Raw genomic sequence first — 144,179 nt, forward strand, 5'->3', positions numbered from 1 at the left:
GTGCTTAGTTTTAATCCGTACGCGTATTTCACCGAAACAAATTTGCTCCAAATGTTGTGTCCACACACTGAAAGACGACGAGAAAAGAATTTAAAAAAAAAACACGGCAAAAAAAATCAGCGAACTTTTTCGGAATCGTTTTTTTATTTATTCGAATTGATTTCTGCTTTAGTTTTGAATGAATTTTGTTTATATTCTACGTTGAATGTACACCTTATTTTTCGTTAATTTTCGCTTTTTCTTTTTATTTTATTTAACTTAGTATTGTGTGTTTTCACCAATCGTGTTTCATCGAACAATCACTTTATTTTACTTCCGTATACTCTTCCACAACACATATGCACACAAATCACACCGATATAGTGGCTTACACACACAAATATACGGAGAGAGAAAACAAAAGTCCTTTTGCAATGCACAGCACAACACCATCAGCAGAAGGGGCGAACAAAACACGATATGGATGTTCGTATGCCGAACGCGCAGCAAAAACGTAACACATATGAATGCAGAGAGCCGAGTAAAATGAAAAGGATAAAAGAAAAACATACAACAACACTGCAATGAAAATATCCATTCATTTTAGACAGCGTAACAGAGATGGAGAATATTGTGCTTTTATTCATATTGGCTTTTCGTATCTACATTCGAATTCGCATTGCTTCATTCGGTTGTCCTATTTCGGGTATGTGTGCGGTAACCGTTTCGTTGTATGAGTGAATTGGTTTGGAGTGTGTAAGGGTGTGCGTTTGTTTATATGTTTGTTTTATTTTCCATCAGAATGCATGCACTCTATCAAGAAATTTCTTCGTACTTTGGTTTATTTTCATTTATTAATGTTGTTTTTTTAAGTGTGTGAATCGCTCTTCCTGGCATTAAAAACAAGAGTTCCGTATTCTCTTTGGAGCATAAGCATTCGTGCATCTGTATTTATGTTTATGTATGTATTCGTTTGTGTGACATATAAAATGCGGGCTTTCCATCTTATCGACATATACCATGCACAAACGGCTCGCTTACTCGTTCGCACATCACATCCATTTCTCGCTTCCACCACACTCATGCATAGAGCCATTCAATTTTCCATGTTCGTGTTTTCACCGCACAAGAATTTTCCAAAACATTTGCTGCGCATGTATAGGTGCGTGTTGTGTGGCACTCTTCCCTTACGTCGAACTGCATTTCACTCCTCAGTGGCTATAGTTTCGTTACAACGGCGCCCTACTGCACAGCATACTTTCACACAAACACACACACACACATGCAAGTACATACAATCAGAAAACGTACTGCAATCAATAAACTGACTATGTGTGAGAATGCTGCTGCTGCTGTTACTCTTACTACTGTGCCACACATTGATCTCTTGACAAATTCATAATAACAACACAACTCACACACATATACAATAATCGCATTCAGTGTTTAGGATCCTCGAAATCACAATCCAATGCACATCTATATGCACACATATGTTTCGTTATTTTCATTTCATCCCTTTGCCAATTCAAGATGGCGCTTACTGTTGCTTTTTCGAATTTTATCCATTTGCCATTTAAAATCGAACGAAAAAAATAATAAAACATTTTTTTATCAAATCGTTTAAATTGATTCAGTCATTTGCGTTACAACGATTGTTATGACAATGTTAACAGCAAAACTGTCATTCGATAATTTTCAATTTTCAGCATGAATGCTTTTGAGATGAGACCGGAGAAAAGCTTCACAACACCATATCTGCGGCGTCAATCAAGGATACATAAGTATTTTCTAGATTTGTGGAAAATATGTACAATGGAAACGCCTAGTAAAAATTCGTTTCGTAACGACAACTTTTATTCACATCGAAATCATTTAGTTTCCTCGCAGTATTCATTTCAGATTTCGATTCAATCAATTTTTCTATTAAAAACAATTGATCGAGAATTTCTTATAAGAAAAAAATAATTTCGATTCTTTTTTAATCTTCTCCGTGATTTTTTTTTCCTCTTTTAGAAAATGCGTTCACTGATATAAAAAAAAAATCACAAAAACGTTGATTTTTAATAATAATCTTGAGAAAAATTTAAGTGCGAGGCAAATATATGATATGTGCTTACAAATTTATCCAGCAACAAATGATATAAATTCTTTCTATGAAATGTGTTTCTGTTTTGTTTTTCTTTTTCTTCTTCTGTGTTTAAGAAACACACTGTCGGAACCCATCGGTGCCTGGTGTTTTTTTTCTTGCTTCAACATATTCTATGTCTGTTTTGACGTCTTTTGATTGTTGTTATAGCCCCTAAAGGCAGTGTACCCAATTAGAAATACACTGCGGTGCTATGCAATGGAAACGATCAAAGGAAATAGTTTGCATTTCTTCAAATGAAATACCATGTTTCATGCTTTTTGAACTGTTAGCATCGAATAAATCTTTTCTTATTTTCAGCACAAAATGTTGGCCACCATATTGCCTTTCTTATTTCATTCGAACCACTTATTTGAATCAATTTGCAAATGAACGTGACAAAAGAGTAAAAGAAACAATAAAAATATCGATGTATATACTATGTGAAATCGCTTGAATCTTTACTTGAACTTTAAACTTTGTTGATTTGTTGGAATGAAAAATGCCCGTTGTTCTCTACAGAAATGGGAGAATAAACTATTGCGGTTTTCAAATAAAGTTCATGAAAGTCAAACCATTAGTTCGTCGAGCACCGAACACACATAGCGATTAGATTCCGGTGAATCGTCACAAATAATATCCGAGAAGAAGTAATTTGCACATTTTGTGAGATATTCGAAGAGAAAGATTATTTGTGTTCAGCACAGTGAGCAAAAATAAAGAGAAAGATCCAGCGTATTGTCGATGATTGTGAATGTCACCGTGAAGAAAACACAAAACACATATAGACATTTCTTGAATGCATGACAAAAGAAATGCTGACCGGTGGTAATTGAAAACAAATAAACATTTTTTTTATTTGCTCAAAGAGAGAAGAAAGAAAGAGAGGGAACATGAATGTGCATAAATAAAGAGATTTAGTGAAGTTGGCTACACCCGAGGAGAGCGCGCAAAATGTGCGATAGCACCATCGTCATCACTACCATCAACAATCTCTCAATTTATCAATTGTTTAATAAATATTCCAAATGCATAAACATTTTAACAATAATACATACTAATATATGTATTTAATTAATAATATATATATATAATAACATGTTTTAATAATAACACCACTCATAACATTGTGCACAAATGCACAACACGCACATCCAAATCCCCAAGTCTTCTCTCTTTCTCACACTTAACATTTTATATGTCAAAGTCCCGTAATTATCCCACTTTACGTATTAGTTGGTATCTGTGTTTTACCTGTTTTCTTCTTCACGATCATTGTCGTCATCATCGTCATTGTATTTTTTTTAAATATTATTGCCAAAGATTCCGAGCATGGTTGAGGTAATTTATGCTTGCGTTTTGCAATTTTGTTTCGTCGATATGCATTTCGGTTGGTTATTGTTGTTGTTGTTCGTTTGTTTGTGTGTGTGCGCGCGCATATGCATGACATTCACGTGCATTTATGCTGAATGGTTTTCCTTTGTGTCTTGCTAATAGTTCGCAGAAAATATGCACCAGTCAAGCTCAAAAATTTTACGCCTTTCCAATTGGCTTAGAATTCTTCTATGATTTACTGTTTTTTTTTTTTGTCTCGGATTGTGATGATGACGATGATGATGAGAATCCAACACTGTGTGAGCTATTGGGGGTTTTATCACATTCTAAAAAATTGATGTGGCTCTTTTATTTACACATCATTTGTATTGCTCAATGTTTTTTTTTTCCTTTTCTTGAAATGACTAGATAAATTGTTATTCGTTTCCTATTGTGATATGGAGTTCAAAACAACAATTTTGAAATTTTTTATGATTATGAAAACACGATTTTATGTGAAATCATTCTTTGAAGAAATTTTTTTTTTTGGCCCATAAACAAATGACACACAGACGACCATGATGGTCATTTTGAATCAGGAGAATTTGATCTACCCCCTAGAGTTCAACGTATTCAATCAATTGATATAGCGGATTTATTCCTTGCGGTTAATTTAACGTGCTTCTAAAAAAATATTACGTCTTTATCATTCCAGTTAAATAAGATATGACACAAACGCATCATTAGCAGAGCGACCTATCATCTCATGCATACAGCAAGCAAATTGGTACAAATCAAGAAGCCACTCTTCTGATGCACTGCTAAACCGGGAGATGTCACTTCATTTTCCAATTAAAATTGCGTCAATCACACCGCATGTATATGAAAAACGTGATGCGCGCTCGTTTTTGTACAACTTTTCACAATTTGATCGTTGATTCGTTGGGTCTCTTCATTCGCATAAAAAGATTCAATATTATTTCATTCCAAGACCTGTCGACTGTCTATCAAGTGCAGTCGGTTGTTCTTTTCCCGTCACTTTTCAGTCGCGTAATCCATATTAATTTAAAATATGCGTCATTTTGCGTTTGTGTGTGTATTTACGAATTCATTCGTTCGATCGTCAAGTGTTCATTCCTCGTTCCATTCTTGTTCTGCGCTTAAATGTGCCGTGTGCGCACTTCGAAAATACATAAAAATTAACTGTACATTTCATAGGTAGGTCTCTTCGCTTACTCTCCCTCTCTCTTTCGGTTTTTGTGTCTTGCCTTTGAGCGCGCATTTATTCAGTTTTGTGTCGATGGTCATTTTTCTGTGTTGTTTATTGGCGTTTTTCTTCCGGCTACAAGAGAATGGCCATGTCTTGAGTTTTCCTACCTTTTTTGTCACCGATTTTTTTTATACTTATTGCATTTTATAAAATGATATTGGCACTATGCATTGGCGGCATTCTGCCAATTGCAAGAGATAGAGAGAGCAACGCAGAGGCACCATTCTCACATACAAATACCGGAATTAATGTGTTCAATTTTCCAACTATCGTAGAAGAAAAAAAAAATAGATAAAGAGAAAGAAAATATTGGGACGCATACCGCGGATGCAATGTTTTTGTGCGAAAAAGAAGTGCGCGCGTGAAAGACGGCTGACGTTGTTGTTGGAATGAATTTTGAAACGAAAATTACATGAATTTATCGATCCGAAGAATTGTGCTAATTGCATCTCGCTTTGCGTGTGTAAGGATCCACTTGCATGCCAAAACAATCAAAATGCGAACAGAGTTATGAACAGTCTCTTTCACACACTCACACAAATCTACACCCAATTACGAAATATATGGTGTGATCATATTAATCGAAGACAAGAATTAAAGAAGAGCTCGTATATTTTTGTGTGCTTCATTCGCCAGCGATCAGAAGCATAGTTCGTTTCAACTCGTTTTTATTTTTTTTATTTTTTCTTATTTCACATCTTTCTTGTACTCGTATTCTCTGCGCTTAACACGTTCTACAGTTTTGCTTACATAATGTAAACTTTCAGCTGATAACAGTATGGGCTTTTAGCAAAATTTGAAAGTTTTTTTCTTCGTTTCTGCTTCTTTTTTTTTTTCGGTCGAATGCTTTATTTTCGATCACGAAAAAAGTATGGGCAAATTGAAAACTTGCGGTTAATGTGTACATTTGACAGGCAATTTAAAGGGCAATGAAAATTGATAAATTCAACTATATTTTAAGCTATCTTCATTGCGTTTCTCTGGGGCCCAGCGAAAAAATGAAAAAAATGCAGAGTGCGCGCGCGTTTTCAGCTCACTGGCGTCGGTTAAAGGGCAATTGCAACGAATCGCGCAAAAATATGCGAGTAAACGTGATAAATGCATGCATGCATACATTTTTCTGAATGTTTATATCCTGGTTCTTCTTTTCTATTATCCACACTATTCGCCATTCACACGTATGTGAATTCTTTTTTCCCTCCACTATCGCATCTGTTCATGCACATCGATTCGTTGTGCGGTTCATTCTTGTTGTTCGAAAATAAATGGGTTACCTATTTTCTTATCTCGCACCTTTCGACTGTTGTTTCACTGTTGTTCTCAAACATTAACGCATACATTATGTCGCAATCGCAAATATATTTATTACTTGGAAATGGAATTGGCTATTTTGATTAGAACAACATTACTGTGCATGCAATGTTGGAGCAATTCCGGTTACAAGATGAATTGTTTACTATTTATGTACAACGGTGCAATCGTATTATTTGGAAATTCATTTAAGATGCATTTTCCATGACTAGATTTTGTTTTTTTTTTTTAAATGAAGACAAAAATATTCTATGACTTATAAAGTTGATAAAAATTTTCGAATTGTGTTTTGACGTCAAAAAAATTACAGTTCCATAGAAAGAGCAATATTTCTTTCCTGGCCGGAAAAATTGTATTCAAAATGTTTTTTGGTTTTTATTTGATTTACTTATGCTTTTACTTCATCATCCAATTTACTAACAAAAAATGTTAAAAAGAAGAAAAATGCGGCTCAACGATCAAAATATTTGATTCTATTTTACTGATCGTTTGATCGATCGCACAATTCATCGAAAATTATGCGAGAATTGTTGTTCTTTTTTGTTCTTTGATGAAAAAAAATCAAAATGAAAGCTCACCTCGTATTGTACTGGGCATTTTTAATATATTTTTTCGTATTTTACAAAATCCAATTGAATGAATGTAAATGATCCATTGATACACTGAAGCACTGAGAATGTCAATCTCTATCCTACTCTCTCTCTCTTTCTTTCACTCACACCAACACAATAATTGTCGTAGTCGCCTCACAACAGATCGATTTTGTTTTTTTTATTCTGAATAGATCAATAGGTACCACTTCTTTCTACACATACCAAGAGTCCTTGTTCATATTCTCATTATTAATTTCACTACCGGCACGGGTTTTGTGTGTATATAAGTCGATTTTTTATCCGGTAGCACTAAAAATAAATTCTTGTTTGTTGATTTTGTTTTGTTGATTTTTTTTTATTTGTTCACTTATTTCGGCGAGATTGTTTCGAATATATTTTCGTTTTTCCATAAAAAATCATTTCACGTTTCGATATTAACGAGGCAGCAATCAAAAATGTATGAAACAAAAAAAAAACTGTGTTGAGTTCACTTTTCACCGGATGATGTAACATAAAATATTCATTTAACAAGGCACGTGCAATTTCGCTTCATTTTCACCAATTAAAAAACAAATAGAGTCCATTTAGTACTTTGAATTGAGATCTGTGTTATTTTTGTTTTGTTTTTGTTCTTTCTTTTGCAGGTACATACATTAAACGAATCACCCAATTAACTTTGATAATTACAGTTCGTTTTAATTCTTGATGTTTATATTGAATTCAACAGTTTTTTCTTTATTTCTTTCTCTTTTCTTCTTCTTCTACTTTTTATTCTTGTTTGCACTGAAGAGAAATTCTTTTCGAAACAATTGAACGATAACGAAAAACAGAAGACTAAAACCGATGACGATAGCGGCAAGCGAGAGAGAACAATATATAAAAAGAAAATAAAAAAAAAATATAGAAAATATGGTGAATTATACGGAAAATGTAGTAACAAACACGAACGAGAATGTAAGCGCGCGCGCAGCGGCTTCGGTAAAGATCGAGAGAAAATCCAAAACAAACGTTCACAGTTCTATTGAATATCAGCTAATACGAGAAAAAGAGCGCGCGCATAACACAAAATACAAAAAAAAAAAAAAAAAACAGAAAACAATTATAAGAAAACCGACGAAGAAGTACCGTAAACGTGGTATATCGCAATGTTATATCATGAAATGAAAAAAAAAAAACTATATATAATACACACAATTTCTAGTGTCGAAAGCAAAACATGCAGCGAAAATGAATTATAAAAAAATGTGCGGTGAAAAAAAAAAATATATAAAAATATATCTATATATGATATAGAAAAAAAGGGAAGAACAACGAACCGCACAGAGAATAGAAAATTACAAAACTCGACCGAAGAAGACAAAACGGTTTTTAGAAAGCACACTGCGCGAAGAAAAATCAGAACACACGGTCGGTTTCGTACGAAGCTGGTTTCAAAATAATCTAATGTGTGCACACCGAAAGAACCGATGATGATGCGCGCAAAGAGATCAAGAGACAAGGCACATACGGTAAATTGAATACAAAAACAACAAACGAACGATCGAACCAGAAGAACAACAACAAGCAGAAGCAATAGCAACAAAAACAACAACAAACCACTGTACAAGAATTACCGATTTAATGTTTGGCGCTGGAACTTAAAATACAAACACACACACACATAGCACAATACACACATGCACTGGCACTGTCACGACATTCACCATCCAAACACATGGACACATGAATAGTGAAAGAGACACAGAGCCGCGCATAGCGGTGAATATAGTGATTGAAAAGCAGTAAGCAGCATGTGCGGTTGCTGCTGCTGTTGCTGTTACAAAGGCCAAGTATGTAGTACCAATGAACAGAAAAAAAGTTCTGAAAAGAGACACAAACTCCAACAACTCGTGTAACTTAACGAGTGAAAAGTTTCACACATTGAACTATCGAAAAAGAATCGGATGAATATTTACGGGACCGGCACAGTCCAAAAACCGAACCAAATGACATCTAACATAGAAAAATGATTCAGAATATCAAGAACTTATGCCTTTTTTTTCACTGTGATGAATTGTGTCAAATGAAATTGGCGAGAAGAAAAAAAAATCAACAATCATTCAAACGGAAACCGAATCGAATCAACGATGAAATTTGGAATACACTCTCAGTCAATCGTTACGTTTGATTACAAATCAATTTTATGCGGAAATTTATTCAATTGTATCACTTGTACCGTAATGAGAATATTCCTGTGGCCGAAACTATGTCGATATCGCGCAAGAACTCTTATCGCAAACGAATGAATTAAATCGAATCACCGAAAATAAGCGTTTCATGCGTTGTGTTGGGGTATGTGACCTCAACCAACAAGCAATCAGATGCTAACTGGAAGAATATAACTGAAAGATACATTCGAGCACCACCTCGCACTTGAATTTGTTTATTTTGTTGGTGCGGTTGTTGTTGTTCTTGTATAACCGAATATATATGGTTGGTGTTGCTATTGACTTCTTTTTTTTTCGAAAAAAAAATACATACATTAATCGCTGCATACATTTGGTTTTTCTCAAACACACAGAGAAAGGCATGAATCTCTCTTTCTCAATAGAGAGTGTTTGCATGTAAACGTGCCGAGACCGTTTCGGTCTCGCTCTGGCGTGCGCTCGCGCCACAGCACACTATCATCGAAGAAGAAGAAAAGATCGACAAAAACGCCTTAACCAAATGACTCAATATGAATATATACATACAACATGTGACAAACCAAGAACGAACGAGTGTAGTTCGGGTAAAAGCAATGAGTGAGAGAGCAATGGTATTTGGTGGCTTTGCATTGGCGTGTTAAGCACAATACAGTTACATCGGGGCATTTACAAGATTGTGTGTTGAGTCAGTAACCAAAAAGCGTTGATCGATTTCACAGAACTATTGCTTGAGAAAGAGAAAGAAAGAAAGAAACGAAAGGAAGGCCATCAACGCCGGGACCCAGCGATGACGAAGACGATGACGATATACATACAAGCAAACGGCGGGCGGTATGAGCACACATAAACTAAAACCGACCGTAACACCAAAGCAATTTCAGTTTGAGCAAGAGGCAGATAGATAGAGAGGAAGAGAGAAGGAGAAAGGCATAGAGCAAATGGTAAAGAGAGGCCAGTAAGAATCGAATACCGAAAGCCAAGATCGAAAGCCAACGATGGTTACAAAGATGAAAAAGCATCAAGTATCAAGCAAGCACAATCAACACATGGCAAATATATCCAAAATACCATTTAAATGCTTTCTTCTATGTCTAAAAGTCAATTTTTCTTTCTAAAAGAAAAGACCTTTCGAATCTTTTTTACAACTGAATACTTTCTCTCTCTCTCTCTCTCTCTCTCTCGTTCTCGCTTGTTCTTGCTCTTTTGCTGGCTGGATCATGTGAACTTTTCAGTTTTATCATTTCAAACTAAGCCGAACGTTGTTCGTGTGTTACTACATTCATTGCAAACGATCAAATTAAATAAAAAACACAACACACAAATCAAATTCCGTCTGTGTGCACTGTGTCTGCACCATTGAAAGAAAACCAAATTCGAAAAAAAGAACATACTCACATAATTTTCTGCTTTGATGAATAAGTACGAGTTAGTTATATTTTATTCAAGCAAACCGTTTGGCATGCACAAACACGTTGTTTCAAGCAATTGCTTCAGTGACAATAGAATAAGTTACACAATTTGAACGTGTTAATTTCGATTGATTCTCGTCAAACAACCTGTTAAGCATAGGTTATCTTTAATACATTACATTATTTATCTTGGTACTCTTTGACGTGAATTATTTAAATGGATTTTTATATTCAATCAACGAATAGAATGTTCATTCCGTTTTGTTTTTTTACATCCTTTTATCTCTCGACCGTTGATTCCTTTGCATTCTCAGCTCAATGAAAAACTGTTAATCCCGTAGATTTTCGATAGGGTTAACAGGCGCACTCGCTTTTTTCTTAGCGCATAATCATCATTTTTAATGAAATATTATGAAGAATACTGAACAAAGGTAGAAAAAAACGCGGAAATCTGTTGAGTTGTCGTTTTCTTTTGATCGCGTTCGTTTTTTTCTTCTTCTCTCGACTTCTCTTTTACACATAAATCCATGTATTTAACGTTGCTTTGCATCTCTTTTCCATTCTATTCATCTTCGAGAATCATCATTTGTTTCATTCTTTGTTGCTGTTGTTGCTTTTTTTTTGTTTTTCGGTACTTGACCAAGGCACCAACGATTATTATGCCATCGGACGCAATCAACGTAAAAATATATTTCGAACATAACAGAGTTCAATAGCCTCTCTCTTCATCTTAGGTTCTTAAAACGTACGCAAACATACACACAGAGAGAGAGAGGCACATCAAATGAAAATACACATGGTCAATCAGCACGTTGATTTGTTTCTCATTTCGTTGCCGTAGAAACTTTAATGAATGTGATTCACACAAACACATATGCGATTGATGGTTCGTCGTCGGTATGCGTTCAATATTTGGATACACCAAAAAAAAAAAAATATTAAGAAAAAAAACGAACTCACACGCAAAGAGTTCGACACATAAAATCATCACGACGAACGAATTCCCCACAGCACCATACATAACAAGTCTTTTAAGTACTCATACCTGCTTCTCTGTATGCATATATAATTTCATTATTTTTTTTCACTACTTCATTTTAATACATTTGATTTGATGGCATTTTGACGAAACGATATTTCTTCTTTTTATTTTTATTAAATGCTGGCAATTCAGTTTTGCTAGTATATTTTATCGCCTTTTGTCGAAAAAAAAAATATCGAGTATTATGCAATCGAAATAAATTCATTTATTCTCGTTAAGTACAATACTAGCCTGTGGGTTTGGTTTTCTTTTTGTTTTGGGGAATGATAATTCGTTTTTTGGTTTACTGTACACTCAATATGCAAATGTGAGTAGAACCGAGCAGAACATACGTGCACGAGTTTTTTCACTCTTCACCGAGTAAAGTAAGCAAATATTGGATTGCAAGCGTTTTTAAATATTTGGATGCCGAAAATGTCTTTGCAATACCCTCATATACTTACACAATTGGTTTGGCGCAACACACACCGTTTGCATAAATAATTCCACAACGAAGGCGTTTGCGCCATTGAAAGGGAACCACATATTTTCGAGAGAAAAAAAAAGAAACGTTCACCTTTTTTCTATGAGAATATGTATATATGCTTTGAAAACGAGAAAAAGACGTTGTCGAAAATTAATCGACAACATTCAAAATCAATTCCAAATAAAATAAACATAATCATTTTTCGAATATAATTTCATGGTGGCATCCCTCTTTCTTGGATAGCTCTTTCAGAAATACATTCAAAGAGCGATCGATCAATGGTTCATTCGTCACAGCAATTAAAAACCAAAAACCGATTTTGTCTCTTTATTCAGATTTTTTTTTTCTACTTTAGTACATCTTGTTCTCCTTCTCTCATTGTTGATCGTGATCATTCATTATGGATTCTCCTACCGAAAAAATGTCGAAGTGTTTCATAATCACCGTTCTTTTTTTTGTCTTTGGTTCTGTCTTCTGTTCAATCGAGAACCGTCCGATGGTGTTTTGGTCGTGTATTAAAAGCTATTGACCTGTGGTATGTACAAAGATACTCTTTTTTTATAATTCGGTAACTAACGGTAACTCTTCATTTGGTTGTTCTGATTGTACGTATTTCGCTGCAGAGAATCTTCATCGAAAGTATTATTTTGTAAATTGAAATCGAGATTGTGTGCACGTTGTGTGTATTGTGCCGCTAGTGTTGAGACAGCAACTGCGACGACGACGATGATGATGATGACAAAAATGTGGGTAAACGGTTCTTTGCAATTGAATTGGGCATGTGTCATTTGCCGAAAATAAACGACTCATGGAAATATTTAAATTATTACTGTACGTGTGGTATGTGCACCGTCCAAATACAAAACAATTTCACCGAACGTTTTTTTTTATGTTCTGTTTCATAAATAAACGGCATTATGTGCAAAGTGCTTGTTTTGCATCGAGAACGTCGACCAACAAGGTAGAAGAAGAAAATAATACCATTCGAAAATGTTCTTGAAACGAGATCTGTTTGTTATCAATCTCGTTATCATTCGTTCACAATGATACATCATAGGGACACACAGCCGAAATGAACAACATCAGCAACTGAATACATCGAACGACGCGAGAACAGAACGCACGTAAAAAAATGTATTTCTACCGAGTGTGTCGTGCGTTGAACGCCGTTATTACAACATCTTTCGTTCTCTTCATCATATCTTTTCTCGATGGTTTGAATGCCGTCATTACAGTAGAGCAGCAGCAGCTGAGCTGATGGTGTGTGTTTGTAAGTGTATGTTCCGTGCATGAGCGCATGTTAATACATGTTGCCTCGATACAAGCAAGAGAGAATACATAAAATATCGGCCCGAGTACGTTCGTTGACCCGAACATTTTATAGCGGTAAATTTTTAGTCAAAGTTTAACGTACTACCTATATATTGTGTTGTCGATGTGCGAGAAGAGAATGAAGAGAACGCTCAAGAATAACACACTCCCGTTCACATACACTCACTAACACTCATACGAATAAATAAATCCAAGCCCACGGGAGATCGTTCGAAACATTGTTGTTGTGTGCATGTTACGTTGTTGTTGTTGTTATTATTATTCGTTCACGATCGGTACCTGATGAATTTGTTCTTACCATAGTCGCAGTGCTAGCTGTTCTTGTCGTTCTTTCTTTCTCTTTCGTCGTGTGTTCATATTCTTTTAATCAATTCTCTCGTATGCTGCATTCGCGCATTTCTTTTTCGATCGTGTTATGTGCTTTCTATCATTTGCACAACACTTACATACTTATTTCTGTGTTTTTCTTTCGTTTCCATCTCACTCTGACTCTTTCAACATTTTATTTCTACTTCACAATGTGTTTGTGCGAGTTGTTTTTTTTTTTCTCTCGTTTGTTTGCTTGGTGTTTTCTTAGTCGCTTTCTTTCCAATACGATCTACGTACACATCACCTTGTTGATCTCTTGTTGTTGTTCATCTTTATTGTCTGCACCGTACAACATTTCATTGCAAATGCGAACAGAGCGCAAGGCATAAGCTCACGCGCGCACCACAACAACTGACTCAATGTTAATAACATTTTACTTACGAATAATGAATATAGTTTATGCTTGTTGCATCATTAAGAAATGTAATTGACATATATTTTTTACTTGGAAAATAGGAAAACACGTTTTATATTCAGACAGTCGACGCGGCAACGGGATTATATGTATGGCACATTAAAATTAATGTTTTTTTATGACAAAAATCCCTACATAAGAATGTAACTGTTACGTATAGTAATTTCGATATTGAAATGAAAATGTTTGACATTAAACGAATATTTATCGATGGAACGATGTTTGGATGTTTGGTGTCCGTTTCAATGAAAACATTGGAATTAAGATAAATGAAACGTGAAAACGAAATGCGACATTTTTTTTGACACCGAATCTTAGTCCGAATGGAATTCTGATGAATTGCCTACCTCGAATTATTTTAACTACAAGATGCACAAAAAAATCACCAGTTTGTTGGGTTATTTTTAACGCGATTGCAGCAGCGATAAGAATCCATTGCAGCGAATAATTCGCTAAATTCATGGAATTTTTTTGTTTGTTTCTGTTTTTCTTCATTTGCAGATTAAGAATAAAAGAAAGAAAGAAAAACCAGGAGCTGCCTTCTAGTCTTGAATTTGTTGCATATTTATTTCTCTCTTTACAGTTAACACAATTCCATTCATTCATCGGATTAAATCGCTGAATGTATATTGCATTACACAGCCACAGATTGAAACGCTCATTGATTCACGTTATTCGTTTCGGTTTCTGGTAATTCTGTTGTTGTTTTTTTTGTAATGTGCTGCTGTTGCTGCTTCAGTGACATAAGGACATTTAACGCAAATTCATCATTCTTTTATTCATGGAAAATATATGTATCGAATTTCAGCTCACACAAATAAAATAATGAATTTTTTACCAATTTTAACACTGCTTTTCATTCGTTCGGCATGATCCGCATCATGCAACATTTGTGGGAATGAATAATTTTGCATATAAAATATTGAATGTCCGAGAATCAAAGGGAGACTTCCGCACGATTTTATTAAACTGTAGCATCAAAGTTAATTCCGTTTCAGAAACACCGATTTTTTCGGGATCTAAAAAAATCAAATTGCAAGTAAGACATTTTTCAAATTTTAATACCAAAACATCTTTGTTTAAATTAGAAGTCTCGCTTTCATTCTCATCCATTCAATTTCTTGTTTTATTTTGTTCATCTTGTTTTGAAAAGTGTTGCATGGAGATTGGTAACGGATTAATGTTCCCGAACGAAGATGCAAAATTTATTCTGTATTATTGCTCAGTAAAGATTGCTCTAAAATAAGAAACAAAATGGTATATGATTATGGACATGGTTTATTGAAATGATGCTTCATTGACGCACACATGGTGTCGATGAGACAAAACGAAAGATTTCAGCAGCGACGCTACATCACAGCAAATATGAGCTGTGATTAGCAACGAACCTCACAACATGGAATGGATGGACAAGGAGCAAAGGATTCTTCGTTGACTTGCTGACACAAATTGCCACCGCACAACTGCGCATGTAATCGTATCTAGTGTAACTGTGGATTGGACAACTGATACGCTTAAGAAAATTTAACAATGGGGCGGTTCAATAACGTCATCAAATTGATAACGGGAAAAAACAAAAAAAGGAACAACGATGACGAACGGAGTAATACTTTCAATTCTTGATGTGTGAGTTAGAATTTTCCATTGCTTTTATTTTAAGACGAGTACTTTATTTTCCATGTAATAAAACGGATACACAATGACAAAATATAATGAAAATAATGCAAGCATTTCACTCACACCCTCTGTACGCAAACAGCGAACATATATAAAGGACGTTTGCATTGAGAAAATCATACAGTTTCATTTGTTCAGTTTTCAGCGTGTGTTTGAATACATTTTTTTTCGCTTAACAGCTCCGTCTCTCTTTCTCTCTCTATTTCATACAAACTATTCAATTTTCAATTATTTTGTGTATTAAATTCGCTTTTCATTTTCAAATCATTTCCATTTAATTACATTTGATCACTTCGATTTTAAAATAATTGACTTGGATTAAAATTTGAAAATATACGAAAATCAAATGAACGCTTATTTCATCATTTTGTTTGTGAAGTGAAACGTGCAATTCAAATTTAAGAACAAGAGTAAGTTTGACCTTTTTCTTCCAAGAAACACCTTTTTAGCATGAAAATTTAAAGAACAAGTTTTTTTTTTATTTATACATTTCCAAAGAATAGTTGAATAAAATAAATGAAAAAGGGCCACCACAAAAGTGACCCCATTAAAATCCGATTTTTTTTTTGTTTATCAATTTCCGATGGCAAATTACTTTGGAACACTTAGCACACCAACGATTTCAAAGCAATTTCGCTACTCTTGATGTTTTTTAAATGACCAAATCTCGGATGGGTTTTTATGATATCTTCAAATCTAAAACGAAAAAAAAATATTTTCTTTTTTCATTTTTATTTGAATTGGAAGCGTTAGCTCTTATTGCTATATTTAATATTATTCCAAATGTGATTGTGATGAGACACATTTTTTCATATTTACTTCATAGCGAAATTCGTTTCGAAACCAACATTATCTGCAATTTTACTCGAAAAAGTGGACGAAAAAGTGGAGTGAGTTAACTTCAATCCGTACTCTTTGCATAGTTTCTTCCTGTAAAAGTGGTAAAATGAATAAAATTAAATAAAATAAAATGTTCCCAAACCTTATGATGACTCCACCTTGTTTCGAGAAAATGTACTCCAATGTTTCTTCCTCGAAACTTTCGATCAACGCATAGTCCATAGCTTGTTAAGTACTCATTGATTCCGTAATGATTGAATACATCGAAATTTTTCTCCACAATCAATATTAAATCAGATACATCTTTTGTTATTTGGCTTTTATGCTGAAAAAATACGCGTTGAAATATTCAATGACAATTAAAGTCAACTAACTTACATTTCTACAGCACATTTGCATAAAGTCTTCATCATCTTTTTTAATCACAAATAGTACATTTGCGCCAACAATTTCATTTGAGTCCTCTTTGAAACATACAAGCGACACATTTTGATCAATCATTTTTCGCCACATCAATTTGTAGTCTTCGATAAGGTTCGGATCTTTTGCACCCTCTTTTGAAATTGTGTGAAAAGTTTTAAATTGAACATTGAACAATGAAAGACCAAATGAAATGATATACCAAATGCTTGAAGAACGGGTGCGTCTTGAATGAAATTAGCCACCAAATGTTCAAGTATTTCTTCGGTTCGATCTGATGGTAAATCTTGAATTCGATATTCTACCAGCTTATCAGTATCCATATCGCGAACTTTGAATGTATGCCAAACTTTTGGAAATTCAATCGTTTCCGGACGTCTCCATTTTAACACCAAATTTTCCATTGATTACAACTTACAACTTATCGACAAAAATTAACTTATTATATTATTTGAAAGAAAGTATACTGAAACACCAAACGATTTTCATTTAACAGAAATGTGTGTGCTCTTACGAAGTATAATCCGTTTTAAAATGTTTTTCAATTGAATTCACGTGGATACAATTACTGTGCCAAATATCAAGAGATTATTTCTTTTATCATACCGTAGTTATTGTTTTTGATGTCGAGATTACGCACTTGTACTTGATTTTTTCTAGGGGGTAGACACGTGGAATAGGATTAGACTTTTAGTCTAAAGATTCGAGAAATTTCAATGAAATAGCAACGTATGTGAATGGATTCGCGTGGAATAGTGAAACAGTGCATGGAATAGCAAAAATTATTTCACTTCAAATCCATTTGACATTTCTTTTGACGTTTATTGATGGATTAGTGGAATAGTGTGGAATAGTGTGGAATAGCAGAATTAACATTTTTGACGGAAACAGTGCATGGAATAGGAAAAAAAGTTTCGATTCCACTTTTGTGTTTTTGGATTAGTGGAATAGCCGGATTAGTAATTTATATAGTGGATTCGGAATTTATTCTTGGTGTCTCCCCCCTAGGATTTTTTGTGTGTTATTATTTTTGCGTTAGATTGTAACGAATGTGGCTAGTTACAATTATCTTAATTTCAATAAATCTACACAGATAAACATTTAAAATCTATCAAAAGTTCAAATATCAGACCGAGAAGACTCATTAGCTCTTCAAAATGTAAAATTTAAGAGAATGACACACATTTTTCAGAATACACACACAAAATCGTTATATTTTAGTAATTGGTTAATTTAGATAAGATAAAAATTGAGATTAAAAATAGCTTCCATGAGATATTTAAAGAATGCAGTGAATTTCTTCATTGTATAATTTATTTATCACATTGAAAAAAGCATCTATTTATTTGTTATGCATCAAAATATGTTCGTCAATTACGATTTGAGTTTGCTTTGATGTGCGCATCCGACTAACATTTTTAGACATTTCTCATTTCCCTAGTTTTTCATTGCAAATATCATTTGCTTTGCCCAATAAGTTTGAAAAGTTTTTCTTTCCTTACTATCAATTTATGTCTTTTATTTTATAATATTTATGTGGGTGAATAAGCAAATTTTTGACGAATCATCCTATTTCAATTGATTATAAAATTCTTCTTTAAATGAGTGAAGAGAGAAATGGAACGAAATGCAAATATAGCAGAATATGCGAAGTCAGTGTTGTCATTTTTTCAAGTATTAACCATTCAAATGATGCAATCTGTTCTAACAAATGATGAAAGCTAAATAATATGAATCACGTCAAGTAGTTGTATTTAGCAGCAATTTTTTGCTCATACAAGTCCACGACCATGTGATAAAGTTTCTGTGTGTATATAGTAAAATTGGAATTTATGATTTATTTAAATTAGCATACAATATGTCTATAATGTTATTGAACTTTTGTGAAGTGAGTTCACTGTCTGCCCAAAATATCAAACAATATCTGTTCACCGCCTATAAGCACATTTCAAAAGTCTTTGACTCCAAATATCTCTCTCTCTCTAATTCTCTTTAAACTGATTTTCGATGCTCTGGACAAAGCGTAACGTTGAAAATAGAACTCAGCGATGATCAAAATCTGGCATACGAATTAAAGCGAAAAAAGAATAGCATTGAGTTTTTCGAATTGAATTCGAATCGATTTTTTCTTACACTTAGTGCAAAACTGAATAATGAAAAAAATGCATCAAGTTTTGCCGTACGTATACAGGCTTCTCTTTTTTCATAAAAAAGTGTTTGGTTTTCAGAATATTAAATGCAATGTATATGGAAGAGATTAGAAATCATTCATTTTTGTTATTTTTAGCAATGTCACCAGCATTACGAGAAAATGTGTCAAACAATTGCTTTACATTGCGATAAAAAAAGAAACAGATGTCTCATCCGTTGACCAATTAAAAACAAACAAAAAAAATCAATGGGATGGCATTCAAAATGAAAAAGATAAACTGAGATTGCGCGAAGTAAAATGAGTAAAATTGCATAATTTCACCTTTTGGTTGTTGTCATGGTTTGTTCAAGCCATATGAGTGCGCACATAAGAATATCGATCTCGTGTTTTACATATTATACTCATTTTGAATTGGTTCGAAGCATTTTGACCAACTGGAAATGGCAAATGTGCACCAGTTATGGAAATACGACGGTGAAACATAAAGTGAATAAGTGCAACAGAGTTTTCTCTCTATGTGCATTGAAAAATCTCTGTACCAATCATACGTATGGAAATTATCATTTCGAAACGATTTCAAAGAAAATATCCTTCTTTTTATTATTATTCGAAGATTGGTTTTATGGTTGTTATTTTATCATCACGCCCAGGGAGAAAATATGACATTTGCATGGAATTCACATCCATTTTCTTAGCAATGTTATCAGACAATGTGTCAAGTGTATTCAATTTATTGTTAATTCGCAACGGCGAATACGCAACGGCAAAAGTGTACAGACATTTCACATAATAAAATAGAAGTATACATTTATTGGCCATATTTAGATTGGTTTATCTTATCAGAGATTGCGCATTTCAAATTAAGTGATTGTGTGTGAATCGTGATGATCTGATGGTTTGCTTTGATTCCATTCGAATACAGTTGTAATTAATTCAGTTGTACGGAAATTTTTGACTATTTTTTTTGCAGTATGTCCATAACATATAGAAATAGCACTAAATAGTGTCGATATCTATACTATATCGGTCCACTATATTTGGAAGATATTTCCGCACGGCACCGTAACCCACGATCGAAGTGAGTGTAGACGGCAAAAATCACAAGTTGCCGTGCGGCAGTAGACAGGACTGTGTGTATGCGTAAACATTTTTGCCATATCGACACTATTTAGTGCTATTTCTATATGCTTTTTTGTCATTGAATTTGTGTGTGTGTTTTTTTTTTAACTTTATCTATGCATTACAATCTGTGTTGAACCTGTGAAGAGGATTGTGCGTGCGTGAGCTAGCAAAAGCTCTGGAGATCGGTTATCATATTAAAGGAATTGCAACAAAAACAACAACAACAACAACAACAGCAGATAGATTATAACAGCAATAGAGATCGAGATTCAATCATAATCGAAAGATATTAGAGAGACATAAGATAGAGACGGAGAGGCCGACCAATCGACCAACTCATCGATAATAAAACGGCGTAGAAAGACACAGAGACCGCAATCACACCAAATAAACGTTCAAATCGTGCCTGCATTAAAAATGAACTTCGATGAATACAGAAAACATGGTAAGAGCTATATTATTACTTATTAGCTTTTTGTTAGCTGCTTGAGATATCTTTCGTTTGTTGATTGTTTTTTTTTTCTTATGTTGGATGCGATTGCAATATTCTGCACACATTCAATGTTTATTGAGGATTTGGCTCATTCGGCCAATCTTGGGCAGGTTAGAACAAGTTATTCGTCGATTTATGTCAGTGTATAAAATTACAAAACAGTTCGACGTTGTCGTTACAGGCATATAGTTGGTTTTTTTGTTTTGGTTTTATTTTTATTTTTTTATCGTAACTTCTCGGAAGATGATGTGCGATCGCGTGATTTTCCATTCCATTATCAATCGAACCGAATATAATCGTTCAGTGTCTCTGTCTCTCATTCGCTCACCACATTTCCACTCCATTCAGATGGATCGTGTGTTTGTGTGTGTAAGTGACTGTCTGTATTCTTCGTCGAACGGTGTTCCGTCTTTCATCTTTTTTCCAGTTATTTGCTCGTACTACAAATGCGTAAACATGAATTTATGATGATCGGTACATCGGAGATTATGGGTTCGGTTGTCTGTTTGTAATATTTATTGCGTTAAAATATATTAGTTTGTGTCGATGATTGAAAACAAAGAACAGCATTGTGAGAGAAGAAAAACAAGAAATATTAGTTATTCCAAAATGATGCGATTTTTTTTTTTGTATATTGAGAGTCAAGTATGGACAACCATTTCTTTTGTAAATCAGCGTCTATCTCTCTGTCCGTGTGCGTGAATGCAATTTTATCGATGTCAGTCATTTTAACTGAGCTACAGGTTGAAAATCGTAAACATTTTTACGAGCTGTGAAATTTGATCAAGCAATCGATTTGCACGTAGATTTTGCTATCATCTTCTATTTAATTTACAACCGCGACACATGCAAACCAAAAAATTAATAAATAAAATATTTGCATAAATGGTGTATGCGCGCGCCTTCCATTTCTTGTGAATTGAGTGTGAATTCAAATTGTTGTTTAAACAACCACCTCCTCTTCGCCTCTTTGGAAAAATACACTACTAATTTTATTGTGCCATTAAATATCCAATAGACCAAACGCATTGTTCCGATGTGGCGTCGTGCCGTGAATATGCATTCAATTTACTAAACGATTTATTTTTATGCAATATTCAAATGCAGCTCAATTACGACAATAGTACACCAAACAAAGAGACGATAATGAAAAGAAAACATTGAAGAAATCACCAAAGATAACCATTTCTTCCGCATTCGTTTACGATTTGAAACCCAAATCAACCCACGCAAAACACAGCAAAAAATATCAAATATTCTCGCATGTATTTTACCAATTTGCTCCATTCGATGAAATGTTCAATTGCAAAATCCAAAAAAGACACCATCCTTTTCACCATTTATTCTCATCAGAAGAATGAATACAGTACGCAAGAAAAAATAAATAAAGAAAAGAACTAACAGCAACAGCAACGGAAATTTCATTTGTCCATCTCATTTCAAAGTTCGGGTTAATGGATATTTAGTTGCAAATTCGTTTTATACAAATACGGCAAATGCAGTGGCAAATGAAATTGCCACGCGCAAATAAAGACATATAAATTTTATAACTGCTTTTGCCTCATCGCAGTCTTTTCGCATTCACGCTCACGATGGCTCATTTTTATTACACTATTATACGAATGTGGATTGAGTAAGTGTGTATATTTGTTGGGCTGACAGTTGCCTCAGGGTTGTGTAAATGCAAATGGTAAATCTTACATATATCGTTGTCACAGCAATTTCTAGTGTGGATATTTATTCAGATAATTTAGCACTAGCAAGTAGGTGGCAGACGAAATGCTCATCTGTGTATATTGAAAAGCGTACAGTGAAAAGAAATAACAGACCGGATGATAATAATAAACTATGGCATGGATACTAGTTTAGCAAAATAAAATCGTTATTTCTCTTTTTATTCTTTGTCATCGTCGATTACACATTTAAATATTATCGTGCAACAAAACCGTGCAAAATCCCCTTAAATCAGGCATTTTGCATACCGACAATACAAAAGTGTTGATCCATTTTATGGTTTTTTTTTTATCCAATTTAAAGAAAATTCATTCACAAACACAACGAGAACACAAGCACAAATTGAATTTACTTCACACGCATCGATATGGGTGTCTGTGTTGATGGGAGTGTTCATCGTTTACAAATTGTGTATGCACAAATTACGCTAAAAGAATATCCTTATAATTCGGTTTGGCTGCAACTTCCACTGTATTCACAGCTAACAATTAACAAATCGTATTTTATTTAATATAGATAATTTCATTTACATTTTTGTTGTTATTGCATTAGACATTGAACATTGTTTTTAATCTTAATTCAAATTCTATGGAATAAAACAAACGAATAGGCAAAGAAATGGTCGATTATATAGCTGATTATTTGGAAAATATTCGAGATCGTCGTGTTTTTCCAAATGTACAGCCGGGTTACATGCGAAATCTATTGCCCGAATCAGCACCGATTGAAGGCGAGGAATGGCATCGAATCTTTGAGGACATTGAACGGGTTATAATGCCAGGTATAACACACTGGCAAAGTCCACATATGCACGCATATTTTCCAGCATTAAATTCCGGACCATCGTTGCTCGGCGATATGTTGGCCGATGCCATCAATTGCCTTGGATTCACATGGGTAAAACATCTCATTTTTTCCCCTTTGATTCAATCTCAACCATTTGATGTTTTGAATTTGATATTGTTTTATCATTCGGCCACAGGCATCATCACCGGCTTGTACAGAGCTTGAGACCATCGTAATGAATTGGCTAGGAAAAATGATTGGTTTGCCCGATGATTTTTTGCATACCGGTGGCAAAAGTAAAGGTGGCGGCGTTATTCAAACAACATCATCGGAATCGACATTAGTTTGTTTATTGGCCGGTCGAACTCAGGCGATACGACGCTTTCATGAACGAACACCCGGCTTACAGGATTCGGAAATAAATGCACGTCTCGTGGCTTATTGTTCGGATCAAGCACATTCGAGCGTTGAAAAGGCTGCTTTGATTGGTGAGTACATGAAAAAAAAAAATTAAATCAAGTTCTTTTTTGTTCTTCGAATAACTGGTAATTTATTATCGTTTTTATTGTTGTTGTTTACTTTGGCCATTAATTTTAATGCAATTTATAGGTTTAGTGCGAATGCGATTTATTGAATCGGACGAAAATCTGGCATTACGTGGAGCCGCACTCGAAGAGGCCATTAAAGATGATATAAAACTTGGCTTAATTCCATTTTGGGTAAGAGTAAACATCAAAAAAAAAACTTACCACACAACTGTACGCCCAAACTGTGTGTCAAACGAAATTGGTCGCATTTGTCTGATTTGAACAAAATACGAGTGCATACCAATGACCAAAAAAATGCAACGAACAAAAGCGAAAAAAAACAAATGGATTTTGTTGTAATTTAAGCCGATTCTGTTCGTAATACCATTAATTATTCTAAGCTTTAATCTAATTAACTCATTTTTATCCAACGCGTTGAATGAACGTGTATGAAGATGCCATGCAATTGAATTTTTGCATTTTTTTTGTACACGCGCCCACATTCTGCACTCAATTTTATTTCGATTTGATTTATCTATGAAAAACAAAAGAAAAGAAAAACCGACAGTTTCAGCAAAATTCCATGGGATTGGTGGATTTTCTATTTTCCGTCGTAGCCGCCGTTGTCAATATGTTTTCATCGTCATCGTTTTCATTCTCACATCGACAATTGAGAGAAGCACATTAGAATTATCATACCTTTCGCATTTCTTACCTACTGATTTACTGACTACACTTTATCGGTTCGCCTGTACGCGAGCTCGTTCGTCGAGCCACAACGGAGATTGAGTAAGCGTTTGACGGTTCCATGTGGTCCTATTACTCAGTTCCCATGTTGACAAGATGGCATTAAAATTGTGGCCACATGTGTCCGTTTGGGCGTAGAGAGTGAGTTTGCGTTCGCTCACTGTCTCTCTCTCTCCCCCCCCTCATTCTTGTATTCGGTTTTTTCGCTTCACTCATTCCAAGTAATATAGATTATGCATCAACGCACACTAGGTGTCACATCACCGTAAATTCTTTTCTTCGTTCTCCCTTCATTTTATTAACATACCATTTAAACCGGCGCTGCAATTTATGCTTACGACTTTGTATTACACGATAGATGTACTGATTATTGATTTTGCTATTTATGAAAGGCAAGAAAATCGGTTTTCGTTTCACTCCTCGTGTGCTTTTCTTTTCCTCATTCTCTTATTTCGTTTTCTTGGTCGATTGGTGTTGCTGCTGCCTTTTTTTATTTATTCATTTTTTTTGCGCAAAGAGCTGTGGCTCTTTTTGTATCAGTGCCATTCGTTACGTTCATTCAGTTGAACATTTCTTGTGGCGGCAGTTGACAAATCCGATTTATTTTCTCTATTCTTGTTTACTAACCAACTTAAAAATACTTTCTGGACTCTACGGTCTCGCTTATACTCTTGTTAAGTGTATGGTTGTATCAGTATCAGGATGTGATTTAAATTTTGTCTTCTTCGTTTACATCATTTTTTTGTTGTTGTTTTCACCAGCTCCATTACGGTTATGCCATAAATCGTCTCCTTCTTTCGTTCGGTTGTCTGTGTGCCCTTTTTTTCCTATAGTTTCAACTCAAGCATATGCAACTGTATTTTTGTTTGGGATGTATTCTCTCTCACACTCCGCTCTGTCGCTTCGCTCTCAGTGAATTGAATTTTGCACACAAATACGCGCACACAGCTATTTTCATGCATATTCCCACGAGAGTTAATTAATATCGAATAAGAGAGTTCGAATGGCGACATGATAGAAATGAATAATAATTAGTTATTTGTTGTTTTTAGACAAAGCGGCTAAATCTCTTTTGGATTTTGAATCGAGAATGAGAGGAAAATGAAAAAAAAAACCAAATGAGAAAATTTATCGTTATGCGTTCGACGAATAATGAACACACATTGTATTGGGCATATATTGTGTGTTTTCCAACTAACAGTTCAATGGTGTGTTTTTTATTGGCATATCATAAAAGGTGGTATGCGCGCTCCTCAATATTTTCCCAAGCAACTGTATTATCATTATTATTATTATTTGTGGTTGTTGTTGTGTTTCTGCCGGAACTAGTGTTCTAATGAATTTGCGCGCCATGGGCGCGTTCTATCTCAAAACAAAGCACACTGTTTTCCAATATTGTTTCTTTTTATCTGTGTTTTATTTGATGGTTTTGTGTGGCGAAATATACACAGAACATTTATAGATTGTTGCTTTGAAAACTATATATATATGCCAAAGACACAGATACAATTTATATGCGCACGCGTCTATATTTTATTATTACTTTTAATGAATGCTGTGTTTATGTGCGCGCGGTTGATTTGAAACACTAGCACAAGGATTGTGATTATTTGATCCGAATGAAAATAAAACAACCGCATTGTAAATAATACACGGATAGATTATTTCGAGCAATTCAATTCTGCATTCTCTGGACTTTGATATTCAAAAGTGCTTTAGAAATAATTAACGAAAAAACGGTGCCCATTAGCAAATCATTTCAAGAACATTGTCGTTGTTGTCATTCGCATTGTTTTGGATTAATGTACAACACTTTTTTTTTAAATTGATAACGATTAACAACCAAAGTCTCTGTAGTAGTTATTTAATTCTTAACTGACTGGTGAGCTAAGTTGTGAACACCAAGCACGCGGTAAAAACGATTACACACGGAAATGAAAATGGATTTTTAATGGTTTTTAATAGAGAGAACGAAGAAATTATTTATTCTGTACGAAGGCATCGATTTATCAAGAGCATGCGTTTATTTTAGAATACGAACAAAAATATATATGTATAAGAGACATGCATTAACTCGCACAATACCTCGATTCTCATAATTGGTTAATAATTCACTTGTTTCACTGCTGGATTTTTTTTCGATCGCTCTCCCTCTTTCTTTTATTATATTTTTTTCTTCACGATTTATCAGTGCAAACCACTGGTGAAATAATTTTACGTGCTGTGCTTCCCTTCGAATAATTAAACAACTGTATATTCTCTCTGTAATATTTCACAATTTTTTGTTTGTTTTGCGCACTAAAATGCGCCACGTCCAGATGTAGGAGAGAGAATAAAAGAAAAACAACCAAATTTCATAGCCGAGTCAAACACCAAATAAAAATCGACTTTTGTTATGCAAAATAAAAGTAATAAGCATTTGAACGGAATGTAAAGAAAAATAAAGGAAAATCATTCATTTCAATGACTTTTCATATTTCAGAGCCACCTCTTTCTTTTGCTTTGCACTTTAACAATCAATGTTTCAAACGCATATTCTTTTTCTCAGAATTGACACACACACACACACAAAGAAAAAAGCAAGTGTAAACACGCCAGCAAGAGAAAGAGAAATATTGAGAAAGAGAGAGAGAGAGAAAGAAAGAGTTTCAACGTATGAAAGAGATTTGCTGAATTGGTTGGATTTTGAGTTGTATGCGCCGCCACAATACCGACCATCATCAAGCACTTATTTTGATTTAATGATATATGAATGCAATAATTAATACGAAATTCCTGTAGAAAAGCGCAAATCCCAGCTCTTTGCGAATTCTTTCATCGATTTAGGTAATTGCATATAATTGAAGTATTTGAAGTTGAAATGCGCACTTTCGAGAGAATCTCGGCCTGAGATGTAATTTATTCAAACGGTTAATTTGTGAATTCATTTATGGTCAATGAATTGGCGATTGAAGTGTACTTGAATGTTGAAAAGTGCAGAAGTGTGAAAACCAACAAAAAAAAAACTCACGAGAAGAATAAAGAAGAAAGAGAGCTGATCAAGACGCGCGCTTCATATGACGCAAATCTTCCGGTGTGCGCGCGTTTTTCGTTTATGGTTCAATTTCTTGTACAGTTTAAACAGTGTCATTTACATGTAATGAAGCCCCAATATGGTTGCAATTTTCGATAAATTATTTTAAATAAACTTTAAACACTGTTTGTAATGGTTAACATTCTTTTGCTGTTGTTGAAAAGAATATTTTTTTCTTTTTTTTTTGTTATTGTTGGCGTCTTTTTAGGTGTGTGCAACACTTGGGACCACTGGTGCTTGTGCATTCGACAACCTGAATGAGGTAATATTGGACTTAAATATATTCGCATTATCATTATCAACAGTACAAAAACATAACATTTCAAGGTACCACACGAAAAACATCCAAATATTCGAAATCATCATTAAGAGTACCGTTAAAATGCAGATTCTTATACCCCAAAATGAAAATGTATTTATACAGTTTCAGTATGTATGTTTTTGATTCGTTGTGTTTTTTTCTCTTCTCTTTTTTCGTTCTCAATTTTTTTTTCGGCGATACACGTTTTTCCCGTCATCCCGTATCACGTCCTGGTGCGTTAAAATTCTGGTTCTGCTTCGGACACACGAAACAACAACAACAACTGAACAACAAAAAATCGTAATGCGTAAACGATATGTTAAGATTGGTGATATTTGTATGGAGCACAAAATTTGGTTACATGTTGATGCTGCATATGCTGGAAGTGCATTCATTTGTCCAGAATATCGCATTTGGTTGAAAGGCATCGAAAAAGCCGATTCGATTGCATTCAACCCATCAAAATGGCTTATGGTACATTTCGATTGCACGGCCATGTGGTAAGAAAACACACTTAAATTTCAATATGATTCATGATTATTAATGATTTAGTACTTGGTTCTCTCGATTGGCAAGGCATACCGTACGATTGACTTTTTCGAAATTTTACTTGAACTTCCTTCAATATAATTTAAGGTCCGCCATTTTTTTTTTTTTTTTTTTTAAAAATTAACAAAACGTCAAAATCGAAGAGGTGTGTAAAATATTCGAAAAGTTGTAAAACAGTTAAAGAATTAAAACTTTGGATTTAAAAAAAAATTCAAATTGTATTTACGAGATACGAGATTTCAAAATACTGAACAGTCAACACGTCGATTCGAATTTCAGAAATAATCAAATGATCGGAGATGCAGTGTAGGTAGATAGAGAGTTTATTAACAAGCTTACAGGAACAATTCGTTTTTCGAAACAAGAACAGCCAATGGCGAGTAACAACGTTTTTTTTTTTTCAAGCGAATTATCTTTCGGCCTACGTATCAACCTCTTCTCACTGCATAAATTCAAAGGAGTGGAGATTTCGTTTCGTTAAGCGAGCAAAATATCCAAGCTGCCATAACAAATGGTCATTCAAATGATTGGCCCGACATTTTTTTAACAATATTTTTTCGTAATATTCTTCAAAAAAAAATAAAAATCGAAAAAAAAATGATTCAAATTTAAATCTTCGAACTTTTCACGCATGCTTACGATGTGCCTGCATATTTTTGCTTGGGAGAGCGTTGGTTTTTATTACCGCATACGATTCAATTAAATTTAATAAGGAAGATAAATGAAGTAAAACAAGCCGAAACAGAGAGAAAGACTTTGCCAATAAATATGAAGAACGAAATCCAAACAAAGAAATATACACAATACGCCGATTTACACAACTGTGCGCCAATATGATAGAATCATTGATCTTCATAACAACATGCTCTATACTGTCCGTACGTGATTTTTTGTTATTATTATGGCCTCTTATCAGTGCGCAAAGAAAAATATACACACATTGTAAAACGTCGTTGTTATTCGTGTTCATCGAGAACGAAATAAGCGCGCGAGCGCTCATCTTGGCAATATGTTTAACGGTACATAGCGTGCATCGTTGTTGGTCTTTTCTCATATACACATATTGACTGTTAAAACCAGCAGCATCACGCCAATCCAAGCCATTCTTGACCACATTCTTATTTTCTTCACAACCAATATGTATGTAAATGGAGTGTGTATCTTTATTGATATACGTCATTTTATTCTGTACCTGCTCAAAGTCAATCTTGTTCAGTATTTCGCATCGAATACAAGATGTCGAGAGGACTTGTTGGACGAAATTAAGTGCGCTTTAGAACGAAATGAAAGGCTATTTTTCTCTCTTTCTCAGTTTGATTCCTTCTAAAAAAACATCGTTTTTTTCTTTTTCATTTGTTTTCAATTAAATAACTGTATTGATAATTATCGAATTATACTAATATTATTTGTTTAGTATTTCGCTCGGAACTAACGTCTCTACTCCACAATTCACTTCTATTAGAAAAATAAACTCAAAATTATATCCTCAAATGATCCGTGAAGCTATCTCTCTCTTTATCTCTCTTTTACTCACTCTTTATGAATCACATAGCGATAAATTCCATTGTAGACTTTGTAAATAGCGCAAATACCCAAAAGAAAATAGCGAAAGATTGAAGTGCTGAGGTATTTTATAATATATTATATTCTCAAAGCAAACGAATCAACATAATTTGCATAGATTCCAGCAAGAAGACAGAAACAACAGAATGGAACAGATCATATTTTTTTTTCATTGTTAAACTTACTTCAATGTGTATGAATATGATTGCGTTTCAAAGCCACTTTGAGTTAATTGATTGAAGAATGGCTTTGTAATTTGCATTTCTGTTGATTTTGCAGCTGCAAAAGCGGTAGCAGTAGCTACCATATGGTAATGTGAAAAGCTTTTAATTAACATTACAAACATTAGGGAGTTGCGGTTTTTCAATAGTCATCATCTATGATTCGATTCAGATTTTTTTTTGTAATAAAACATCTGTTAGACTGTTTAACCACCATACGGTGATTTCAATGAAGACTTTCTTCGATGTGAGTGCTTTTTTTCATTGTGTTGTGTTATTCAAAATAGGCGATAAAATTTAAACGGGGAGAAATGATATAAAACTGTATTCATTCTGAATCACATTCTATTAATTTTGATGCGAATACTTAGAAAATCAGTTACATTTTGCAAGATTTTTCTGCGCTTTACATATCGATGCTGATTAATTGAAACTGATTCCGATTTCCTTCGATTAATCAGAGAGATAGAGAAAGAGAGAAAGAGAGAGAGAGAGAGAGAGAGAGAGAGAGAGAGAGAGAGGGAGAAAAAGAGTTCGCATTCTCTAATTTGATAATGAAATAAACTGTTAAGCTGTTGGTAGAGCGAACTGGCGATAAAATAAAACGATAGTCTTGTATGAATTAAATGCATGAAATTTTTCATATCAGATCCCGTTAAATTATTTCATATGGCCATTTAGCGGTGTTTATCGATGTTGGCAATATGTATACAATCGTATGCTAAGAGAGAGTATGTTTAAATGATGGTTGACTGCATATCAAATGCAATTGCACATGGATCGTTGTGAATTGCATTGGATTTTTTTTTGTGTTTCTTGCGCAAAATGCAAACGGGTCAAATGGCTGATGTGGCGATAAAGTGATGGTGTTAAACAGGTTTTTGCATCTTTGGCATTGTTTTTTTTCTCTTCTAAATCTTAACTTTGATAAACGAGTGGTTGAAACGTATATAAAAGTGTCGAAAAAAACTTATATGCTCAAATGATCGCCATTCAAATTTCTCCTCGTTATCACTCGCTCATTTGAATTCGATGTTATTACGAGTTTTTGAGAGAATTCTATTGAATGATGTCGGCTTTTTTTGGTAGACAATAAAACTAATAAATTTCATATATAGAATTCATTCTTCGTGTAATTGTATATATTTTGATAGCATTCCGACTGTAGTCCAAACAAAATATTTTTTATGTAAAGTTATTTCAAAAAAAAAAAATCCAATCTAGTCAAAAAATAATTTTTTTATATATTTAGATTTTCAATTAAGAATTTTGTTCTGAAATCCCCTTTAAATATTTAGTTCAACCTCATTTTCGATATATTGGTTTTTTTAATTGCTGTTTATTCATTGCATTTCAATGGTTCGCATGGGCTGGATCTATTTACGCGGGCATAGCCTTCAATGCAGACGCAAATGTGGTTTTGATTGCAGTTCTGGCACTTGAATCCATTTGGATTATCACAAGTATACGTATTGCAGGGCTGTTCGCCACAATATGTACAAACTTGATTTTCTGGGCATCTTGTGTTTCTGCACGAACGTAGTGGTGGTGTTGCAGCTGAAAAATAATAAATAAAAATAAAACAATAAATAATTTGATTAGATTGCAAAATGAAGCAGCTCTACAACTAATTTCATTGAAATCACTCACCGTCAGCAACTATGAATATAGTCAGTGCAAGAGCCAAAACAAATCCAAATTTAACAACCATTTTCTCTATTCTCGTTCTGTATTTCACTTCAAAAAATGTCTCTTCACTATTCAACTTTGTGATTGCGAATAATGATTTGTCACCGATGTTCAAGCTTATATACCATTATGCATGGTTGTGTGCTCGTGATTTCTAGATTTTAATATTTATTAGCATCGTGAGTTAAGCTAATCACGTCAGCTTTTTATCGCTCGAACTCGACAATGTTAAAACAACAAATCGTAAAGAATTCACGTAATGGGGAATCCCGATATTTGAGGTTCTTTTTTAATATAATCACAAACAATTACAATGTTTTAGTGAATATAATAAAGTCTTATCTCGTACTAATGGTTTTTCAAATGAAACACAATGATAGGCCCGGCGAAGACGTGAAATAAATAAAATAATGTTCAGAATATGAAATTCAAAACTTCGAAGTTTCAACGTAATGTAAGCATAGCAAAGGAATAAAAATGTGAAAATATTGAATAAAAAAATGTCTGATCCCTTGAGCAAAACGAAACTGAAAATATTAGATTATGGTCCAAAATCTCAAACGTAGCAGTAACTCACTCACATTTTGTCTTTCTTTCTGAAAGATTTTCGCAAGCTGATCTTCATTTCTGACAGGACGCATATATGTATTCATAACTAGTATTCTTCTTCTTTAAAATGCAAAACTACAATAGTATAGATTTTGCATAATTTTGCTTTTGTTGAATTTTGTGAACATTTTTTCGTCAGCTGGAGAATACGTAATTTTGGCCTACAACCAATGAAAAGTGATCGAAAGAGTGCATTAATCTCAAAAATATCGGCGTTAACATCATAAGTTATTATTTATTTTGCAGGGTGAAGAACAGTTGCGCATTGCACAGAACATTTAATGTTGAGCCGCTCTATTTGCAGCACGAAAATTCAGGTTGGTTTGTAATACATTAAAAATTGGTTTTCTTTCACTCTCCAAGCCTGAATCTCTCTCGAATTCAGACGGAGAAAGAGAATATAAAACCTACCGTTCATGTTCTAACTGATTAAATTCTGTGTTTGTGTGTATTTATTGTTTATATTAAACAGGACTGGCTATCGATTACATGGTAAATTACTTGAGTTTAATGCACAAAACAAATCTACCGCTTGTTCATCGAACATTTTAATGTGATTCATACGGAAAGATAACAATTGTTTATGATTTTTTTTAATTCTCTGTACTCTGAAACGCTGTATTCATTCAACGGCATCGCTTGCAACTGAAATGAAAACAAAAATCAACAACAACAACACTACATACTCTGGTCAAAACGTTTATTAAATGTTTGCTTTAGCACTGGCAAATTCCGTTGAGTAAAAAATTTCGTGCATTGAAATTGTGGTTTGTCTTGCGAAATTATGGCATAAAAGGTCTGCAAAAGCATATACGCGAGGTAAGCGAAAATAATAATGATGCTCTTATTCAAACCATTAGTCCACATGTACTATTCTGATATTCGTTTGTTTGATGTGTTTGTTGTTTCACGATTCATTTTTCTTTTGTTCTGCGTCAATTTGTTTTGATTCATTCATTTATTTGCAGGGCGTTCGACTAGCGCAAAAATTTGAAGCTCTTGTTCTGGCCGATAACCGATTCGAGATTCCAGCACCAAGACATTTGGGTATGTATACGAATTATTGTGGTTATTTTTTTTTTCAATCCCAATCAATTGAAAACGAAATAAAGAGAAAGAGAGAAAAACAAACACTGATTGATAGCAATCAACAAAATCATGGATCACTTATCTCCATGTAGCACGAACAAAAAAGACTTTATATACATAATTAAAAACCGAAATGCGGATTTTCGGATTATGTAAATTGAAAATAACTTTTAACTTTTTTTGATATAAATTTATTTGTTTCTCTTTTTATTTAACGGTTGATGACCGCATATATGCACTCTAACCTCGTGGTATTTCTCTTTTTCTCTCTTTTCGGCACATATACATTTCCATTTCAATGAAAATTAAATAATCGCCGAAAAAAAATGGTTGTCGTTGTGGTGGTGCTTGCACCAATATTAGGCATGGTTGTATTCCGGATCAAAGGTGAAAACGATCTAACGGAACGTTTGCTCAAGCGTTTGAATCATCGCGGTAACTTACACTGTGTACCGGCTTCACTTAAAGGCAAATATGTTATTCGGTATGAAATGTTTGAGTGATTTTCATTTTTTTTTTCGTTTATTTCGCTACCGTTCGGGTTTTCTCTTTTTTTTCATCATCTAAAATATAATTTTATTTTCGGACAGATTTACCGTTACATCAACGCACACCTCTAACGATGATTTGCTTAAGGATTGGGCCGAAATTCGGAAAGTTTCAACCGAACTACTGGAAGAACTCAACATCCACATCACCGATCGTGCTCGCGTTCATCTTAAAGGTGTTTTTTTTGCAATTCATCGAATGGTCACTAAATTCGCTTAGTTTGTAGCGAGATTGCAAAAAGCAAACTTTTAGAAAGATGATTTTTCAAAAAATAAACTTTTAGAAACAAACAATTCTAGCTACTGGCTGAAATGGCTTGTAATTGAATCAAATTGAAATCTTGTTTTTGAAAGCGATACATTGTAAAAGCTACTTCAAAAGCTTTTCATATTTTTAAAAGTCTAGAGTTAAAACTTTGCTATGTGATCTTTGCTTTTACCTTACACTGCTAAAAAAAACGAATGAAAAAAATGACAAAATTCAAAATTCTTTGTAATGATATTTTCGTCATCAAAATTGAATCATACATCATTTGTCGATAAATAGTCGAAATGTTATAGACAATCGATTAATAGTGTTTCATGGCATACATTTGTTCATAATGTTTCTTTTTTTCTAGACACCCGGGAAAAGAACGAAGCTTTCGGCTCAAGCTTATTACTTGCAAACTCACCAATGTCACCGAAAATTGTGAACGGATCGTTTGCCGCAATTTTTGATGCTGATGAATTTCTGGCAAAAACTTATGCTGGCATTCGAATAGCGGTGATCATTTCACTCGATACCACACACTTTTTTGTTTGATATTATCCCGAATTTCTATTTTTAATTTGATTATATTCCCATTTTAATACATGCTACATATTTCATTTATGCGAATATTTCCTTCATTTTCTCTTTTGCTTTTGCAAATTGTTTCCTCTTCGATATCAGAGTCAAAATTCGCCGGCGATGCGTCGACGTGTTCGAGGAATTTTGATGTCAGGTAATAAATTCATGATTTTATTTGAAAATTGAATAAAATTCGTATCGTGACACAAAAAAAAAGTCATTAAAAATGATTGGGCAGCTCCATAAATACTTAAATTTAATTTCGATGCTTTATATGTGTGCGTATCTCCATCTGTGGGTGAAAAGCTAAAACGTTTCGATTTGCAATGCTTTGCCATCGAATAACATGAATGGTTTTTCTTTCTTCTTTCATTTGTCACTGCACTGTCTGTTACCATATTGATGTGTCCAAATAGGTAAGCAATTTTCGTTAGACTCTCGAATGGATTTAGTGTTTCATGGTTTGGATGGACGAGATTCGGGCAGTAAAAATCATGCGATAACGGAAGATGGCGAAGAAACGTGGGAAGGTACGAAGGGAAGGTATTGTAGAGAATCATCTTGGCCAAAATTTAGATGTTGTTCGTGAACTTCATTTGTACAGTGTTCTATATGTGTGTGCCTGTGTCTCTCGTCCCGAGTGTTATACTTGGTCCAGCACAAATGCAAAGGAAAATAATGTTGTTACTTTTATTTTGTTTCGTTAATTTTCATTGACACCATTATCAAAATGATTGGCAACTGATTTGATTTGAATCGAATTTAATTTTTATGGTTTATTTCTTTCTTTATATTTTGTTTTTTGGTTTTTAAGTAGATATGTACCGTGCTGTAGTTAATGTGCTTTGATTTCTTTAAAATGGCTTTTCATATGTGTTTGTGTAACACAGTGATGGTTTCAAATCTAAACTGATAATATTCAATGAAGTTTCTTTTTTGTTAGTTTCTGAGGCTAGTGCCGATGAAGATACCGTTGAAGAGTCATCATCACCGCCAACAATGACAAAAACACGAGTAAAATATGATCGATTATGACATCAAGAGATGCCGCATAAAATCAGCGGCTATGACATCAGTCCATCGCTATCAACATCAAGCAATGAAGACTCAACGCCAATCAATACCATACAATTTACAATAGTTCAAACAACCAGCCCACCACCATCATCAACATCATCGCACCAAAATGATTTATTTCCAAACAAAGAATCATCACAAGCAAAACGCCATACCAATGCAAATGGTGCATTAAATCGTCACATTTGTAATGATCTACGATTGAGTGCAAATAAATCGTTTAGTGAAAAAATTCGACCGGCTCGACCATATTTGCCGCCACGTCGTGTTGATGGCGGTTCAACCATATATGATAAACAAAATTCATTTGAAAATCGTTTACAAACAACGAATCGCTTATCCGAAAAGCGACAATCTGATCCACATATTCGGTATGCATTTTATAATCGTGGTTTTGAAGTGGCCACATCAACAAAACATCGCAAATATTCATTGTCACATTATGAGATTCGACGTAAAGCAATGCCAGATATCGATGAATATGGTTCAATGGAAAATGATGCAGAAAGCAGCGATGAATGGTCAGGTTCGCAGCAAAATTTACAATACTATAGCGGTAGCAGTGGACGTGATATCACATTATTGCCAAAGCTTAAAATACGTATTTGCGATGAAATGGGCGCTCGAATTAAACATTCATTTGATGAATCATCATTTTCTGATGAAAATTTTAATATTGATACTGATGATGTCGCTCATTCCACCACATCACAAACTAATATTCGAAATGATTCGATTGATACGCAACCAAAGAACATCGTCAAATGTCCGCATACAAAAGTTAAAAATTACACCAACGATGATGACAGCAGCGGTAATATTGATGATGACAAACAACAAATTCCAAACATTCGAACAGAAAGCGTTGAAAATGACAATGTTATACCAATTTGCAAAAAATGTGGCCATCGATTAACTATTCAAAAACAATTTACAAATGCATTCGTATAGTAAGAAAAAGTGAGAAAAATTTGTGTGTCTGTTGATTATTAGTTTTTTTTTCTTCTCCGTAATTAGATTTAAGTTTTCTAGTTTTATTTTCTTCTTCCGCTCCCTCCGATATGCGTGTAATATTGTAATCCACGTTTGAAAGTATAAATTTAAGTGAAATGAAATTTGAAAAGTTAAAATATGCGTTCATCATTAGGCTGCAAAAAAAAAATTTAATCTGTACATAAGCCCAAATCAAAATGCTGTGTAATTACAATAAAAGAAATGTTACGAATGTTTCAATGAAGGAAACGAATGAAACAAGAAAAGAAAAAAACATTTAAGTGAAATCCTCCAGAACAGCTATTATAATACAAACTTTTCCCCTTTTCTCCAGATTAAAAGAAGTATATATATATAAAACCTATGAATGTTTTATTCAGTGTTAGAAATTATGGAAAGAAACAAAGAAATGAAAGATAAAGAAAAAAACCAGAGAAAGAAGAAATCGATTGTCATATCGAAAAGTCTTAAAAGTGAGTGCGCGGCTTAAATATGCCAAGAGTGCGCACATTATCATTGACTTTTCATTCTATAATTTTAGTTTGTAAGTTGAATTATGTAGTAGTAGTTTTTTCCGTGAAATATATCTAAATGGAAAACCATATAAAGTTTAAATATATAAAAAGTATGCATATTAAAATTAAAGAAAATTAAAAGAAAATAATAATAAAGCCCAATGTTCCAAAGTGCATGAGAAATGGCTTTTGATTCACTGAGTTCACGGGTTCACCATTGACCATGAATATACAAACCAGAGAGTCAGAGAGAGAGAGAGAAAGAAAGAGTAAGTAATGAGGCAGCGTTGTCACCATCGCTTGTGTCGTGCACACTGCAACCTTATCCTCTTAATTATCTAATTTGTTTGATAATAGTTCAGCAGCAATTGCAACCACAACGTATGATGCCAATGGCAATGTTTTAATGAAATACACACTCACACACTAAAAGAAGAAGAAAAACACACACTTCCAAATGAGAAGCCCGTTTTGCACACCAAATGCTTTCATAATATGTACAAAGAAGAGTCATTCAACTCGAGAAAATAAAAACAACATAAAGAGAGAAAAAGTAGGCGCACAAAGTATGAGCGCACGCGCACTTGTTCGATTGCATACGCTTTGCTTTCGGTCGTAAGTGTGGTTAACACATTCCTAAATGCACATTTATACTTTCCTTAAAATTGCATTGCTGAAACCGAAGATAGCGAGAAGCTCAATAGAAATGCAATACCAAAAGCCAGTGAAGAAAAACAGCAAAAGATAGTGATGATGATCAAAATCTAAACCGTGTCGAAGTACGCGTGCAAAATACACAATACACATCGAAAATCAGCTCGATGCGAAATAGAAAAATCAATTGCTATACATTTCATATACGTATTTGATGTTTAGTTCTTTGTAAGATTTGATTTACAATGTACCGATCATGGAAATAAAAACAAAAACAAACAAAAAAATCACTGTAACGTCAATCGTTGATCGTTGAAAAAGCAACGGCCAATTTTACTACTATTGTATCGGCTTGGGAACTTAAAATTTACCTTTTTTCTGTTAACATTGATTCAATATTAAACAACTTCAACCACTTTCAATGCAGTCATTGTTTTGTTTTCGTTTTTTTATTTTCATAACCGTTATTATTATTAATAATTTTGTTTTTTTGCTCATTATGAAGAGTGAGAAAAATATCGACGATTTGATCAAAACCGTATCATTTCGATTTTTTGCTTTGTTTAGACATTTTTCATCTTCTCTCTCTATCCCTCGCTATTTATACATATTTACAACCGGAATTCGACGTAAAATATTGTACAGTTTTCGGTAATAAAGACATAGGCCCATTTCAAATGGACCATTTGTTTGCATTTATTGCAACTAATTTAGCCATTTGCCAGTTAAAATTTCGGTAGCCGATTTTTTATGTGTTCAAAATAAAACTTTTGTAAGTATATGATTGTGCGCTCGTACGCAATTGTATGCTCAACGAGCGACATCAATCGCTCTCCTCTCAATAAAAAAAATCAGCACGCAAACGAATGCTTGCACACAATATATATAAATTTAATGCACAACCAGTTACGTTAACTTGACTGAGGGATATTTTTGTCGTTTTTTTTTCTTCATTTCAACGCTTTTGCTCTCTTTATGTATGACGCTTTGTCACTCGCTCGCTCACTCGCTCTATTCGTTCACTGTTGAAACTTTGAAGCGCGCGAAAACACCTTTAATATATAGAAATGCATGCCTAGTGAAAGTGATCGATAGTATGTATCAAGTTACGGTGTGTCACAGTGAACTCTTTCACATTTGTTATATACACAAGATAAAAACGAGTGCGAGTGAGCGAAAGAAAGAAATAGAGAGAGAGAGCATGAGAGATATACAACAATGTTTGCATTTAAGAAAGTGGTCGAACATTCAAACCCGATCAACAAGAAAAAAAAAGCGATCGTCATCATCATCGCATGAGTACGAATATTATTGAACTTGCTTGATTTGGGATGCATTTCTCAATCTTTTCTTAATTTGGATGTGCATACATATTACGCATGAATAAGGTGAAAGAAGTAAGAAAGAAATTATGATTGATACCGGATGGAATTGTGCACGCGCCAATCATGTGAATAAATTCATCACAAATAACGATTTACGATCCTTTCGGATTAAAAAAAACCCCAAAACATTCGGCATTTCATTCAATGGTCTCCGATTGCGAATAGTTCTTCATTGAACTTTTCACTCTCTAATGACTCACAATATCGAGAGCTATTCGGTTGTCATGGATTTGAAGTGAAAATGGGAGATTATTTCATCTTATTTGATCAATTTCATTGTTGCGATGTTATCCCTTGTGTTTATGAGATCAAAAATTTTCGTTATTTTCGTGACATTGGCACATCAAATTTTAAAAGTTTCTTTCGATTTTAATTCAAATGATTGTTTGTCAGATTAATATAATTCAGAGAGCAAATTCTCTCATTATATCGGAGCCAAACACAATCCAAGCATACGAGGGTTAAATGCAAACTCTTGCATCTTTGGTCGCTACTTTCCTTATTTTCTTTCTCTTGCTCATGGTGATTTGATTTTTTTTCTTCTTTTCATCCATCGCGTACATTCACACAACAAGAAGCAATCGGTTTTTTTTTTCTTTCTGTCTTTCTTTCTCTGTTAATTTTTGGTGTATAAGCCCGAAATAACCAGCAAACCAGCCAACACAGATTATGTTACAAGCTTTAAACGCCAATTTAATACCACTTTCTTTCTTACATAATTTTTCTTGATTGCTGCTGTTGTAGCCATGTTTTATCGCACAAATCAGTTGATTGTTGTTGTATGCAATGCAGCCACAGGCGGTATTTTGATGATTGGCGCGCTGTGTAAACATTATGTCCAAATGTTAAAGTCAAAAAACCTTCGAGCGTTTCAAACTTTATGTGAATGATGATTTTTGTATTTTTCTTTGAATTGTCGTCGTTTTGTAGTCATCCGATTTTCCCAATCGCTATGGTATTTGATATGATCGATATGTGTACATGGAAATGTCGACATTTCGCGTGACTCGACAGCTATTTCTGAGCGAGCAGGAGAGAGAGAGAGAGTAAGAGATACAGCATAAAGGAAAACATTCTTCGTCTATGGAAATCAACCGTCAACCATTAAACACTCCGTGATAGACTTTAAAATAGATAAATTATTGCATAGAAAAAGAAACGGTAGTCATACAAAAAAAAAACACACACACACACACACACACACCCATTTTATGATTGTTGTCACAAGTTGTTGTTTTTGTTTTGTTGTCTACTTTGTGAATGGAATCTTTTATTTTCGTTCGTGCTACGAACACCGACAACAAAAAATTGTGTGAGTTGTAAAATTGGTCTAATTTTAATTAGTTGGTCGCCGTAATGGAATCGACCGATTTTTGTATCATTTCGGTCGATAACAAACAACTAGCAAGCTTAGATTCATGTGAATTGTCGCAATTTAATTAACACTCGCATTATTTTTTTTCTTCTTCTTATTGCCATGTTTACGAATTTCATTTGCAACACAACACGAAACTGACCCTCATTTACACTCCATAACAATTACCGATTTGTTGTTTTTAGGCATTTTTTGTATGTTTGGTTGCCTGTCAATGGTCGTATCATCAATGTACGTGTGAAATATGATTGTTTGACGGATTGACGAAGAACAATTGAAATTCGCTCAATTTCATCATATTGCATATAAAATATACGATGATAATTGCTTCAAAGCAACAGAAAAAGCATTCAAGGTGCGACACTGTAACAAAAAAAAAAACCATTGAGATGCACGCAGCGCGGCAAGTAACAAGTACTTACAGCGACCACCATATAACCAACCAATTGTAATAAAACAGAATACATAGAATCGTATGAAATAAATGATGGTACATACAAAAATCAAATCCCATAAAATATTACGCAAGATGCGGATCTCATTTCGAATGCCGAAATTCTTTTACCTTTTTTTTGTATTCATGCATATATAAATTTTGTTCGATCGTTCGTTGGTTTCGTTTGTGTGTGTAAATATGTGCGTTTTCTGCGTGTGCGCTTGTTGGCGGGCGCATCGCCATAATTGAGTTACCTTGACAAGGTGAACATGGTACGCAATTGCAATCCACATTCTGATGTATGTCATTTACACAGTTGTCGAAGTCATATGCTGGAATTTCCCAATCGAAACAACAACAATAATATATTTTTATGTCGACGACCACAAAAAAAAGACACATAAAAAGTGTTTTATCATAATTTTGTCAGCCAATTTTCGGTCGACGACGACAACGAAATGCACGAAGGCAACAAAACAATAAGAGGAGAAAATGGAAAACAACGACCATAAAATGAAATAAAAAAAAAACAATATGAAACAAAGATAATATTCGAACAATGATTACACACTCACAAACATAAGTTGAACCAATTTCAGTGGCAGCTTTAATTGAACCAAGATAATTATATCGAAGAGAATGCATTGATGCGGGCCGGTTAAACCATTTTATTATTTACCCACAATACGATCCATCAAAATCCGAAACCAATTGACGTCAGTCATTGTTCCATCCATATCTGGTTGATTGGCGTAAAAATATGCACGATGACAAATACTTCCGAATTGCTTCGAAAACAAGCTCTCTCTCTCTCTCTCTCTCTCTCTCTCTCTCTCTCTCTCTCTCTCTTTCCGGATAGATTCCCTAAGCCGATAAAATTCCATGTAAGTGATTGACTCCAAGAAAATACATACAATCGAATTTGCCAATGCTTGGCGACATTTAACCCCTTAACAACTTCCGTGAATCATATATCTTCCACTGAAGCAGCGATTGAGAGAAATAATATGAGATTAATGTGAATTTATGAAAATCCACGCTTCCAAATGCATCCATTCGGTAAACGAGTCGAGACGAGTAAAAGTGAACAGTAAGCGGTAAGTGCATGCACGCGTTTACCAACAATTCATTAGCTTAGTTGTAATCGAATCGATTTTCTTTTTCGATTGTTATGTGATTCGATAAACGACGGCAAAATACGATCTAATTGAATTGTATGTGCCATCGACGACGACCACGATTCATTGCAACAATACGCTATTGCGAACACCTTTCTACGGCAGACGTTTGTTAGCGTGACCAAAAAATATATCCAGAAATATACACATCGATATGAATGTGTTTCGCTTTCGTTAAACGTTATAAAAATCAAATTCATTCGACGTCTTCTTCTCTTTCAATTACGAGCTTTTACTCAAGAAGGTCGCGATCATCTCTCATACAATACATTTATACCGTCTCACACCAGGAATGAACTTAATCACATATACAGACACACTGGATTAGGCTGGCCCACTACCATTTCTCGTAATATGTTTATTTGATGAAGTATGATTTTGAAATTTATTTTCTGTCCAGTCTATACATCACTTAAACGCATTCACCTTTCAATATCAATTTCGCTTAAGACAGAGCTGTCTCGCGTGCGTCGCTTCGTACTTGTGAGCGTGTGTGAGCGACAAAATGAAGAATGCACGCTTGTATATGTACGCAAACTCGAATGCGAATGCGCGTACGACTGTTTGTATGTATGTGTGTTCGCTTGTTGTGAATTTTCTTTCGCCGATATCGTAGTCTGTCTTCTGCCTCAAAAATAAAGCAGCAAATGCATAATTATTCATTCGCTGTTTAGCGCTTTACCGTGGTGTATTGTATTTAGATTTGTCTGGATTGTCATCTAAGTCAACATCAAATTTTGGTTTTTCTTCATTTTGTGAGCAATCGTTTATAAAAAATAAAACAGTACCTAGGATAACATTTTCGATATTTTAATGTTTTTATTCGTTTATTTGTAAAATGTTTTAAAGACATCTTTGCGAATTGATTTCAATCAAAAAGAAAACATAAAGTCTCAATAGCTGTTAGATAAATACACCAAGAATAATAAGCTTTCCGCAAAATCATGTGCATTTTTTTTTTTTGTCGTTGTGATTTTATGTGATTTTTTTCGAAGCTTTTAAGTGGATATAAGTGAAAAAGAAACGAAAATTTATTAATGGAAAAGACATTGATTGAATTTTTCCTTGGCATCGGATATATAAGGATTATATAAAAAAAATTAGTTCAGAAAATCGTTAAATGTACACCGGACTGTATTGGATTAATTGAGTTATTTGTCATCGCTTGGAATTGATATTGGGTAATATAACTTTTTTTACTATTATTGTTATGTTTTTTTTTGTTTGTAAGTTCTTTGGCCATTCAGTGTTTGATTGAGTGTAAACTTGGAAAAGAAATTCCGGTGAACTCAAAAATCGTATTTTATTGGTTGGGCTTGACTAATTCAATCGCATTCGTTAAATCGATGTAGCAATTTGTATATGCTTTATTTTATTATTTTCGGTTTGTTTCTTTCTATACGAAAGTACATTGAAACAGAAATTCCTCCAAAACAAAAGACATGCGTCGCGTAACCATAAGGCAGAAACCCCGAAAAAATAACAGAAAGAAAGAAAAATAAAACAATGTTTGAATGAGCCGAATTGAATGTGAAACTCTTTTTTTTCATCGTACAATAGTCCAAAAAGACGATATGAGAGATAGAGAAAGAAAACGAAATTGTGGAGAAAAAAAAAGAATGAAAAAATCGAGTGAACGAGCAAAGAAAAACGAAAAAAAACGCAACTAAATCGAACCATGAGTACACGAACACACAGAGTGAGAGAGTGCTCACACAGAAAATGTGTACCGAGTCTGATTCAATAAAATAGCGCCGCGCGCGAAATTGGAAATTCGAATTGACGATTGCGTGCATGAACTACATCTTCTCATTTCTGGCAAATGTACACAAGAGACTACAAATCACAAGCCATACATACATATACAAACGATTGTTTGCGAGTGAGATTCATGGAGATTAGTGTGTCAGGCCTATTGTTTGTCTCCATTTGTTGCAGCGGAATTTGAAATACACTCTCGCCGACATGCACTTATTGCTGAAAATTCTTTCAAAGATCGAAAATTCATCAAATACAAAATAATACAGAATAAGAAATTGGATTATTTCCACCAAAATGCGCACCTTTCAGGCGATGAGAGAGTGAATAAAAAAAAGTAAAATGATGACGATATGCGCCTTTCGCCTTCTACATAACGAGAAACAACATCAAAAAACACAACCGAAATAGTTTTGAAACAAGATTCAATGAGCTTCATAAACAACACAATAACAATAACAATAAAAGCGGAGTGAACGCGAACGAAAAACAACACTATCGCACACAAAATGCAAAAGAAAAATTCCACCGAAACACGTAAGATTCGCATCGGTTGCAAGGGTTTCGGATCAATTTGCCAAACAGAACAACATGAAATATTTTACATAATTTCCGTTGTTACTTTTTGATAACTACTGTTCGGTAGGTTGAACTTGGTGGCGATTACTTCTTGAACCTTTCTCATTGATGGTTTGTGCTTTTTCCATTAAAATTCACTGTTGATCATCGAGTATACGATGCGATGAACGAAAATTGCTTTGATGCGATCATGAAAAAGAAGAAAATGATGATTCGTTAATTTTCTATGGAATATTTTCATCATCGTTGAATCAATTGAGAAAACTGTCATATAAACCCGATCTCGAAAAGTATATATTGTAGTTGGGCGGTGTTTATATGCACGATGGCTCATTAATATTCACATTTATTTTACAATGTGATGGCGAATAGCATTTCTTTCTTGTTGAAAATGATTTTATTATTTTAAAAAATGAAAATTTCACGTGTGTTTGGTTTATTGTTTTATTTTTTGTTCGCTTATGCGCAATTAATTACTTACTGTCTCGAAATGATAGCCAATATAGTATCCGAAAAAGTAAACAAAGCCCCTTGAAAACCCAGGAGAAAAGTTAATTTGATCCAATTATAATTTAATTTATGAAATTACAGCCGTATGGCCATAGACACTCATGAGAAAGTCAATGAAAAAAAACCAAATGATGACAATACGCCCGTGTGTGAAACATAAAAAATTGCGTTTTCCATTTGAATGATGTGGGCGAGTTGAAATGAAACATCTGAAGCACGCATAAGACACACAGAAAGCAAGAGAGATGACCTTTTCATTTGGTGTGAAATTTTGGCATTTCAACACTATCATTTTACTGTACAGCCATGAATGTGGTCAAGCGCCTCCATAAATGCCTTCTCAATTGCCCGGCCGCAGCTCATCTATTTTGCAACCGAGATTTTCCGTTCGCTTTGAAATGACAATCAACCGTGTATTGCAGCAGTTGAAGGTGAATCTGATTTCAACTCTTTTCTCACATATTGCATTACAACTCTCTGGCAAACAATTGAAATCAGCGCGAATGCGGTGTAGTTTCGTCTTCGTTTTATTTTTTTTATTTTCTTCTACTTGTAACAAAGTCACATATTATGTCGCAGTAGAATGTCACCATTAATTTAAAATATAATGAGCCGGTTTGTCACACATTCACATACAATGCATATATGAAGAGTTTTGACGAGATTTCATTTTATTTTTGTGCTGTGTTGTCGAAAAAAAGAGATGGTTTCACAGCGATGACCATTGAACCAAATGACCACTGATTTTCAAATGTGCATTACGCAAGTGAATATATTAAAATTGATGGGGAAAAACCGCGATACGATCACTTGTGTCGTTGTTGCGGTGTTTAATATTTTCGTTGTCAAAATTATGAAAAATTGATCAAGATGCGGATTTCCTATGCCTTGACATCAATTACCACCAAAAATTTTTAGACGGAAACAAGACATGTTGATAGACATATTTTCTTCAATTATCGATAAATTGTATTTCGAAATTACGTTTCAACCGATATTTAAATATTCGGCATCAACTGTCGTTTGGATGCATTTTTACATGGTGTAAACGGAAAAGAATGTAAATGTCCGGCCTCCACCCCAAAGGAAAGGAAGTTTATTTCATATTGCTTTTATTTTTATTGGAATGAAAAATCATCCATACACAAGACGAATGATGGTAATTCATATCCGTTGAATTCAGCGGATGATCGACAAAAAAAATGAAATTCACATGTGCGCCGCCCATTAGCCCAAATGGAATAAGATCAAACGATTGATGTGCTTAGTGAAGTATTGTCATCATTGAAACGTGCAGTAATAATTATCTCGTAATAAATTATTCGAGATGAGGAGAGAAAACAAGCGTTTGCCTCTCCCTTGTGTACCTCTTTTCTTTTGTTTTATCGGTGTCATAGTAGTAGAACACGACATGGTCCGATTCAGTCAACATTTACAACAAAATAAATGCCTATGATAAACGAGATGATTTGCGGCCATTATGAAACTCAAAAACAGCGACCAACCAAAGTAATGAAAGAGAATTCACACCGTACAGAATTAAATGGATGAATTTGATGGAAGAAAGTAGAAGTTTAGCATAAAACCGCATTTATCATCATTCACCAATGTACAAAAAAAAAGAAACAGCGAGAGAGAAATGATGTTGGAAACTAGCGGTTTGGTGTGGTACGACAGTGAAATGAAATCCAGAAATTATAATTATATCACCCAGAACTGTGAAATGGATCTGCGTCTTGGTCTCGCGATACATGTACACCACATTGTCTGTACAATAACATATCGTGTTTTATGAAGAGAAAGAGAAACAAAAATTGTGTAGTTAAATTTCCAAGTGAAATTTGTTGTTGTACAATGGGAAAGCAAAAGCGCTCTAGATTAATGATATGCCATCAATTTCTAGGCATAAATGTGCAAGTCAAATTCACTTGCAATTTACAATTGGCACGGCTAAAGAAAAGCGATAGCTGCTGCTGCACCAAGAACAGTTTGGGCAATTAAAACGGTACGCGAAATCAAATCGAAACTATACTCCCTCGAGTGATTTAGCGTGGAAATGGAAATTGGCAACAACAACGTTTTTTTTATTTGCTTTTGTTTCTATTTCATTTCACCTTCCTTTATTTTTCTTTTTTTCTTTTTGTTTCATTTCATTTCATTTTAATTTGTGTACACTCTGCATGCATTGCTTTTGAAATTTGTTTGAAATTCGTGAACTCTGTCTGAGTACAAAATCACTTGGTATTTTATTAAGAGTTTGATTTTGTTGAGAATTTTCACTTGAAGCGCTATGCGCTTGATTATTTTCCACATTGTCTACTAGTTTTCCTGGTTCGTGTGCATCTTTGTGTGCCTGCTTACCATATTGTGTTGGTTGTGTGTGTTTGTATGTGCTTTTTTTGTTCTCTACAATTCAGCACATTTTTCCGCGATGCACGATGATTTGATTTGGATGCATTGCAATTTTTCCTCAAGCCATTCAATTCTTCTTTTTTTCTATGTTTGACACGATGTGCTCTTTTCTTTTTCGCCATTTATACAAGCTGTTATACACACATATATTTATAGGAAAACAGAGAGAGAGAGAGAGAGAGAAGTCTATAATAATTTTGAATCCAAAGTACACAGCCGAGACACATATTATTGTCTCAGTTTAGTTCTGCAATGATCTTGATGATTTGCGTGAAGATTGGAGCGAACGACCGTAAAAGCTGGTGTTTAATGATTCACCTGGGTGAGAGTGACGTGAAGAAACGAAAAAGAAATGCAAACGATAGGCAAACGAAACATATACACCGTTGGGAGATGAACACAACAGCAACGGCGAAATGGAAAACAATGAAATGAAACAATTTATTTATTGTTTATGGATATTTGATGCCGTGAATAACTCATACATCACCTGAATAAATACGAAATTGAGTTCGAATTATGACGATCATATCCACACAGTTTGCAATTCAGATCTCGTTCGCTCTTTGATGCCATGGATTTATTCGTGTTTCATTTGTCTGATTCATGCATTACATTTGGTTGATTTTCTTTTCCGTTGTTTTTTTTTTTCGTGTTCATATGCGCATATATTTGATGTGCGTGAGCGCGCATCATACTCTGCCGAGTTCAAAAAGTGATGTTTCTACCGCATCGAAACGACCTTGCCTTAAAACATTGAAATTATTGCAAGTCAATGCAACAGAAAACGTACACACACACACATATCAGCACATATTGTGCAAAATGATAGTATGGTTTGTTTTTTACACGATGTAAATCTGTATTGCACACTGTATCGTGTGCGCACTCTGCCAATTGTATTGTGGGCGATATTGTGTATTGTGTTTCATTTTGATTGAATATGGCGAACAGCCACGAAACACACCAACAGATAAATGCAAAAGTTGTAGAAAAACAAAAATATTGTGTTCCGTACCACCTCTTACTGTTAATTATGATTGTTCGAATCGAATAATTTCGGTCGAGATTGTGTGGCAGAGTTGAGAACACACTCCTTTTCTTCTTCCATTGTTTTTCGACACTTTTTCTTTCGGTACAGGTCGAGTGGAGATGAGAAGAGAGACACACAGATAGGCAGAACGATAGAGAGCGACAGAGAGAGAATGAGACGGCGAAAAGTGTCAAGTTTAAGGCATCATTATTAATCATAAAAGTTGTTGCTGTATTGGCAAAAGAAAGAAAAAATGAACTCAGCATTTTTCAGACTAATATAAGTAAAAGTTTTTCGAGTATCATTTACGCGAGGCGAGAAAAAAAGCACATACACAAAAATCCAAGGCGCAACTGAATATGAAGACCGAGAAAAAAAAGCAGCAGGAGATTTCTTTTTGTCGTTGCTCTGGGAATTTTTTTTCCATGATGATGACGATGATGATGGTGTGGCGACAATTTCAAAAGAGGCAGCAACAGTTGCAAGTAGAAAAAATAGATTAAATCGTCAGTTTTTTTTTGATCTTCTTTATCGTGTATGGAAAATTTCACTACGGACAGAAAGAACACTTCACACGCTCAACAAATTTCGAATCTTAAACACGAATTTATACTTTGTGTGTGCATGACTTACTCTGCGTATTTTTCTTTCTCTCTCTCAATCTATCTCTCATTATGGATATTTTGGGCTAAGCAAATGGCGCACAACCGAGTGTGAGTGAGAGATCATTTCGAGTCAAATGGAGAATGGAAATTAACATGCATGAAATAAACACATTTCGAAAAAAAACTGCTGCTACACCGATTCCGAATCAGTTTTATACATCTATTTCCGTACGTGTGTCTATGCGTGTGTATTTTCACCGTATATGATCTTAAATTTACAAAGCGTGAAAATTTCATAAATTGCCAAACGCCAGGCCAATGAAAAGCACACACACATACACACACACCAAATAAACAAACAGCATACAGTGGCATATCGGTTCACAAATATATAAATTATTACATTATTCACTAGATAAATAATAATATCATATTCGCCATCGTAGAAAGTGTGTCGTATTTAGTGTTTGTGTGTGTGTTATACCTTTAAAAGATCTGACTAACTGAGTGTGCTGACACTATCGGTCGATGTGCGCACTCATGCACACAGCCAAAAATCAAGCAACATCTAGCAAACCGATTTCTTTGCTCTCCATTGCGCATTATTTGCCATAATTAGTTGTACTCAACAAAATACATCTCATTTAATTCTTGTGGAAAAAAAATGAAAGAGCGTTTCAGCTATAAAAATATGAAAATGGAACGCACGTCTTCATATATCAACAACCGAAAAAAAAGAGTAGTAGATTGCAAATGTTCAAAAGAGTGTATTTAAAATGAAAAATACAACGACAATGACAATGATATTTACTTGCCCTATAAAACTTTACTCATAAAAGATGTTGTAAGACGGCATCGTTTTCGCTTCTTTTCGTTATTCATGGCGGAACACAATTTTGTGGCTGAGCATAAGACTCATTACCAACGGTCATTTGATCAAAATCTCGCCGATTAAAAGAGTCTTAAAAGCCACCGTTAATTCACTGCGAAATTTTCAAACAGAATCCAGAGGATCGAATTAAACGATTTACATTTTTCACTTCCGAAGAAATTCGCTGTAAAAGTTGTGATTCTTTTATCTTTTAAAGGAAATGAGAAAATGTTGAATCAATTGCAGAACTGTCCATGTATATTATTGAGTTTAGCATGGTGAGCTTGGCTCAAATCTGATGAACACAACATTTTCTTTATTTCTTTTGGATAATTTACACATTTTTCGGTGATTTTTGTTGTTGCTGTTGTAATGACATTAAGATAATAAATCAAGAAAAAGCATAACATCCCATAACAACCGACCGATTTTGTTATTGTTTTTTTGTTTGTTTTTACGAGAAAATCTTTTATATCACATAAAATTGTGTATTCCATTCACAAGCGTTTGCGCGACTTGTTGCGTATTTCAGTTGATTCACGTCCGATTCACCAATTATGATGAAATAGTGAAATAAAACATTTGTTCCGATTGGAAACCGAAAAAGAGTAAGTTTAATTCAAATACGGAAATAAAATTGGCCACGCAATAGTTCTCTTTCCATGCTGCGGTGTGTACGGTTTTATGCCTGCCACATTTGAATTTTTGTGTATTTTGTTCCGCGTGCGCGAATTAATGGGCATAATATTAGATTGGCGTTTACTCTGTTTTTTTTTTTTTTTTTTTTTTATAAAAAACAAGTGCATTTGTAAGCAAGGTGGTAAATGTTTTGTAAATATTCGTGTTAACCAAATTCAAATTGAATATGTAAACATTTAGTAGCGATTAGTGATCGTGAAATTTTTTGGTTGTCGTGTAACTGTAGCTACGGTTGCATTTCTTATGAAATATGCGGCCAGCAATAACGGCTATGGCGGCCGCGAAAAATGCATAAAATGCGCGGCCGATTTTACAATGTATATGGGCGGTGGTCCGTGATAGCATGAACGAATGTTTTGCCAAAAGTGCCAATGCACTCACAATACGGTTTTACTTTCGTTAAATATTATTGTCGATTATTATTTAACACATTTCAGGAACATTAAATGAAAAATTTCAAAGTTGTAAAAATCTGTAGTAAAATATAATTGATAATTAGTTTTGGTATGTTTGTGTAGCGCCAAATCCGTTTACGTTATCACCAGGGTGTGTGTGCATATAATTCGCGATCAAGCGTGAGCAAATGCCTTTTTTTCTATACATTTTGGCATTTGTTATTAATCGTTTTCCGCAATCTTTTTTTTCTCACTCGTTGAGCGCAAACAATTTTCACCTCAGCTTGTTTTGATTATAAATTTTTTTTCGTTTCGGTTTTTCGTACAATTTCCATTTCGTTTGTTTTGGTTTGTTTTGATTTCTCGATTTGTATGTTTTCTTTATAGTTTTCTCATTTTTGTTTTCGTTTCGTTTAAATAAAAAATTTAAATTGAAAAAAAAATGTATGCTGTTACTTAATAGTTTAGTGTGAAATGAATGATCGCGCACGCGCTTTGTCCATTTTGTTGGCTGTTTTGTGTGTGAGTGGTTTTTTGTACGCATTTTTAATTATAACGATTGTTATCTAAATGGGCGCTTTCTCTCTTATCATAATCACGATGAAATACGTTGAGTGCAGAAAAACAGCGAGTCGTCGCTGCGTTTTTCTTCTTATCTCGCGCTATCTCTTTCTGTACATTAGACACAAGAGAGGTTATCAAATCCCATGGTGTACATTTTTACCTCTACTCTGTGCATGTTTTGTTGTTCGTGCTCTTGAATATCATGGTTTTCCATATGCGATCCACAAGAGCATGATCGCATACACATACACACCTTGGCTCGATGGCATTGTAAACGTGTCGGCGACAAGTGAAATGTCTTTCACTTTTTTCTCCATCAACAGAAAAAAAATATTGTTTTCCTTTACAAATGATTTATCATATAATATTGTATGCGTATTTCTCTCTCTCTATATTTTTTTTTCTTCGCTGTCATCAGTTTGCGAGCCAATTCGAAGTTTTGCTCATTATTATCGGTTCGACGAAATGGCGGTTATATAATTTATGACCGATTTGATAAACGGTGCCAAAAGAGAAATAATTGAAGAAAAGAAAAATAAATAACCAGCCATCCAACACGTACCAGTACTTCTGTTTACAAATTGTCAACCAATGTCCAAACAAATTTTGTATTTTTATTTTCAGTCGGCACGTATTTGTCACACTTATTCGATAATAACAGCACGTTTTCATTTCTCTCGAATAAGACAAGTAATATGTGTATGAAAGTTGCCGAATGTCCGGTACGTTTTATTTTTCATTCACGTTGATTGGAATTAAAAAATGGTCGAAATTCGGTAAAGTATTGTGCAAGTGCCATTGTTTTGTCACATAATTCAATTCCGATGCGGTGCATTTCATCGGTAGCTACATAAAAAAAATCGCAATGTAATTGGCAATTATCATATTATGTGGCAATGGAAAGAAACTGTCAAAACACCAACTGAATGGTTAAGTGAATGATAAAAAAATGAGCCGACCGATTCAACCGTGCGATGTATAATGCTTTCAGCATTATCGCACATCGAATTGCCAATGTCGTACAATTTTAATGAAAAGAAAAAGTGGTAGCTTTTATGCAATCTGTCATATGTCATGTTCAAATGAAAGAATCATTTGTTTTATGTTTGTTCATCAGAAAATATCTACACATTGATTCCGGTTTTACTATACCGACCATCATCGACACTCAAATAATCGCTATTGTATTTAAAAATTGACTCGATGGAAATTATTCAAATATGCGAAACAAAAACCAAATGCAAATATAGATAGAGAGCGATGAGGAACAAACATAAAAAATAACATTGAATTGAATTTATGTTTAATCTGAAGAAGAAGAAAAAAATGTACAGATCGGTGAAAGCACACACTTAATAAACAGTGGCACATCATCATTATCATGTGATACAATGAAAGCTAATATACAAGAGAGAAAGAGAGAGAGCAAGAATAACAAATTGAATGGAAAAGCAAGAGAAAAGAGCATGAGAATAACTGTTGTATTTTTTTGCAAGCGAAAAAGTCAGCTGCAACTTGGGATTTCGTCACAACAACGTCAATACATGGAGAACAGCCTTTTTTCAATTTAGTCTGGAATTTTTTTTATTTATTTGTTTGTCTTGAATAGAAAGAGCTGAATGATTTTTTGGCAATCGAAAATCAATTGAACTTAAAGATAGATTTTATAAAGAAGAACAATGACGAGGAGCACTTCAGCTTGAATAACAAGAATGACCCAAATAACTACAATTTAAGGCACATGTATATAAAGTATTAAATGAAGATGGTTGTCTGGTGCTTGTATACCAAAAAAACATCAACAAAACAAAACAAATGTGTTTGCACCTCAGAATCGGATGGATACAAAACACACAGAGTCCATTCAAATGTTCAAGCAAGCAAACAGTTTTTGTATTGTAACATTGGTTTTATGTATTAAATGTTTCTCTTTCTATTTTAAAGTAAATGTAGATATCAAATTACAATTAACACCGGAATAGTCATCATTTTTTTTTGCTCCAAAATACATATATTTCCCATCATTCGATTGATTGAACTCAAAGCGGGGCCATTATCGACGGTTGCGAAATTCAGGCGTGAATATTTCTGCGCTGATTAATTCTTGAAGTCTTCAATCGTCGTTACAAATCATCGATGACCGAATGGGACAGACAGTATAACCAAGATAGAACAAATACGCACCGAATCTCGGTCATCGAATTTGTATATAAAAAAAATCGATGCGCAATGAAACGCTTTTAAACTGACCTTGATTAAGCAATATGATTGATGACTTGGAAAAAAAGTAATTCACAACGGTAGATTTTCAATAAGAATTTTTCAAATTGAAAAATAATAACAAAATTGAGACCAGTACATTTCCTACGCATACTTTTTAAGCCCAACTTTATTCATACTGTGTGTGTGTGTACTACACAGTGTTTAATTTCGATTTTAATCGATATTTCCATCGCTTTCGACGATCCAATATTTTTTTTTCACTGATGTGATTTCATTTTTCTTTGTCGGATAAAATTTCGCAGCTGTAACCGCAGTATCAACGGTGTTTAATCGATTGAAGTGGAAAAAAAAGAATGCCATTGTTTCCGGATCAAGTTTTATTTTTTATTATTATTTCTTTCCCTCTGTCTGCATCACAATTTCACATTTGGACTGTACAACAATAACATCATCGTTTATTGTTATATAAAATAAGGCGATGTCGCTTGAGATCATTAATGGGGAAAATGTGTACTCGAATGTGAATTGGTACACTGACATTCTGTCACAGTATTTTGGTCACACTCTTTTGGTTGTATATTGATTTTCGAATGGTTTGTGGTGCAAATTTAACCGAACATCACCATTGTGCAGTGAATCGGAAGAAACCCCCCCGCGCGCGTGTACACTCAAAATAAATACTCTTATACTCGATCTTCGATTGTGACATGCACAAAGAAAGCGAAACAAATAAAAACACACATCGTTCGAACAGACAGTATTATGTTATTGAATAATTTGTGTGATGACCACTTAAATGGCTTAAAACACAGAAGTGAGGAGAACATTAAAAAAAAGGTGCCGGAAACCGGTTTTTTCAATTAAGCATATATTTATTTTCGTTGGTTCGTTATTCCATTGCGCCAGCTTGCGCCATCCAATTTGCGTACGGGCGACCGGTGATTTTACAATGGAAATACTCGAAAATGAACCGTAATTGGAAAGCATGTACTAAGAGTGTAGTATGGTTTTCTGTTTCACTTCTCTCTTCATGCAAGAAAACATTTTATTATCGATGGCACCGTGCAGACGCTTATTATTAAGCACGCATTTCGTCCTCATCTTGATTATAAACATTTCATTACATTTCGTACACATCGATATCTAGGCTTACATATCGTAATTTTTTTTACAATCAACGAGATTGTAGCGGCGCGCGTGTTTTTTTCGTCAACGTTCGTCACAGAAGCCGTTGCTCAAACATAATAAAGAACTGGCTTTGATGTCAAAATCAATGTTGACAGAAAAAATCCAAAGACATACAGCAACAATCAGAACGGTGCATAATGAAATACGAGCACGTATTGCGTACACCAAGAAAATCAAACGCATATGCTGTTTCCGAAGCAATCTCGATTGGTGTAACCATGTGTGTGTATGCGCGCGCGACGTGTTAAGCATTTTTCGTCGTTTTAATTGAAATTCAACTGAGAATTTCACGCATGTTAACTATTAAAGAAAATGCTTTGACAATCCCATTTTTGTTCATTTTCATTGTTGACGAATCACTTTGGCCACATTTCTTTGCATTTTTTTGATTGGTCGCAAACTAAGTTTCTTTAATTTTACATCATAAATTGGTAGGATTTTTAGTGCTTTTATTTTCGTTCGTCGATCGTTGATTTGAAACGTGCACACTCGCCTCAAAAAAATACATACATACAACCAATGCACATTTTCACCGACGTCAATGTACTGTCGGTACGGTCGAAAAGTGTAAATGGGATTTTCGAATAGAAAACCAAATGTACGAGAGAAAGAGAGAAAGAGAAAAACGTAAACGTAACAATTGCTGTTCATCAACAAACAGTTATTGAATCAAAGCGGGCCTTTCATTAATAATAATTATGAAAAAAAATTAAATTATATCTCAAGAGTTGAGAGAATGCATCGACAGAAAAAGAGGTGAGCACCGCACACACATTTCTTGGCTTAAAAATAAAATGAATTAGTCATTTATCATTTGAGCCAGAGTACACCGAAGTCCCTTTTAAAATGTGAAGCGGGAAAATTGTGTGTTTGGTTCAGTTCTACGAACCATGCGAACAAAACTATGAAATGGTAACGAAAATTAAATTAAAGAAGAAAAAAAATAGAGAAAAAAATAAAACAGAAAAACAATTCAATCATTTTTCATTATTTCTTAATTTGTGCGATCAAATACGAACAAACAAACATACACACAATTCGCGATTGTGTGTGTTTTCATTCGCTTTTCCTGTAGCAATGTTTTCCTTTCATTAACCCCTTTTTACCATTTCAATACGATGGTGTTTCTTTTGTTTGCGGCTTGCCGAACACATTTTGCTTTTCTTTGTTTCACTTCGGCGAGATTAGTTTTACGCTTGCAAATTGTTTTCGGTTTTCAAAGCCAAAATGGCTTGATTTTCTTTTCATAAAGTGTGTACACGTGCCGCACACAAACACACAACCAACTTTAATTATATCGTATACAATCAACAATTGTGTGCAACAACAGCGACGGCGACGGCGGCGGCAGCAACAACGGCAACCAAATGCATACCTTTAAATTTGCTTTTGATTTATGAATATATTGTGCATTGTTGTCGGATCATGGTGAGAACATATCCGATTCGATTCAAAAACTCAACCAATTTACCGAAATGAATAAATTAACAGCACGCAGATAAATGAAACAAGAAAAAAAAAACAAATGTACTAACCACTCATTTTGTTATGCAAACCGTGATAATATACTATCTGTATGCAACAAAAAGGAACGCACTTTTCAAATAGTTCAAGATCAAAGTACTTTGAACCAATGTCTTTGCTGCTAATTTCATTCAATGTTAAATAAAGAAAAGAGAATCAGTTTTCCGCAAGATTTTTGAGAAATAGTAACGAATGATAATTGAAATGTTAAACGTTTTTTTAAATATGTTGATATAATTGATAAGAAATCTCCGACTGCCCGTGAAATACAGAATCAAAATCGAAAGCAAAATGTGTTTATCGAAAAACAATCAAGAATTTTGCCAAAACTCACGAAATCAACGCATGTGCCGATCGAATGAAAAGGTGACAAAATTTGGGTGGCTCAAAATCAGTTTGTTCCGGTTATGTGAATTTTGTTGTTATTTTTTTTTGCTTGCTTTGCTTCACATATGCAATTGAATTTCGAGCAACGATCTATTTCGGTCTAATATTTGCTAATTCCAAAAATGGGACAAAAAGTGTTTTGATTCAAAAAAAAAATTAACGACATAATGAAAATTAAATTAAATCATATGTCATATTTTCAACTAGAGACACACGGATGCTGAATGTAAAATTACTTTTGTTAGATTTCTGAGAGAAAGAGACATTTTGTCAAGTAAATTTAAATTGTCCAAGTTGCAGCAATTTGTTTACATAGCAAATTACCATTGCATGATGCTTTGTTATGATGATATGCACTGATAATACAGACAAAGTCGAATGTCAGCTGATGGCTGAACATTGAAGTTGTCATTTTGTGTTATATAAGAATATGATCATGCGACAAGTCGTGCATTTAGTGACGGAATCCAGAAAGTGTGATAAATGGATTAACGTGTCGCCTCCAATACACGTGACACTTGAATTTAACAATATTGAAGTACGAAGAGAGATTTATGAGAAGAGCTGTACAGTTGAAATGTGTATTGAGTGCACGCAATGTTCGATTTCGATGCGATTCATTGAATAAGAGCGGAATAAACCCGGAAGATGATTTTAACGATGCCCCGTCATTTTCTTTTGCATTTGAATTTTGTTTTCGGTGTGTACGCATATTCAAGTCAAAATAATCAAAGGAATGTATCAAAAATGTAATTTAATGGGATTTGCTCTTTTAGTTGGAGAGTATTATAATGGAGGGAATTATGTAAACGCGAGCACGGCATCAAAGAAAGAAAGAAATACTCATTTATTATTCATTTAATAAATTCATGCGCGCACTTTCTTCTTCTTGGAAGGAAAAAATAAATAAAAAATTAGGCGGCAGCGGCAACAACATTGTGATTGAAACAGCGACCGTCAATGTGCAAACGAACGAAAGAAAGCAAACGAATGTCGAATTAAAATAAAAAAAAAACAATTGCATTAAATGTGCGCAATAACAAGCACCTTTCGCATAATCGGCTGGTGGTTCGTTTATTTATTTATTTTTGTGTGTGCATCAAGTGTCTTTGTTTTGTGCACACGCTAATGTATGTGCGTGTGTGTGTGTGTATGTGTCGATTTTTAAAGATCACATTGTATGTGCACGCTCAAAGTTTCACTATTTTCCGGTCGGCCGTCACAAGCCTTCTATGATTCAATATTTTTATTTTATTTCTTTAGTTCGGTTTTTTTTTCGTTATTCTTTCTTTACCGTCGTTTGGTGTGTGCGTGTGCATGTGACACTGAACGTGCAATGATAACAATTCCAATGTATAATGTGCGAATAATTATGCAAACAATCACGTGATCATCATCGTATTGTGCCATGTGGTATGTGTTTGTGTCATTCCCATTGTTGACTCTTTTTTTTCGCTTTATTTTTTTCTGGCCAATTCATGATGTGCTCATTTCAATCTCGCTGTCTGTGTATTTTTCTTCTCTTCTCTCATTTAGAAACCATAAAAATGGCCTATTGTCACTAATTAAACCGCATACAATGGCCGCCACTTGATTCTATTATTATTATTATTTTTCGTTCGAAAGAAAAAATGAAACCTATTGAATTCGAACAAACAATCAAATCATCAATTCAAACGGAGAAAGATAATTTTCATTTCACATTTAACTCTCGTTTTTTAAGATGTCATTAACATCGAATGGACATAAAACGAAGTTAATTGACCGAATGAAGCTGACGAAGAATATTCTCGGCAATTGAAAAAAATGTGATTGAGATAAATGTTAATTGGGAGAAGAAGAAAAAAAATTAAGCCGGACATGATTTAGCATTTATCGGCTTCTTTTTATAAAGATTATTGCAAATGAATTGATTGCGTTGTATTTATTATTTGTAGAGCAGCAAATCATAAATGTGGTGATGAGTGGGAGAACTCTCGCATTTTGCGATGCACAATTTTCGCCTCAAATGTACATTGAACAAGTCTTCCTATGTGACGACGTGCATTTCGTACGTTTTGAAAGTGAAAATTAAATATATACTCAACATCGTCGTCGTCTTCGTCTTCGCCGCCATCATCATCATTATAGTCTTTGATTATCGTCAATTTAGCTTTTTCTTAGCTCTTTGATTTTATGATGTGCACATGTATGTGTACGCGTTCGACATCCGATGAAAAAAAAACTCTCAATGGTTCTGTCTATTGATCATTTATTAATTTCAATTATCATTATCGATGTTCGGCAAAGATGAAGTGAGCGTGCGAGTCTGGTAGATTTGCGCACGATTCAATTTTTCAAACTTAAAATGCACGAATGTCTTTGACCAAGACGGCCTCAAAGGATCAAAGAAGAGATGAATCAAGTGTTTTTGTTGGTCTTTTTTTTGTTTTCATTGGAAAATGTAAGCAACCAGATAAACCAGTTGTAAAAAAAACAACAACAACTATTAATATACATTGTTTTGATTGAGCAAGTCTGATTGCTCGCAAATACCGCAAGCAAATCAATTTTCAGTAAATGAAACACACATTGTGTTCCGACGTGAAAAGGATTTGGAGGCAAAGAGAGAAAACGTCAGTGATAGAGATAGAAAAGAGAGGGAGAGAGAGATAGAAGACCCACCAATTTCATCTTATCAAATTCCAAACGACTCGCATCGATCAACTGTTGGCGAAGTTAATGTATATTGACATTGGCCAAGTGTGCGTGTGTGTGTGTGTACATGTACAAGCGAACAAGCTCTCGTTCCGCTGAAATTGTTTTGCAATTGCACATTCCATTCGAAAGATTTATGCTCATTTCTTCATTTTACTTGTCAATATTTTTGCTACATATAACGACAACACACATATAAATGGCGCGTAATAAGTTAAGAGCGCGCTAGCGACTTCGATTGCTTATTTAACATGGTCTAAAAGAAAATCAGTCTATGTAAACTATTTGTAGTTTGGTTACTTTGTCTTTTGTGTGTTTTTTTAATCTGTGTTTCTTTTTTTTTTGTCTTTCTTTCTTTCTTTATTCACGGTGCGCATATGAATGTACCACCGATCGATAAAGTCGTTTTGAAAGAAAAGTGAAATTTATCTATAAATATCGCGATTGAATGTCGATATACATATAGTCGCGCATATAGTGTGTATATCGTTCTTCTTCTCAATGATGTGTGCAATGTGCACACTGAATATGTGCTGTGGCGGCAATAACATTGAAATGTGCCAGAGAATGAATCTGATTTACTGATTTCGGAAAAAGCTATTTGGAGTCCTTTTGATGACATTCTATGTCAATCTATTTATTTGAAAAGTGTCCCCTGACTAAGGCTTTGATTTGTGTAAATTCGCACTTGGAGTGTACGTTTTTAATATTCATTCAGATTTATGCATTACACCTTATTGGTTCGATGGACTAATTTCGAGATATGGACAAAATTCAAAAAAAAAAAACAAAATTTCACATGACTTTTATTGGTAGCCGAAAAAGAGCAACTATCCTGTTCGAAGTGGCAAAACATGACAAAAATTTATTTTATTAACCGAAACAAACACAATTTGACGAAATACCAAAGATTTTTTTTCTTCTCAACACCATTACCTGTTGATCCGCACTAATAATATAATTTAATTTGATTTTTCTTCTCTTTTCTTTTCGATTTCATATGCAGAGCGAAACAACACAAAAAACATAATCTTTCAGTCCAAACCGAATAGTGAGTTAACGTCATAGAGAAGGTGATCGAGCGCAAGTGAAAGAGATCATTGAAAAACTTGCGGAAGAGAAAGAGAGAGAGAAAATAGTTTTTGTCGCTTCGATTGTGGACTCTTGTACATACATATAGACGTTTGGTGCTATACACAAATCGCTAAGTGGAACCAACGAAAAATAAAACAACAACAACAACAAAAGAAACAACGACTGCACACATCCAACACGAGAGAGAGAAAAACCTTAAACCATCGAACGAACCAACCGACACGAAATATATTGGTTTTGCACTTACAGCAAAACACATCGATCCACCAGTTTGCTTAAGCAGTCCGTTTCATTCAATTCGTATCTTCTGCACTTTGGTGACTCTTGTTAGTTGTGTGTGTGTTTACTGTGTGATCGTGAACGAATGCGCGCGCGTATTCGGGCTCTTTCGCATATTCGATTTTGATTCAGTGTGTGCTCTGCTATCCGTACGTGTTTCATCCACTTCGTGTGTCTTGTTTTGTATATCGAATACATGAACTCAAAAGAAAAATATATACAATAACAACAACAACAACAACAACAACAAAGAAAAAAAAATTATATTTCAAGTGTAAACACCAGAAAAAAAGTGAAACTCTATGATTTCGAATACAAACGTTAAACAAGATTAAAAGTGAAATTTTCGTTAAAGTCTTTCTTAGTTCGTTGGTTTGTCTTTGACAGTGGTTCTGGTTCGCTGTCACCGCTTGAACTTGCTTTATGGTTTCATTTAACCCATAAGTCTATCTAGATAGTGTGTGTGTGTATGTATGTAATTTTCATCTCTTTCTCGTTGCCGCCGTTTTGCAACGAAAATAATAACAACAGCCACAAAAATATTTTAAATGATCCTTCGACAAATTGCCATTGTTTGACATTTTAAGCGCACAACTTGATCGACACTTACAATTTTTGAAGGTTCATCGTTAAAAGCTCATCAATTCTTAATTGAAAAAGAAAATAAAATGTACTAACACTTCCGTGATTGGATTTGTGTAAACCATTCGTCTTATTGATTGGCAATACTTAAAAGTTCAGCAGTAAAGCTTGTCTGCATCGCACACGGTTCATCATCAATTATAATCGGTTTTATAATCAACATCAGTGTAGTCAAAAGTGCATATAATCAGCTGTAGTTTACTAACAGTGCCTGTTGCGTGTGCGTGAATGCGTGTGGATGCGTTTAAATTTTGCGCGTTCATCATTATAAATCGTCCACTAAATAAACAGATAGCCACCAAAACGGAGAAATAATGCCCAATAATCGATTACGACGGTAAATTGGGTGTCTATAAATGCGTGCGTTGATGGTACATCGAACACACATTGTGCTAAATTGTTGTTGTGGAAATCAGAGTTTACTCGCGTATGCGCAACATCATCATCTATTTATTTTCGAAGAAAAGCGAACCGGATATTTTTTTCGCATAGAATCATGTTAGGTCCCAATAAATGGAGACTTTTAACAATTGTAGCTGGTATTCTATTAGCGCATGCCATTGATTCACCAAATCGAACAGCTCGACGAATAAATGAGCCAACCAGTCAACAACAACAACAACAACCGCGCACATTTGCCTCATTTTCAACATCATCATCATCACTGCTATCACCATCAAATGAACCAGTTGCAGCAGCTGCATCATCATCATCATCGCCAACATCCACACACTTAGGTTTAACAATAGAAACAGTTGCACCAACACGGAATAATTTAAATAGTTATAGAAATAGTTATAGTGAACGACGCTTAGCTAGAAATTTGTATACACCATATAAACGGTTTTCAAATATCGACAATGTTCGATTTATGGAACGCCGTCAAACGACTGGCTATCGAAGTAATATCCTTGATCGTCACACAACATTTGGTGCATTTCGATATGCATCGCCCGTTATCAATGGTCACGGTGACATCGGTGTTGGTGTAAATACAGCGAGACGACGATCGGACGTTGTTGATGCGTCTGCATTTGATTATGCAAATACAACGCTATCAAATCCATTGGATGATGATAGCATTGTTACAACAATAAAACCAACCACATTACAAGCGATAAAACGTCGTAAATACAAGTACATTCCATTGATTACAAATGGCATTAAAGGTGTGAATAAAAAATTAGATTTTGATTTTGAGTCGACCACATTGCCAGAGCTTGAAATTCGATCACGAACGGATTTGAATTTTTATGCCGACGATGGACCCGAATCAAAAAAACCAACCAACGATAAACCAGATAATGAACCATTGGCCGAAGGTTCTGAAACATTGCCACAAGCATTGGCATTAAAATCGACATTTCAACGATCGCATATTTCGAATAAAGTTGCATTTCCAGAGCCAACATTCGAAACGCCCGCATCGACAACGATAACACAAACATCAGATCTTCAGGGTCGTCGATCGGGTTTAACGTTTACACAACAAACACCAAAATTTGATCCACCATTCGTACCACAGTCGTATCAGGAAGATGATCCAAATCATCCAAACTTTCAAGTTCCGTACAGTGAAGAACTATCACCACCCGAACCAACCGAAATTCGTACAGCACGCGGTGTTCACTATGATAATTATGCACATCGTTCAGCGTCAGTGGTTCAATTTCCGGGTCCAAGTACAAATCATAATGGTAAACCATTCCGAGATGATGTCACTAAATTTGGCGATGTTAACGGACCAATTACATCGTTGCAACAACGACAATTCAACGATTACTATGATGGTCTTCGAACTTATGAGAATATATACTATTCAGATGACTATCGTCGACCACGTCAATATCCAAATCGTTCGCCATACTATGATTTTAATGGCGAATATTCAGGGCAACCATTACGATCACGTCTCATTGTACCATACAAATCATCACGAACACCACGCGTCATTTTTCCCACCAACGATAACCTTCCCACTGGACTATACGCTGGCGAAAATTACAGTAATAATGATAACGTTGTTTTTAGGTAAGCTCATATGATTATTTAAACCATGCGAATCACAAGCATTTTGAATTCGCGGCACTTTTCTGAAGAATTCTAATCAAGAATAAAAACCGTATTTTACTTTTGATATAACTTATGTGTGATTATGGCTATATCGCCAAATTGAAAACAATGAACACATTTTGACCTGAATTGGATTAAAAATCCAATTGTGTTACCCGTTGTGGGCGAAATTTCTCAATATCGATAAAAATGATAGTGGTGCAGCTTCAGTGCGTGCCGAACGATGCCGAAATTCCATTCCGAAATATTCACAATGAGAATTATTTTTTTTTTATTATGCAGTCATTTTTTTTCTCTCCTCAAATAAAGCGTTATGGTAAAAAAATGGTTTGGTAGTATTAATGTTGACCATAATCCATCCATCTTAAATTCGTTATTATATTATTATTGTTTGCCACTTAAGCAAACTTTCCATTTTGCCAAAAAAAAAAAAAATAATAATTGTACAAATGGCTGCATGCATAGTAATTAAAAAAAAAAGCACACCGCAAAAGAAAAAAAAACAGAAATACGTTAAACTATATATTAAATTGTATGCAAAGTGGCAGAGCAAATGCGCCGCGACAAACCAAACGAACCGTTGTAAAAAAACACACACATATATATCGTCTGATTCATTAACTTTTTTTGTACTTTCATTCCATTCGCGATGTTGCAGAGATCAAAATTTTGGATTAAATGAGCTGGCCGCAATCCAGGATGTTCGTAACGAATACAATTTACAGGACATAACTGACGAGCCACCATCATCATCAGCAACAACAAACGATCGCGGTAAGTGTATCCATTCATAATATTTTAGAATTTCTTCCGCCCTTAAACTACTCACACACTCAGTTTTAATCAATGTTCTCAGCCAGATGAAGCATCTAAAAATTAAAAAAAAATAAATAAATTGCCTTACCCTCGAAATAATTTACGACCAATAGGGTCGGACAAAAGTGTATGGAATTTGTAGACGCTTTTAAAATAAACAACATTTTTTCGGACTAATTGTAAGTGGATGTCAAAATCTTACCAACTCGAATCGGACATTTTTTTTTTTGGACTAGTTAACCCGAGACTACTGAATAACAAAAAAGAAACAAATTCCAATACAATCAATATCTGACTTTCTATACATATTTCTTTTTTTGTATATTATACGTTGAGTTTGTGTGTATAGTATACATATTGTGCGTATTTGAAATAGAGATACAAAGGGAAAACTATTCAGAAGAAACCACCTGAACGTATATAGATTCACTTATGCGCACATACATATAATTTGCAAGTCATTTTAGTCTATTTGAACCAATTCGGAACATAACATGTATACATTTCCTATAATTTCATATGTTGAATGAACTCAGGCACATTCAATAATAAATTCTGTATAGATTATATAATTAGAATCGTAGATGTTCATTTTGTGTTTGTTTTTAGTTTACATTTCCAATAATTCATTAAAATATCGTTTGTAAATGTTGTTGTTGTTGGTTTTTATGTACATCTCAAAATCACAGGGAATCAATTGCTCGAATCGCATAAAATGAACACATACATTTCATTCTGGATAAATGTGTGTGTTTCGTTTTGTTTGTATAAATTGTATTGTAGGTGCAATATAAATAATATAATGGTTTTTTTCTCTTTATTTTTTGTTGTTGTTTTTAACATTTATTCTCTCCTTGATCGTGCCATTAGTCCCAATCGATCGGCCAGTTGGTTGTAATCTTTATAATCAAAATGCAAACCATTAAAGTCAACACTTATACCGGTGTGATTTATTACAAAGCGCCCATAAAAAACTATAAACATAAATGTATGCATATGTTCAATAAAATATGACGAGAGTGAAAAAAAAGTAATAATAATAATGAATCATGCAAGTTTGGCCTCTATAGTGTAAAGAAAAAAATTTCACCATCAAATCATCACTTGGCGTTGGCGACTGTTGGCATGGATGCGATGTATAATCTATGTTATACATATTGAAATGTGGGCTTTATTTCTCTCGGTAAAAAGAAAAGTGAAGAGATCGTGTCGGTGATTTTGTAAAATGCGTTAAATTGTGCACGCTTAATTAACGAAATATTTTTTTCGTTTGGTGTATATGTTCCCCTTCGTTCCGAATGAAAGAAATAAACAACGAAATATCGCGACATTTACAAGCGATCAAACAAACCATCTATTCATATAAGAAAGTTACAAAAGGCCTTTTTTCCTCTCTGCATTTTATGGTCTCTGAACTTAAACTAATTTTTATATATACATGCCATTTTCAAGTCTGTTTAAATTTATCTTTTTCTAAATTGGTTTTTCTCTCTGACTCTTTTGATTTTGGGTTAATTTCATGTGTTTTTCTGCATAAAAATTCAAGACGTTCGGCATAATGCAAACGCTCCAAATAATTTCACATTTCTTACATACTTCTGCATATATTCAAGACTCAGTAGCAGTTCAATGCTTCGTGACGATCACAACGTTATATCTACGGAACTTCTAAGAAATGTTCATTACAAATCAAAATATTTTCTGAAATTCGCATTAAAAAGATTTAAAGAAAAGATTCGATATACAAAACACACACGAGAGAGAGAGAAAGAGATAACATGCATCTTTTGTTGCGCATAATTCTTTCGTTTATTGTATTATAACCACATCATAGTAAGCATATGCTTATTAGTGGCATATATTTCGTATGGTTTTTGATTTTTGTATTTTTCTTTGTACATAGTGTGTATATGTTGTTGTTGATGATGTTTTTTGTTGTTGTATTATATGATATAAATAAATTAGCATGAATAATTTGTCCGATTTGTGTATTATATTTCGTTGATGAAATTGGTATCTGTGTTTAATAGGCTAATGTACAGCCAGTGCTCATACACACACATAGGACACGGCCGCCGCCGTCTCCGCCGTATACAACTGCATAAATTTGCAAAATTATGACGTAAAGAAATTAACAAAACGCATAGTCGAAATGAAAGAAAAAAGCACGCACACACACTAAAAACATCATGAACCAACCAGTATCCAGTAATAGCGAAATGAAATGAAAAAATAAAATCATACAAAAAGCACTTTCTCCTGGAAACGCATCTCTTTCTCCACTTATATGATATAATTTGCTGCTCATCGATTTAACACATATCCACTGCGCAAACGGTGAACATTCATAACATAATACAGAGCGTGCATTCAATGCGGAAAAACAACATTCCCTTTGCTGAAAAACTGAACAACAACAGAAAAAAAAACCTGCTGAAGAAGAGCAAAATTGAACAAAAAGCACTCTTCACAACAAAACATGCAACAAATAATGGGACGTCTGTTCAAAGAAAAAAAAAAAAAGAGAAAAAAACATTATCGGAAGCATATGGACGAATTTTAAAGAATTGAATTATTGCATTGTTATTTGTGAATGCCCCTGATTTGCGAACATTTATATTAATCAATTTTGATCAATACAATCTTCACTTTCGATGAGAGAGTTTTATTGGTACAATTTGTAAAATTACCATTGATTTCCTTTTTTTTTTTTTGGTTAAATTCAATTCAAATTCAATTCCCATTTTGTGAATGGATGATAAGAATAAAAAAAATCTACGGAAATTATGGTCAAACGATAATTGTTGTTGAAAAAATGCGATTTATAAAATATGAAATGATTGAAATATAATGACCGACTGCTCTTAGATTAATGATCAATCGAAACAAAAATTGACGTTTTTAAGCAATTTCACCCTTTTTTGTGTCTCGATCATCGTTACAGTCATCTTATTTCTCTGCCAAACTCCTATTTTTTTTTTTGTCGTAGCGCTACCACACACTCATCTTCCGCTTAACTAAAGTTTCAAATCATAATATGAAAGTCGATTCGGTCTTTGATCTGGTCTTCATTTACCTCTTTTTCGCGAGACTTTTTTGTGTTTTTTTTTTCGTTTTTTTTTTCATGATTAAAATAAATTTGAAATGTTTACCAATATCAGACGTTTACTATCGTATCTGCATTGCATATTATCATTATTGTTGTTGGTGGTGCTGCTGCTACGAACGTGCATCAGGTTTTTCGAATGTATAATTTATATGTGTTATTATTTTTTCTAAACAAAATACCTGCATTTCAACTACTTTAGATTTTATTGCCGGTTTCGAATTGATAACTGCAATCGACGGTGTATGTGCAGTGGCCGCAACAGCAGTCGCCATTTGTGAAACTGAATTTGTTTTCAATGATCGCAGCATGTACGTGTCTGTCTCTCTGCATTTGTTTTATTTAGTTTTTTTTTTGTGTGCATAAAACATTTATAATTGGACCAATATTGTCATTGACATTTTGGCATAACATGCATCGACTTCGTTGCAATTCATTTCTAAATTTAACATAATATTACCATATTCCAAGTTCAAGTACGACACAAATTATTGGCACAATATTATTGAGAGCATAAAAAGCATAATCGAAATATCAATTAAAATGACCACATGACTGTTTTTTTTTTTTTCAATTTTATTTTGCTTCTCTTTCGTTTTTCTTAATTTTCGTTGAGATATTCACGTAAAATCAAAACTACTTTCTTTCTCGCCTTTTTAATTGCAATTAAATTGCAATGACCTCTGCGCATGCCACATTTCAATGACTATGCATAAAATCAAATGTAAATGGTTCAAAAGCCACATTCTCTTTCAAAACATTAATTGAATTTGAAGAAGTGAGAAAAAAGACATTACTTAAGCCTTGATCATCGCTCATTTTTATACACTGCAAAGTGCCTTTTTACATATTATATATAATTAAATTTGCAACTATGTTACACTGAAACTGTGGAATTACGATTTTTTCTTCTTACAAATCGGCTAACCGGTAGAATTGAACGATAATGACCATTCAACTGATAATAATACATAATTTCGACTGCACTTATGGTGCAGTATAATTTCAATTTGAACATGGTTGTTTCCTATTCAATTTCAATTTCAACAAAGTAAAGATAAAGAAAAAAAATCGAAATTAAAATTGTTATGTCAATCTGGTGTGGTTGAATCAAAACGGTAGCCAATAATCAAAAAGTCTGGCTAACCATAAAATGCAAATGCTCGAAGAAGAGAAGAAAAGATACCTGAGTTGATTTGAAACCAGCGGAAAATGTAATAAACGTTTTTTTTTCTTCTTTCCGAAATGGCACTCTTGAAATCGTGTTGAACAAATCAACGTTGTAATGTGAAAGAAATGGTTTTAATGCGAATGGGGCACGTAAAATTGGACATGAATGTTTAATGCCGAAACAAATTCGGTGTAAGTGCCAATTAAAAATGATCATGAAGTAAAGATGCGAATCGCAGCATCATATATAGACGAAGACAATGACAACAACAAACACCTCAATGCTTTCCATGCACCAGAATTTAAAACGTACACACTTCCACCGCTTGCGCACATTGCTGATTTTCATTATTATTTTTCATTGGCATACGGTATAAAAGTCGTTATGATCGCAATAAAAATGTTTACTATCGCAATGGGTAGAAATAAATCTGATTTCATTTGGTTTATGATATGCCGTGTTGCTGCTCTTTGAAAAAAAGATAAATGTGAAAAAGCAGTCATGCATCATATACGGTGCGCAATAATTTCATGTTTTTCATCTATTTTGAATTGATTTTAGCTCATTCGTTTTGAGCGATTTTTTTTCTTCTCTGGATTATACCACGTTTCAAGGAAGCAAACATGTGCGGTGTGCAACATACACACTAAAGAGATGTGAAGAAAAGTAACAAAAAAAAAATTGGTACGAGCTTTAAATCTTTTTCCTGTTTGGAACTAAATTTAATATGTAAACACTAGAGTGAGAACGAAAATGAAAAGTGAAGGCGGACACCAGTATGCTTGCAAAATGCAATTATCAAACTAAATTTTGGGTTGAAGCTTAGCAATGAAAGAAAATAAGTTTGTGACCGATGTCCATTTAGGTGTTTACCACGCCCACCCTTTTTCTATCGCCAAAAACACACACACACACACGCAAATCTTTCCAAATGGCTGCGTTTTCTTCACTAAATATTTGCGATTGCAGACTTTCACCGATATTCATTCCAAAAACAGACCACAGAGTACACAACAACATACATGTTGCCAAATAAAAATATTTGCATGCAAAAACAATTATTAATCGACTTTTCTCTTTTTTGACACACAAAATCGAACCACTTCTTCTATGAGAATCGACCATGTACGCATTTATTGTATTCGTCGGGCCAATGACTCTGCATTGTTGAGTATGTGCCGGAAATAAAACCAATCAACACAATTGACATTGGCTAACTATGGAGAAGCATCTTATTTTAACCGACCGCAAAAACCTCCCACACAAACTCACCAAAGTAGTTCATCGATTGTTGTTATACTCTCATTTGCATTTGGTAAATTAACAAAGCTATTAACTGCCATAATTGAGATAGAGCGGAATGAAAGAGAGAAAAAATATATATATGAAGACAAATTGAAAGTTGTTACCTTTCATAGCGGTTAAAAATCATCGAACTAATTGAGAGTCAAATGTCACGGACGGACACACACACACATTTATCCAGATTTGTTGAGATGGCTAATGCAAGTTTATTTTAGTATATTTTATGCGATATCGAAAGTACCAACAACACACATATATTCGAGCAATTTTCATAACAGAGCAAATCTCTTCATCAAATCTACGATGCCAAAATGAATGGACTGACGATAATCAACGAATTGAAGAGAGAACAAAAACAGACACGACGGTTTCATTTATCATATAACAATTTGTCAAATTTGGCAAATTGGTTTTTTTTTCTCGCTTAATTTCACATTTGGATTGTGTGCGATTTCGAATTTAAAATCGCGATGCGCTGCAATATTGAAAGTAAGGCAATGCAAATTGTGAAAAGATCCAATTGCCTAAGAATGTTTTATTGATTTTTTTTTTTTATTTCTTCAAAGAAATAAGTCAGCCACAGATCATTCGGAAATGTTAAATTAATGTGGTGATTAATTTTCTCTTTACAATTCTTTTTTTAAACGATTAACGCGCGTGTGTCCTCTATTCCGCACCACTCGAATGTCATTCTTTAGACAATTATAATTGAAATGATATAAATGCTCCCAAAAACCTGAGAACAATTTTTTTTTTAATTTAAAACACACAAACACACAACTTCTTCATCATTAAATTCAAATAAAACAAAACAAACCAAAAAATCTACAAAATACGAATGTAAACAAACACAAAACAATAAAATAGGAGATGCTGTAAATCGTGAATTGCAATGCCAACACGAAGGCGGGTCGTGTGAGTTTTTTCTAACGTGTTGGATGACAAATGGATTGTTGCAAGGTACATGTGGCGGTGTTTTACGCGGTTGCTGCCATCGCATTGCCAAATCGGCAAATTCCGGTGCAAACGATATCATTGATCTCACAGATCTTCCAAATAAAGATTATGGACCGGTCACTAATGATCCTAGTGAGTGAAACGAGATTCGTTTTCCTACATATAACTAGATATACTTTTTTTATTCTTAAAAATTTAACCAATTTTTTTTTTCGTTTCGAATATATTTAGACATATATGCAATAATTTTTTATTTTTCTATTTTATAATTTTGTTTCTGGTTGTGTTTGTTTGTTTTTTTTCTCTCTCTCTTCTTTCTTTAAAAGTTTCTTATAAATCGATTTTTGCTTTGCTTTTACAAATCCAACAAAAAAAAACACAACACTTTCTACTATTTTGTCGAATTTAATCTGTTTCCTTTAATTTCATTTCAATTCAATATTTGCGTTTTATTTTTTGTTAACTTCAGATTTTATTTGTTTTTATTGCTCTCTTTTTTTCTCTCTATTGTTTTTATTGTGTGTCGGTGGCTGTGCTTGGCGTTTATTTATATTATTTTTTCCACTTTACAATATTGGTATTCCGGTCAAATGGAAATGGAACTAAGCGAGGAGTGTGTGTGTGTGTGTGTGAGAGAGAAAGATAAGGAATTCGAGAGAAAAAAATCGAACGTTAGACGAATCTAATGGGCAACGTATATAGTATAATAAGATACGTTTGAAATGCCTGCGTCCGAAACGAAACAGAAATCTCAAGTGTCCGACAATGAAAACTTTTCAAAATGATTATTGACTGATCGCGTAATGTATAAATGGAAAAAAATATAACCAAATCGATAGAAACTTGAATATGCACCGATAGATTCGATTAACATTCGGTAGACTTCAGGGTTAATGGAAAAGCACGATCGAGATTAATTTTTGTTGTTGTTGTTAAATTGTGGTTTACATGAAATGAACTTTGCATGAATGTTATCTGGTGTTTTGGTTTCGGGGATTTTTTTATTTTCCTCATACAAAAAATAACACTTAAACAAGCGAAAGCACCGATTTAATTTAAGCTTTTTTTGCACAAACACGACAAAGGAAAAAACAAAGTTGAAAATAACAGCAATTTGGTCAGATGTTATGGTTTTAATCAATTTTTTTTTACATTGGCACACACGATTTTGGGTCGCTTTTGCAATTAATTGATTTATCCGGGGGAGAATTATAAAAACAAAAAAAAATTCGTTCCCTAGTTTCGTTCATTGTTCTTAATTTTGTGCATTCGTCCGATTGTTATAAATGATTTTCCGGTGTGATGCTCCAAATTGATATCGTGCACACAAACATTACATTTCTTGTGTTTGGAATGTGCGCAAATGTTTTGTTTTGTTGTTGTTGTTGCTGAGAATGTGAAAGAGCACACGCAAACGTCTATGATAGTGATATCAATTAGCGCGGTACCACCTTTCCATTGTTCGATGTGAGTGTGCGCGCGCGCCTATTCACGATCATTTGGTTCAATCATTTTGTGAGCAAGTATTGCGTGTGTATTTTCACATTGGAAAAACATCCGTTTAAACTCTTTAAAAGCCGTTTTGTTTGAAAATGCTTGGAATGTTATGTTTCGTACATTGCACTCATCGTCAAATGCATGCTCTTATACACAAGGAAAACCACGCATGTTTTACAAAATGTTTGCAAGTGACTTGTGTGAGAGCCAACAAACGCGTTTTTTTTCTTCTTCTTTGTGTGTTATTGCGTTGCATTTTCGGCCAGTGTTTATGATACAATTTTTTGTTTTAGATTAATTTTTTGCTCTAGTAGGTAAGAAATTGCAAATCTTTAATTTGCAACAAACAAATAAATATATGATGTATTTAACCGTTAATTACGGCCGTCCCGAAAATCAAATGCACTGACACAAGCCGCGGACACGCACTCACGCTTTCGGGCTCAACAATGAAATATAACACCATTCAACAGAGAGCTTCGGTTTTTTTCTCTTCTCAACACCGAGTGCAACATAAGACTGTATGTAAAAGTAAACGAAAAAAAATATACGAATGCCTTACGAGACGCTGTAATGCGGAATTAGCATTTAGTTCAAGTGTGTGCATAATCACCGTTAAAATGCAATCACAAATCAAACACACCCGCATACAAAATAGATTCAAACTCCGCAAATACTCATGTATGCCATGGCGGAACCATAATCTTAATGTGTGAAAATGAGTGTAATTTATTTCTTCTTTTTTTCCCAACGTTTTTCGATGAAACGACATATTTCATACATGAAAATTATTTCTGAAATCCAAGCAATTTCGACAAACGACAACACACAATTTCATATTCAATCAATTTCGTTTACATGTACATTAATAAAAAATGTCGACCACCTTCATTTTTGAGCAAAACCATTTTCACATCAACACACTCCCACCGCGTGGCGCTTCTTTTTCATTCATTGATTTTAAATAGCCAATTAGATTACTGATTGTTTGCATTTGTCAATTTAGTGGTCATGCATTATTTCCGACGCACCGTTCAATTGTGTCAATCACATGTGCTTCTTTACACCAAAAGTAACGCCGTTATTTGTCACAATTCGACACACAAAACACAATAGCCATTTCAACAGGGTGAATATACGGTGCAATAAAATAAATAAAATGGTGAAAATCAGCACTTTGTTTTCAAAGAATTTTTAGAATTCAAACACACTGGTCGTTGAGCACAGCACGGCATTCGCAATCAATTTACACATTCGCAATTGAATTCGCAAATATTTTATTTTATTTTATTTAAAAAAATGCTTACACATTGAAATCTATCAATAACACATTAAATTTTATCTGTACTCGTCGCTGATATTGCTGACGAATGACGCGACGCAAAAAAATGGTGATGGTTTCGTTACTTTTTCTCGAGGCTTTTTGTTTTACTTTAGAAGACGATGTGCATCAGAAAAAGTAGAATTCAACGAATATCCACTAATCTTATAATTTGGAAGATCTGTCTATTTTAAATCTATCGAATCACTTGACTGATATGAATATATTGTGATTAATGACATACCATCTACCCTCAAATTCCCGAATTTGTACTTTTGCACATCAAATCATCCATCACACTTGATTTTACACAACAAAATAGAAAGGATTGTTCGTATTTCATTTGAAGTGTCGATTTTTCACATTATTTTTGACAAAAACACACAATTTAGATTATATTTTGAACAAATAAATATCGATGAAGTGAGATTTAACAATTAATTACACCCTAACGAGTACCATCAGCCTGTTGATTAAAAAAAAATGAAAAAAGTTGTCAACTCAGAAGAAAGCAGCCTTAAAAGAACGCAGAGAAAACTTAACAAAATTATAATATAAAATGTGACACAATGTCATCAAGGCACTAAAAGATGTCTTTTTTTTCTTCAATTGAAGTCCAAGTGAATCGCCATTTGCAGATCATTGATCTTTTCCTTGGCTAGAAACGTTATCGTTTCACTTTTCATCAAAATGTTTCAAAATATCCATGAAACGAAAAATATAAATGTAATTAGCACATTGTCGATAATATATGGTTGAGTTCTTTGATGATTGAATAGCTAAATGTAAATGCCACTTTAAATAAAAACAAAAAAAAATTGAAACACGTGAATTTAATATTTGATTAAATTCAATTTATTTGATAAATTTTTTTCTTCTTTTTGGGAGAATAAATTAAAATGTGACAAATGTATAGACTTTGAACTGAACAAGACAATTTTGGATTAAATTAACAACAAATCTTATTCGAACACAAACCAAAGTTTAAATTGATCGACAGACATTCCATTCAAACAAAAGCATTATTACAAAAAAAACACTCACACACACACACATACTTGAAACTTATTATTAACATTTCGGACGCTCATCTCCAACGAACATGGAAAATTTGAAAAAAAAAAAAAACAATGACCTAAACGAACAAAACGCGCGCACACGAAAACCTCTTACAATCAATTAGATTAAAAATGACAGCAAAATAACAAAAACAAGAGTTTTTATTTCAAATGCAACCAAATTTCCTATTAGCACGTTTAAACTTAACACGGCATGCACTTAAAATATACATTATTTTTTTTTATTATTATTTTCATTATTATCAACTAATTAAAACAAAAACAAAAATCGTTTCCATCAATAATCGATGATTATAAATGAAAAAGAAATCTAATCAATGGCAACAATTTTTTCTCTTTGTATTTAATTGAATTTCGTTGATGACATTTAATTAGGTTGTGGCATATCATTGGCAAAGCAAACAGCACAACGGCGAATTGTTGGCGGCGATGATGCCGGTTTTGGTTCGTTCCCATGGCAAGCTTATATACGCATCGGTTCATCCAGGTACATTTCGATTGAAATCACAATTTTACATTTTTCGATTGATATATTTTCTCAAATCGCCGATTGTAACATAATTCGGATCATATTGGACAAAACGGTTTTGTTCGTTTTGAACAAGAAAAAAAAACATACATTTCATTACATATACAAACTATCATTTATACCATATTGTACATTTTTACATGTAAAAACGATTACCCAACATTTAACACCCAAACATGATAACATTATCAATGAGATTTTTTTGTCATGCACATACACACCAATACATACACACAACCACACCAATTTTACATTACCAGACAGATACAATACAATTTTAAACCAACACACATACAAACTTTATGGTAAACATACCGAGATAAAAAAAACGCATTGAGTAATCGATAGACCACTCTCGATATTTTATATATATATATATACATATTTATTAGAACAGTTTTTGTTTGTTTGTTTGTTTGCAAATGTAGAAAAAGAGAGAGAAATTTCGCATTCACATCGCAATATTATTTCTTTCAAATCATCTTCGGATGTGATTCATTCACAATGCTTTCAGCTAGCCGTAACATATGTATTTATTTTTGGGGTTCATTGGTTCACACATCTGTTCACAGTGCATTTGTTTTAGTTCCAAATGTTACTTCTAAATAAAATCATCTTTTGTTGAACTTTTTTGGTTTGAAACTTTCACATTAGGATTGAGTTAATTGGTTTCACCATCCGTTTTTTTAAATCTAGAAATAGATGTATTAGTTGAGCTTGATGCAACAGTTCATGAGTATAAAAAAATACACGACTCGAAATGGAATCGATTTCACCGATTACGTCGATTCGTTTGCAAGTCGAGTTTATGTGGTAGTTAGTAGTATTTTAGCGTAGAATATCATTGAATTGGGATATCATTTTTTTTTCGAAATGTCATTTATGATTCAAAATCTCATTTATTTTATCCATTAAGAAATTGTATGCCAATTTATTATAACAAAAGATCAAATGCATTCGATTATATTGTAACATTAGCTTTCATTTTATTTTTGGTTTAAACATGAATGTCATCCATCTTCATTAGATTGATTTGGTAATCTATCATCAAATATTCGTTGTTCACCATTTCTGGTCAGTAGAAATGTGTCAAGCTCAGTAGTATTTTAGTCTTTGGAATTTTTTCTTTAATTAAAATTGTATGAATCAAAATTTTATTCAAAAATTTGGATTTTTTCTTGCCAAACCGATTTGTCTTTCTTTAAAAAAAAATGTCTCAATTATATTTTAGTAAGAAAAAGCATTAATTGAACGTTTCGTTTACTTTTGCAGCCAGAGTTAAATAGCCAGACGATTTATCGAACCAAATGAATTATACATTTATTTTCCTTAAATATTTTCACTCATATTCAATTCTTCGCAAATCTTCTGATCACAAACAAAAATGAATTTCCAATGCAATTCAATATTCACAATGATCTCAGTTAAACTATGTGACACCATTTCTAAGTGCAATCATCAACTTATTAGATATAATTGTGGTTTATATCTTCGAATTGAAAACACGAAAAAATCATAATTCTCGAAAAAAGAAACTCAAATACATAAAACAAACACAAATATCAAATATATCCGAATTTTTTTTGTTGCTCTAAAAATTCCCGAATGGGAAACACATAACGAAAATGGGTTCTGAGCAAAGTTTGTAAAAAAAATATGATTCTTTGCTTCCTTAATTTTCTTTGTATTCATACATAACTTCTATATGCAATATACCACGTTTTGCACTTATGCTTTGTTCTCAGCACTCATTTTCGATGATTGGTTTGTATAAAAAAAACGAACATTTTGAAAAAGAAAAAATCAAATTTTAAAATGCATTCAACTCAATTTTATTAGTTAATTATTTCTCATTCATTTTTCACGCTGTCATCAAAAACTAACACGCATCTTCCCATTTCTCTCTCTCTTTTGTGACCTTCGTGTGGATAAAAAAAAAATTGTGTATGGCAATATATAAATATATTGTGGTTTGGTTGTGTTGGTGGTTGTGCGATACAAAAACGCTCAGATCTTTGCTTTCCAGATGTGGGGGTAGTTTGATATCACGACGTCATGTCGTAACGGCTGGTCATTGTGTGGCACGGGCAACGCCGCGTCAAGTGCATGTTACACTTGGTGATTATGTGATTAATTCGGCGGTTGAACCGTTGCCAGCATACACATTCGGCGTACGAAAAATCGACGTGCATCCATACTTTAAATTTACACCACAAGCTGATCGATTTGATGTGTCCGTTTTAACGCTTGAACGACCCGTTCACTTAATGCCACATATTGGTAAGTCATCACGGTGGCTATTGTTTTTTTATTCCTCATTTTCTCTTTCACTGAAGCCTACAACTTCAACATACATACATATTCGGATGGAATTGTGATGTTGGAGCATTTTCATAAACAATTATTTTCTCTTTTTATCTGTGCAGCTCCGATTTGTTTACCAGAGAAAAATGAAGACTTCTTAGGCAAATTTGGATGGGCAGCTGGATGGGGCGCATTGAATCCAGGATCGCGTCTCAGACCAAAAACATTGCAAGCTGTCGATGTACCAGTTATTGAAAATCGGTAAATTCAATTTTTATTCACTAACCCAAACACTTGAATGTGATCTTTTTTTAATTTAAATTAATTTCGAATAGAATTTGTGAAAGATGGCATCGATCGAATGGCATCAATGTTGTTATTTATCCGGAAATGTTATGTGCCGGCTATCGTGGTGGTATGTTAACTGTTCATCATAAATTATCTTTATTATTATGGCTGAGTATAATGGAAAATGTTTGTGTTTATATAGGTGGCAAAGATTCTTGCCAGGGAGATTCGGGTGGACCATTGATGCACGAGAAAAATGGGCGCTGGTACTTAATCGGTAACTATCCAAATCATTTTTAGTGATTCCTTTTGAAAATAAAAATGTATGTTATTTTTTTTTTCTTAAATAAAGGTGTTGTGTCAGCTGGTTATTCGTGCGCATCACGTGGTCAACCTGGAATCTACCATCGAGTACCGTATACAGTGGATTGGATTTCATATGTTAGCAATTTGAACAAATAATCCACATTGCTGAAAATGTTCGAATGAAACAAAATCCAAATGGGCTAAAATCACAAGAAAATTTGCTTTAATCGATCTATGGATATGGATTTTATGACAAAAATTACAACCCATAATACGACAAGCCAATAAAAGAGAATCATCTCTCAATGCAAAAAAATTGATTAAAAATGTCTCTCCGCTTCTAAATTGCTTTTACGCAACTTATTTTTATCGGAATAATTTCTCTAGTTTTCTTTTTAAATTGCTCTCGACTCTATTTTTCGTTTTTTATTATTTTACTTAAATTATTGAAATACCTTTTAGAATTGTTTCAATTTTAATTCTTGTCCTTCGATTCAGTTTAAATTGAACAAAAAAAAAAATATAAAGAATTATATATCTCTTAACATTTAATTTATTAAAAAAAAAAACAAATATAATTTATGAAAAGAAAACAGAGCGTCTTCAGAGATGTTTCACGGTACCAGCTAAGAATATTCCATATAGTGTAGTCTTCTTATTGAACATATTATTCGATTATATTGACTATAATTTTTATTTTTCGAGTGAGAAACACCGAGAGAAACGATGAAATGGTAGATTTTTTTTAAATATAAGAGACTGACAGACCACCTGCAAATTTCGAATCATTGGATTGAACATTGAATGTTAAATACTTCGAATCATTGATTTTTGTTTTCCTATTTTTATAGCCACTGCGGCCATAGGCGTTTTTTCAATTATCATGGCCGCGGCTCAAATACAGGAAACCAATTGTATTCGCTCAATACAAAGGGAATCAATTGAAAACATTTTTCATTAGTTCAGAATCCAAATTGTTCGTTCTCAATACCGATTTGATGCGTTCGAATGTTTGCCAATGATCGAAAAAAAGAATACATTTCTGACAAAAATGACGAGAAAAAAGTGGAATGACGAGAATCTCAATGAAATATTCAAAATTCCCTGTCAAATTCTTCAATTGTTTTCCTCAAATTGAGGAATTTTGACAACACACGAAAACAGTAAAATCGAAAAAAAATATTTCGTTTTTTTAAGTTTTAAACAATTTTCATTACGAGACAAAAAAACAATTGTAGTGCTGTTCTATAAGCAAGTTTTTGAAATTCCATGGATGTGGACAGTGAAATACGTTGAAAATATATAACGAATGTTAATTAATAGTAATTAAGATGATGATGATCCTTTTTTTATTATAAAATATTGATGCCAGCACGAAAAAAAGAGCATAATTTTGATTTAGTGTTTTGTGATGATCAATAAATGTGGATTTATACATTTTAAAAAAACAAACGAAATGATGAAAGCAACGCTAAGCCAACAAAATATGTAAATAACCTTCTTAAGTGAAATATCACATAAATCATTTCGAGAAGATTCGAATTGTGAACATTAAATGGAGTCATATTTGAATGGACCAGTGAATAATTCCAGCTACAATAATAAATTGAGGAAGAAGAGGAAAAAGAAAATAAGTCAAACAGAAATTGTGAGGCATTTTCGTAAATTTGCGCGCATACAAAGCCAACGAATTATTTGTTGACAAATCGAAGCAAACGAATGCAACTAGAGAAATCAAATTTTACAGCAATAACAATTGAAATCATAATAAACAATAGCAAAAATGTGTATTGTAACATATAATTTCGTAATTTGTAATTTGACGGTTTGAGGAAGAGAGCGGAGAGCTTATGCTTAAAATGTATATAATGTTAGTATGGTGAGAACGAGATAGACACGAATTGACTTAATTAAGATTTATAAATGAAATGTGGAATTTTAGCTATTTTATATTATTTAAAATGTGTATGTTTTATTTTAAAATCGGAAAATAATATTATTGAATTGTAATTTTTAATTCTCTAAAACACACAAATAAACGTGAGAAATTGAATTTTAAACAACAACCAAATATGATCAAACTTGATACAATATTTTCAGAAATCACAACTTCTCAGAATCATTAAGTCTTTATTGCAGAGATGGAAGCTGACAATAGATCGAAGGGAATTTTGGAAAATTCTTTTAATTTGCTAGAGTTTTTGTCATCCATTTTGGGGAAAAACTCCTTTCCTGGATTGTAAAGAGAGAACTTCCTTCCCTTTTTTAGTATATTTTATGGGATATTCAAAGTATTTTTGACCTTGCTCACGTTCTACAATTCTGAAAATGCTATTTTTCTACTTTTTAAATCGTGATTGTGATCATGTGTTGATTAATACAATTCAACTTTTAGATCATCTGTCCCAAAATTTGTTGAAAATTTAAGTTGATATTCAGTGGAGGATAACATCGCTTTCAAACAACAGTGGACAAAAATTTTATAAGCGCGGAACAAGAGGCAACAGGTTATATTTTTTGTTTCCATCGGAAAATTCAGCCAAAAATGGCATTTGCTACATTTAATTCTATGCCTGTTCTAATGTAGTATTGAAAGATGAAAAGATTTTCGCTAAATCTTTATGTTCACAGTTTATTCATGTACGAAAAAAAGTCATTTTGAGTGCCCATCTGGATAGTTGTATTTTTTTCTTATTTATTGCTTGTGGTATGCTTATGATTCGTGTGTGGTATATTGGCATGACAATAAATTTTTGCCTTATTTCTGTCATCAATTTACTCGTTTTGCTTGCAAGCAAGATTTGTGTAGAAAGTGAATTCAAGTTGCTTTTTCTTCTCCTACTTCATCATTTTCATCAGTGTAATACAAAATTAACTTCAATTAGAAAGTCATTTGATGTGTGTGTGTGTGTGATCTAAAAGTATAATTTACTATATAGAGTCGATGGATCGATTGATCGTCTATCTCGCTTCTATTTGAACAACCGAGAGAATTTATTGTGCTGTGGCATTTGATGCAGTGTGTCGAATGCGCATTTGCACCAAAAGCCAAATTGAGCTTCTCTTATCCGCTTCAAATTTTCAATATACGAAAAACAATATGCAGCATTTGTGCGATACAATGTCTTGCATGAAAGAAGAAGAAGAAAAAGAAGAAGAAGAAAACAACAACTTGAAATACGACGCGTACAAATCGATGTAATTTTATGTTGATTGTTTCTTTATCGGGGTTGACGTATTGTTATTGCAAGCAAGCAGAAACATCGTTCGTTATTTTGTTTATTTGAAAACTCAATCGATTCCAATACAAGCACATTTGGATTTGAATGCATGTCGACAACGGAGATTAACAAAAGAAAAAATTACAAAGCAACCGTTGATTTATTAATTGGTTATATCGCATTTGTTCGCTCTCTTGGTTTTTCCAGCTCTTGCTTGGTCGACATCAACAGCCGCCATCAATATCAATGCACATTTGCGGTTTTTATTAGATCGTTTAGTTGCATTGATTCCCATTTCTTTTTGTTTTTATTCACGTGAAATGACCGAATGTATATCACTTCCCAATTACAATCTCTGGTCGATCTAATAAAATGCAATAAGACAAGTCGTAAACAAGTGTGAGTATTGCATCTTGCATACATTGAAATTGACCTTGAATGGATTCTTTCGTCTCTGTATTGAAATAGAAAGCGAAAACAAATCGATAGACTTTTATTTATTGATTAAATTTATGTTATTTCCCAATTTTTTATTAAAAACATTAATAAGTTTATAATAATATAGTTTATTCATCGAGTGATGCTGTTCATGCGTCATGATGGATTTTTGTCATCGATTTTTCAAATTTCCTACAGGAAATTTCACCTTATTTTTCGTGCTGTAGTTTTTCGTATCTTTCGTTGAATTTTATTGGCCGTAATTCTGATTCTAAATGAAGTGCAAAATTACATTTTGCTCTCGCAATTAAATGTTCAACAAAAGTGCTGAATCAAATCGCTTTTTTTACTCTCCACCTCAATTCATTAAAATCGGGAAAAAAAGTAATTGTCCAATCAAGAAGAAATACAGCAATAATAAATTCACGGCGGCACCATCACATTGCCGTCTAGAAGTCGGAGAAAACGATTATGTTTTCACCGTGTTGACACACGTCATGATTCATTGTAAATTACTTCCTGTTCGATTAATTTTTTTTCTTCTTTTTGTTTCATCTTTGTGTGTGTGTGTCTCATTTGCAATATATATGCATTCATTTCAATTTCCAATTTTTAAATCATCAATTCCATTCCGACTACATACACTCATCAGCCATACCGAATCATAACACTATAAAGAGAGCTTCGACCGAAAAAAAATTGCATAAAATTATAATAATATAATGACATATTGATTGATTTGAGCGAATGTTTTGCTTTCGGCTTTCCAAGTTGTTCCATTTTTCGCAGCCTTACCATTCATACACAAGAAACATAAATTGATCGTTTTCATGAGCAGCAAGGTGAAGGTCGTTTACAAAACCACAACACTCTGCTGATATATACTCCATGAAAATCAACATGCTATGGAAGCTGTAGATATATTGATGCAGTGTGCGCAATTAATTTCGAAAACACTAATTTAAAGAGTTGAAAGTTTTCCATTTCCTTTCGTGTATTTGTGTGTATGTAAACGTGAATATGCTTTAGTTTTTTTTTTTCATCACGGTGAATTTTTAATTTTTCTTTTTTTCTGTTAATTTATGTCTTCTGTTTCGAAATGATTTTATTATTTATTTGAACAAGTTTGATAAGATCACAATTCGATTTGAGCCCATAAAATTAAGTCGTAATGATTATAAATTTAAAAAAAAAATCTGCATGCAAAATTAAAAACAAATCGACATTTGTTTTTATTGCACTGAAATAAAATTGGATTAGAATTTGAATTTGAATTCGGGGCAAGAACCTCTCCAAAGTTTAAAGCCACCACAAAATCATGTCGATGCCGTCTGGGAATGTAAAATGAATATTATAATATTTTGTTTGTGTAACGTTTCAAAATGAGTAAAAAGAAAAGAAATTAAGAAAGTGGAATGGACCCGAATGGCGCCAATTTTCTGTGCGATCTTATTTATAGATTTCATTGAAGTTGCGTATTTTATTGCTTTACTGCCCATGTCATTTCATTTCGGTGCAGCTGGAATGAACTGAATATTCTTTGCTCAAAGATGAGAAAAAAGAACCATTAACACTTTTACAATCGACTGTCAAATTTGGTGCCTCGCCAAGATTATGCGAACGACTGTAACGAATATGTTTTACCGTTGAATTGAGTAAAATGTTGAAGTTAAGTGCTGATGAGCATTGTGAAATTGAGAGCAAATTGTCGTATATAATCTCAATTTGTTCAGTTGATGTATTAGATGTTCGCCCATTTCAGCCATTCTTTCAACGAATCCACGATGTAATTTTGAAGGAAAAAGTCAAGAACAAATTAGATCAGACAATTCGAAACGGTGGGAAAAAATAGAGATATACATTGGTGTTTACTTGAATACAGCGGATCGGATAATAGAAAGAAAATTTATTGCGCACATTTTGTTGAAGTGATTTTCATAATTGCATTTCAACAAGCGTCCATCGCTTTAATTATACACTGCACTGCTATCAAATGTAATTAGGTATGTGCTTTTTCTTCTCTTTATCAGCAATCGGACATTGTACCTATTAGAAAATCACTTTTGGTTTCTGAACAAGCCATCACTTATTTTTCACTCATTCTCCGAAAGCAAAATTTCTATTTTAATGCAACACAACAAAGAAAAAAAAAACAGCCTTAACGCTCACAAAGCGCATCACATGCATGTATTTTGTAAAGTGTTACTACCAAGAGAAAGAGACGAGAGCTGAAACATATAAATATATAGCATGTTCGGCAATCGTTCACCGTTTGATAACGAATCTCAAGTGTAGTATGATTTGCAGTTTCTTTTGCTTTCAAAGTAAGTTTCCAAATTTTTACAGAGTAGAAAGAAAAACCAGAACACTCAATGGTCACTCGGATAAAGCGGTCGATCACGGCAATATCAATAAGCAACAACCTTGACTTACTCACTGCTTCTTTTACACTGTTCTTTAAAGCATTCATTCCAAAATTCTTTTTGCATGCAGCATGAAAAAGTGCAAACCAAAATTTCCAACCAAAAAGACGTCCGGATCCAAAAAAAGGCTGTCCGTCCGAAGAAGTAAAAGTAATCGCAAATTTTTTCGAACAATGGGTATAAAAATCTTGGTCAGCCTTTTCCGAAAAACCATGTCCGTTTGCGACCTTTCCTCGTGGTCTTTTAGGCCCAAACCTTGAGGAAGGCTCAAATTAAATTGATTGCCTCCTTTTGAATTATAATCGTTTAATGAATACAAAAATCAAATGAGATCCCTTCTACATCAAAATTATGGTTTGTTTTAAAAAGTTCTCACTATCTCAAAAAACTGAAATAAAAAAATGAAGAAAAAACACAAACCAAGTTTTCATGAACAGTGTAATAATTTCACAAACAGTTATTCGATTCATTCAGTATACACGAGGCATATTTTGAATTTGCCATCATTTTCTTCGTCTTCATTTTTTTTCTTTCTCTTCGTTCTCTTACCAAACACACAATCATTGTAGAACCCGCTTTGAGTCGATGTGTATTCCATTACGTTTGTGTGCTGTTATTGCTAGTTTATCGGATTAAATGCTATGATGCCGCCGTACGTGTGTGAGTGTTTGTTTATGATTTTTTGTTCTCTCTCTCTCTCTCCCACTTTTGTTTCGCCGTCTTTGATTATGCTGTTTACGCTGGAGTTATTATTGTTGTTGTCGATTGTAGCCGCCGTTACATCTGCATGAAATCTCTTTCTCTTCTTTGCTGTGCAAAGAAAGCACCATATCTTCCAATCATATTCGTGTTCGCTTTTATTTTATTCACTGTGAAAACTTAAAGAGACAGAGAGTCTTTTACTTCTGTAAATAATTTTGCTCGCGTTGAATTGTGGTGATCAATCAGTTGCTATTGAAAAATCATAGGGTTTGGACTCGTGATGCTGTTTTGGGTCTGAAACAAATCCGATATTCTCGTTTAAAAAAGCATCGATACAAGAGTGTGTGTGTGTATTTTTTTGGCGCAATTTGGATAGTTGAATAGTTTTTGGTGACATTGATGCCTTTTCGGTGGTAAAACATTGAAAATCATTAAATTTGTGAAGGTGATTATGTGTGTGATAAAAATTTAAAAAAAAAAAAAAAAAAATTCATCGCTTAAATTGTGCGTAGGTGTATTGATGAGTTGTAAGTTCTTTAGAAAATTGACTCTGAAAAATTAAATTAAATGAAAAAAATAATGTTTATGTTGAGAAAATTACATACATTATTCACACTAAACGTTGATCCATAAAAAGCTAAAGTGAAATTGCGAACAAAATACTTGTTGAAGATGAAATGAAAACGCTGTGTGTATGATTTCTGTGTTTTTCTTTCTATTTCAAAATGAATCTATTGCGACAATTTCAATAAAATTTCAAATTGCATTGAATGAAACATGTTTTAAATACAAAAGCATCATGTGAATTAGATCGAATGAAGAAATGGTCGATTTTTTATGAGTTTCACGACCAAAATGCGTGCAACACGTTGAATGCCATTTGATGTTTATTATATTTCTTTGGCAGTGATGCGGTGTAATTATTTTATTTTATTTTCGTTGATTCTGTTCGTATGTGTGTGATTTCGAACGTGTAAATTCCCAATGAGATTGTGAACGATTGTTTATGCATTTCACCGGTCTGGAAAAAAACACACACGATGCAATGTCACAATTGATAGAGAAAAAACACATGAAACTGCTTCTATGAGCGTCTTACAATGATTTTCACATTTTACAAATGATGGAGATATTATAGAGAAAAAGAGAGAGATTGTTGCATGCGTATGCAATACATGTAGAATGTTTAAAATGAAAGCGTGCAGAGAGTATCATTTTAATATAAAATAGAAAGAGAAAAAGATGTTAAATCGAAAAATAAGAGCATTTTGATTCACATTTATGAAATGACATGAAACATCATCATCATCATCCTTACCCGGAAGTTTTTTCTCTTCATTTCTCGTTTGTTAAAGATTTTCCACAATTTGATTTTGCATTATTGACCTACCGCTATAGAAAGTAGACGTATACAATATCAAAACGGTGGAAAAGAACTTTTTTTCTATGGTCTGAATAGCGTAAACATCATAACACACTTCAAATAATAGCTGGCATGATAGACCAATTCCAATTTGATACCATTTATCTGAATGCAATCATTCGTTTGTTTTTACCATTTTCAATGTACCCGCGTTGTGTATATACTTTGTTGCGATGAAATGAAAACTTTTGGCCGCGGCAAAGAAATATTGACAAAACACATAGCAGAAAGCACAACTTGAATGGATTTCTATCAATAAAAGCTTCGTAAACCTATCAACAGCTATGAGCTTGCGATGTTTTAATTTCGCACTGAAAAGCATAAGGTGTTGAACAATTGATTTTGATGATAACATTGAACTCTATGGCACTTGTGAATCCATGGCATATTTTTTTTACCTCGAATCAAAACGTTTTTCTTCCAGTTAAAATTCAATTAATTAAACGGTACATCGGTTTTATTTTTGTTCATCACATTTTGAACACCGAATCGGTTACAAATAAAACAAAACAAATTGAAAAAAAGAGGAAGAGAATTGAGCTGTACCGCTAAAAGCATCTCGTGCCAATTTAGAATGACTGCGACGCAACGGTTTCTTTCTGTATATTTTTTGTTCTCTTTGTGTGTATTATAGTGTCCGAAAGAGGCACATGTGCGCGCCCGCAAAGTGTTGTTGGTCATTAAAATAAATATAGCGTTTATGAATAGTAATAATCTAACAAAATGAATAGACTATCCGAAGAAGAACCGGCTTTTCCTCGTGCATTTATTGTTTTCGTTACATTCTGCCCTACAAAAGAAAGAGAATAAAACACCTCACACCAGTCGGATGACATAATTTTTCTCCTCTTCTATCTCTTGCTCTTGCTGTGCGCTATCTCTGGCCATTAATGCTATTTTCTTCAAAATAATCTGATAATCTTATCTTGTTCTTTCTATGTGCGACCATTACACGCATTCCAGTATATATTCTAATTTACAAGCGCAACCTACAAAAAAAAAGATCACACATCTTTTGCATCGAAATTAGAACAAATTACCGTAGAATTTTCACTAAAACAACAACATTTTTGTTCGCTGTGGCTTACATTCTCTTGCATATTATTATCTCGTCGTTAAAATGAATATGATTAACGGTTAATTTCACTGAAATTATGAAATCAGCATTTTTTTTATCTTTCGTTGTTTTAGATCTTTTTTTTCGTATTTAAATTGGTTTTTTTTATTTCATGAATTGATATTCAATTGCATTGTAGATCGATTTCTCTGCAAAGATTGTGAACGAAAAAAATACGTGCATACGTAAAACGCGCTCAACCATCTGAGTCTGGCCAGCCACTGATTAATGATAACAGACGCTCAACGGCAGCGGCAGCAACAGCACCATCAACGTATGGATTTGGATTGGAAAACACGAAAAAGGCATTATTGTTAATGGATGTGAGCTGCACACAATTGCACACATGCTAAATGATGCTGACATGGCTTTTCAATCCAATTTCAATATTCATTCTTATCGCATCATCATGCGCGATTTGGTTGCCATTCTCTGAAGCAAGTAAGTGAAATTATAAACAGACACACACTCACACATTCATTCATAACATCGAAGTGATTCAATCACGCATCACATAGATTCACGCATATTTCCCAACCTGGTACAAGCGTTTTGCATTTTCCATTGCCAATGGAAAAAATGCACATTTTCATGTTTGCATACATTAAAATCAAATACTTTTTTCCATTTATAGATATTTTGCATTCGGTGCTTGGATTGCCCAGCGAATGTACACACAACAATGTGATTCGATCGTGTACATTGTCGTTTTCATGTTGGATTCAAGGTGGCCGCCATGCTGAAGGTTGTGGTGAAAATAAATGGCTTTTTTCATGCTGCATTTCCGAAAATGAAATGGAATTTAGCTCAGCGATTGGCATGAAAGCACCAATCAAATCAAATTACTTTGAAAATGAGTTGCCAACACGTTTTAATATGGCTAAAATAAAAACACAAATAATGCCTACATCAAATTTTAAACATAACATGCTGCGACGACGCATGGATGATGATGGAATGGTAATTGTTTGATTTCTTCTTCTTTTTTTCTGTCAAAACGGAACATGAATTCTGTGTATCTGTTGTCATTTCAGAATCAATTCGAATGTGGTGTCCCAAGAACAGCTCAAAATACAATTCAAAAGCGTATCATTGGGGGTCGAGTCGCCGGATTTGCTGCTCTTCCATGGCAAGCGCATATTCGCATTGCTGAGTATCAGTGCGGAGGTGTTTTAGGTATGATGTTGTTTTTTGTCATTCAAATAAAGCTTAAAAAAATATTTAGAAATTCATACGAAATTAACGATGATTTGAACGAGAAATTCAATCGTATTTCTTCTTTAATGTCATTTTTTTTCGAATATTTCTTCAAAGTTTTCAATTTTCAAACTATTTTATGGTAACGTTGGGCCACTTTCTTTGCTATTTAACCAAAAGAGTTTAACGATTTTGCTACATTTAAATTGGATCATAAAATTTCAAATGCGAGAGAGAAAATGTAACAACTTTTGACCCGAATAAATTTTTTTTATTATGGTTTTAGTATCGCGGCATTTCGTTATTACCGCAGCACATTGCATCGAACAAGCTCGAATGAAAGATATTATTGTCTATTTGGGTGAACTGGATACACAAGATTCGGGTAAAGTGCACGAACCAATGCCAGCTGAAAAGCACTACGTCAATCGAAAAATTATTCATCCCAATTTTAAATTTCGTATAGCGCAACCAGGTAAAGTAACGTTAAATCAAAAAGCGAAAGCAACGAAAAAAATATTCAGACACTCAAATAAATTGTTTTTTTTTTTTTTTTTTTTAAATTTATCAATTAGATCGCTATGATTTGGCATTGTTACAGTTAGCAATTCCGACATTTTTCACGTAAGTTGTTTTTGATTTCTTCAGAGATTTTTTATCGATGAAATTTATAAATTTTTCGTTTAAAAATGTGTAACATAAAAAAGAATAATTGGCATTAAGACAATATGAATATTCAATCGAACTTTTGTAGAAATCACATCTTACCAATTTGTTTACCGACAACAAATATTGATCTCACTGGACGACATGGGGTTATAGCAGGATGGGGTAAAACGTCATCAGATTTATCATCGGGACACACTGGAACAGGAATCCTACAAACGGCTTCCGTGCCAATAATAAGTAATGTCAAATTTCAAATGTTTTTTTTTTATTTTATTTTTTTAAGTTATTTTTATTTTGTCTAGGTGCAACGGAATGTATCAAATGGCATAAGAAGAAGAATATCTTTGTTGAATTGTACGAGGAGATGTTTTGTGCTGGTTATTCTGATGGGAAGCAAGATGCTTGTTTAGGTGGGTTTTCGTTTAAAATTATGTTCAGTAAATGCATGTATTCTGGAATGGAATTTTCATCCATTGAAATAATAAAAATGTATTTAAATATGCTTAGGTGACAGCGGAGGAGGATTGTATCTATTCGAAAATGGAAAATTCACTTTGGTCGGTATTACAAGTGCCGGATTTGGATGCGGCGTTGATCATCAACCAGGCATTTATCACAATGTTCAAATGACCACCAAATGGATTCAAAACGTTTTAAATCGATATTATTGAATTCATTGTCAAATAACCCTTCACATTATATTTAACAACCATAAATACGTTTCCTCCATTTTTGTTATTTATTTTTTCTTGATAACCCTCTGATTTTTCATCCATTAGTAATTAGGTGTTGTATATTAAAACAAAATATTTATTTATATATATATATTTTTTTTAATTTTAAAATGAATTGAATAAAACAACATTATTTTGTGTTTGAGATTTTTATTTGAATTTGTTTCATACAAAGTAGATACAAAAATATCTTTTTTACTTTTTCTCTTTTCGCACCTATTCGATAAAGATGATGTATAAAAAGCCAACAAATTATTCAAAAAAGGTTCGACGACAACATTGAATTTTGTATCTTGCAGTCAAATCAAATAATATTGATTCAGTCAATTTGTAAGCCGTTTAAAATTAGAACCTTCAATTAGCTGCGGAGTGTAAATTATATGGTCTATAGGAAACATGTGTTCCGATGTCTCGGCAATGAGTCAATCAGATATTATGAATCGAATCGTTGAAGTGAAGAGTGAATTTTTGAAATGTCGGTAGATGTATAAAAAACGAAATTTTAAACCAAAGAAATGGATTGAATCAATTTTTCTTGTTGTTTTCTCTCGAATTTTTCAAACTTGTTTAAAAATTATCAAAGTTTATATCATATAGAAATGAGATGCTCTGTAAAAAATCACATTTCAAAAGATCTCAAAATCAACAGAATCATTCTAATTGGTTGTTCTTATGTGAATATAAATTTGTTGTCAAGAAGTGATTTCATCATTTGATCATCAACAACGAAAGCGTTTGTTTTAATCTAAAAATGTCTCAAGTAATATATATACGTATCACTTACCTATGGTCGAGTATAACATTTCATTAATAATTGTTGTTTGTTTGAATTTTCTTATAGTTTGCGAAGATTTTTTCAATTTTTATTATTATGATCGTCTGGACTATGGCAGCTCCTCAACCACACGGTGGACGTAATTATCGAGGAAAACTTTCAATTAAAATTTCAGTGAAATGATGTGATACTTTGCAACATTTATAGATGGTGGGGGATTTGGAGGACATGGAGGCTTTGGGCATGGAGGCTTTGGGCACGGAGGCTTTGGACATGGAGGTGGTTTTCGTGGTTATGGAGGTGGATTTCATAGAGGTGGTTTTGGTGGCGGATTTGGATTCTACGGAGGATTTTATCGTCGACCATTTTATAGTGGGTTTTCTTCGATCTTCCCATTTGGATATCCTTTTCCATATCCATATTATCCGTATTATGGTTAGTGCATTGTGTCATTTTTTTTAAATTGATTTCAAATTGAGGTTCTCAATTTTAATTTATTTCTTCAAGGCTATTATTATTAATGTGCAGCAACGATTGAGCTTGCTTATATTCAATATATTTTGTCCGGTAAATGTATAATAATAAGTCACCGATAAAACTTAAGTCATAATGAGCAGTGTTGGCCGGGAAAAGGTTCAATCAAAAGGATTCAAAAAACATATACATTCAAATTGATAGACAAATGATCTTGGAAGACCTAAAAACCATCACATATTCCCAGAGAAGAATTACTCCTCTACTCCTTTAGGAAAATAATTGAAATTACTCTTCCTTGGCCGACTACAAAAGCTATAGAAATACTCCTTCTAATTTCTCAGACGAGCAATGCCCGAAACTGTTTAATAATATAAATTTATATTAATATTCTAAATTAAAATTATAAAAAAAAAACATTTAATTTCTTTTATTTATAATATTGAAAGAAGGATGTCAATTTTTCATATAACGAGTGAGTCAGCTGCATTTCGAACATTTCGTTCATACGAATATTCTAATGGTTTCATATCGATTTACTATTATTGACGATTTCATAGTATTCGTTTTATTTTATTCATATTATAATAAGGTTTTAATCAGAAAGAATTGTTAGGTTTTCACAGTACTTGTATGTCTACGTTGTCTCTCGTACGCAATTTTTTTTTTACCACGAAACCTAATTCCGTTTCCTAGAAACGTGAATCAAAAACTACTTATCTAACTTTACTGGATGATTAGGATGTTGCAAGGAATAAAAATCATTAGTTTTTTTTTGACGATATCTGATGACCGGTGTAAAACTTGGACCTTGAAAAGATACATATGTGAAAAATGTCAATTTTCTTCATTGAGTTAGTTTGAATAAATTTCGACAAACTACTACATACAAGAAATAAACCTGATAAATCATTTTGGGATTCCTATTAAAATATTAATTTGTAAGGTTTCCTTATAATATGAGAACATTTTATCAGGAAACTTTTGGTTTCAACACAGTGAAGTTGGATTTGACGTTTGGGCGCGTCAATTTATTGGGATTCCTGTTAAAATATTGCGATTTTATAGGAAACCTAACAAAATCATTTTTTCAATAGGAATCCTAAAATAATTTGTTGGGTTTATCTCTTGTGTGAGATTAGTATACTAAATTTGGATTTTCGAAAGTATTTCAACTACAACCTGAATGCATTTTGATTCGTTCTTACAAAACATTCATCAGCAATCAACAGGCTATGTGTTCGTACTGATTTAAGCGGGCACCGATATTTCAAGCGGGATAGCTATGCTCTTCATATATCCAAGATATGTGACGAGACGTATGTCGCAAACACACAGCCGACAAAAAAGTAAAAAAGCTATGTCCATCGAGTTTCCATTGTCAATGATTACCGCGATCTCGTTCTTTCTTATGTAAAGCATCAAGTGTTCGATTATCGTCAACTCTTAAAAGGTGTGACGTTATCACTTTTAGCGTTTAAATAACCTCTTTCAATAGCATGTGTTGCGATCACTTATTTCCTCTCGAATTATACCCAGATCTGAGTTCAAAAGATTCGCAAATTATTCTGAGTAATTTAAGCCAAGAACTTATTAATTCAATCAACAAACTGTCTTAACATCTAAAGAAAATCATGTCTCCAATTAAATCAATATGAAATTTAAATAGAAATAACAATTCCATTAAAGTAGTCAATCAAATCGCAATTAATATTCCATGTATATAGGAAGCTGGTTAATTAATCAATTGGATATCAGAAGTTGTCATTTTCTATGGAGAGTTTAATTAGTATTAGTATTATTTCAAATGATAATTGTCGAATAAAAGTCAAATCGCAGTAATTTTCGTATGTGATTAATTTTATATGAATGAATGCGAAATAGTCTGCTTTCGATTGTAAAAATTCATACAAGATACCTTAGGGGTTTCATACACAGGTAATTAATGACATAACAATTGTTGTGGTTATAATTGGGGGGGTTATCTTATATTTACCATATCATTCAACTTGTGCTTTGTCTAAAGACTTTCATACTTTTTTAGAGATCTAACAAATATGGTTCATATATAAATACGAATGAAATTCTACCGATGCCCTCAGTTATCGATTCAAATTTCGTGCAAAAAGTGTGCATATCCTTGAAAACGATTTTCACGTCATTGATTTTTTTCCCCGCAAATTTAAAACAATTAGACACAGTGTAAAATGTTGCCAGACTATTTAAAAGACGGTATCCATAAAATTGCCAAAACCGAAGGATTCATTGATTATGGTATCGAAATGAAGGCTGGCTCAAATCATGGTGATAATTTTTTCGGCGTCCTGATTGCAGTCACGTTGTCTGGTACACGACGTCAACAAAACGGAGACATTCAATCGGATGAACTTCATTTGCTGTGCAAAACACCGCCAACGAATGAACTTCAAGAAAAAGACATCAGCTTAACGGTGACATTCAATCGTGAAATTTTTATGTACACGAAAATATTGCCAGCATTCGTTCAATTTCAACGTGAACGTGGATTGAATGAAGCCGACTCATTTGTATCATTTCCAAAGATGTTTGCGTGTGAAAAGAACGAGGAAAATGGATTGTGTAGTTTAATTATGGAAGATTTGCGTCCGAAAAATTTTCAAATGTGGCCCAAGGAACAAACAGTCCCATTAGAACATGAGCTATTCGTTATGCGTGAACTGGGTAAATTTCATGCGGTGTCATTCACGATGAAAGATCAAAAACCAAACGACTTTCGCGAATTCAAACAACTTAAAGATATACTTTATAATGTTATTTCTAAAAAAAAACCATTCAAATCAGCATTGCAAAAATTAATGGATCGTGTCGTTGACACACTGGAGAAGCCCGAGCACAAAAAACTCATGCAAAATTTCCGAGACAGTTTTACGGAAAGAATGGATAAATTGAAATCGGATCCATATTGCGATGAATTTGGTATATTAACGCACGGTAATTATTATTATTAATTTTTAGCTCGTACACTGACAAAACTAAGGCTATGATTTTTTTGATAAACAAATGTAAACCCCAATAATAAAAATCAAATGAAATTGCCCTGAAATTGATTGAAAACTCATTTGAATCAAAATTTCATTCAAAATAGGTGATTGCTGGAATAATAATTTCATGTACCAATATAGCAATGAGGTGAGTAAACTGCAAATAAAAAAGAAATTAGATTTAAAAAAAAAAATTAAATTTCGATTTATCTTTATCTCACAGAAGAAGCCGTTGAATTCAGTTTACATCATCGATTGGCAACTTTCTCATTATTCTCCACCTGTAATTGATCTACTCTACAATATTTTCTCGGGAACCGATCGTGAATTGCGCACTCAGCATTATGAAACGTTGTTGAAAACATACCATACATCATTGAGCGAAACAATAAAAAAGCTCGGAAGCGATCCGGACAAATTGTATTCGTATGATAATTTGACAATGCAAATGAAAAAGTACGGTGAATATGCATTGTTATACGGGCCATGGATTGTTGCGCTTAGGTTGGCCAAAGGAAAGGACATAATGAATGTGGACGAATATATTGAAAGTATTGCACGAAACGAAAATGTTGAAATGATCGGTATATTTGACGATGAAACTCAAGCCGAATTCAGTCGAGTAGTTAACGGTCTTCTCACTGATCTTGTCGATTATGGCTATGTAAAATGTGAATAGTATTGTAAAATCAAAATATGTACTGTTTTAAAAATGCAAACATGGATTTATATTTAATTTTTAATTTTACTTTATTCAATTCAAATTAAATATGTTTGTATTGATTTGTTTCTTTTTCATAAATCTAATATATCGTTTATTGCCTATCAAAAATCACATCTTTTTTGCTTAAAAATTACAACTGATGTCTTTTGACCATATTTTTTCATTGGATCAACCTTAACACCTGTCATTAGCCTAGCTTAAAAATCTATTTTAAGGCTCGTGCCATGTGTGTGTGTGTGCGCGTGTCGTGTGAACCATTTTTTTTCGTTCGACTAAATTGGCATGGTATTTTTTTTTCTTCTGATTTTTAGTTATTATTTCCAAATGATGAATAAATGGATAAATCTCCAAATGGCTGCGTTAACATTGTCTGAATAAGGGAAAAGCTCATCGCACGTTCACCAGCACACACAGCACGATTATAAAATAAACATCGTCATCAAAATGGTGTAAAAGGAGTTAATCTTCGAATTTTTATTTCCAAACATTTGGAATACATTTAAAGTACCTTTCAATATCACAAAAGATACACACAATCAAAATACATATATTTTCTTTGCAATGTTTGCCAATTGGTCGTCATCCGAAAGCAACTGTTTAAATCACAACACACATACACATACATTTGCCATTGAAATGCGATACATGCATTTCTATTTGCTAAATTGTGATTCAACATTTATTTTCGGTTTGACTGCGCCACATTGACGGTTTTTTTCTTCGTTCATTTTGTAGTTAAACAAAAAAATACCCTACAAATTACACGACAAAGAAAAACAAATACATAAATGTGCGCTGACTATTTACAAATGAATGAGATAAAGAAAATTATGAATTAAAAAGAAAAAAAAATCGGTCGAAACAAAAGATTGTTGTGTTTTTGTTATGCGAAAATTTTGATGCAGTTATGATGTGTAAATGTGTGAGTGTGTGTTTTTCTTTTAAATTCATTCTTGGTACTACAAGACACATTAATTTGAATGACAATTTTTGCTCAATTCTCAAGACGCACGTTTTAATTTTGTCGCTAAATACGAAGACGACGTTTTCTATTTCGAATGCAATATTTGTTTGTTTGTTTGATTGCGTTTTGAAAAAATTAAAACGTCGACCCCGATCACGACGTTATCCATAAAATTGATTTCGAAAAATAACAAAATATAAAAAGAATGGCATGTTGTCAATTGGCAACATTGTCATTTTAAAGCATTCATTGTCGTCGTCGTGTTTTTTTTTTGGTTGTCAAAACGAAAAAAAAGTGATATGGAAAATTCTGAAATTTCAATCAGAAAAGTGATTGTCAAAGAGCGCCTTTTTCAAAATTTGAAAAGTGATTTTACTTCGAAGAAGTCGTTTGACTTCTTAAGAATGACCAATGACGACCGTTCTTCTTGAATTTTCTTGCATTATTCACATTGTTTTCGTTTTGCATGTTTTTTTTTCTCATTTTCTTTTTTATGGTGTTTCATATATAAATTAAATAAATTATGTTTACAAAAATAGTATAATAATGTTAAGTATTTAACTAAAATGTGTGTGTGTTGTGTGTATGTGTGTTTATGTGTATAAAATTATCATCTTTGTTGGGATTTTGTGCGTTGTTTGTTTAGTATAAGTAAATGTTGATCATCATCAAGTTATTTTTTTGTTGTTTAGTTATTATTTTTGTTTCTTTGAACTGTAATGGTGTTTTAATGTTGTGTTTTGGGCGTTCGTCTTGCGATCGTCCGATAATTTGTGTAGACCGATGTGTCTGGTTGGATGCGTGCACTTGAGATTTGTGCATTTGGTGCGGCTGGCGCTTCAAGATGTGTTGATGGTAATTTTGATGATAATTTTGATGGAAAATATCCCGTGCCAATGGTCATTGCTTCACGATCATCATCGATTGGAAGTGGTTTTGTTTTATCTTCATCGACCGGTGTACCGTCGGGTTTAACGCGAACAATCATTGGACCAATCAAATAGTTGGATGGTGCATTCACCGCTGGTAAATCATATTGATAATTGATATTTGTAGCAAATGGCAAATGATTTCCGGGATCTTCATAACCTTGTCCATACGACATATCCATATCCATGCTATACTCAACTTTATCGTTTGGTTTATTATTGATCATTTTTTCGTCGTTTTTTGGCTTCTTTTGCTCAACAGCGACCACATCGTCGTCATCATCCATGCCATCAAACAATGGATTCCGTTCAAAGAGACCGGTTGGCTGACGAATCGGAGCCTTTGTTGTTTGCTCCTTTTTACCTTGCATCATTGGATGTCCGTCCATAATCGAGTCCCAAACTATTTTTTTAAAAAAGAGAAAAGAAATTAGAAATAATTCCATTCGAATATTTGGTATTAAAAGCAAAGAAAAATTAGAGAAAGAAAACATCAAATCAAAAACGCACACAAACATTTGCAAAATTCAAATGAACCCATTATCGATTTAGGTCATAGCGAACTCATACACTTTATATTCAAAGTCAATCAATTTTAATTAATCATATTTTTTTTAAATGATAATTAGCAACAAAGCCAAAGTGAAATTGCACCGAGCAAAGTCAATGAGTTCAATGTTGCACATGCAAACATTCAGTACGCTATTTGGGCTTGGCTATTTGTCGATAATTTATACAGATAATAACTTAAAATCTGTTTTGTTCTTCTCTGTCTGTCTCTTTCACTTGCCGTTTATTCAAACAAATATACAAAAATCGTCTATGATTGCGTGTGTGTGTGTGTATGTGGGGAGCGGGGGGATTTTCGATTATGCACAATTTACCTACTTAGCGATCGTAAAAGGTGAATGCTATTAATTTGTTGTTTTTAATTCTGTTTCATTCCCGCTATGTACACTTTTGTGTCGTAAAATCCGTTGCAATTTGCAGCACATTTTAAATTCGAATGTTTATTACGTTTGTTTATGTAAGCGCGCACGTATTTTTCTATTGTAAATTTCTAGTTAAACATGCAAGGTTACTTCCCAATTGCTGTGTACAGATATCCTTCCGTCTCTTCAATTTCAAGTGAAATAATTGGCTGTTATTTTTTTTTCGCTTCCAGTAAACAGATCTATTGATATTTAACTTGCAAAGTTAAACAGAAATGCGGCTTTTTTATTGCAAAATACATTTATAGTTCAAGTTACAACAGAAAATATGCCGGGATTAAGTATGAATTCTATGTGGCTTTTTAAATGGATTTTCCCATTTTTTTCCTAGTTTCGACATGAAATCTTGCAACAAGATTTACACGTTCCGTAATAAATAAAATCTGTTTGTAAGACAGCAAGCAAGTCAGAAACAAAAAAAAAAATCAAAACTAGGCTGCTTTAAGCAGATGAGAACTATTCAGATTCACCGATCTCGGCACTTGTTCGACAATGTAAGCGAAAGATAAACAACAGAATTTCGAGAGAGCGAGAGATAGAGAGTATAGTAAATGCATCACACAACACATCGGATGCACACGAGTGCATAAGAGAGTGAATATAAAAAAAAAACATTTTAAAATGCAAAGGCCGTTTTAAGTCACGATTTATGAGTTTAATTTACAATTTAATTGTTATTTCTCGTTCGATAGTAAATGGTTGGTTTATAAATAAAATTTTATTTTGTTGTTGCAATTGCTATTCGTGTTCGGATTCTCGGTTCTTCATTTTGCAAACTGGATGCGTATAACCAATACTATTGTAATCTTGGCTATAAATCAGATCCATGACCATCCCATAGACGATGACAACAGCAGAAAGAAACACAAGAGTATCTGCCAATCGGTCAACTTTTTACATACATTTCTAAATATGAATATACACACACACACTGTTCCCACATTCATGGGAACCAAACACATGTTACACGTACTCGTACATTATATATATGTATTATTGTATTTATTTGTGTTTGTCTTTTTTATTCGGGGTTTTGTATGTTATTTATTGTGGTGCTTGCGAGCGAACCGATTAAATCGGATGAGATTGGATCACAATCTTTGTGCTTGGGCAGCAGAAGCAACGGCGTACAAAAATGGCAGTGAGAGAAGGAACACAGAGAGACACAGAGAGAGAAACAGCGCACATTACTTAATCTGACATACAAGAGTCATCGCATTTTAAAAATAGAATATTGCATCGTGCATAGAATTCGCAATTAGTGTATTGAATTTTTTTTTCTTCTTTTTCTTTTTCTTCTTTTCGTAATTTGTAATTAGAGACAGACAGACAGACATGGAGAGAACCCTTTCAATAACTATGCGACGGTGATTTGTATTACGATTGAATATCTAGATTGAGCACGCTACATGTGCACGAGCGCGCATTTCGAAGTTTCTCGAAGCTTTCGACTTCATTTTCGATTCGAAAGAAGAGAAGAAGAAGAAGAAAAAAAACATATCAAATTGAAAATTCTTGAATCTTCACGCTTTGGACACTACTACGAAATGCGGTTAACCCTCAAACGCACACGTGGGGTCTCTTAGGCCCTAAGAGTTAGTTTTTTGAAAAAATCACAAAAATATAAAAAAAAATTGGAAAATTTCGCTGAGCGTTTTCTTTTTTAATATCATATCTATGTGATAAAATCAAAAATTTCAATGTTTGGTGCATAAATGAAGTTTTGGGAAGTCTTATACAAAATACTAACGTAAAAGCACAACGGGGTCTTTTGGACCCCAAAGTATTTTGTATGGGAAATGATGTATTCTGTATGGGCCAATATGAAACTCATGTAGATTTGTTGACACAACAATTTACATTTCATCAAACAACAACACAGTAAATTGTTTCGTCCGTGACGTATACTGTTCATCGCAAATCAAATGGCATTTGCCATTATAATATATATTCATACATTGTTTTTTTTTGGATAGGATAGATCCGTAAGATCTCCACAAGAGCTTGATCTAAGCGTGCATACGCCGCCGCATGATATATTCGTTCGTTTTTCTGTGTTGCTTCGACGCGCAAATCAAAGCAGGCGTGCCAATCAAGTATGTATCATGCGGCGGCCTACGCACGCTTAGATCCAGCTCTTGCGGAGATCTTACGGATCTATCCTATTCAAAACACAATGTATGGGCATATATCGTGAATTTGGTGAACGTTGCTGGTGTGGCAGGGTTTGCCTTGTTGCGAACGTCTAACAACATGTTTGCCAAGTATGGAGGAAGAACGGAAGCAGCGCGATCTCATCGCACTCCATATAAAGCAATGTAATTGGTTTCGATCACGCAAATGTGCTGCCACCTGGTGTCTCAGAGTTAAGCTGATATATCACACATGCTTCTTGCAAATGCAGAAGAAGAGGAAGGAAAAATGTTTACATAGGGTTGAACTCATAAATGCCAGAGAGCTACAGTGTTCAAAGTGCGATCGCCCTTCGGGAAGCAGTCTCGAGACTCGATCTATATTGATCTCACATATCGAGAGGTAGTTCGGCGCAGTACACGAAGCACATTAACTGGCCAACGACTGTCGATTAGCGATATTAGTGAAAGACACGACTGTCTGAAAGTCGTACATATCAATAACTACCAAGCATTTTGGCTATAATTGATTTTTTTTCCATAAAAATCAATATTAAATTGTGATGCTGTATTGGAAAGTAAGGAATAAGCTATGGTTTAACTATAAAATGACATATTTTACTCATTGGATACCATTTTGCATAAGTTTTGTATGAAATTTCTCATGGGTCCAAAAAGACCCCACCTGTGCGCTTACGTTACTGTTTTAGCCTGTGCGGTTAAGGGTTAAATAACAAATATCTGTTATTCGTCGTTGTTTTCTTCTTCTTTTGTTTTATTCAATAAATACAAACGATGTATAACAAACAACAATTCGAATGAAGAAGAAGAAGAAAACAATCTATTTTGCACGAGAATAATGCAGAGAAAAAGACGAAACAGTGCCAGAAAGTTGTTAGATAAATGTCGGCTAAACTGATGATGGAAATTTCGTAGCATGAAATGAAAAAAAAATATGCAAAAGAATGATGAATGCGAATGGTCGCAAGCGCGGAGGATTAATTTGTGTCTCAATGCTGTGCGAATAATGCACGTAACCGAATGTGTGCTGAAGAATAAAAATGCCAACCAAATGTTGGCTCATCCACACAGTGAGACACAAAGAGCGTTTACAAAATGTTGCAACCGAATAAGAAGCATGTTGCACACACAATAATATTCAACAAAGACCAAAGGTGCCATAATCACTTTTTTTTCTCTCTCTTCATTTTCTCTATCTTTGATGTGTACAATGGCTACTGCAATGCGACTCAATTCAGTCGTGTACGCTTTTTTCATTCGTTCGCATTAACATCATCTTCATAAGAGAGGATGGATTAGATAACTGACAATAAACAAGAGTATCCCGTCAAAATTATATATATATATATATATATGCGGCAATGTGTTACATTTCTGTTTTCAGATTGGCCGTACACAATGCATCTTTTGACTACTTTCTTGCTTTTTTGTATTGTTATAATCTGTCTGTTTTGTCTGTGTATTTCAAAATTCTTTGGAAATGAAAAAAAAAGAAAATTTATTCACTTCTCACTGTCTTTTACCACTGTCTTTATTTTTGTTTCGCTGAAAAAAATGTGTATAAACGATGAATTTTGATTTGCATAAGATGTGATCGCGCGCATTCGGATCAATACACACATGCCCATATTTATTCAGAAATGACCAAAAAAGCGAATAAATCTCTTTTTTTCGTCCTCTTCTGTAAATGCACATAGTGTCAAAATGAAATGAGTTGCTGCAAGGCAATCATTTTAAAAAGAAAACAGATTCCATCGGAAGAAACAAAACCATCCGTCATATATTGGCATGCATGATTTGCGTGACTTAACTGCGTGTTTAAAAAATGAATCGAAAACGAGAAAAAACACATGCAAAAAAAACATACACACAAAATATATTAAACACCGTTCGAACATGATGTGATTTATGGATTCGCAAAATATATTGTGTTTATTTTCCATTTTAATGTAAAGAGGTCATCTTTTCGAGATCTCTCAAGAGATGAGATGAGATGCGAAAAAAAAAACGCAGCAACAATAAATTCGTGAAAAAAATTTATACTTACTTATGTCGTTGGCACTGCGTTGATATGGATCCATGGCATCCAAATGTGATTCGTTCATTTGCTCCAATTTGGCAACGCCATATGACAATAAATCGTGTTTACATTTTGGAACAACTGTGTCGGCATTCGATTTACAATATTTGCTCACTTCTTTTGCAAACATCGAATATAAATATGACATCTATGCATTGGTGATGATGTTATTTGTGCGCAATGGCGAAAGTAGGTCCAGAATGGCGACAGAAACGTAAAGAGAAAGAGAGAATAAAAAGAAAAATTAATTAGTTTTGTTGTTTTTGCTATTTGCTTTTGTCACATAATGTTTTGTTCGGTTTATTTGTTCCTGTACATGTTAAATGGTTTTTTTTTCTTTCTATTTTGTGTTTATGTGTGTATTGCTTCATCGATCATATTCCAAATTTATCGTCGTCATCGTGTGATGACAAATTAACAACAAAAATTTCGAATTTGCGTAAGAAGCAATATTTGTGGCCAATATATATTTTGCGAACTAAAAATAAAAACGAACACACAATTTTACCGCATAAATAATGCATTTATCGGTATTGAAGTGGTTGGGTTTATTTGTTTACAATGCGGTCGCATCAAATTCATCATAGAAAACTTTCAGTTTGTGTTATGGCTTTTTTTTAAATATTCGATGCGTGCATGCGTGCGTGTTTTTTTTTTCGGTGTAAATTGTCACCATTATGTAATGGCATGGAGTGTATGTCACCTTGTTTTGTGAGTGTAAGCGCGCGCGGGCCACATCATGTGTGGTATAATATATATTATCGGAGACAGACAGAGAGAAAATATAGCGCGCGTTCATATCTTTCATACGCAATCTTTTATTATATATCAAAATCGCAATATCGATTATATTGCGGAGACATATGCATACACTTCACGTTCATTCATTTGGAGTCGAAACAAGTATAGAGTCGTTGCTAATCAATATGTAGAAATTGTTTATGAAAAAAAAAAACGGTTTTTTGTTGTTGGTTTGTTCGTTGATTATATTGGCAATTGCAAAGTAATTACCAATGAAATGAAGAAGAAATCGGGTAATTTAGCAATAATCGCTATAATCGCCCTCAATGCTGAGAGCTGTTGCTACTGGCTGACTGGCTGACTGGCTGGCTGGTTTGATATGAGAGAGCGCGTGCGCGCATCATGTTTATATGGAAATTTTTGTTCATATATGATCACAACGAATCAATGTGAACCTTCGATGTACATGATAATAGCGCTTGTGGCGATATTTGTCAATACAATATTGACAGCACTTGTATGTATTTCGTTTCGTTGTTGCCCCCAAATCAATATCGTTATTACGCATGGCACAAAACTTGTTTTTAACGTAATTCATACGTTTGATTTGCACCAAACACACTAATAAAACAAGAACCACACACCGATCGAACGATTGCTTGATTATGAATTTTTTTAAATTAATCGACGAAATATATTGATAATCAAAAATGTAAAATGAAGCTTCAATTTGAATAAACAGGTAGATTGGTGCAATCGTTATTGGATACAAAATAATAATAATAATAAACATCCAACAACCACAAATAACGCGAAATATGAACAAATGTTTCATATTGAATAGGCAACAAAACTAAATTCACAAAAAAACCCAAATTCCATGTGCTCACCAACTTAAAAGTAAATGTAATTTTAATTGTTTAATTGTCGATAACACATATTTGTGGTTTTTTTTTCGCTGTTCGATCGTTCATTTATTACTGCATTCGGTGAGTTCATTTAACAAATGCATATACACACACGCATTTTTATGTGATGGCGTTTTGCAGTAATATGCATTCATTCATTCACCGACGCTCTTTAAAATTCACACCACTGACGATAAATACACACCAACTCAACAATTCATTTTCAATTTAGTTTTTTTTTTTTTGGTTTTGTTCATTTGTGTCGGAATGCGTTGATTTTATTTGGCTGATGGTTTTGTGTACAATTTTTTGTTGGTCGATGATTGTAGCAGTTTTGTTTTTGTGTGATTTTTATCAAATCCTTTCTTGATCGAAAACAAAAATCGCTTCAAAATGCCTCAATTTTATGGTTACAACGTGATTAAATGAGCATTGAAATAGTTGTAAATGTGTACGCGCTAAGTGAAGCAATAATCTATTACATTTGTTCAGTCAAATATTATATTATATTAATCAAACAGTAGCTAAAATGCACAAATGCAAGCGCGCACGAGCGACTACGTGCCGATTGTTTTGTTGCTTTTTTTGCTGGTTTGTCGACACAATAAAAAAAAACATTTGCAAAACAAATGCATAGACAATAAATGAATTCATTCAACAAATAATGTTTTTCGTCGGTTTTCACACACCGAGAGAGCAAGAAACGCCGACGCGTGAGCATGATGGAAAATCATCAGAATTACCAAATAGAGACATGAAGCATAGGAACGAAATAAACAGAGAAAAAAAAATACCAAATTGGAGGAACTGAATAAAGAAAAAAATTATAATTCGTTTATGCTATTTACAATGTTTAGTACCTGAAGCTCGTGCGCATTCAAATTAATTTTTCATAGTTCACATTCACACAGATTTTTCGCGAATTTTCGTTTCTCGGTGTATGCGCAAGCGCATAGAAAAATGAAACAATGAACACATAAAATGAAAAAAAAATATTATACATCCATAGCAACACACGTCTCTTGGCCTCACATTGTAGTCATTGCCTATATTTGCAGTGCTTTCGCTTTAACCGTCGCCGCTTTTTTTCTCTTGTTTTCTTCACATATTTTTTTGGGTTGGTTTTTTGCGAGTCATGTGTGGTTCAATAGCCCAAAAAGTAATGCATTTAAGAAAAAAAATCTGTACATGCGTATATTTTAATTGTTTCTTTTTGCTTCAACTGAAAAAAGGCATTTATTGAAAATCGCTTGCATCTATCACACATTCATGTCTTTTTCTCTGTATTATTCATATTATTTTTTTTTGCTGGCGTACATTTCTATGCACCATTTTATAAGTATTTTTTTTTTCATCGCTGATGATATATGAAGTGAAATTGCATATTGACGACGCAACGAGCACACCGTAAAACAAACATGGAAGCGATAAAGAGATTGGTCATAGCCACAATGAACAAGAAACAAGTCACATCTTATTTAAATGCATGCGATATTACTGAATTGGACACATTTTGTGGTTAAGTATTGATGATATATGTTTGAAATTAGAAATTCCATCCAATTCATTTTGTTGAAAGTGATAAAAGTCACCACACACCAACCCATTCGACCTGATGATCAATGTGGTTTAAAAAAACAATGTTCACATACACGCACAGTCAGTTTGGTCACTTTTGTACAAGTCACTGAAATGCTTTTCCCTTTTTTAAAGATAAAAAAGAAAAGAGACGGTCGCTATAAAAGTGTTGGCCGATGAAAGGAGCGATAAAAAATAATATAAAGTATATGAGTAAGTACATAAAATTGAATAATTAAACAATAAAATCTAAAGCGAAGTGCATAAAATGAAATTCGGAAATAAGTTGTAGTTGCTTTTTCGGCAGCATGTAATTGTAAAATGGTTTTGATTGACTTTTTGGTTCCGTTAATTTCTTTCGTGTCTGTGTGTTTACTTGAATTTGCACGATTTTGTCATTTCACCTACAGATTTTCGTGTGTTTTTTTTAGCCATTTTCCTTCGTTCACTCGGCTGGAATTTTTCTTCTCTCACATTATTGTTAATCATAACAATTATCTCGTTATTTGCACATTTCTTCTTCTTTGCAGCTACTGCTGTTGCATGGGCATTCCATGTTTATGATTTTATGGCATGCTTTAGACCGTGCAATGTCGTGCCCAGAAGAGAAAATATGTATCATTGACAACAGCTAAAAATGACAACGACGAAAACACAACAGCAGTGGTATTAAGACTCTCTCTCTGTCTCTGTCTGTCGCCTATGTCGACTAGAGATACATGTGTTCGACAGAAAGATATCGAATAGACTCGATGAAAGGAAAATCCGCAAGAGAACGAACTTGAGAAATTGTGAATTTAACATTCAGCGAAATCGTATTGCATTGCATTTATTTATATGTATCGGGTTTTGTTTTTGGTTGGTTTTCGTTTTGCTGCTGCTTTGGTTGCTGTTGTTGTTAAAGCAAGTCAATGTACAAGGCAATTCGATAGTGGCCTTAAACATGAACTGTATGCGCACGAGATAGAGAAAGAGTGACATGAGTCTTATTTTGATTCATGATCGATTTATTATGCCTGTGCATTATTGTATCAACCGCCTTTTTTGTTCAATTCAAATTCTAGTACACATATTTTTGTGTAATAAATCATAAACGGCAAAGTGAAGTGCACATTCGCGACTTATCTGTAATTCATCTAAATGGATTCGTTTAGATTTCGAATATGCAAAAGAATAGAAGCGTGCGTGAAAGATAATTTTTCGTTTGTATAATTTTTATTTCATTCAAGCACATTCAATGCACACATTGTACACGATCTAACCGGATAACGGTATGTTTCACACCATTTTCACACGTTATTGCGTTGGATCGTCGCTTTCAGGCAGCTCACGGCTACGAAATTGATTTCACAAACGAAAAAGTTAAGAAAGAAAAAACACACCAAACAACGGCATAGAGAAAAGAAGGAAAAAAACCTCGCAGATGCTAAATGAAGCATGTGTGCAAATTGAAAATGGAATGAAAACACAAACAAAACAGTACTCACAGTAGCAACAATAATAAAAAAAAAACTACAACTGAATATGGTTTCTATTCATACATATCTAAAGCTCCATCTCAATTTCCATTGCTCCACGATCACTATCTTGATGAAATCATAAACACACTTTCAGCCAAGCAGTTAGACCAATTGAAATATTCTGCAATTCAAAGCATATGCATTCTGTATTGTGAACTAAAATAGCGGTTAGCAAACGAATGTGTGTGCGCATTTTTGTTTTCATCAGCTGCAGCAACCAGCAGATCTTCTTTGTTTGTAGTAGATTACATTTTTTTTGATGTGGATCGTTTTTTTTCTGTCTATCGATATTCTTGCACAGAAAATGCGAACGATGCAACGCGTGCCGATTTGATATCGATGGTGGAAAACCATCGGCCAATTCAATTATACTTTTAATTTCGATAAAATAATTCGCATTCAGAGACACACTCAAAAACTCATGAAAGTAACTAAAACAAAACAAAAATTGTAGCAAACAATTAAATTGAAAATGAAACGACTTATTACCCATTTACTAAACATTCACTAATTGTAAAGAAACAACAAAGCAACAACAACAAATGAATTACTTCATATATATATGAATGAATGGAGAATTTATGCATACGCCGATTGAATGTGCAATGCGACACGAAAGAGAAAACACAAACAACCGAGCAAATTGAAATATGCGTGCGCCCGTCGTGCCCATGTGTGTTGAGTTTATGGGGACAAATTTTTTTTCTCTCTCACTGTCTGATTGTGTGTATTTCAAATTGTTTTATTAAACAAATTGCGAGCAAACCACAAATAAACAATATCAACTAAAACCAACAAAAAAAGATGTTTTTTTACACCATTTGAAATGAATAGTAAGTAATTATGCAAAAAAAAACTGAACCAAAGAGCAGAAAAATGAAATATATGTAGATTATTATTCATAGCAATTGGCAATAAATGCTGGTTTGTCGCTCTGTATTTCATTCTTTTTTTGTTCGTGATGTATTTGTGTGTGTGTGTTGTTCATAAAATTCATCTGAAAAATGTGTCACGTATTTGGGCGTTATGAATCGATGATGACAGAACAATCGGTGATTGTCGATTCTCAATCATAACCAAGTACAAATATTTTTATTTGACCCTTTTAATTTTGGCTTATTATGCAGAAATGACACAATGTTTCGCCTCTTCAGTGAATGAATCATCACAATTCAACCGACACCGATCGACCGAATACACACGAAAAATCGGCAAATTGGCATTTGTGTTTTTCTATTCAACAAGAATGATCGGCACAAAATTTGCGTAGACAAAACATGCCATGCCAGATGAAGCTCCAACAATTTGTGTGTTGGTTGAATGGATTTTATTTTGTTCGTCTTCTTGTTCGCTGTTTTGCCCATTATTTCTTTTGTCCTTTGTTGAAAACTCACAACACAAAGTATGAAGTACGTTTTCAATTTCAAGTATATAATATTTTACGATTCGATATTGTTGTCAATATGAGCTACAATTATGGAAGTGTGATTTTCAGTTTTTTTTTTCTCTTCGTGTGTGTATGTCTTTAGTTCTTCCTTTTCGATAAATGCAAAGATGACACCAGAAAAACATCATCATCTCATCAACAACCTTGAGTTGTATTTTTACGCGTACGTACATATATGAAAAAAAAAATCCAAGAATATATCCCTACATTGTTAAATTTCAATAATGTTTGTGTATTTTTATCGCTTTTATTTTTGGGCCCACCAATTAAGGCATACGATAAATTTTTATGAAACGAAGAAGCAATATCAATGATTTGAATCAAAACGAATTAAACAAATAGATGATGACCTACCTTTTCGTTACGTCCAAAGAATTCCCACATCGGAATGGCGGAGCCGGAACACATTGACAACAATGTTGTCAATACAACAATTGTGTAAAATAATTTTGCCATTCTTGATTGTATGTTCGTTACTTTTCTCGTATAAAAAAAAATCAACAAATACGAAAATAATGATTCTCAATTGAAAAATCTCTCACTTTTTACGATTTTCAAACCAGAGAATGAAGCGGGTTTAAAATGACAAAAATTCGAAATCGTCGACTTTCTTATATGTCCCACTGATATTTAAAATACGGCACGTTATTATAGTTTCAAGAGAGAGAAAAATCGGTGTTTCTTTCTCGTATTCAACAATTACAAAGTCGATTGATGTTTACTTGTTATTATTATTATATATTTTTTTTCGTTACTTTTTTGTTTTATGAATTTCTCTTTGAGGTTTGCTGTTTTGCTACTTAAAATTTCGATCAGATCAGTTTAAACGTTTCACTCACGCGCACACTCTCTTTAATGATCTCTTGTGTTCTGTGTTTACTGCTATTACTTTGTGTTCAACACGAGAAAGGTTCGTTTCGTGTTTTGTATGTTCTTTTGTGTTCAAATAAAATTTAGTTCCGGTTTTTGTTGCAAAAAAAAGCAACAGTTTATCACGTTTATGCTTTTTCTTTTTAAAAACAATACACAAAATGCGCTTGATTATTGATCTTCAATATAGTTTTTGTTTCATTTCACATTTAAAATTCGGTTGATGTTGCTGTGTGTTTGTATTTTGGCACTTACGAAGTAAATTTGTTTTAAACAACTGAGACAACAATAACTTGAGAAAAGGAGAAGACAAAAATCGTTGTTTCGATAATTTGGAGGGAAAAAAATTTAAAAAATGCTTGTGCTTTTAGTTGAAGCTCTCGTTATGGAATGAGTAACCGCATTGAAAATCGCACAACTTTATATATACAGACAATCGGCTTTGGCTACTGACGTCACAGAAAAAGCAATGCGCGAGCGTGCGCGCTCCCTCTCTCTTTCACACTCTTGCTACCGACACACACACATCCGCCATACTATACGCTCGAAATAGTCATACGAACACAGTTCACATACAGCATACGGTATTCACCATGAAAGCATGCGAAGAAGTAGACAATGAATACAGGAGAGACGAGCGAGTTTGATTTGCGTGTTGATGTTGACGCCAAACCGTAGTAAATCAATCGAGAAGAGAAATAGCGACATGGCGGCAATGACTGTGTTAAACTATGGATTTTTCTTTTGTATCTCTGTCGCTCTCTATCTCTTTTCGATGCTGCAGCTTCTTTTTTTTGATCATCTTCTCTCTGAATTCGATTTCGAGTTTTGGTTTCGTTATGTTTTTGAATATATATATATATATATATATATGTATTGTTGTTGTTGCTTTCGATTACGTTAAATGTTGATCACGATATTGAATTTATAAAAAAACACACCAACAACAAAATGCTTCGTATAGAACGGAACGAAAATGATGTTCTTGATGTTTATTATTTTCGTGAGCATGCGATGATTGTGCTTGGTAAAATTGCAATTAAAATCGTATGCAATCATCGTCATCATCATCGTCGATGATTATATTCGATGAATTTAAGCCAATTCGATTCACTGTCAGTCAATAAACTTTATGATGTTTTGTGGTTGGCGCGAGTGCACGTTCATCATGAATTTTGTTTGCACATAAGTGTTATTTCTCATTTTGTGTATATTTTGTCGACGTAATCGTTATTCAACAAATTTAATCGAATGTAAATGAAATTCAGTGCGATAAAGGGAATCGATTGGCTGCCGTTGATGCCATCGACAGCGTAAGATGTAAGGCTCGTACGAACTGTCCGTACTATACCATAATTTTTGGCTATGATTTGATGATGACGAATGATGAAGAGAAAAAATAGTAACAAAAATGGCAAAAAATGTTAAAAGATGGTAAACCACGCGAACGTTCCGCACCGACCCACAAAAAACTATTCATCGCAAAAATGTTTTTTAGCGATGGTTTCGTGTAAATTCACAGTTTTCAAAGGCATTCAGTTTTTGGTGTAATTAATTTCGTAAACCATGTACTCGATTTCTGCTGCACTTTAACGCATAGTAATGCACACATGAAGCGTTTGATGTTGCAGTTTCTATTAATGCATGGCATACCTAAGTAGGTAGTCGCAAACCATTCCATGAACATTTTCTTGTTCAACTATATATGACACAAGATGATCACCGTTGAAACAGTGAGTGATAGAGAAAGAGAGCGAAAGAGAGAGAGAGAGAGAGAGAGAGAGATAGAAAATGCGTGCATCGAGAAATGCAATAAATACCCACCGCAATACAAACAAGATTATTATGAGTAAAAAATGACAAATATGTGTGAAAAATGCCCATAAGAAAGTAAAGAAGAAGAAAAAAGAAAGAGAAAAACAACAACTAGTAAACTACGGTTGAAGAAAGATTACCGCTTGCGGCTTACGTGCCCGATTGCATCGCCCGTCACATTTCTATATTTGTTACTCTTTTTCCGTTGGCTATTTCGTTCAAGAGAACCGTCATTATGCGATTTGTCGTGATTTCTAGTAAAAAAAATAAAATAAAAAAAACGAATTTGCTGGTTATGCTATATAAAGGTTTTTCCCATTTAAAATTTATTGCAATTTTCTACTCCTCTCCCTATCTCTCTCTTTCTCAATTTAAACTTTAAATATTTATGTAATTATTCAATCATGCTGCGGGTATTTTGTCATACATCAAAATTGCATCAAACCAACAAACTCATTTGAAGAGACGCCAATTATTTGTTTATTTTTCTGTCCTCTCCTCGCATCTCATCAATGCACCGATAATCTGATTGCAGCAGCAGTGCCATCGAAAGAGAAAGAATGCGGGCATATGTAAAGTGAAACGTCAAATCTTTTCTGAGCGAGAGAGATAGAATTTTTTTTTTCATAAGCGCCACATTTTACGAGAATTAATGGGCCAAAGATCAATATTAATTTCGTTAAATCATTTTCAGTCAGCGAAATGGGTACAATTCATATCAAATATTGTATGATCGCTCGATATGGCGATAATTATTAAAATGGCAAACGAAAAATTAATACTGTCCGTTTGCTATTTATAGCACATGCATATTACATTATTATTTGTTTATATTGTTGTTGGCCGATTTGATAGTGTGGTGCATGTGGAAATTTCCTGTGGGTGTGCTATAATCATATCATAATTTGTCACGTTTTACCGATCTCGACGCTCTTTTCTCTCATTCTTTTTTTTTTCTTAAACTTACAATCAAAACGCGCGGTCACCTTTGTAAATACACATTACAATGAAGAGGAAAACAAACCACAAATTAAATTAAATTAATCGTTTTTGTGCGCCAACCACTTGAGAGTGTGCACCGTTGCAATGACATGTCCGCGATAAAAATTGCTGTATGTACGTCTCTGTCTATCCTGTTGTATGCGCTCTGCGCCGTTGACGTCGTTTGCAAATTGCATTTAAATGAAAACATTAATTTCCTCTTTTGATTTGGAAAACACAGCTTTAACGGCACATATATATTCTTTGTTTGTTGGCATTTGTATGTTTTATTTCTGTCTGAATTTTTGTTATTCGTTCACGATATTCTGTGCCTACAATTTTGCTGTTTCTTCTTCTTGGTGGACACTTTTTTTGGGCACTTTATTTTTGGCCTTTCTTTCAAACATAAATCATTTAAGTGCAATTACACAATGTCCGCTGTTAACCGGAAAGATTGTATTTTTTTTTTTTTTTTTTTTTGTTGAATTTTGCAAAATCATCATCTGGCGACAATCACAAACAAGCACGATTCCAAATCACATAATCAACATTGCAGTTAAGAGAAACAAAAAAAAGGGATTGGTCAGAAGATGAACATGGTTCAAAACATACTCGAGAAAAAGAATACGCACATACAGCGGCATAAAAGTGTCGCTGCAGCAAATTAACAATATGTAATCATGTTGTTTATGTGGGCAGAGTTAGATTCGACAGCAACAGAAAAAGACGACGACGGCGACTGATGAGATGAGAAAGGAAAAGGAAGTTATGCGGCATTGACCGTAGGTGCAACACAATGTCGAATAACCCCAGATACGGTCGCTGTTTTTTACTCGATTTATAAACGCATGCGCCCAAAAAAAACGAATTCCCATTAATAATTAACTGTTTCTTGTACATTTTGCGAATGCAATTTTCGAAATGATGGAATATTTTTCGTTGCGGCCGCTGTGGGCTAACAGTAAAAATTAATATTGATATTTGCGTCTGGCGCTACTAATTTATAATTCGCGAATGAGTGGGCGAACGAATTCTTTTTTTTTCGGTGCTCGCCGCACGTTTATTTTGACTTCAACGACATAAAAACATCGGATTAACATTCCATTTCCATTCAAAAGGCAGATTCACATATAGCCATATTAAGTAAAGGCCGAATTATTCACGCGACCATATTCCAGTTAATATTACTCTTTTCACCCTGAACCGTATTAAGTTCAATTATGAAATCGTCAAGAAATGCGTGCTTATTATTAGCACAAATTCTGTTTAAAAAAAAATCCCAGGAAATGATTAATGAAAATCGGCTTTTTGTGTCGGATTCGCTTTTAAAATCTTCATTTGTACGCGATTATTTTATCAATGCTTGTCGAGAGAAATGTTTATTTCTTCCGAGATGTTATTTCTCAGAAGAAGAATTGATCATCGACTTTCTTTGTTTGATGACATGAGACATTTGCAAACGGATCTATGGTTTGTGGTAAGTCTACATTCGAATAACGTTGATGACTAATTGATAATGCGAACTTTTTTTTTCTATTTGTACTCTGTTTATTTGTTTGTTGACTGTTTTTGTATCGATTTTTTTTCCTAGTAAGAAATTCCATTATTTTGCGTATTTTTTTTTTTTTTTTTTTTTTGAATGAGGTCTTCTTCAATCTGAATAATAAATTGAAATTCCAGGTGAACGAACGAAGTCCGCGATATGTCGTTCTAAATTTGGCGAGCAAAAAAAATGTATAGGAAAAACATCGCATTTATTCTCAAACAGTCACGAATAAAAACCAAAATAACTCGGCCAGCTGACGTGAATAGAAAGCCGTAGAAAAACAAAGTCTTCTTCTTCCATGAAATAGTGATTGCTACTCTACGATCGATGATTGGCTGATGAATTGACAACATATTAAAATTTAAATATAAAATCAAAATGGAATCGAAATAGCAAAATAACAAATTTGATCATTAATTAGTGTTTCGAATGTTTATTTTGATTTTTGATGACTTGTTCTCCTTTACGGTATTTTTTTTGGTTGAGAAAATATAATACGCAAAAATTGGCGTCATTAAGTAACAACAACCATCTTGACAAAGTGTACAATAGATTTATCGGTATAATAACGAGCATGCAATGGTCTGCGGGTAAGCGAATGAACGCGTGCGTTTGTTGATTATGAAGCGCAGCGCAATAATAATGGATTGGTGCCGTTTCTTTTGTGCTGTCTGCGGAAAGAACAAGTCATTGGCTTTGTCCGAACAATACATGAAAGAGGCGAATGCATTTTAATGCATGCAGCCAACGATATTATTTTAATAATAAACATGCAAACCGTTGATTCGAAAGTTCGTTGATTCTAGATTTGTGCTCTTTGCTAAAAAAACATTCTATGATCGATGTGGGGTTTTTCTGATTTTTTTTTTTTTTTTTTTTTTTTCATTTTTAAAATCCTCCATCTGTTTCAATGTTGTTGTTTTTGCCTCTCAGAATTAAAGTAGAACACATCGTAGAAATGATAAGCAGCAACAAAAAAACTGCCCTGATTATGAATTAAATATTTGCTTTCGAATGAGAGTAATGTGGCAGCAGTGAAAAAATACACGAAAAATGGAACGTGATTTCATACCGTAATTCTTTGAAGTGATTGATGAGAATGTCGTATATTGCTTGCCGCACGTGCTTATATAAACAATAAAAAAACAAATTGAAAGAAAACGGAATATCAAAATGCGCAATGTATATGAATCAGATAAGAAGAAGAAGAAGAGGAGAAAAATAATAGAAGAAGAATAGTCCATAACAAAATGGATAAAGATTTGACAAAAAAAAAACCGATTGAATTTCATTTTTAGCGATGACACTTTCGCCCAGGTATTTCGTCATCATCAGTCGTTTGTTTTGTTGTGTGCATTCAATAGAAAAAACTGCTGAACGTGCTTCAATACCATTCCGGTGTATTTCTTCGTTTTGTTCATTTAGAATATTTTGCACGATTTTTGTGGTTGTACGTTTTCTTTTACAGAGAAGAAAAATACTCTGAGACACACGAAGAATGCATGATTAGACCGCTTGACATTGAAGCCACGTCAAATCAATATTGTTTGAAATGGGAATATGAGGCCAGAAAGTCGGAAATTCAACTCTCTTGACGTGACCCGTCATTTACATTTGAAATGGCGTGCTATTTCCCTTTCTCTGTTTCTCTTTATTTACTTTTTTCTTCTTCTCTATTCGGCGCTCTATTCAACTACGGTCAAGTGATTCAAATGCTATATACGCCAATATTTTATGACATAGATGACCAAAACAAAATGAAATGTAAACAAAAGTCAAAGATAATTGAGTGGATTAGAATGAAAACTCGACTTTTACGTTTCAAATGGGATTTGAGAAAACAAGTCCATTCACTCTAAGAACAAAAACGAACAATATGGGTCCATCGTACCCATAGTGCAAAATGTAAGAAAATAATTGAAATAAGCAAAAATGTGAAATTTTGGATGGCATGCTGTCCGCAGAAGGTACGGTGTGGAACCTCGATTTTTTTCGAACCCACTACTTTCATTTCTTTCGACTCAACTTACAGTCGAGTTTTTATTCTGATCTATTCAATTAAAAACAGTTTGATCTTTTTTATCGCCATGCGATCATCGACTATATTTGAGTCATCATGGGTCTATGTTATTGACGCACTAAACTGATCTATTACATGTTTAATGACGTTGATCAAACATAAAAAAAATGGGACGAGTAAGAGATCCGGACATAATGATATGAAATCGCATTTTCGGCATCAAGGAATAGGAAAACCGAATCGAATTCATCAGTTGTTTATTTTCAAGCTGATCTATTCTCGAAATTGGATTCGAATAAAAAGAATTTGTTTTTAAAAAGAGCAAACAAATAATAAAACTTATTATAACCATACTCAATTTCAAAATCTCTGCAGAATCATTTCACGAGCAATTGGTTAACTAGTCTGAACCTATGATCCCGACCAAATCGATTAAGAAGAATCTATGAATATTTATCATAAATTCTCATTCATTTTCTTTGTTACGCTCGATATGTCAATATCAACCTTTGTGTTCCCCAATCTGACTTAAAAATTATTAGTTTATTTTTTTACGTTACCATTTTATTGATCAGATCCGTGAACAAATTATAACTCGATATAAATAAAAAGAAATAAAAAAAAAATTGATTTCGTCGAGATAGAAAAAAATGCGCAACGAAAAAATGGCAACATTTCTCTGATTGGATGGATTGTTATCTATTCAAATTGAAATATACTACAATGTTCATCGAGGTTTGGTGTGTGTTTTTCGATTTTTCGAATACAAAATAACATTTAAAATGGCTTAATTTTCGCATTATTTAGCCAGAAACGTCTAGCCAGTATTGTTTAACACGCCATTTGTTTTTGGATCAATAGATAAGAGAAACAATTGAATCGGTCAATTTAATGGTTGATTTTTATTACTTTCGGTGGACTTAATTTTTTTGTGCTCTCTTATCTGCGCTCACATTAGCTGCCGTAATTTGCATTCAACTTCTACCTTTTAATGGATTCAATGATTTCACTCTGGTGATAAATTTTTTCGCCGCAAAGTTTGCTTTTTAAAGAACATCTCAAGATCTCTTATTTATTCACCGCCAAAACTGGCTGAATCTTTTGAGTTTGTACATAATTTTTTTACATTATAAAAATGAAAAGAATTTATGAAATTTATTATGAAACATTACCTATCTATCATAATTTTGGTGAAACCAAAGTATCATTATTTGCTGCTGCTCAGCATATGACTGAGAGCTGAGTAATGCTGGAAACAGATGCACGATACATATTCCCCTTTCGCTTCGTATGTGCTGCCGTTGACGCTATTGCCGCTGCTGTTTCACTTACGCGTAAAATACAACGGCATCAACGGTAATACACTATACCAGCGAACATACGAAGTGAAGGAGAATATATGAGAGACTGAGAGACGTCGAATCTCATCTCTTGCTTTCAAGAGATTTTCAACATTCCTATTCTGTTCTAATTATTTGACGCAGAACAAATATTTGAAAATTTTATTATTTATCTTACTTTGCAAGTAAACTGGATGAAACTCCAGTTTAAATTCCAATAATAGATTTATTGCCTAAAATGATAAAAAATAAAATTCACATATAGTTGACGCTGCATTCTATGCAAACTTGTTTTCCGTTGCAACGGACTAAGTGGAAAGTATACGCTTATTACATAGAATGCGCCAACTATATGTGAATTTTATTTTTTTATCATTTTAGGCAGTAATCTTATCGCTTCTTAACTTGTTTACATCTGACTATAAAAGTTCACATGTATCAGACTATACAATAACACCTTTCCTTTTACGAAATGAAACATTCTTCACAAATCTAACTGAATTGATGACATTTTGGCAACAAAAACGTTTTCATCACCCCAAACTAAGAGAAAGGTAATTTTGAATTAATTAGCTATGAAATATCGGGACGGCAATGTTGAAATTTCTATTGTATTTTAAACTATACCAAATAATTATTTTTTGCATCAAAATGTTGCTATTCGTTTGACGTGGAATAAATTACAACGTAGAATTTAGGTTTGAATTTCATTCATTTTTATTATTTGAATATTAAAAGGATCTCATCTGACTATAAAAGTTCCAGACTGCTCAAGTTTGATCAATTCGAAAGCTTTAAAGAAATGTTGCGAAACAGAGCATAACAGAAGTGAAAAAAGCAAACAACAAAGAAATAGTCAACCTGATATGCGGATCAATTACTATGGAATGCAGTTGGTTGTGTGTTGATTTGTTTATGTGACGGCCACGAAAATTGACATTGATTCTAAATTTTATTGATATTTTATTCAATTAATTCAGATGTGTTTCGCGCAGTCAATTTTGTTGAAACCATCAAAACAAACAACAAAATTCGTGTGATCATTGTCAAACAGCTCATCAAAGCACTTCACTTTATTATTACAGTATTATACGTGTGTTCTAGCGTGTGTTACTAATAATCTATAAAATTAAAACTGTAAAAAAAATCATCACACGAATGTAATCATTAATTTTAGTATGTGCTAAACAATTGACGGTAATTTTCGCTGAAAAATATCAAACAATAAACCAAAAATATACTCAAATGATGAAAGGCATGTTGAACAATTTTTTAGCATTCAACTTCTAACAACCATTCACATTCTGAGTGCTGTTTAATGGGCAATAAAACTCTTATCGTAAAAATGTTCAAATTCCAATGCAGTTTATGAAATACGTGATTTATCATCAATCACAGCATTCACTGCACATTGTATTCGTACCAAAGTGACGTTTTTTTTTTATTAACAACAACGTGGCCAATATGGTTTGTGAAAAAAATGTACACCGGTTAAAATGCCTTGAAAAAAAATAAAAATAACGGAATTATTCGATCTTCAAATGTTCTTTTGAACCGGAACTCGAGCTCTGGATTTTTTTTCTGTCCTGTAGTGTGAATCAACAATGGTATGATCGTTGGAAGTGTTGCCTGGAAGGCAACTACATTGGATAATTTAAAAATAAAACACATGAAAAGTGAAACACAAATGATATACGTATTTATTAGCATATATTAGCAAGTCATGTTGGCAACTCTCTCGATTCACATCTCGGGTCTCAAATTGAAATCAATCGAGCGTCGAATGACGTTTGTTAATTCAATTAAAATCAAAGCAATCATCACAGATTTAAGTAAAGTGTTATGCAGAGCAAAAAGAAATTTTCGTCATGGTTTTCCGGTTATTAATGTCATTAACCGATGCGTTCTTTGCATACCATAATCTGACTACCGTTGTTGCTTCAATCCAAGAACTTTGTATTTTTAGAATGGTAATGTGACTATCATCGATGTAAAATAGCCGATATCGATGTCATGTAAATTCTCGGTCATTGCATAAAATTGTTGAATTATTTGTGTTGATATTCGATCTTTTTGACAAAAAGGGACTGGTGTTCACAGCAACGATGTGTGTGAGATAGAAAGAGATATCAATCGTCACATGTTGTGTACACATATTTTGACGTTTTCACCATCGATGTGCCGATATGTTGTTTGACTGGTTCACCTTTTTACATACATTTTGTTGTTGTATTTATTTTAGCTGTGTCGTCTTGTTTTATCTTGAATATATAAGATTGTTTTTCACTTTTTTTTCCTTCACATCGACTTGACTTGTCATCGCATTGGGATGCGCATTGAGAATGGCCTTGAGCATCATTTGAATGGGCAAGAATAATGCACTCAAGCAATAAAATGCACATCAATTGCCTATATATAAAATAACATATTTTAGAATGTTTTGTATATTGTGTGCATTCATTCTATGCTCATTTAAAGATATCGATTTTTTTCATTGCATTCCGTTCGCACAATGAACACATTCACACATTCACACATTCACACATCTTTATTTCAAAGAGAGAAAAGAAATAACACATCTTATGAAAAATAAATGGGTTTTAATGGTATTATTCCATATTCATTTCACAAATGCTAATTCTTCAATAAAACACATTTTTTTTATTGAAATAAAAAGCAGCCGATGAGCAGTTGATGAATCTTCGTTTGTTGGTTACAACATTGTTTGCATATTGTTACAAATTTTTTAAAAAATTTATTCATGCTGAATCATAAAAATATGATCATTAATTTGTTTGCTTATAATTGCAAGGTGTTAAGTTATTCAATGAGTTGTTTTTTTTTTTAATTTGTCATTTCTTTATGCATGTGTTGAAATGCTTAAGAATAAATACCATTTTCTATTTCCATTGTAAGCCAGTCTTAGATTGTATTCTCCGTTATTTAGATTGCGGCCATCGGAGAAAGTGAATTTTTCAACCGTGATTATATTTCGTAACCAACTTGACATCAATGACACACTATTCGTGTGTCGTGTGGAATATTTTTTTTCTACGCTTTATTTTCTTATTTCACACCATGTAAAACACACCTTTTTTTGAAGTATTGATGTCATATACATCAACGAAGACAGTAGTATTTACCTTTTTCATCACACAATTGAAGTGCATCGAAATAAATTACGTTGATCGTTAATTCCTGGTCGCTGAAGAAATTCAATTTTATTGAAACAAAAATAACTCATTATTGAGAAATATAAAAGACACTTGTACGGATTAACCACTCCAAACTGGAAATAAGTCTTAGACAAGTTTATGGGCATACACAATGGACTTAATGGTATCAATCATTCTTGACAAATCAATATGCCGGTATTTTTATCTCTCTCGAACTCATCGACAACAACATCGACATTTCTTTTTTTAAGGAGATTTTGCAACAATATCTGAAGTAATTGTGTAAAAGTAAACAAGTGAATAGATCTTTACTTCAAACATCAAAATCGAAAGATTTTCAACAATCATGTGACCATATCAAATTTACATGTTTAAAAGCTTAAGAGACATAAAATAAGGAAATATTCAACATGACATGACACATTTAAAGAATTTTGATAAATATCCACGCATAATTTACCAATCAGTTCCTATTTCGAAGTCTGGCGATATTTTTGTGATAAACCATCAACGAAAATCCATCAAGAGCAAATGGCGAATAAAAATGACATAAAATGGATGAGAAAGTTATTTTCCTTGTTTGATATCGATGGCCAAATGCCAAAACGAAATAAATATGGGACAAAAGTCTCAGTCTTTTAGATATTCTCATTGGACACGTGCTCAGTAAAAAGGTTTCATTGTTTCTTTTTTCTTCTTCTCAGCTGCTGTGAAACGATTTATGACACTCAATAGTGAGTGTGTGAGAAAAAAATGTATGAAATGGCATAGCTGGCGATGATTTCATCCCTCAAAATAAATGTATGCTTCAGTCGTTTAACGGTTATCTGCCGGATGTATATCTCGTGTTTTTTTATCTTTGCTAGATTCATTCTTTACAGTCTATTGATCTTCAGACTAATTCTATTTTAAAAGAAGAACATTCGAAAATGGAATATTGTGTAAAATGTTCGAATCTATTTAGCATATACCGCCATTCAAAAACCTTTTCATCACCTGATCTAGATTAAATGTGTACGTCGTGGCGTCAAGCTGGAGGCGCTAATCGGTAACAGTGACGCAAATATATATAAAAACGTTCATCTCTAAAATGGTGATTAATCCAAGCACGACTAATTAAATGCATAATTCTTTTTGGTTAAGAACGAATGAGAACAGGCGAGATAGGGGGAGAGAGAGATAAATTCGATGGAAAAATATACGATGGAATGAAAACGACCTTGTGCCTTTAAATTCATTCTATTAGCCGGTTTTTAAGTCATAAAAAATCTCTGTCAAACGACATTATGACGCGTGCGCGTACAATTTTGTTTTTGTTTTTTTTTTTCTCTCGGCTCATCTGCCGTTTTTACGGTGCGCATTTTTTTTGCATATATTTTATGCCCTTGTTCTTGTACAGACTGCACATTCTTCGACGCTGAGAAAATTTTTATTCCAAAAATCAGAGCATTTGTTCGACACGGATTGGAGTTCATTCGTCTTGCTTGAAATGATTTTGATTTTATTATTATAGGTACATGTATTTAGCGCGATAACGGAAAGGTGAAAGAACAACGTTTTTTTTTTGGTGGTTTTGCTATAATTTTTTTCATAATAATTATTATTATAGCCTTTTGATTATTTGGAATGCAGTTATTTTAAATAAATTGAATGCATGAAATCGATTTTGTGAGTTCGAAACCAAATATCTGTATATTCATGTGAAAATAAATGTGTTTTCGAAGTGATTTTTTTTTTGGTTTATCTTGATTTCGTCGTCAGTTTTTTGAACTTTCAGCGACGATAACATCAAGTGATGCTGAACACTGTGGCAACAAAACGGCCATTCATCTGGTTGTGTAGACGAAAATTTAAAATTCACTCCATCGCAATCTATGTCGGTTGCAAATTTGGATTGGCGAAAGAACAAAGAATATTTTGTGCATGAACTCTGACTTTTGTTTTATTACATAGAAACGATGACGCAGATATACCCATTCGGTGCTCAATATATGCTATTAATGTTAATGATTCTTTTTGTTCTATGCATGGTGTGAATGTGGTTCAAAATGGTATAAATAACGTGTTCTAAAGAATTTTTATCATTATTGATCTTGCATCAAAATCATATTTAAGCGAACGTCAATCGATCGATGAAAGCGTGACCATTAACTTATCTAAATCAATCTTCCGTATATTCATGTGACAATAAATGTGTGTGTGTGTGACTCTCAAGAAAATCTACATCTTTTTGTTGCACGCGACTTTAACCGACTCTCCATTCTAATTCAAATGATAATTTGTTTGCGCACGTTTCGCTTATAAATGTTCAAAATTGATGAGCTACCGCAGTTAGCACTATTCTATAAATTTCATGGCATTTTTTTATGGTTGCTTTTTTTCACATTCCATATTGTTACGTTTTCTATGCCTTCATTTATGGTTCAACTTTGTACTTTTGGATAGAGCAAAACGTATTGACGTTACTGATGCATGAACTGTTTTTTTTGGTCTGTGGTCCAAACGATGCGACTATTTTTGGTGATACGCCGTCACAGAATTTTATAACACAAATACAATTTTATGTGACTTTTCGAATGGAATGTAGTTGAACTGGTCATTGGAGCCAAATGTCTTGGCACCGGTGACAATCATATATTTGAGGTTCGTGTGCGTATGAAGAGACGCTCCATCGCATTATCACATCATTTAAAATGAAGCACATTCATTTTCATTTATTTTCGTTTATTGTTTTTATATTTTGCTTGTTTGATGCTTTTTTCTGTATTTCTATGCTGTTGTCATGATTCGATGACAATTTCTATTCAAATAAATGGTCTCTGTGATCGATTAATGGATATCTAATGACTATAAATGACCTGATCAAACTCCAATTAATCTCTGAACCGTATTTTAAACAAAAATTTTAGTTTTATAATATAGATTCGTTTAAGTCAGATCAAAATTCGATGTTTTTCGTTGATTCATTTTTCTGATTGTTCAAACCCCTTTTTCAGCCGAAGATTTTAAGTTTTGAAAAACTCATAAACAAACGAGTATGAAAGTAATTTTCAACATGAACTGAAGAATTGAATAAACTTTTAATCCAAAAAAACTATATTAATAGAAAGATGCTCTCGTTTTGTTTGCAAAACCGCAAATGTTCAAGCCGGCCATCGTCGCCACTGCAACGAGTACGACGCAAAAGCCAAATCGACGGCGACACTCAGACGCAGGTCGATCTAATGAAATCGAAAACATTTTAACATTTTTACAGCGAAATCTCATCAGCAAAATCGAAGCCGAGAAAAACATTATTGATATTGTCGTTCGTTGAAAAGCTTTCTCGTTTACACTAAGACACAACCACGGCAACTTGTTTATTTTGCATAATCTTTGTGTCGCTCGCCCAAAGCAATGTTTACGATTGAGCTAAATGTGAGTATGTATACCAGAGTAGAGCACAGCTCCAAATACAAGACTAAGCAGGCTCAAAATGTATAATAATGAAATAAATTCCTGATTAATTAAATTCTATAAGTTGTTACGTTTTTAATTAATAAACGAAAAACCAAATCACTGTGGTTTGATGATCAGAGATGCCTGACCTCTTCGATTGGTTTTCTTTCTTCTTCTTCTAAAATGTCGACGTGTTTTTTGTTTCGATTTCTTACGTTAAAGTTGAAATGTTGTTCGATAAGGAAGAGCGAGCAATTGAAGTGTGCTAAAGTTGAGTTCGGTCGGCATGCAAAGTGGACGACGTGCAAATGTTATCTCATTCGTCGTCAATATAACTGACGTCACCTCTGACACAGAGCATCTTGATTTGCTGCTGCTCAGCATATAGCTGAGAGCTGAGAAATGCTGAACTCGTGCGGCTAACGCATACAAAACGGATGGCACGCACACATGCATTCTCCCCGTTTAAACGGTTATAAACAGTTGATTGGACGTTCAATTCAAAACTCAAAACTTAGTAACCAGTTGAGTTTGAAATTGTGTTGCGACCGACATATGAGAAGCTGCGAGAAAAACATCACGTCGCATCCCTCGTTATTTTGCTTACGTAAGTGAAAGCAAGAGATGAGATGCGACGTGCTGTTTTTGCTCTCAGTCTTTCATATATTCTGAAAGTGTACGTCTTAGGCATACGAAACGGATGCACGATACATATTCCCCTTTCACTTCGTATGTTCGCTGGTATAGTGTGTAACCATTGTACCGGCAATAGCGTCAACGGCAGCACATAGGAAGCGAAAGGGGAATATGTATCGTGCATCCGTTTCGTATGCGTTAGCCGCACGAGCTCAGCATTTCTCAGCTCTCAGCTATATGCTGAGCAGCAGCAAATCAGGATACTCTGCTCTGACATAAAAATAATTTATTATTTGTGACTCGATTAATTTTTCGATTCAACTTGCAAAATATTCTTTATCCTATACTCTCCAACAGGGTACTTTCAAGTTTCTAATTGAAACGTGTTCCGATTTTTTGTAAATAAAATGCTATTCGGTTTTGATGTGAATTTCGGCCAATAATTCTGAAAAAGTCAAACACCATCATTTTGTGCATGAGAAAGAAGTAAGGAAATTATTGTTAGCGAGTGTATAATTTGCGAGGCTTTTTTTAATGAGATTATTATTGCACCCGGATTTTTGGTCCAGTCAGCGCACAGAATTCGATATCGCATCATTATTATCATCGAAAAATTTCCAGAAGGTGACCTTTAATTCCACATGCTTGGATTTTACTACATGATGCGGTGATCAAGAGTTTTTCTTGTTCCGATAGCACACACTCAGAATCACACATGCGCGCTGGGGGGGTTTAAGCTTTTTACCCCCGGGCAATTTTTTTGGAGATTTACCGGTTTGACCCCCTCTGAGAATTTTCTCAGATTTGCCATATAAATTTATAAACAATAGCAAGTCAAATTTGCAAAATTTCGGTTCGCTTCGCTCGTCAACACGCAGTTTTCCTTATTTCTCTCATGCAAAATTGTTATTTTAGTTTTTCTATGTAAATACCCCCTCCCCTTTCGAGACCAAAGTCAATTTGACCCTCCCCTGATCAAAAAACCGTGCGCATGTGTGCTCACAATAATAGAATTAAATTCTATAAATAGAAATTATATGTGAACATTAGCAGATTTGATGCTGAAGAATAAATTTCGATAGGTGCCAGCAATCTTTGCAGCATGAATTGGGTAAATAGATTTAAAAATGAAAACAAAAAAACAAAAAAACGTTGAAATGTTGTCATGATAAAACCAATTATCCATTCGAGACGAACAATTTTGTGCGCTTACGTACTCTTGCTACCAAATTATGTAATCAAATGAATATGAAAATGTGGTGGACAATTAAGCATTAGGTATGTTTGTAAAAATAAATGGCCAACAAGAGAAAGAGAGAGGGAAAAAGATGGTAAGTTTGCTAATGATGGCGATGATTTTGATGGAAGTTTGGACATGACAAACGAACCATCAACTGTATATAGAGTGAGTTGCAAAATATTAACATTTCAGCACATTTATATTACGGTCAAAGGAGTAAGTTATAGACATTTGACTCAATTCTAATTCTCTTGTAATCTACCATAAAACTACAATTGGCGAAATGATATATTTTTTCTCTTTCATTTTATCAAACGATACAAAAAGCAATCCGATTCGTGGTAATTACCAAATTCATTCCATAATTTGTTTGCTACAAAAATGTGTATGCGGTCGATTGGCAAACTCTTTAGAAGATCAGAACACATACGGTTGATATTTTCAAACTTAAATTGTAAATACACGTATTTGGTTGTTGTCTATAGAAATTGGTAAATAGAATTGAATGCAATGTGACTTTGAAAAGTCCTTTTCCATCATCATCATTTAACCAAATTGATGCCATTACAACTCCAGTCTTTCGTTTAGATCTGTTTGGTTTTTTTTTGTGTGTTTGTTTGTTCCCATAGTCTTTCAATATGATTAGATTTTTCAAAACGTAAACTATTCATTAAATGTTATGTTTGCCATTTGAAATACTTTGTATATATATTTTTTGCCATTTTGAATCATGATGAACGTGCAAAAATATTGACGAATCATCATTTTCGTAGAAAATATCAAGAGACGTTGAAAACAGAAACCAAAAAAAATTACACACTTCGAGTCAAAGAGACATGGCAAAATGTGATTTTATCGACCAATCATATCACCTTATCGGATACATCGGAAATCAATCAACAAACACGTATTGTCTAGGTGTTTCGTTTTTATGAACAAATGATTTATGATGGTACATCGATTTGATGGCCAAATGTGGTTAAAAAAATTACTACAAGAAGAATTGAACAACAAAAAGAATGCCAAAAACCTAACGAAATCACACATAAAATAGTAAACAATTGTATATTTTTGTGCCATTTTCGAAAATTCACAATCTTTTGTCGGCTAGGCGGTCGCATCAATTGCAATACCGTTTTTTTTCGCGTACATGATGGCATTTGTATGTGTACATGGTACATATTCAATGATGTACACTGAAACACATACATCGCACACGTTTACACTCCAAATTATGTTGCAATCAATCTTTTATCCATTGTGAAGAGCGCAACAACAACAACAACAACACCATCCATTTCCACGCGATGATGAAGAAGACAGACAAAAAAATCGCCACAGAAATGTCGATGCTACATTCAAGTGCCATTGTTCGTTCAATTGTTTGCAAAAGTAAGCGCACACACATATGATATTATTTACTGTACGATGATTATGCAACGAAAATAAAAATGAAAACGTCTCGCCAATGCCAAATGTCTGAGAGCGCGTACCTAAAGACGTCGCTTTGATTTTTACAGATAAAATATTGATTTTTAGTGATACGAGTGAGCCCTCCAGTGAGTGAGGACAACGTATGGATTTTGTGGACTAGATGAATGTGCCAATCTAACAGACACAAGGAAAAAATTAACAAAATCGCATAATTATCTATATTGTGATGATAATATAAATTTCTATAAAAAAAACGGACCGCTGACCGTTTGTATGGCAAGCCGTCGCCACTGTGTAGACATCGTCAATTCAATTTGGCGTCAATGTATCAGCGAAAGAAGAAAGAGAAGAAATAATAATAAAAATGGAATGTATATCATCTGCACGGTATTTAAAACGTCATTATCAAATTTATTTTACGTACAATTGCAAATTAAAATCAGTTTTGGCAACATTAATTTATGCTAAATTCTTGGGATTTCCCCAAATACGGACGACACCAACGGCGACAACAACGATGACGAAAACAACACACGCTTTGCAAACATTCTTTTGGCGTCTTTCTTCGTTCTCTCTCTCTCTCTCTCTCTCTCTCTCTCTCTCTTTCTCTCTTTTAAACATTTTTACCGGTTCCCATTTTATTCCGTGTTTTTTTCTCACTGTTTAAATCTTTCTCTTTCTATTTCTTTTTCTATTTGTAAATTAGATTTAAAATTTGCTTCCATATTAATTTGCATAAACATTTTGCTTTGGCTATCCTGATTCCAATTGAATTCAATTATAACTAACGTTGAGAACGCAGCGTTAACAACAAGGAATGTGTCGCAACCTTTGCTTCTGCATTGCTATGTTTTGCCAACTGAACAAACATGGAATAATTGTCAATTAGAAAAACGAAAACGCCAAATAATCGTCTTGCATTTTCAATTGAATTCTCGAACAGCGATGAAAATAAATAAATACTCACAAAAATAATATTTTGAATGCACTTTTTTTACGGAACAGTATCAGAAAAATCAAACAATTCGGGATAAATCGAGACGGGAATGTTAAATTCTATTGCGACAAACGTTTGTACAAATCGTTTAAAAAAAACTTTCCAATCGTAAATGTCAAAGAATATATATTGAGCGCATATAAAAATTTAATTGAAATTCTGCGTTCGCATAACGAGAGAGACATAAATGAAATGGTCAATGAATTGTAGCGGCGACGGCACACATTAATTTGCGTAATAATTTTTTTTTTCGTCACAGCCGGAATAAGATATTTTCATATGGACAGAAGAAAGAAAGTGAGAGAGGACACAAGACTTTGCACGACAATATTCATGTTGCACCAAAAACAAAAATATATTTATATGCAAATATAAATATTTGGGCGCCCAGAGCCGGCAGTCAGTCGACAAAAAAAATTCCATCTTTCATGTTTCTTTCAGTCTTGTTCGATTAAAAATACACCTTAATACGGTGGATTAACCCTCTGCTGCAAAATGTGATGTTTTAAAAATAAGTTGTTTTTTTTTTGTCTTCAATTTTTCACAATTAACGAATACTCAACTAACAATGCAACAGCGATGGGTTAAATTATCTTGTTGTGCTTGCCAGCACGGTACCACATGGTCGCAATAATGTGGCGACAGTTGGTCATATCAAATGTAATAGGATTTGCATGCATTCCAACGACACATACTTTGTTTAGACATTTTCATTTGTGATGCCATAAACGACTCACATTCAGTCGGACAACCAAGTGCAGTAGAGAAGATAAAAAAAAACAAGTCGCAGCGAAAATTTATGGATGTTTCACTTAAAACACACCAAACCATTCCTTTTATCAAAAAGTTAAAATCATCTCGTCTTTAAAAACGTTTTGTATGTAAATTCCACTTCTCGCTTGATGACCGGCCATCGTTGCCGTCATCGTTATCAAATTGTAACAAGATCTTTCGAATTATCTTTTCCAAGTGATTTATGAAGTGGTTTTTAATTAATTATTTAAATGCGCACTGGATACTTTATTTATCCGGCACCAAACGGTGTGACAATGTTGACACTTTTTCTTTTTGTTGCTTCTCACTCTCGCTCTCTATTGTTCACCTTTTTCTCTCTGTGCTGACACATTTTACTCAATGCACAACAACATGCTCAATGCCAATGTTGGTAAATGCAGTGTTGCCAATCAAATGAATGTTCAATCATCCATATCAAAATCCAAATGTCATTTGAATGTCTTAGAGTTACATTGAGAACACACTGTCAAAATAAATGAACAAAAAAAACAAATCATTGTTATCCAAAAATCATTGGTATTCAAAAGACGGGCGGATTTGAAAAGAAAAAATCTTTTTTTTTTAGTTGGAATGGAGGTAATTTAATTTCAATGTGCATTTTCGTAAAAAGCTATTGCAATGTATTATTTTTTTTTGTTATTTAGGAATTAAAAGTAATCATGATGCAATTTAATGCATTAAAAAATAAATTAAGACCGTGTGACTTTGAGGCGCTGCAACATACGGCACCCGATAAATGGCCATTGATTATAGAACTTATCAAGCAACGTGATGAATACAATGAAAAAATTCAAATTGAAGTTAAAAAGTATGAGCTGATCCTGTCCTTCGATTCATTTTCCATTCTGTTCCATTACATATTGATTAATTTCCATATTTTTTTTTTCATTCTTTTCTTCTGATCATCTCTAGGTTTGAGCTGATCCGCAAAAAGTACACGGATATCATCAAAAAACAAAATCAAACGATAGAGGAATTAGAACGAACGCAAAACACATAAATTTCTAATTATTTGGGCTGAACAAAAAAAATGAAATGATAAATGATAGTTTTTTTATTTCATTGTTATTGCGATCAAATAAACATCCGACAAAAGTTTTGATAATTTCGTATAAAAGATTGTTTATTATTTGAGCAATAACTTTGATTTGGCGTCGATAAGAGAAGTATGTTTGGTTACTGCATTGTATGCCATTTTCAAATATTTATTTTGTCCGCGTTTCTTCATGAAAAAATGTTCGTTCGTGATTTTTGTTTTGTTTTTAATACTTTCAGTGTGTTGCGAGATGGTATTTAAAATGTTATTGGATATGTAATGTGCCAAACATTAACTTAACCTTGACCATAAGGCAACTATTTTGTGTGTATCGTTGAGGCAGTTGAAGCAATCGTTGTCGATTTAAATTGATTGTTTGTAGTGTCAATCGTATGAAAACCAACAGAGATAGACGAAGAAAAATAACTACACAAAAATCGTTCACATATTAAATTCAATTAGGTATGAGCACGAGCACATTTGCGCTGCAAAGCACAAACAAATGAAAACGTAACAAAAAAAAAATGAATGAAAGAAAGAGACAGACACACACCGAGAAAGAAAAATCTCGAGGCGCATCGAAGCGAAAAATGGTATGTGTATATACAAATCAAAAAATTCAATAGAAATTTGAATATATAGCTGGGAAGCACTTGTTCACCTCAATAATTACAATCTGAAGGGGCCACATATACGATGTGCTTGAATCACGTTTTTGTGTCACATATTAATCATTATAATGAAAATAAATCGATTGCAATATGGCAATTTTGTGTGTTACTTTTGCTTCTTTTGTAGATGTGCCTTGTCAATTTATTTCGTACGCGATGAATGTAAAAACAATTGTGCGCACCGCACAGTTCGCCTATAAATATGAATATAGACATTGAACATTTGTACATGAAATAATGCCAATTTCATATGTTTGCTGCTTGTAATCAAAAGTATACTCTGCAGTGTGTTCATATAAACGGCGGCGAATACAAAAAACGAAAAGAAGAATGCACCATCGACAGCAGCAAACAGGCTCAACATTGTGTATTGTGTCAGTGTCTGTCCTAAATTTCACCGATTTTGGAATAACCGCTAAAGATGAAAGACAGGCCAAGAGTTCAACACATTTTTTTTTTTAAATACTCACAATGTCAATTCGCATTGCTCTCTCTCTCTCTCTCTCTCTCTCTCTCTCACTCTCAATCTAAAAATCTCTTGAAGTTCAGAATAAAATTTACATTCATCATTGAATTAAATCGTTCAACGTATTTAATCGCAGTGTATCTTTTATCACAATAATTGGTGTGATAAGGTAGCAAAAAAAAATCAACCTAATCATCTTATCTTTAAAACCGTGTTTGAACTTCTTGAAATGTAAATTCCATTCATGAGTCTCGCTTGATGACCGGCCATCGTTACAATCGAGTTATTTTTTAACAAGTGATTTATGGAATGGTTTTTATACCGCAATGCAAAACAATTCCACAGATTTTGGAATAACCGCCAAAGATGAAAGACAGACCAAGAGTTCGATTTGACGTACTCATTTAATTTCAACATAAAACGGTAAACCGGATAAAATATGACAAGCTTATAACAATGCAATGTTGTGACACACATTGTTTTCTCTCTCTTCAACTCTTGAACGGTTACGAAAACAGCCGATTTGCATCGTATGCAATGTATCGATTTATGGATCGAATTTCAATTCGTAGCTACGAATAGCCAAACAGAAAAATAAACTGTTTGAATTCGACACGCCTGGAATTTTTCGAAAATCCTTTTTTATCAATATTCATTGGTGATTTACGGTATGATTTTTTTTTTCGTAAAAAAATGCTGTGCCTCTTGAATGAAAAGACGAGCAATTTGAAGGAGTGCTACATGAGAAAGAGAAAAAAAAAGTTAAACACAAACAGATTGTATATGGTCAGCGAACGACATTCAACTCAGACAGGAGTCGATTCAGATGCCATTTACTCCGTTCGATTCCGTTTTGATATTTACGTAGTTTTACAAAATTTATGAGTTTCAATCGAACGAATCTGAATTGTTTTGGGATTATTATTTTTGTCTGTAGATGCATGCGATCTCTTTCTTTCTCTTTCAATTTTTTTTTTATTTGTTGGTCAATCATTTTAAATCGGACAATATCGGGTAAATACATGAAAACAAATGTTTTTATTGAATATAACTTGTTAGCATTTCAACAAATCCATAAACCAGCAAAAACATGCACTTGATTTCAGCTTCGATGTCATTTGACGATGACTTTTTATTGGCACATTTTTTTTCAAATACTCACAATGTCAATTCGCATTGCTCTCTCTCTCTCTTTCTCTTTTGATCTCAAAATCTCTTGAAGCTCAGAATAAAATTTACATTTATCATTGAATTAAATCGTTTAACGTGTCTTTTATCACAATACTTGGTATGATGCGCCCTTACGTCTTAAGTTAGCAAAAAAAATTGGTGCAAATCAACCTAATTGATTTGGCATCTCACTAACAAACACATAATTTAGTTAGTTTTTACAGCGTTTTATGACCCAAAAAAACGGCCAAATTCTCAAATTCTATCGAAATTTTTACGAGATGATGATGTGTTGCCTTTGTGTGTTAACGCTAATTTTTTTTAAATATGTGAGAGAGGTTAGCGTTGTGTCTTTTTTATTTATCCGGGTTAGGCGCCAAACAACATTATTATTTTTTTTGGTTTCATCTTGACTTCACTGAAAACGTACACATACAGCCAAAATATAGTGTCATCACACGCTTCTTTCTTTCGTTCCTGCCTTCAAGGTGCTGAATTTACAATAAAACACCATTCTCCTTCATTGCTATTATCATTCTTTATTTTAATCTGTAATCAGAATCTGTATGCTGGGCATGCGTGCATGTGATTCAATTACATGCTACCCGAAACATATCTTTAGCTCAATATTTGTTGGTATGTACGCATGCTTCTCTGAATCACTGGTCTTTAACAACATGATCAATATGTCTATTTTTGACGTTAATTTTACAAATAACACTTTGATTAATATCGATACAGGAAATTTCATTTTGATTTAAAACAGAATATAAACCGATACCAAAGTGTTTAATTAAAAGGTATTAACATAGCATTATGAATATTCATGGCAATAATGACAACAACAAAAAACTCCAATTCGAATTGATCCATAAGACAAATATAATATTTACCGTTGCTGTAATTTTGTGGTGATAATGAACGATGTAAAAGATTTTATGGCGCTTTTGGCACTCGGCATTTTTTGTGATAAGAATCATAATTTACAATAAAAACGACGAAGGCAATGACTGAAGAAACTAAAACACTGAAAGGCGACGAACGCTGTCCAACACGGTTTGATAAATGTGTAAAGGTGTTAAATCCGCATATCGATAGAGTTGAAAACTTTTCGTGTGCGCAATGCCCCTGTTTGCGATTCGCGGTCACACATTCATTGAAAAAGAGTCTTCTGAAATTTTGATTGCAATTTTTCTCTTTTTGGTTATAAACTTTGATAGAATATGGTTTTGACTTGGATTGGACAGGTTTCTGTGCGAGTTGCAGCAAGTGAAGTTATTGCGCCTTGTGTGCCTGGCCGTGGCGTTCATAAATTTTAAATTCCTTATAAGCCGTTGACAACCGTATCGTAGTGGGGTTGATGGTGAAAAAAGTGACTTTTCAAAACAAAATGTAGGATGACTCTATTTTGACTAATGAAAATGTTCATATTCTTGCCCAAAGAGCCATACCACGACCTTTTTATTCTTAAAAAGCATAAATCTTTTTTTATGAATTAAAATTAAATATAGCCGTGTTGAGATCGTAACTCGGGTTTTTATTGCAAACAATCAACAACTGATTTAAAATTAGCCAGACGTCATTGAATACATAGAGATATTTTTTTTGTCAATGGTTTTATTTCTATACATTGAATAGACATCTGATTTGAATAAAACGCCGAATAAAATCTGATCATATTCATAAAAGATCATATTCTTCAAACAAAAACGACAAACGAAAAAAAAAACAATTCAGAGCACAAAAGAAATGTTTATGACTTAGTCAACAGCTCAATCTAACTGATTATTGTTATATATATATATGTATTATAGATAGAAATGACGAATCTCATTTGGCTCGTGTCGCTTGTCGTATATGCTTATTTCTTTCATCGTTTCTCGCTAACATTTTTTTCTTGCCTTCAAAAACCCATTGTGGTACCGGAACAAAAATGTCTATGGCTAAAAAGAGACAACAGGATCGATATGGAGAAAGATAAAAAAAAAAAACGAATTTTCGTTGACGTCAAGACAATGGCTAAAGGTTAACATTCCATTTGATGTGATGGAATTTCAATTTTATTTTCTAATAAACACACAATTCATCCTTTAAATGGCTAATGCATTCTAACAACATAGCTCAATATACTATATGAGGTATTCGATATGGTTTCTCGACAAATTACCCAAATAAGTCTAGACTCATGATGAAAACAATCACATTATGCGACACACGTTCTACCAGTCCAACAAAGATGAGCATCATTTTGATTGTGAAAAAAAATGTGATTCAGCCTAAATCGTTATATTTTAAATTAATTAGCATTTAAATCGACATTCATGTCGCCACTGTGCAAAAGGAAACCGGCCTCCGGTAATCAATAATTATGCATTTGGTCAAAATCAAATCACTCTGCCATTAAAATGGCATAAACAAAACTAAGATATGTGTAGGCCTACATAAAAATGAAAATTGTTCATTGGGAAGCGATCGCATGATAAAAGTTCACATAATAGTTTAATTTTGATTTTATCTCGATTTTCTACGAAAAAATCCAACCATACACACATGCTATAGAATCCGGTTCAATTGTTCAACGTCCATTGACGCACGTTAGATGTTTGATTTTTTTTTGTGTATATGATAAGAGCGCGGGAGCGATCAAGATTGGTATTGTTTTTGCGAAATTCTCATATACATCACATTCTTATTAGAATTCCAATTCCATAAAGGTGAGAATAATCTTTAAATCCAGTTTCTTTTTCCGCTGAATTCACATTTTCAATATGTTCTTAGGACTTTCGTTGGCATTAAAGTGACATTTTTCATTGTATTTTTTTCTTCTTCGTCTCAATGTTTTATATTCGGCGAACCATATATTATATTATATATGACCATATCTGTTTAATTAAAATTTATTCAAATTCGCATGTGCGAATTTCGATAAAGTTCCAGCAACGATTAAAACACACATGCCAGACTGAGATAGAATTATCGAATATATAAAATTAATCGCCTCATCGACGATGATTTTGCTTACCGTACGCGATATATCTTTTACTCTTTTTATCACATGGTTAAGCAGCAGGTATGAAAGTATGGATGAATAAAATTTATTTCCAAAAAAAAAAAAAATAATACAGTTTTGACCACTTTGGAAGGTCGCCAAGGACGCATAGCACGATATCACGGCGGAAATTTGACATCATATGCAAAACATGGTGTGTGCTTTACGTCAAACGCTTTTTTTCCTGAAACTAAATCAAAAGAACGAAAAAACAAGCCCTTTTTTATTCGAAGCATTTTGCTGGAAAATTTTAACGTCTATTTTTAAATAAAAAAAATAGACGATACGCAAACACTTCGCGTAAACAAACGCCTAACCAATAATAATTCAAATCACATTTGTTCATTTTATTTTTGGTGTCACCAAATTCAACTAACCGGTCAAACAAATACGTAAACAACTCATGAATTTCTGGACCAATTTTTGTTTTTTAGTTCTTTTTCTTAATTCAAAGCTTTACAAACAAGTTTAGATATTAATTTGTACTAAATTTTAACTTTACATTGATATCACAAAGAGTCGAAAATTGAATTTAACAAAAATTAAAATTTCTTACTTGAATGCATTTCGAGACAACTATGCGTCTCATCATCAGCATCACGACTGAAACGCTGGTGTAGACATTGATTAGTACATAGTTCTTTACACAAAACACTCGCAGGAGATAACGGTGATTTAAAAAACAACAACACGTGGTAACAACAACAAAGTATATCATATTGGTCAATTGTACACTATATGAGAGAAAATAGACACGATTCAATATTGCCTCTGTCTTGGTTCAATGAATTGTCATCTTTTTGTATAAAAAACGCTTCGTATGCATCTAGTTGGCTCTCTTTGTTTACTTGTTTAACCAAACGCACACTATCAATTGTGATACCGTCGTGTTCATCATTCAGTACATGAGATGCTATCGCAGATTTAAATGGTTGGTTCAATCTAACACATTGACAATGGTCTTTAAAACGTATTTCTATACTTCTTTTTGTTTGTCCATAATATTTGCGTTTACAAATGCTGCACTCAATTGAATATATTCCCGATTTTTGCAAGTAATGTATTTTGTCCTTCGTCGAGCCCAATAGATTTTGTAACTTACTATTGTTTTTATACACAATTTCTAAATTATGTTCCAAAAATTTATTTTTGAGTTTATTAGTAATGGACGGAGCAAAAGACATTGACACACGTTGCTTTTCCTGTTGTGAGTTTTGAGTGAAGAATGTTGTCATATTTGAGACATGTACTTTTTTTGAATGTTTGCTGATTAAATTATCAATCATCACTGCACTAAAACCATTTACGCGGGCTGTTTCTTTAATATGTTCATATTCTTTTTTGAAATTAGCAATTGAAAGAGGTAATCGGCAAAGTCTATGTATTAACGCATGATAAGCAGCCAATTTATGTTGAATTGGGCAGTGAGAATCACTTGTGATTGTTCTTATGGTATTGGTTGGTTTGTGGTAAACTGCAACGTCGATGATATTATTTCTTCTCTGTAATTCAACATCCAAAAATGGTAATTTACCATCTTTTTCTGGTTCACAGGTAAACTTGATTGTTTCGAATTGACTATTCAGAATATTCAAAAATTTATTCACTTCATCTATTCGGACTACAGCAAACACATCATCAACATTGTCAATGTGTTAGATTGAACCAACCATTTAAATCTGCGATAGCATCTCATGTACTGAATGATGAACACGACGGTATCACAATTGATAGTGTGCGTTTGGTTAAACAAGTAAACAAAGAGAGCCAACTAGATGCATACGAAGCGTTTTTTATACAAAAAGATGACAATTCATTGAACCAAGACAGAGGCAATATTGAATCGTGTCTATTTTCTCTCATATAGTGTACAATTGACCAATATGATATACTTTGTTGTTGTTACCACGTGTTGTTGTTTTTTAAATCACCGTTATCTCCTGCGAGTGTTTTGTGTAAAGAACTATGTACTAATCAATGTCTACACCAGCGTTTCAGTCGTGATGCTGATGATGAGACGCATAGTTGTCTCGAAATGCATTCAAGTAAGAAATTTTAATTTTTGTTAAATTCAATTTTCGACTCTTTGTGATATCAATGTAAAGTTAAAATTTAGTACAAATTAATGTTACTGGATATCACGCCGTTCAACAAAAAACATTTAATTTAAGTTTAGATAGATTTCAACTTTGCCAAATAAATGCGCTCAATCAAGTCGCCGTCATTTTTTCCAATTGACCATTGATGGACATTTTTTAGCCATTGTTTACGTAGTTCGATCACAAAAGCGAAATCGAAACGCGAAATCCAGAAAGCCATATCAACCTCGTTTTATCATTGCTGTTGTATGTAAATATCTTTATTGTTTCTCTCATTCTAGCCAGTGCAGTTGACCTTCTCAGAGTGTTTGAATGCGCGCGCACGGCATTTCAGTTAAGTGTGTTGCTGAATTTAACAATTTCAACAGTATAAAAGCATTAGATCATTTAGTACTTAGTAGAACTAGTGCTATGAACACGCAATCAAGTCATTGTTGTTATATTTGTTTTTGTGTTTGTGTCTGTGTCTTTTCTCTATTCCGCCGTTACTCGTAAAACCCGCTTCAATCACTAATCATTACATTTTCATCTTCTTCCGGTATTGAAACTTTTCTATGGCTGTTGTTGTTTTTTTTTTTAATTTCAATAAAATGCTACTGTTGTTCTATTAAAATGGCTTATTTATTACGAGTATCACACCTTGCATTACATCGTGTATTAAATCTGTTTTGTTTGTGTGTTAAATCTTTTGTTTAATACTTTTACCCCGACGAACATACATATTGCTATTGAAATGTTGAATCAAGACAAAAACTGAATGAATTGAATACAATGCTGATGAATCTTATTCAATTTGACAGATTTAACATTATCGCTTGATTTCATAAAGAAAAAAAAACTATACATGACTCTTCGCTTTGTTGTTCATTGTCCGCTTTTTGTCTCTGACGTTTGTTTAGTCGAAAACGCTCTTCAGTCTCGAGGAAACGTCATATGTGCTCCAGCAGTTGAAGAATCTCTTTTTTTTGGAGAAAAATAACATTAGTATTTCACAATCAATTCATTTTTTCAACCACTTAGCTAGATGTAATGTTTATTTAACATCTCTTTGCATTGATTCAAGCACTGATGTTCATTTTTTTTGTTAATTCGCAAATACCTTGAATTTTCACTGTTATTTCCTATTTTGTCTGAATGATAGTAAAATGTTTAGCGGATATCTAATCATGATCAAAGTGAATTACACTGAATGACATCACTGGAAGCAAAAAATCACTTTCAAAAATACACAAATAAATGAAATTTTACTTATAATCGGAGTTTTGTGATTGAAAAATGATATCGCAACGTTATCATATGCACAAAAAGACCGCAAAGTCTTTTGCAGAGTAAAATAGTTTCATTTTAATGCAAACCTTTCAACGACAATATGAGAAAGACGGAGAGTTGAATGAGATTTCTTATTTATTAAAATTATTCCCTAAATTCGACTTTTGATTCCAATAGAAATAGTTCGTTATCAAAAATTAGACAAACGACTTTTTATTCGTTTCTCAAAATGTTCATTTGTATTTTGTATTGTCTGAATCTGTTTATCAAATTCAACGCTGCACTATCGACATCTGAAATATAAATAAGAAATCGGTAACTGGTGTTACAGTTCAATCCCTTCAAATGTTTTTCATATAAACAAGTAACTTTCATTGAGTAATTATTGAATAATCGTTCTATTCGGTGTTGAAAACGCGCCAATAGTCATCATTTAATTAAGTAATCATCATTCAATTGAAGAACTCTTTGTTTTTTTTTGTGTATTCTTCGAAAATTGAGCTCAAATCATTCTCGTGTCAGATTAAACTTTGTAAGCTTCATTCCAGATTATGGCATCGGTAAGTGTAATTAAGTTTATTGGTTAAAGAATTGGTTATCGATTAAGCTTAACTATTAACTTTCGATTTTAGTACTGATCATTTTTAAAAGCACAATACCTTTGATAAACGTTACAGAAAGTTATAAAAACTAAAATCAGAAGTATTTATTTGGTCCTGAAATTCACTTGTTAGAGCAGATGCTATCATTTTGGTAGCAACAAAATAATTTTTTATCCATGTGACATTCTATCTCGAACTTTTGTTAAACTGCCCAACAGATATGTATCCGTCGCTGCGCATAGACGAATGGATCTGTTGGGTGTGACAGATATCTTTATTTTTGCCAGCGAGATACGGATGCATATCCGTACCAACAGAGGAACGGATACATATGGTTCTTATCCCTATGAGACTAACCAGTCTCTAATGAGTCTCATTTTATGACTTGCACAATATTTTGAAGAAAAAAAAAACACAGATATTTCAAATAAATTCTTTTATCGAATTCAGTTTATTTATTTCGGTTTGTAACAATCGATGAAATTGGTAACAATAAGTTGATACTTAAAATATAGATAAAATACATAATTGTACAAATATACTTTATTTTGTAATTAGACTGAAGCTCAAGATCTTCTGTTTTTTTTCCTTTTCCATTGATTGGATTTTGTGTATTTGTATGTTTTGGATTAATGCACAAAATTTGGCTTTTACATTTCTTAATTAAACATTTGTAAATTCGATTTAATTCACATCTCTACGATGAGGTTCATTTCTTCTTTGTTTGACTTATATTATCTTTATAAATGTTATTTTATTCTTATACAAGTAAATACTGTTCAAAATTGAAAAATTTTGGCAAGGAAGTGAAATAATTAGAATTATTATCACAATCACATACAAATTATTGTCTATCATATGTCTAACATCTTTTTTTATTCTTGCGAATATTGCTTTGTTGATTGGATGTGATGGTAACAGATAAATGTCTGTATTAAAATGCAAACATCATTCTTTTGTTTCGTTTAAATCAATAATTGTGATCGTTGCCATCAACGAAGAATGTATGGATAATCTCTTTTAAACTTGTATATGTTCCGATGGTCAAACCGGCCAATCCAATTGCAACGATTACCAAATTCTTAAGCACCATTATTGCCTTTGATAAACCCGATTTCTCTTTGTGGAATGTACAATATTCAATCATCTATATCGGAGAGTGAAAATGAAAAGAACACAATCACATTTGATTTTGTACAAATGATGTCAATAAAAAAAAACATACCGCAGGGAATGCCAATCCTAATGCAGACAAACAAAATGCACCAAATAACGAAATGAATAATTCAAGATTTGGTATCGCAACAGCCAATAAAACTGTAAAATGAAATATAATGTATTATGCAGTCATTTGGATATATTTATTGACAATAGCATAGATGATAAGAAACTTAAATTTGCCAAGAAGGGAAGCAGTACCGGAATACCAAAAACGTCAGTATTTTTGGTATTTCAGTATTTTTTCGACCCGTGAAAATCATAAAGATGAATTTGTAAAGGCAGACTTACATGTGACAAGCACGAGCAATGTGCGTACAACATATTCCCATAGTAATTTTCTTGGGCTATTTCCGACTCTTTTCACAACATAGTCATTCCATGTAATATCAATCGCTACATAACAGGCCAATCCATGTGTGATGAAAATTCCGAGTGCTAACATTCCTTTTGCAAGCTGTGCAGGTCTGAAATTGTGATTGATTTCTCGTTAAATATCTATAAAAACACAGCATTTAATGTTGTTTCAAACCTACAATTCGTTTTGTGGTAAGTTGAGAGTGATTGAACCTTTGATGTGAGCACCATATTTAAGATATCCAAAGAAACCCATTCCAACGTACAAAAAGATAATCGCTATCATTGCACGATTCAATACACCGAAGTTTCCGCCAAATTTCTTTGGGGTTTTCATTTCATTTTCCAATGGCATTATCTGAACAGAACAAAATCCATTGTTACAACAAATAACATTTGAATGGTTCATGATGGTAACTTACAACACCAATGGCTTCAAGCGCAAACAGAACGGTGCCGAAAAATAGTGGAAAATTGCTGAGACTTCCAACAGCATGTTTACCTTCAACAGAGATCGGATCGTGAAACATATAATAGCCAATGATGCCAAAGGATAAAATTGTGATCACATTTGCGACAGAAGAAAATGGTGCCAAATACTTCAAATTTCGAACCTGTTTGGCGAAATTTTTGTGATTAAAAAAAAAAAAAAACAATTTATCATTGTAATTTATTCAAGTTTTGAAAGAAAAGCAAAACAAAGTTGAATCAAGTAATTAGAAGAAAAAAAAAGCGCACACTAACCCAATTGATTAAAATAAGTGGTAATAGAATGATGACCATAAATAATCGAACGTCAATATCGTCATCGTAGAAATAATCGGCAATATCTTTGATATTTGATGCAACAAAAACTACATAAATGCAACAGGCACCCAGTTGATAGACGAGCAAAAATGCATTGGTGATATCACTGGAAAAAATGTTGTTGGTGTGTCGATATTGAAAGCGACAAAAAAAATGAATACAAGTTATTAACCTCGTTGTTGATTGTTTTCAATGTCGACTAGTGTGTTTATATTTGTGTGTGATTTGTGATTTGATGTAGGTCGATAACTTACACAATATATGGTGCAATGGCTCGTCCCCAAGCTGGTCCCTCTAATAAGCTTGCTTCTACAATAGCTGGATATGTTAAACTTGGAACCTGTTTGCGATATTAGATAAATCAGGCAATCATACACAATTTCTACAATACAAACTTTGACAATATCTATACAAATTACCTTTTTCCGTTTGCATAGTTCGTAGTGTGATCGAAGCAACATATGAATACAGTATGTACAAACGACACCGATTATCATCGTGCCCACGAATCCAACGATATAACCGGAATTATAGAATGCATTTGGCATGGCTAATATTCCGGTGCCCAATGAACCTTTCAGCAAATGAATCAAAGTGTCATTGTTTCTATTTTATGATGACAAATAAAATCAGAAAGAAAAAAAAACACAGAGAAATTTTAAATGAATGTTGAAAGACTTAAACTTAATTCAATAAAATTGTGTATGCAATATCAAAAATACGGAAAATGATCGAAATAATATGAAGATTACATAAGATTTTATGTTCCCACTAACCGGATGACTTTAACACCCTTTTTTAACATTCATTTAAAAATGTTGACCCATAACCGATAGCTGATGATAATTTCAGTATGTGTGAGATGAACAATCACTGGAGCCGCTTCATAATATAAAACAAGCATATGGTATAATGATAGTGTTTTTGTTATTGTAAATGAATGAAATGGTAAATTAAATAAAATGATGCATTCTTATTTACGATGATTGATTGAGTGTGATATTTTGCATAAATGGTTCTGATAAATCGCGTCACTATAACATCGCAAAATGAATCTTTGTATAAAATAATGCTAAATGGTTTTTAATCTTTTTAGCGCGTGATAACAATCAAAATTAATGACTTTTATTAAAAAAAACGATGATCACCAAACGGGCCGGTGTGTTATTACCGTGTGTCGGTGTATGTCATGACAATGTTAGTATGCATGTAAATTGAATTACTGTGCGAAAATGTTAAAATTGCTTGCATTCATAAAATAAAATGTACAATAAAAACTCAAATACTTACGTTGTTGGGTGTTCAACTTGTCGATTTTTGTATGGATCATAATCATCTTTTTCCGAATGTGCAACAACCGATACTGGGCGACTTTTTTCAGTCAATTCGATGGTATAATGTGTTTTCGTATCATTTCTGATTGTGATAAATTGAATTTTTAAGTCAATAAATGAAATTTAATGGATCGAAAAATTTAAAAAAAGACTCATGTCAATGTACGTTGAAGACCAATAATTTAATTTAAAGAAACGATCTAGGTTTAAAGAAATAAAAAAATAATGCCATAAAATTGTTACCCCTTTGCATCGTCGCTGACAAAAGCGATATTACTGTGGCCTGTTTTACTCATGCTGTGTCCTTTGTTGCCGGCTTGGTTTTTACTCTACAATTTTATCGGGCCGATTGTTAGTCACTGAATTCGATGTGTCTAGCAGTCTTTCGTTTACTAACGTCTCTTCGCACGCTAAACCACACTTGTAAATGATCAACAAGCGATTTATGATGGCAATGATATGTCCGCAGTGAAGTTTTTTCTCTCAACTGAGTCGTATGTGTGTGTATGTGATTATTCTAATTTACATTTGGTACACGTGTTTGAAAGCGCATTTTCATTGATATCCGCATCGATTGTATCAAATGTTGTAGGAAAACACAATGCAAATGAAAAAAAAAAAAAATAGAAAAAATAACAAAAAGTTATAATAAACAACACAACATTAATATGGATGACGATATTTGAAGTTCATGTATTGACAACAACGACAATAGAAGTAACAAACAAAAATGAAAGAAAATGTGAATAAATAAATAAGCTGTGTAATGTTTGTTCAATGATTCGGTGTAATGTTTGGAAATGATTTGGTTCAAGCTGTTATATTCGCATGTGACACAGGTGGTTGGACAAAAAAAACAAGCCCATTTACCATACGAATAATTCGTCTTTGATTTAAATATAACCAACAGTAAAATTCGCACAACAGAATACGAATGAGTGCTATTTTCTGCACCATTTAAAGCTAAAGTTC

At 33.5% G+C, this 144,179-nt stretch overlaps 8 protein-coding genes across 23 annotated transcripts in view; 5 read left to right on the forward strand and 3 right to left on the reverse strand.

The window, feature by feature from the left end:
* The first annotated feature begins 15,849 nt into the window (after nucleotides 1–15,849).
* LOC116336652 (histidine decarboxylase) lies at nucleotides 15,850–35,935 on the forward strand. Of its 9 annotated transcripts, none has more exons than XM_031760637.1 (17): nucleotides 15,850–15,901; nucleotides 20,170–20,470; nucleotides 22,863–23,149; nucleotides 23,235–23,526; nucleotides 23,648–23,757; nucleotides 27,594–27,647; nucleotides 28,011–28,186; nucleotides 32,564–32,634; nucleotides 32,790–32,809; nucleotides 33,038–33,136; nucleotides 33,286–33,364; nucleotides 33,770–33,890; nucleotides 33,997–34,130; nucleotides 34,575–34,720; nucleotides 34,889–34,940; nucleotides 35,203–35,316; nucleotides 35,730–35,935. In XM_031760637.1, the coding sequence occupies exons 2-17, from the start codon at nucleotides 20,443–20,445 to the stop codon at nucleotides 35,819–35,821; spliced, it is 1,875 nt and encodes a 624-aa protein (XP_031616497.1). In that variant the 5' UTR covers nucleotides 15,850–15,901; nucleotides 20,170–20,442; the 3' UTR covers nucleotides 35,822–35,935. The 9 variants fall into 9 exon arrangements, with proteins under 9 accessions (XP_031616497.1, XP_031616496.1, XP_031616495.1 ...); XM_031760636.1 differs by lacking the exon at nucleotides 15,850–15,901 and adding an exon at nucleotides 19,386–19,872; XM_031760635.1 differs by lacking the exon at nucleotides 15,850–15,901 and adding an exon at nucleotides 19,386–19,842.
* On the reverse strand, nucleotides 15,949–17,292 carry LOC116336654. Of its 2 annotated transcripts, none has more exons than XM_031760645.1 (5): nucleotides 16,954–17,292; nucleotides 16,710–16,885; nucleotides 16,490–16,656; nucleotides 16,311–16,421; nucleotides 15,949–16,210 (listed from the first exon to the last, which is right to left on the reverse strand). In XM_031760645.1, the coding sequence occupies exons 1-5, from the start codon at nucleotides 17,153–17,155 to the stop codon at nucleotides 16,171–16,173; spliced, it is 696 nt and encodes a 231-aa protein (XP_031616505.1). In that variant the 5' UTR covers nucleotides 17,156–17,292; the 3' UTR covers nucleotides 15,949–16,170. The 2 variants fall into 2 exon arrangements, with proteins under 2 accessions (XP_031616505.1, XP_031616504.1); XM_031760644.1 differs by having other exon boundaries at nucleotides 15,949–16,187; nucleotides 16,954–17,291.
* A 7,268-nt stretch (nucleotides 35,936–43,203) lies between the features above and the next one.
* LOC116352303 lies at nucleotides 43,204–79,019 on the forward strand. 4 transcript variants are annotated; one of them, XM_031784790.1, is made up of 10 exons: nucleotides 43,204–43,580; nucleotides 60,851–63,891; nucleotides 64,592–64,707; nucleotides 71,199–71,420; nucleotides 75,561–75,672; nucleotides 77,726–77,994; nucleotides 78,141–78,279; nucleotides 78,354–78,433; nucleotides 78,509–78,583; nucleotides 78,659–79,019. In XM_031784790.1, exons 2-10 carry the CDS (start codon nucleotides 62,357–62,359, stop codon nucleotides 78,766–78,768), a joined length of 2,658 nt encoding a protein of 885 aa, XP_031640650.1. In that variant the 5' UTR covers nucleotides 43,204–43,580; nucleotides 60,851–62,356; the 3' UTR covers nucleotides 78,769–79,019. The 4 variants fall into 4 exon arrangements, with proteins under 4 accessions (XP_031640650.1, XP_031640651.1, XP_031640652.1 ...); XM_031784791.1 differs by having other exon boundaries at nucleotides 43,205–43,580; nucleotides 77,741–77,994; XM_031784792.1 differs by lacking the exon at nucleotides 71,199–71,420 and having other exon boundaries at nucleotides 43,212–43,580.
* A 6,577-nt stretch (nucleotides 79,020–85,596) lies between these two features.
* Nucleotides 85,597–90,583, forward strand: LOC116352507 (serine proteinase stubble). 2 transcript variants are annotated; one of them, XM_031785158.1, is made up of 9 exons: nucleotides 85,597–85,923; nucleotides 88,076–88,377; nucleotides 88,571–88,896; nucleotides 88,971–89,112; nucleotides 89,420–89,608; nucleotides 89,709–89,757; nucleotides 89,888–90,039; nucleotides 90,105–90,212; nucleotides 90,310–90,583. In XM_031785158.1, exons 2-9 carry the CDS (start codon nucleotides 88,290–88,292, stop codon nucleotides 90,471–90,473), a joined length of 1,218 nt encoding a protein of 405 aa, XP_031641018.1. In that variant the 5' UTR covers nucleotides 85,597–85,923; nucleotides 88,076–88,289; the 3' UTR covers nucleotides 90,474–90,583. The 2 variants fall into 2 exon arrangements, with proteins under 2 accessions (XP_031641018.1, XP_031641019.1); XM_031785159.1 differs by having other exon boundaries at nucleotides 85,597–85,841.
* Nucleotides 90,584–91,148: 565 nt separating this feature from the next.
* LOC116336616 (neuropeptide-like protein 31) lies at nucleotides 91,149–92,138 on the forward strand. Its single transcript, XM_031760563.1, has 4 exons — nucleotides 91,149–91,296; nucleotides 91,378–91,450; nucleotides 91,519–91,746; nucleotides 91,819–92,138. Exons 1-4 carry the CDS (start codon nucleotides 91,288–91,290, stop codon nucleotides 91,830–91,832), a joined length of 324 nt encoding a protein of 107 aa, XP_031616423.1. The 5' UTR covers nucleotides 91,149–91,287; the 3' UTR covers nucleotides 91,833–92,138.
* A 1,786-nt stretch (nucleotides 92,139–93,924) lies between these two features.
* On the forward strand, nucleotides 93,925–95,484 carry LOC116336810. Its single transcript, XM_031760954.1, has 3 exons — nucleotides 93,925–94,755; nucleotides 94,910–94,953; nucleotides 95,029–95,484. Exons 1-3 carry the CDS (start codon nucleotides 93,993–93,995, stop codon nucleotides 95,482–95,484), a joined length of 1,263 nt encoding a protein of 420 aa, XP_031616814.1. The 5' UTR covers nucleotides 93,925–93,992.
* Nucleotides 95,485–95,979: 495 nt separating this feature from the next.
* Nucleotides 95,980–110,109, reverse strand: LOC116352320 (rhythmically expressed gene 5 protein). The gene is made up of 3 exons (XM_031784827.1): nucleotides 109,196–110,109; nucleotides 102,615–102,795; nucleotides 95,980–97,825 (listed from the first exon to the last, which is right to left on the reverse strand). Exons 1-3 carry the CDS (start codon nucleotides 109,295–109,297, stop codon nucleotides 97,221–97,223), a joined length of 888 nt encoding a protein of 295 aa, XP_031640687.1. The 5' UTR covers nucleotides 109,298–110,109; the 3' UTR covers nucleotides 95,980–97,220.
* Nucleotides 110,110–140,016: 29,907 nt separating this feature from the next.
* LOC116352519 (proton-coupled amino acid transporter-like protein CG1139) overlaps nucleotides 140,017–144,179 on the reverse strand; it is a 9,671-nt gene continuing 5,508 nt past the window's right edge. For all 3 annotated transcript variants that reach the window (XM_031785172.1, XM_031785171.1, XM_031785173.1), the window contains 10 exons: nucleotides 143,451–143,724; nucleotides 143,164–143,289; nucleotides 142,293–142,479; nucleotides 142,128–142,213; nucleotides 141,811–141,979; nucleotides 141,489–141,680; nucleotides 141,246–141,424; nucleotides 141,001–141,176; nucleotides 140,717–140,808; nucleotides 140,017–140,638 (listed from right to left, as the gene is read on the reverse strand). In XM_031785172.1, coding sequence (XP_031641032.1) covers nucleotides 140,462–140,638; nucleotides 140,717–140,808; nucleotides 141,001–141,176; nucleotides 141,246–141,424; nucleotides 141,489–141,680; nucleotides 141,811–141,979; nucleotides 142,128–142,213; nucleotides 142,293–142,479; nucleotides 143,164–143,289; nucleotides 143,451–143,503 — 1,437 coding nt within the window. In that variant the 5' untranslated portion in view covers nucleotides 143,504–143,724 and the 3' untranslated portion in view covers nucleotides 140,017–140,461. The remainder of the gene's footprint in view (nucleotides 140,639–140,716; nucleotides 140,809–141,000; nucleotides 141,177–141,245; nucleotides 141,425–141,488; nucleotides 141,681–141,810; nucleotides 141,980–142,127; nucleotides 142,214–142,292; nucleotides 142,480–143,163; nucleotides 143,290–143,450; nucleotides 143,725–144,179) is intronic.

This window comes from Contarinia nasturtii, unplaced genomic scaffold (assembly GCF_009176525.2).
Source record: "Contarinia nasturtii isolate CC-2019 unplaced genomic scaffold, AAFC_CNas_1.1 Cnas_scaffold_187, whole genome shotgun sequence".
NCBI lineage: Eukaryota > Metazoa > Arthropoda > Insecta > Diptera > Cecidomyiidae > Contarinia > Contarinia nasturtii.

What these genes read in the sequence shown, in the direction of transcription:
- LOC116336654 (XM_031760644.1), bottom strand. Translation starts at nt 17,155, where the DNA reads ATGGAAAATTTGGTGTTAAAATGGAGACGTCCGGAAACGATTGAATTT. An exon ending in ACCCGTTCTTCAAGCATTTG is followed by an intron (nt 16,886 to 16,953) that starts GTATATCATTTC and finishes CAATTTCAAAAG; the next exon opens with AGGGTGCAAAAGATCCGAAC. An exon ending in GTACATTTTCTCGAAACAAG is followed by an intron (nt 16,422 to 16,489) that starts GTGGAGTCATCA and finishes CCACTTTTACAG; the next exon opens with GAAGAAACTATGCAAAGAGT.
- LOC116336652 (XM_031760637.1), top strand. Translation starts at nt 20,443, where the DNA reads ATGAACTTCGATGAATACAGAAAACATG. An exon ending in TTGGCTTAATTCCATTTTGG is followed by an intron (nt 23,758 to 27,593) that starts GTAAGAGTAAAC and finishes GCGTCTTTTTAG; the next exon opens with GTGTGTGCAACACTTGGGAC. An exon ending in TGCTCGCGTTCATCTTAAAG is followed by an intron (nt 34,131 to 34,574) that starts GTGTTTTTTTTG and finishes CTTTTTTTCTAG; the next exon opens with ACACCCGGGAAAAGAACGAA.
- LOC116352303 (XM_031784790.1), top strand. Translation starts at nt 62,357, where the DNA reads ATGTTAGGTCCCAATAAATGGAGACTTTTAACAATTGTAGCTGGTATT. An exon ending in AATGATAACGTTGTTTTTAG is followed by an intron (nt 63,892 to 64,591) that starts GTAAGCTCATAT and finishes GCGATGTTGCAG; the next exon opens with AGATCAAAATTTTGGATTAA. An exon ending in ATACGCATCGGTTCATCCAG is followed by an intron (nt 75,673 to 77,725) that starts GTACATTTCGAT and finishes AAAAACGCTCAG; the next exon opens with ATCTTTGCTTTCCAGATGTG.
- LOC116352507 (XM_031785158.1), top strand. Translation starts at nt 88,290, where the DNA reads ATGATGCTGACATGGCTTTTCAATCCAATTTCAATATTCATTCTTATC. An exon ending in GCAATTCCGACATTTTTCAC is followed by an intron (nt 89,758 to 89,887) that starts GTAAGTTGTTTT and finishes GAACTTTTGTAG; the next exon opens with AAATCACATCTTACCAATTT. An exon ending in GGCTTCCGTGCCAATAATAA is followed by an intron (nt 90,040 to 90,104) that starts GTAATGTCAAAT and finishes TATTTTGTCTAG; the next exon opens with GTGCAACGGAATGTATCAAA.
- LOC116336616 (XM_031760563.1), top strand. An exon ending in TCCTCAACCACACGGTGGAC is followed by an intron (nt 91,451 to 91,518) that starts GTAATTATCGAG and finishes CAACATTTATAG; the next exon opens with ATGGTGGGGGATTTGGAGGA.
- LOC116336810 (XM_031760954.1), top strand. Translation starts at nt 93,993, where the DNA reads ATGTTGCCAGACTATTTAAAAGACGGTATCCATAAAATTGCCAAAACC. An exon ending in ATTTGGTATATTAACGCACG is followed by an intron (nt 94,756 to 94,909) that starts GTAATTATTATT and finishes CATTCAAAATAG; the next exon opens with GTGATTGCTGGAATAATAAT. An exon ending in TGTACCAATATAGCAATGAG is followed by an intron (nt 94,954 to 95,028) that starts GTGAGTAAACTG and finishes TTTATCTCACAG; the next exon opens with AAGAAGCCGTTGAATTCAGT.
- LOC116352320 (XM_031784827.1), bottom strand. Translation starts at nt 109,297, where the DNA reads ATGGCAAAATTATTTTACACAATTGTTGTATTGACAACATTGTTGTCA. An exon ending in TCTTTGGACGTAACGAAAAG is followed by an intron (nt 102,796 to 109,195) that starts GTAGGTCATCAT and finishes ACCAATGCATAG; the next exon opens with ATGTCATATTTATATTCGAT. An exon ending in ACGCAGTGCCAACGACATAA is followed by an intron (nt 97,826 to 102,614) that starts GTAAGTATAAAT and finishes TTAAAAAAATAG; the next exon opens with TTTGGGACTCGATTATGGAC.